We start from the raw sequence: 137578 nt of genomic DNA, 5'->3' as shown, positions 1-137578 counted from the left end.
CTGTGAGTTGGAGGCCAGCCTGGTCCACAAAGAGTCCAGGACATCCAAGGCTACACAGAGAACCCTGTCTCAAAAACAAACAAACAAACAAAACACAGAAATAAGTGAATCCAGGACAGGCAGGGCTATTACACAGAGAAACCCTGTCTTGGACCTGCCTGCCCCCCCCAATCCAAAAAAACCAAAAAACCCCACAGAAATAGCCAAGCATGGTGGCACACGCCTATAATCCCAGCACTAGGGGAGACAGGAGCAGGCAGATCACTGTGAGTTTGAGGCTAGCTTGGTCTACAAAGTGAGTCCAGGACAGCCAAAGGCTACACAGAGAAACCTTGGCTCCAGAAACAAAAAAACCACAGAAATATAAGAATATGTATTTGAGGGGGCTGGAGAGATGGCTCAGCAGTTAAGAGCACTAATTGCTCTTCCAGAGGTCCTGAGTTCAATTCCCAGCAACCACATGGTGGCTCACAACTATCTATAATGTGATCTGATGCATACTGTATACATAATAAATAAATCTTTATTAAAAAAAAAGAATATGTATTTGAGCTGGGCATGGTGGTTCATGCTTTTAATCCCAGCACTCTGAGGGCAGAGGCAGGTGGATCTCTCTGAGTTCGAGACCAGCCTGGGCTACAAAGTGAGTCCAGGACAGCCAAGGCTACACAGAGAAACCTTGTCTTGAAAAACCAAAAATCCAAAAAACAAACAAACAAAAAAACCAAAAAAAAAGAATGTGCATTTGGTTTAATCTCCAGTGTGGGCATTTGGGGCTGCTTTGGACTGTCTGTAGCAGCTGACTATGATTCATTTGCCTCATGCCAGCTGCAGATAGTTTCTGTGACTGTGTGACATTTGGAATTCTGGGAACTCTTTGGAGGGTATATGAATGCTAGAACCCCGGTGGGGTGGGCGATTGCTGGTCATTTAGGGAGATTGATTGCGGTTTATTAGTAGTCATGGTTAAAGAAGAACCAAAAGGAGCTGGGCGGTGGTGGCACATGCTTTAATCCCAGCTCTCAGGAGGCAGACACAGGCGGATCGCTGTGAGTTCGAGGCCAGCCTGGTCCACAACGCGAGTCTAGGGCAATCAAGGCTATAGAGAGACCCTGTTTCAAAAAACCAAACAAACAAAAAAGAAGAACCAAAAAGGATAAATTAGATTCATGGATTTCCCTAATTCCTCTCCCCTATCTAGTGCTAGGAGGTGAAACTGGGGGAATGAAGGGTGGGAAAAAGAAGAGCCCACCAGGCAGGAAAGGTCAGCTACAGCCTCACACCAGCCGCACACCATGGAAGGAGAAAATTATAGCCTTTGAGTCAGCCCTTTATCTCCACACATGAGCACACAAATACATAAAATTAATAGTTAAAGACTAGTTAAAGATGGTGTCCAACATCTTGGCTTTGATCTTGTTTTACTCTGAAGGCAGCGTACAAAAGTGGACAAAGGTGGCCAACAGGTCAGTAGTTTTCTGGAGATGGAGAAAGAGAAGGAGCTAGGCATGGTGGTGCACGCCTTTAATCCCAGCACTCCATAGGCAGAGGCAGGTGGATCTTTTTGAGTTCGAGGCCAGCCTGGTCTACAAAGAGAGTCCAGGACAGCCAAGGCTACACAGAGAGACCCTGTCTAGAAAAAACAAAAAAGGAGGGAGTTGGAGAAAGAACAGGGAAGCCCAGAGTTCTGAACCAAATACGTGATGTGCTCAGGCAAGATCCACTTGTCCCCAACTGCCCCATCTAACTTGGTCATGTAGTTAGCATCTGCCCATTCCATGGAAAGGCAGCTTTCACTTTTGGGGAAGTTTCTCTGTCTCTGGTGACTGAGTTTCTCTATGTATCCCTGGTTGTCCTAGAACTCACTCTGTAGACCAGGCTGGCCTTGAACTCACAGAGATCCACCTGCCTCTGCTTCCCCTATTGCTGGGATTACAGGCGTGTACCAACATTTCTACTTCTTTTGGGTGCACATATCCACTTCCTAAAACGAGCCACTTTATGCTGAAAGGAAGAAAACCTAAACTCTCTGACTAGGTGTTTCCCAGTTGAGATCAAAGTATGTCCCACAGCTGGGAGTGGTGGCGCACCCATTTAATCCCAAGCACTCGGGAGGCAGAGGCCAGCCTGGTCTACAATGTTGAGTACAGGACAGCCCAAAGCTACACAGAGAAACCCTGTCTCAAAAAACTAAAAACCCTCCAGCACTCAGCACAGTCACGGGGAGGTGGCTGAGCAGTGAGTCTCGTGGGATGGAAGCAGGATGCATTGCCTTGGAGACTGAAGCCAAGGACTACTAAATCTAGCCACGCCTGGACTAGGAACAGCTTACTTCTGGACCATGTGTCCTCAGAAAAAGCTACGTCCTTCTCTGGAAACTAGGCACCTGGATGCGAAGCCTTTGGAAATTGAGACTCAGGGGCCAGTGAGATGACTCAGCAGGTAAGAGCACTCGCCACACAAATCCGACAGCCTGACTTTGACCTTTAAACCCACAATGGAAGAAGAGAGAACCTATGCCCCAAAGTTGATCTCTGCATGAATGAATGCCTCACCATGCCAGGCTACACACAATATTCATTTCCTATTTACCCCTGAGACAGACTCTTTCTATGTAGCCCTGAATAGTCTGAAATATGCTATGTAGACCCGGCTAGCCTTGAAATACAATCAGGGCCTGTAGCTCGTATGCCTTGTTCTTGTTTGTTGTTGTTTTAAAGGCTCCAAGTTTCTCTGCCTGTTCCCACTGGACAGTCCCCATAAACCACGCAGCCACCGTGGGGTGATGTGTCTCTAAGAACTCCTCTTACAAAAGGCTGTGCCCCTCTCTGATGACAGGACCTGGCCTGCTGGTCCCTCTGCCGGGCAGCTTCTTAAGCTGCCTGTCCCCGTTACGTTTTAATATTCCATATAAACATCGTCCCCACTGAGAGCTGTTCTTCCCAACTGCTTATGTGTTTCTCCAGATGTCTCTTCCTCTCGGCCTCAGGAATGCCCCGGCATCTCTCACACAAACACCTCACTCCCATCACAGCACTGGGCTGGGCAGTTTATTACTTCAGGGTTCTGTCGTCTCAGCTGTGAGTCCTATCGCTCTCTGGCCCACCTCACCCACCCTGCGGGCAGAGCTGGTCTCCCGTGGACGCTCTCCTAGAGAAGTCTGATTGACTAGGCCTGGTGGCAGCAAAGGTCAGGGGTAACGAAGAATGAACGGATACTTGCAGGCCTGGGCCAGCCTCTCCAGGAACACACAGATGCGCAAGTGGCGCCAAGCTTTTTTTCTTTTTTAATTTTGTACAAAATCACGTGTCCCAGACAAACAGGACATTGCAAACTTTCTCCTAGGCATTGTGGCCTAATGGGGAAGGACTCCATGAAGGAGCAGCTGCCAAGCCGAGAAGAGCCGTTTGCCCTTCTGCACAAAGGCCAGAGTGAGGATGGGTCCAGGGGAGGCCTGCCCTGCCCCCACACACACGGGGGCTCTGGCGCTCCCAGTGCCTGCAAGGGAAGGAGAGAGAAATGGGTCCGACAGGAGGCAGGAAGGCTATTGGCAGGGGATGGGGCAGGCCCACCATATCTCACCAGGAACATGGGACATTATCCAACGGTTATGGTGATGCCAATGATGACAGCCAAGATGAGGACAGTGACAGAGACACAGATGGCAATCATGACTTTTTTCTGTGGGAGAGGGGGGGTCACGGAAGGTCACTCTGGAGTGGCCAAGGCTGGGGCGCGAGCCAGTACTTACCTTCCTCGCCTTCTTCTGGTTCTCCAAGGCTATCTTGACGTGCTCTTGCCCACGTTCCACATAGTCCGCTGAGCTCAGAATGTTCTTCTCGATTCGGTTGATCATCTCCCCCTGTTCAAAGAGGGCGGGGTAGCCAGGCATGGAGGTGGGCAGCACGGACCCTGCCCAGCCCAGCCCAAAGTGACCGAGACATTCTATTTGTTTGTTTGCTTTTTTTTTTTTTTTTTTTTTTTTTGTTTTTTGAGACAGGGTTTCTCTGTGTAGTCTTGGCTGTCCTAGACTTGCTTTGTAGACGAGGCTGGCCTCAAACTCACAGCGATCTGCCTGCCTCTGGCTCCCGAGTGCTGAGATTAAAGGCGTGCGCCACCACGCCCTGCTTTGTTTGCTTTTTGAGACAGGGTTTCTCTGTGTAGCCTTGGCTGACATGATACTCAACTCTGTAGACCAAGCTGGCCTCGAACTCACAGATATCCACCTGCCTTGCCTCCCAAGTGCTGGGATTAAAGGGGTGCACCACCACCACCTGGCTAATCAAGACATTCTTGGCGGAGGGAGGGGGTGAATCTACCATAACAAAGATAAGGCAGGACCAGAGCTGACAAATGTCCAGCGTTAGTATGGCTTCCAGGCCCCACCACTGTCATGCTGTCCCTTTGTCCTATATAACTCCCATTTGCAGTAGAGGCCTGCAACTATGGCCTCACGTGGCTAGCACCTTTTTCACAGATGGTAAACTTTGGGTCTGAATTCACCCATTCTTCTAACACCGTCTCCATCCTCTCCCTGCCTCCTCCTGGCACTCCCAGCTTTGGTCCTGGTGCTCCCACTGGACGGGAGCCCTTCCCCAGGACTCCCAGTGGCGGACGGGACTGGCCGCAGCACTGTGGAGTCCAGCCCAGGAGGTCAGGACAGGGCTGGAAGGGTACCCACCTGCATCTCCACCTCCGTAGCCAGAAAGGTGAAGATCTCATGGAGCTCGCGGATACTGCGCTCCAATTGCTGGATCTCACTGTGTCGCGCCGAGATCTCGTTCAGGGCCTGTCGTGTCACCTGTGTGTCCTTCAGGATCTGGGGGGCAGACAGGAATTGGAGAAGATGTCACAGGGAGACCACCAGCCAGTCCAAAGTTTCTGCTGAGCTTCTCAAACGGCTCCTAACCTATGACCCCACCATATTCCAATTCGTTCCTTTCAAGACAGGGTTTCTTTGTGTAGCCTTGGCTAGCCTGGACTCACTTTATAGACCAGGCTGGCCTCAACTATAAGAGATCCACCTGCCTCTACCTCCCGAATGCTAGAATTACAGACATGTGCCATCATGCCCGGCTCTCTAATTCATTCCTGACTGGGCCTTGGTCTTCCTTCCACACAAACAAACCAGGCCTCAAAGATACAAGGGCCACAGGGGAGGCTGGCTGAGACCACTCACGTTAGACACGAACACCTCGCTCTGCCCACTGTCGAGCATCTGTTCCAGCTCCTCATCAGACACCATGCCAGCATTGGCTGTAACAGGAAAAGGCCAGTTCAGAGTGGATTCCTGCTCCCAAGTGCCGCGGACCGGGCACCCCACCCCACTCACTGATCTTCAGCTGCCTCCGGATGCGTTCCACGTTCTTCTCTCGGTATTCGGACTGCGTTGCGTTGCACTTGTTGATGAGCTCAACAAATTGCTGGGACAGGACACCATGCTAAGGACAGAAAGTCTAGCTGGGCATCAGCAGGAAGGGCCGTGAGGTGCTAAGGCCATGCTGCCTTGTGACCTTGGCAGGCTCCCTCCCTCCTCAGAGGCCTCCTCCTGCCCGCTCCTCACTACCTCCCTCCCCCTCTTCCCTCCCTCAACAAGACATGCTCCCATAAGCCTTTGCACACTGCTCCTTATGCCTAGAGTGCTCATTCCCACAAGGACCCTTAAAAGCCTTCTGCCATTTACTTTTAAAATTTGTATTATTTTATCTGTGTGGGTATTTTGCCTATGTGCTCATCAGTGCATCACATGTGCCTGGTGACTGTGGAAGCCAGTTGGCAGACCCTGAAACTGGAGCTATAGACAGCTGTGAGCCACCACCACCTGGTTGCTGAGAATTGAACCTAGTTCCTCTGGAAGAGCAGCTGTACTCTTCTCTCTCTCTCTCCTTCTCTCTCTGTTTTTCTTTTCTTTCTTTTTTTTTTTTAAAGATTTATTTATTTATTATGTATACAAATCTCATTATAGATGGTTGTGAGCCAACATGTGGTTGCTGGGAATTGAACTCATGACCTTTGAAAGAGCAGTCAGTGTTCTTAACATCTGAGCCATCTCTCCAGCCCCTCTCTCTGTTTTTCAAGACAGGGTTTCTTTGTGTAGCCTTAGCTGTCCTGGACTGCTTTGTAGACCAGGCTGGCCTTGAATTCACAGAGATCTGCCTGCCTCTGCCTCCCAAGTGCTGGGATTAAAGGCGTGCGCCACCATGCCCAGCGGTTTTGGTTTTTTTGAGACAGGGTTCTCTGTCTAGCCTTGGCTGTCTTGGACTTGCTTTGTAGACCAGGCTGGCCTCAAACTCACAGTGATCTGCTTGCCTCTGCCTCTGCTGGGATTAAAGGCGTGCATCACCATGCCAGGCACAGCTGGTACTCCTAAATGCTGAGCCATCTCTCTAACTCCACTTTACTTATTTTCTGTTGGTTAGTTGGTTTTGAGACATGGTCTCATATAGCTCAGGCTGGTCTTGAACTCCTGATCTTGTCTCAACCTTCCAAGTGCTGGGATTACACATGTGCACCACTTCTGCCTTCTGCTATTTTTGAGTTTTTAATTTTGATATTATTTATAAGTTATCATTACTATTATTTGGTTTGAGACTGGGTCCCAGGTAGCCCTGGCTGGCCTGTTAGCATCACAAGTGTGCACCAACAGGGAGCTGCATTGTGTGGTGGTAGAAATGTAGCCAGGAGCCTTGGGCGTGCTCAGCAAGCATCTAACAACTGATAGATACCCCCAGCCCTTACTTATCTTAAAAGTTTATTTGGGATGAGACTGCAGAGATGGCTGAGCTTGTAAAAATGCTACTTGTGCCAAGCATGAAAACCCACATTCAATGTTCCCAGAACCCATTAAAAGCCAGGTGGTGGGGCTGGAGAGATGGCTCAGTGGTTAAGAGCGCCACCTACTCTTCAGAGGTCCTGAGTTCAATTCCCAGCAACCACATGGTGGCTCACAACCATCTATAATGTGATCTGATGCCCTTTTCTGGCATGCAGGTGTACATGCAGGCAGAACACTGTATACATAATAATAAATAAATCTTTAAAAAAAAAAAAAGCCAGATGTGGAAGCAGGGCACGGTGGTGCACACCTTTAATCCCAGCACTTGAGAGGCAGAAGCAGGTGGATTGCTGTAAATTCAAGGCCAGCCTGGTCTACAAAGTGAGTCCAGGACAGCCAAAATAACAGAGAAACCCTGTCTCAAAAAACAAAACAAAAAGCCAGATGTGGTGGTGAGCCTCTGTGATCCCAGCATGCCTAAGGTGAGATGGGAGGCAGAGGCAAGAGACTCACAGCGCAGCAGCAGAAACAGACAGACGTTGGCAAGAGGAAAAGGTGAGGACTCATTCCTTTGACCTTACATGAGCATTGTGGTGCGCATGTGCACTCAGTCACAGACTAAAGAAACCAGGGCCTCGTGCATGCTAAGCACATGCTCTGCCCCTCCTCCCCTCCTTCCCCCTCCCCTCCCCTCCTCTTCCCCTCTGCTAGCACTTCCCCTCTTTTTATGCTGCTTCATCTCTTAATACATTAGATGATAAAACATTTAAGCCAGGTGTGGTGCACACCTTTAATCTCAGCACTGGGGAGGCAGACCCAAGCAGATCCCTGAGTTTGGGGGCAGCCTGATCTACATAGTGAGTTCCAGGCCGGGGAGAGCTATTTAGTGAGACCCTGTCACAAATAAGAAAAATTAAAATAAAATAACTTACTTATTTGGTGACTGTCTTGCCCCACTAGAACATAAAGTCTCCAGGGTAGAATGTTGTTTAAGACTGTCAGATACTCAGTGTGCATCTGTTGAAGGCTTCGTGAAGGTCAGGTACGCATGCTCATGTACCTCAGCGTCACCGTGCCACTACCACAGAGCAACAGGGCCCTCTCTCACCAATAACCCTTTGGTGGGCATGGCCCCCTTGTTCCTTTTCCTGATTCCCTGCATAAGTTTACTCCCCTGAACTCCCACTCCTGTGCCCTGCCAAGATTCCCAAACCTTCCTTCCTACTCCAACCCGGACATCCAAAAATCCCAGCCGCTCTTCACTAACCAACCAGAAGACCCTGACAGGTCACATCAGGTTCCTGGCTAAGACGCTGCCTCAGGAGGATCCCTTGGAACTTTTAAAAACTTTTTTTTAATATATAAAAGTTTAAAATATTTTTAAATATTTATTTATTATTATGCATACAGTGTTCTACCTGCATGTACACCTGCAGGCCAGAAGGCATCAGATCACATTATAGATGGTTGTGAGCCACCATGTGGTTGCTGGGAATGGAACTCAGGACCTCCGGAGGAGCAGTCAGTGCTCTTAACCACTGAGCCCCCTAAAATTTTTTTTTAATATCTTTATTAATTTTAACTGTGTGTGTGTATGTGTGTTCATCTGTAGGCAGTGCTGGTGTTTGTGGAGGTTGGAGGCCTCCCCCAGAGACAGTTGTGAGCCACCTGACATGGGTGCTGGCAACGGCTGAACTCAGTTCCTCTGTGAAAGTGCACCACCTCTCAGCCCCAACATTACCTTTTAATATATTTATTTTAGTATATTAAAATATATATTAATATTAATAATATGTGTGTGTGTGTGTGTGTGTGCGCGCATGGGGAGGATATGTGTGCGTGGCTCACACATACATGTCGGAGGACAACCTGCGTGGTTCCGCTCTCTTTCTGCTACGTGGCTCCTGGACTGACTCAGGATTCCAGGCTTGGAAGTGCACACCTTTACCCATTGGTCCATCTTGCCTGCCCTTTCATCTCTTGAACTCTATCTGTGGGGCCAAGGATGTCCTTGGTGTTTTTCCTTCTTTTTATATTTTTAGACATTTTTATGTGTATTGGAGTTTTGCCTGCATTCATGTCTGTGTGAGGGTGATGGATCGCCTGGAACTGGAGTGACAGTCAGTTGTGAGCTGCCATGTGGGGGCTGGGATTTGAACCTGGGTCCTCTGAAAGCATAGCTTAACCACTAAGCCATGTCTCCAGCCCCACTTGTTTGTTTTATTTCTGTCTCTTCTGACCTTGAGCAGAGTGATTAGGTACCAAGTCCTGCATGAGAATTATCTTTGTTCCCTGTTTAGTCCAAATTCCCTGTCTCAGTATTGGGAAAGTGTGTCTCTCACAGCCAGGCCTAAGTCATGTGCAACACAGCAAATTCTCTCTGAATGGAGTGAGAACCTGAGACTAAGATCTTCTACCTACAGCAAATCCTCCCTCCTGAGTACAGGCTTCCTCATATGAAGAATCATCAGGACAGAGACCCCAAATCAAGAGTCTCTAAGGGCTGCACACTCCCACTTAGTCACCTAAGAACTGCTTGATAAAACGCCTTCCTTCTAGGAAAACGAAACCCACCTGGGTTTTCCTCATTCTTGTGTTGACTGAGTTATAACTCTCATCAGCTTCTTCCTTCTGAGGCTCTATGGCTGCAGGAGAAATACAAGGGTTGACAGAAAGAGGGTTTATCCTGAGACTTACAGAAATTGATCGGGAGGCCAGCTGGTCTCTGTTTGAGGCTAGCCTGATCTACATATTGAGTACCCTAAAAAATAATTTTAAGAGCCGGGCGTGGTGGCGCACGCCTTTAATCCCAGCACTCGGGAGGCAGAGGCAGGCGGATCGCTGTGAGTTCGAGGCCAGCCTGGTCTACAAAGTGAGTCCAGGACAGCCAAGGCTACACAGAGAAACCCTGTCTCGAAAAACCAAATAATAATAATAATAATAATAATAATTTTAAAAATTAAAATATATAATAAAAAATGTTACATGAATTTTAAAAAATGGTTTGGGGACCAGAACTTGGGGCCATATCTACATTCCAGATACATAATAAGGAGCTTCTTGTCCTAATAGAATTTTTATTATAAAGTGACTATGAGCAGGGAAGTATTTTAGTAGTTGTGGAAGAGGAGGAGGAGGAAGGAACTAGGAGGAGGAAGAAGAGGTGAGATGAACCAGCTGGGCACGGTTGGGGCAGGTCTTTAATCTCAGCGCTCAAGAGGCATAGACAGATGGGTCTCTGTGAATTGAAGGCCAGCCTGGTCTACATGGGAGGAAAAGAGTTGGGGGAGGAAGCAGAGAAAGAGAATGGAGAAAGAAGGAGTTAATTCTGAATTTCTGTGCGCTTTCCTTTGTATCACACCAGTGGGTACCCAAAGAATACATACTGGGCTGCAAGAACTAAAGCATTAAGTAGTTTCGAATTTAAGTATAAAACAATAATATAGGGATCTGTGAGCCCAGCATGTGCTATGCAAAGCACCAAGTCTTGGATGCACAGAGATCCTTGACTGTGTAGGCAGATATACCAGCAACAGGGCTGAATCAGAGGGGAAGCTACGGCTGAGGCCCTGTTAGTTCATTCACCTTTTAGTTGTGCCCGGACCTCTCTCCCCAGCTGTTTGATCTCCTCGCGCAGGTTCTGCAGGCCCTGCTTCATGCCTAAATGAGAAAGGCAACACTTACAAACCACACCTTCTACCACAAACCAAAACCAAACCCACGCTGGCCATCACCTAAATAAAACTACATCCCCCACAGTCCACCGGGCTGGCGTGCGTGAGCCCCAGGTTTCGCTTACTCTCCTCGGGAAGAGGCGTGGCCAGGATGGTGACCTGCTGTTTCTCCAACTCTCGGACTTTACTCTCCAGTTTGGCCATAGTCTGCCGAATTGTCTGGACCTACGGAGGATAAACAAGGCGCTGAAGACATAAGTGGCACTCTAGTCCACCCTGCTCCTTGGACCTCCGGACTCTTACCTTCTGGAAGAACTCGTCGTCTGGGCTGCCCAGCCTGGCGGTACCTGGTTGCACCACCAGCGCGACTCGAACCTCATCTTCATCGTCCGAGCTGTTATCCCCCTGCCAGGGCCGGAGTCATTGGCATCACTTGCTCCCTGCGGCTCTCGTCCCGCAGGAACCACAGGCTTCCGGGATTCTCCTTCCTGGCCATCAGCCACCCTTCCCGGACCCCAAACCAGGAGTCCCCCACTCCAGCGCACCCGCCCGGCCCCAGCTTCTCCTCACTCCGGCGCATCCTCCTCACCCCAGTTTCTCACCTGCCTCAACTCGTGGGTCCTGTCGCGCATGGTGGCCGGAGCGCCCTGTCCCCGGACCTGAGCCCAAAGGGCCTCAAGGTTCTAAGTTTGGAAGTCCTGCACCTCTCTCACACTTGACACCCCCTCCCTCCCTCCGAGAACCCCAGTGCCCCCCAGGAGCCGCCAAAGGCCCCGCCCCTTTCACCATCCACTGTCGCGGGGCAGAACCCGACCATAGGACCCCCAGAGTTCTACAGGTTGGAATTCCCTTCTCTTCCCCCCATCCTGCTCCCGCAGCTGCAGCCCCGCCCCTTGGAGGGATGACTCCGAGCATGCGCACGAGGTCCCGTCTCTTCCTCGCTGAGGGGAAAAGGCGGAGGTCGGAAGCAGTTGCTGCAGAACGGAAGCGAGGCTGCCAGGATCCGGAGCCCGCCCCGCCTTTACCGGAACGTCTCCTACTAGAGCTGAAATCTAGTTGCCCAAAGGGTTGGGAATGCGTCATTTGCACGCAGTCTGAGATCCTCGTTTCTCACATCACCCCATGGCGCCCCCTCACCACGTGACAGGCAGGGCCGGGCTCCGCGGGCTGCACGCCCGACAGCCGGTCACATGTCCCGGCGCTGTCAGCGACGTCTCGGACTTCTGTCTCGCGACGTCCCTGGCACCCGGGCATCTGAGCTGTGCTCCTACAGCTTCTACAAGGTGGGGAAGGGTACACTGCCTGCTCTCAGCCACGTACCGAGGATACCCTGTAGAACTGACTTTTTGTTTTAATTTTGGGTCCTAGGGACGTGGGCAAACTGAAGACTTAGCATTGGGGGCTGTCAGTATCATGAGACCTTGAAAGTCAGAAAATAATGAGTCTACAGCGTCAGAGAATTGCAGGGTTTTGTAGGCAGAGAATCAGGAGGTGGGAAGTGACCTCAGCCAAGGTGGAGCCTCCCCCGTCCCCTGCGTCCCTCTGGCACAGTCTCTGACAGGTGGGCGGCCTACGCCCCGCATGAGCACTGCAGTCCCGCTGAGCTCGCTGCTACCTTCCCAAGCAGCAAGATAATTTCAGAGCAGCTCAGACTGAGGAAAAAAATGTACTGTTGCCTCTGCAGCCCTGCCTTACAACTGACGTCTAAGCATGACTTGCTTTTCTTTAACGGAATCCCCAGCACCAAGTTCGGTGGCTGGCACATAATAGGCCCTCACAAAAAAATTATTTTTAGCCTTTCGTGGATCTGAAACTAAAGCCCGTGGCTTCCTGTTCTTCAGGTTTCTGTTGCTCAGCTATTTTTCCCCCAGCTTTGCCTCTCTGGACATAGGTTCATTTGCATATTTATTGGGCACATACTATGGAACAGATACTGTTAGGAGCCGGTGACACATCAGAGACCAACAGACCAAAGCCCCATTCACTTGAGCCCATGTGTGGGGCTCTGACCCTTTCCCTTTTAGAATGCAGCTTGCCCTGGGTTGGGAAAGAGAGAGCGAGGATAATGTGGCCCTGACCACCCCACAGAAGGAGTGCAGTGTTGGTGGGTTTCTCAGGAGGCCCAGTCTGTCTGGTGTGGTACCCTGAAGATTGTGGAGAAAACTGCCTGCTGTGGGGTCTGACTTGCAAGGTCTCATGATGCTGACTGCCTCCAAACGATAGGTCTGCCCATGCCCCAGGGACCCAAAAGAAAAACAAAAACAAAAACAAAATTCTGCAAGGTTATGCTTGCATATTAGCTGCTGCCTCTTCAGTTAACTGCTAACTTGCCTCCTACTCGCCCCCTCCTTCTCCTTCTCCGGTTAGTATTATGAGAGGGGGAGGGGAAGGGCGGACTCTAGGGTACTTGTCTTCCAGCCCTGGATGTGATCTTGAATCTTTCATCGTTTCCTTCCAAGGTTCAATTTCCCCTTTTGACAACCTGGTCTGACAGTTTCTTCCTTGCTAAAGGTAAGAATTGGATGGCATCAAGAAAGGTTAAGGTAGCTGGGCAGTGGTGGTGCACGTCTTTAATCACGGCACTTGGGAGGCAGAGGTAGGTGGACCTCTGTGAGTTTGAGGCCGGCCTGGGGATACAGAGTGAGTTTCAGGACAGCCAGGGCTAGAGAGAGAGAGAGAGAGAGAGAGAGAGAGAGAGAGAGAGAGAGGGAGAGAGAGAGAGAGAGAGAGAGGGAGAGAGAGATCCTGTCTCAAGAAACCAAAGAAAGAAAGGATAAGGTTTGGAAGAATGAGGCAGGGCCATGTAGACTGCTAAGGCTTGCCTTTCTGGGTTTCGCTCCTGTGAGTTTCAGCTCTCTCTGGGCCTGTCAATCATACTTGCCTGTTTGTTTCCCAGTCTCTTGGCCTCCAGCTGCAGTGCGGAGGCTTTGGTACTTCTTTGAAAGCATCTCCAGGTCCTAATAGTCATTATTATTTCGCTTGTGGCATCGTGGTGTGATCACAGATTCTGTTTTGAAATTTCGTTTGTTTGGTTTTGCTTTTTGAGACAGGGTTGCTCTGTGTAGCCCTGGCTGTCCTGGAGCTCCGGTTGTGAGCTAGGCTGGCCTTGAACTTACAGAGAGCTGCCTGCCTCTGCCTCCTGAGTGCTAGGATTAAAGGTGTGTGCCACCACAGCCAGTCAGTTAGTGATCACAGGTCTTAAGAGGATAATGTAAGGTCCCAGGAGGCTTGGACCTCATTGGTTTCTGACTGTCAGCGTCTCAGGATGCTGACAGCGCCCCCAAGTGGAGTGATGTGGGAGCAATAGGCTGTTGGGTCGTGCTTCCCGTTGCTGAGTCCCGTGCTCTTCTTGGGCCCTTCACAGCTTTGTATCTCGTGTGTAGGCGTGTTAGTGGGCTGTATATATTCCTCCTGTTCTGTCCAAAGCTCAAGTTCTGCATGGACCTGAGGCTGAGCAGCCTGTCCTGTCCTCTCTGCCTACAGGTCTGATCCCACCCACCCCAGAGCCAGAGCCAGGGGTACCCATGCATTCACCACTATGAGGCAGGTTACGGGCCCTCTCTGCTTTAGTGCCCATCTTGGAAAAAAAAAAATGAGAACAAGAGCATTCAACTAGTGTTTGATAAGGATTAGACATAAGACAAGCGAATAGAATGGTGCCTGTTATGGGCTAGCGTTGCGCGTTCGCTGTGGCTGGACGGTGATGAGGATGGTGGTTGGTCCTCTGAGGATCTCAGAAGCCCCAGAGTCTCTGCCAGAGATTCCACTCGGCTGCTTGTCCAGGATCTTCGTTTCCCATCTCCTGAGCCCCACTGTGCACCAGGTGCTAGGGCAGCAGTCTTGCCAATCCTGTATATTTCTTCTGTCTCCGCTTGGACCTCTCAGGCCTTATATTTGCTTACCACTGGACTATAAACTCTACAGGGACAGGAACGTTCACCTGCCTTATTCACCGCGAGGTCCCCAGCACACACTAGCTACCCGTGAATGAATGAAATTCTTTCTTTTGCATTTAGTATTTATATAGCATTTATATGTGTAACGCACCAATATGAACATTTTATAACTTTAATTCACTTATCTGTTTCATATCCCACAGTTGGGATCAAAACAAAAACATATTTACATCCACCACAAGGCATGCTAACACATTCCTGTAATCCCTGCTCTTGAGACGTAGAAGCAGGAGGATAGAGGAGTTCAAGGCCAGCCCCAGTTACCTGGCAACGTTGAGACAACCAAGGTTACATGAAATCCAGTCTGAAGAAACAAAACAAGCCCCAGCAGTCCTTCCTAGCAGTGAGAAGGAGAAGATGAAGGAAAAAGGGGGGGGGGGGGGGGGGGGAAAGGGGGAAAGGGAATATTCCAGCATCCCCAGGAATGTTGTCTGCTGATGGTCTCCATGGAGGAGGGGACAGTCTGAGTGCTGGACTGACCCTCCTCTCTGTGTTCCAGGTTCTCTCTCCCACACTTGCTGGGTTGAAATGGAAGCACATCTCAGTCTACTTCCCTCTCTGTCCTCTTTGTCCCAGGGAGCCAAGGATAACCTCATCTCATTTAACAGTTTCTGTTCCCCGCAGGCAAAACTCAGGCCGCAGACATGGAGCTCCAATGGTTTGGTCCTGAGGAGTGTGTTTGGGGTTATCACTTGGCCACTCCCTAGAGTTCCACCTCAGACCTCCCTTTCCTCAAATTACCTGCACTTCTGTGCCTCCCAGTCCACAGCACTAGCACAGATGTTCTCCTGAACTCCAGGCAAGGAGTCAATAGGCCTCCTAGAATGCTCAGCCTGGCTGTCCCCTCCTGGAGCCCCAACATGTACCAAACAGCAAACATTGCCTGCCCTTTGCCACGTGTATGCTGTTCTTACGGTACCATCGATGCCTTATCTTGTCCTTAGACTTTATTCTAACGGGGATAGAGAATTATGGGTGTGTGTGTACACAAGCCCAGGATTTCACTACTAGACACTGGGAAAACAAACAAGTCATCAAAGAGATGGGTTGTGTAACTTGTTGAATAAAGTCCAGTAAAATATTTTAAGAGAGTCCAGGACAGCCAAGGCTACACAGAGAAACCCTGTCTCGAAAAGCAAAACAAACAACCAATCAAAAAAAATTAAATTGGCTGGATATGGTGGCATAATTCTTTAATCCTAGCACTGGGGAGGCATAGGCAGGTGCATCTCTGTGAGTCTGAGGCCTGTATTATAGAGAGTCTGTGGCGAGGTGAGGGAGGAAGGAGAGAACATCCTTTGTAGCCTTACAAAGAAAATAAAAGAGCCAGGCATGGTGGCACACGCCTTTAATTCCAGCACTCGGGAGGCAGAGGCAGGCGGATCACTGTGAATTCGAGGCCAGCCTGGTCTACAAAGCGAGTCCAGGACAGTCAAGGCTACACAGAGAGACCCTGTCTCGAAAAACTTAAAAAAAAAAAAAAATTGACAGTGTGCCATATTCTTCCCACTTTACTGTTCAGAGAACTCCCACATACTGATAATAAGACCAGCTTAATGTTTATTTTTATTTTATTTTATAATTTATTTTGTTTTGTTTTTCCCCACTATGTAGCTCTGGCTGTCCTGGAACTCACCATGTAGACCAAGCTGGCCTTGAGAACACAGAGTTCTGCCTGCCTCTGCCTTCTGAGTGCTGGGATTCAAGATGTGTGCCACTACATCTAATGTTTACAAAATAGACAAAGAATAGGACAATTACCCAAAATATGTAAGTATTAAACATACATGTCAAATATCCTACGTAATACTAATAAAATAAGGCAATCAGACTGGACACGGTGGGTTAGCCCTGTGATCCTAGCACTCTGGAGGCTGAAAGGAAAATGCTGAGTTCCTGTCTAGCCTAGGGATGCTATCTGTATAGACTAAGCCCTGCAGATGTGGCCCAGAGGTGGAACGATTGTCCAATGTTTCAGCACCAAAAACTTAAAACAGTACTTAACATTACTTTATTCTAAGTTAGACATGTTACGATAAGTAACTCAAGTGGGCAAACAAGTTCTTCACCCAGGGAGGTAAGGTAGGAAGGCAAATGATACTTAATCACAATGATAAACCAATATCTATTTGTTAAATACTTATTTATTTATTCTATTTAATGTGTACGCGTGTTTTGCCTACATGTATGTATGTGCATGGCGGGTGCCTGAGGAGGTCAGAAGAGGCCATTAATCCCCAGGGACTAGAGTTACAGGTGGTTTTGAGCCACCAAGTGGGTGATGAGGACTGAACCTGAGGCCTCTGGAAAAGTAGCCAGTGCTCTTAACCCCTGAGCTGTCTCTTCAGCCCCTGGAGACATACTTTGAACTGGAAATCCCACTTCTGAGAATCTCGGGCACACCTGTGGCTGTGTAAGGAGCCAGGCCCAGGAAGTCAGGGTTACCAGCAGGCTAAAACAGATTCTGAGAGTGGCTGAGTGGATTTTCAGCTGACCTACTATGTGTTGGCTCATTATTCCCTCTTTTTTTTTTTTTTTCCTGGTTTTTCAAGACAGAGTCTCTCTGTGTTAGCCTTGGCCATCCTGGACTCGCTTTGTAGACCAGGCTAGCCTTGAACTCATAGCAATCCACCTTCCTCTGCCTCCTGAGTGCTGGGATTAAAGGAGTGTGCCACCATGCCAGGTACTCTATGTATTTTTGTAAGACAGGGTTTCTCTGTGTGGCTCTGGCTGTCCTGGAACTCACTGTGTAGACCAGGCTAGACTCAAACTCAGAGAGATCTGCTTGTCCCCGCCTCTCCAGTGCTGGGATCAAAGGCATGTACCACCATGCCTGTCTTGAGATTTGGTCTTCGAGGCCAGGGGTGATGGCACACGCCTTTAATCTCAGCACTCAGGAGTCAGAGGCAGGCAGATCTCTGCAAGTTCGAAGCCAGCCTGGTCTACACAGTGAGTCTAGAACCGCCAGGGCTATTACACAAAGAAACCTGCCTTGCAAAAACCAAAACAACAAAACAAACAAACAAACAAGATTTGGTCTTTGTTGTTGTTGTTTTGTCTGTTTGCTTGCTTTTAGGAGTAAGGGCTCTTCTTCCTGAGCTGTCTGTATGTCTTACAGGAGTGCCGATTGCATCATGTCTGTCTTTAAAGGTCTCCCTCAGGTAGACAGTCACCTTCCAGAGGCTCCGTCACAGGAGATGAGGATAAAAGCACAGGCTCCATCACAGGAGATGAGGATAAAAGCACGCGACAGGTGCTGTGGTCAGATTACCATGCAGCATAGATGCCACTGGTGGCTGCCACAGATGAACCATATAAAACACTACACAAGTGCCAGTCGCATCCTGGGAATCATGTGTGACTATTTCTGAGTGGCGAGGCGCTATGCCGAATCATAGGTGAGAGAGAGTGACGGTGTGCAGCTGTGTCTTTAAGATGCATGGTCATACTACGTACTTTCCGTACAGAAACGCAGATATGCTGGTATCCATGGAAATAACAGTGAGGGTGAGTGACGGTCACTTTGGGGGACACAAGAAGCTCCAAAGGGACACCAGTGATGGTAGAGTGCTGCTAAGAGATCCCTGACTTTGAAGATTAATTGAGAGATAAGTTCGGAGTCAGAGAGGCACACTGAACCTAGGAGACGCAGATAAGTCTCCACTAAAAGGATGGAATCTGTCTGACATGGCCCCGCATGGGAGGGGCGGGAGGACCCTGGGTCATGCCTTTGTCTCTCACTCTGCCTGTATGTCAAGTAAGTTGGCTAGTGTAAAAGACAGACCTTTAGCTGGGCAGGGGTGGTGCACGCCTTTAATCCCAGCACTCGGGAGGCAGAGGAAGGCGAATCGCTGTGAGTTCGAGGCCAGCCTGGTCTACAAAGTGAGTCCAGGACAGCCAAGGCTACACAGAGAAACCCTGTCTCAAAAAAAAAAAAAAAAAACCACAAAAAACAAAACAAAAAAAACCCCAAAAACAAAACCAACAACAAAAGAGGCAGACCTTTAAAATAGTTGTGTTTATAAGTCATAGCAGGAAACTATGATGGGAATGCAAAACGTGCTATGTACAGAAATATGGAGAGCCTAAGAAGGAATCTTTTTTTTTTCTTTTTTCAAGACAGGGTTTCTCTGTGTGTATCCCTGGCTGTCCTGGACTGGCTTTGTAGACCAGGCTGGCCTCGAACTCACAGCGATCCGCCTGCCTCTGCTTCCCGAGTGCTGGGATTAAAGGTGTGTGCCACCACCACCTGGCCCTAAGAGCGAATTTTTTAGGGCTGGGGATAAGGCCTAACTTGTACAAAGACCTAGGTTCAATCCTAGGTCAGGTCTTGTTTTGTTTTGTTTTGTTTTTTTGAGACAATGTTTCTCTGTGTATCTCAGGCTGGTCTCAAACTCACAGAGATTCACTTGCCTCTTCCACAGAGTGCTGGGATTAAAAGGTGTACCCCCACCCCCCACCCCGCCCTCCACGCCCAGCAAATTATTATCATTATTGTTGTTGTTGCTTTTTTTTGTTGTTTTTCAAGACAGAGTTTCTCTGTGTAACAGCCCTGGCTGTCCTGCACTCACTTTGTAGACCAGGTTGGACTCAAACTCAGAGATCTACCTGCCTCCACTGCCCAAGTGCAGGGATTAAAGGCGCCTGGATTTTATTTTTTATTTTTTAAAGATCTATTTATTTATTTATTATGTATACATTGCTCTGCCTGCAGGCCAGAAGAGGACATTGAGATCACATTATAGATGGTTGTGAGCAACCATGTGGTTGCTGGGAATTGAACTCAAGACCTCTGGAAGAACAGACAGTGCTCTTAACCTCTGGGCCATCTCTCTAGCCCACAAATTTTTTTTTTTTTTTTGTTTTTCGAGACAAGGTTTCTCTGTGTAGCCTTGGCCATCCTGGACTCACTTTGTAGACCAGGCTGGCCTCGAACTCACAGCGATCCACCTGCCTCTGCCTCCCGAGTGCTGGGATTAAAGGCGTGCGCCACCACGCCCGGCTACAAATTATTATTTTTAATGTAACCTTTCTTTTTCCTTATTTTATTTTATTTTGGTTTTTCAAGACAGATTCTCTCTGTGTTAGTCTTGGCTGTCCTGGACTCGCTTTGTAGACCAGGCTGGCCTCGAACTCACAGCAATTCACCTGCCTCTGGCTCCTGAGTGCTGGGATTAAAGGTGTGCACCACCGTGCCTGGCCTGTAACTTTTCTTTTTTGTTATTTCATGTGTATGAGTGTTTTGCCTGCATGTATGTATGTGTGTATACCTAATGCCCTTGGAGACCAGAAGAGGACATTGAGTCCCCTGGGACTCAAGTTTTGGCCAGTTATGAGCAACTATGTGTGATCTGGGAACTGAACACATGTCCTCTGGAAGAGCAGCCAGTGCTCTTAACTGCAAAGCAATTCATCAGCCTTTCCTTCTCAAAAAAAAGAATTATTTTTAAAATATGTGGAGAATGACTCAGTTACAAGGCCTTGCTGCTATTCTCAAGAGTAAAGTGTGGTGGTGTGGTGGTGCACGCCTTTACTCCAGCACTCGGGAAGTACAGACAGATCTCTGAGTCTGAGGCCAGCCTGGATTACCCAGTAGGACCTTCTCTGAGATGGGGGGGGAGGTCAGTGAGGGGGACAGGAAGTGATCTTGCTATGTAGCCAGCTAGCTTTGAACTCTGGAATTCTTGGGCCCAAGAGAGCCTCCTTCTCAGCCTCTTCTGTAGCTAGGACTACAGGCACGTGCTGCAATGACAGACAAGGTCTAAGCGTGTAGCCCAGACTACCTTTCTGGTTTTTGTTTTTTTCAAGACAGGGTTTCTCTGTGTAACCCTGGCTATCTTGGACTCACTTTGTAGCCCAGGCTGGCCTAGAACTCACAACAATCCACCTCCCTCTGCCTCCTGAGTTCTGGGATTACAGGTGCCCAGCCTCCAGACTACCTTTTAATTAGCTGCAGTCCTTCTGCCTCATGATGAGATTACAGACATACACTACTGCACTTGGGTAAGGTGTAAGAGGCCACACTTATGTCCGCCATTACAAGATGGCGTTGACAGCCTGTGCCCCAAACGGATAAATGGATAACCTGCGCGTGAGCAAAGGGACCTTCCACTTGTTGCGCTCTGCCTCTCCCGTGGCGTCATCTCGCCCGATGAGCAACAGCCAACCAGGGACTGACACATCCTAAGCGGAGGACAGTGTCCTATATAAGGGATGGGTTTCTTCAGTTTGGGGTCTCCATTTTACTCGCTGTAAGCTTATGCTCTCCCTCTCAAGATGCATTAAAGCTTTGCTGCAGAAGGATCCTGTACGTGTGCCGCGTCGTTCTTGCTGGCGAGACGGTTACGCGAGTCACAGGTAAGTATTTCAATTTATTGAAAAACTTAAAAGAGGTCCTACGTTGTACTGGGCATGGTGGGGCACGCCTTTAATCCCAGCACTCAGGAGGCAGAGGCAGGTGGATCTCTGTGAATTCAAGGCCAGCCTGGTCTACAAAGCAAGTCCAGGACAGCCAAGGCTACACAGAGAAACCCTGTCTCGAAAAACCAAAAACAAACCAAGAGGTTCTAAGTTGCAGCTACAGAGTTGTCTCAGAAGTGAGCAGATAGATTGTACTCTTGCAGAGCGCCGGAACTCAGTTCCCAACACCAACGTCAGGTGGCTCCTAGGCACGTGTAGCTCTAGACTCCACAGGTACCTGCACTCACACACCCACGCCCACATACAAACACAGATTGTCTTAGCGTTTGTACTATGTAATGAAACATCATAACCAAAAAGCGTGTTGGGGAGGAAAAGGTTTATTTGGCTCACACTTCCACATCGCTGTTCATCACAGAAGGAAGTCAGGACAGGAACTCAAACAGGGCCGGAACCTGGAGGCAGGAGCTGGCTCAGATTCCATGGAGGGGTGCTGCGTACTGACTTGCTCCCTATGGCTTGCTCAGCCTGCTTTCTTATAGAACCCAGGACCAGCAGCCCAGGGATGGCACCACCCACAACGGGATGGCCATCTACCATCAATTACCAATTAAGAAAATGCGACACGGCCAGATCTTACGGAGACATTTTCTCAGCTGAGCGTTCCTCCTTTCAGTTAACTCTAGTTTGTGTGTCAAGTTGACATAAGATTAGCCAGCACACAGATAATACACATACTTACAAACAAAATAACTTAAAAAAGAAGCCTTAAAATGCGGGTGGTGTGGCACACGCCGTTAATCCCAGCACTTGAGAGGCAGAGGCAGGTGGATCACCATGAGTTCAAGGCCAGTTTGGTCTACAAAGTGAGGCCAGGACAGCCAAGGCTACACAGAGAAACCCTGTCTCGAAAAGCCAAAATAAATAAATAAATAAATAAAGCCCTAAACTAATGTTATCCACACCATGTGAGTGGGTAGGGGAACTACATGTTACAAGCCATCAGTTCTCCAGAACTCACCTAGAAAGGCAGGGCCGTGAGTTAGCCTCTACTGTGTAACTGTTTGGGCTTCGCTGCAAAGCAAAGGCTGAATGGGCCCCTTTGGAAGCAGAGACAAGGTGATAGGGGAATATTTGCTTTCTGTCCAGACCGAATGTCAGCGCCTGCCTTGAGCAAGCTACCTCAACTCCTTGGACTTTCCTTCCCTACCTGTAAATGGAGATAACAGTGGTACCTTCAGCCAGTCATTGAGAAGAGTAACGAACTAATACCTGCAAAATACTTAAAACAGAGCTTGGTACCTGATTACTGCTATGCAAGAATGATCTGTCAGTCTCATCATTATTATTTTAAATAGTAAATAATTTTTTATTAGGCTTTTCTTCTTTTTTTGTTTGTTTGTTTGTTTGTTTTTCAAGACAGGCTTTCTCTGTGTCGCCCTGACTGCCCCTGGACACATGTAGCCCAGGCTGGCCTCAAACTCACAGAGTGACTGCCCCTGGACACATGTAGCCCAGGCTGGCCTCAAACTCACAGAGATCCGCCTGCCTCTACCTTCCCAAGTGCTGGGATTAAAGGCGTGCGCCACCACGCCCGGCTTCATAATGGTTCTATGAGGCAGTGAATGTTGTGAGAAGAAGGACATCAAGGCTGGAGACGGGCTGAAAAGACAGAGGAACAGGAAGGGTGCACACCAGAGTCACAGGCTCTCTCTCGGCTGCCTGAACAGAGATCGCTGAGTTGCAAATGGCTTCCGTGATCAGATTCTCAGTGAATTCTTTCTCTGTGCCCAAACCGGAAGGTACCGGAATGACTTACAAGCTTAGAAACACCAGGCACTGGTTCTGTGAGGGGAGTACAGATGTGGTCTTCACTGTCTGCTATGTCTGTGCCACAAACACGTGATGAACAGAGAGCACAGGTTCACCAGACATGTGCACATGGACGCCTGGGCCTGATGGCCGCTCATCTGTTCCTGAACAAGCAAGTTGTTGCAAGCGAATGGGACAGAAATTTAACCAGCAGAGGACACAGGTGGGTCAGCTGTGCGTCCATTCTCCCCCCCACAGCACCCAGTCTTCCCGGAGAACAGATTCTCTGAAAGCAACCGGACTCTTCATAAAAGCAAACCTCTGGAGTCTGTTTGTTTTCAAGACATAGTTTCTCTTTGTGGCCTTGGAAGTCCTGGAACTCACTCTGTCAGCAAGGCTGGCCTCGATCTCAGAGTGCTGAAATTAAAGGCATGGACCACCGTGCCTGGCCTGCAAATCACTATAGTCTTAAATCACTCACAGCTGGAGGATTTTTGGGTTGTTTTTGTAGCATAACCTAGCTAACCTAATAGCCAACAGTTCTCAAACTTGACTGCAAATAAGAATCCTCAGAGGTAATTGCTAAGAACTCAGATTCCTTAGTCGCCGGCCACATCTGTGGAATCTAGGAAAGAGGACACACAGTCTGGGCGTACAGCAGCCTTTCCCTCAGACGCCATGGCAGTTAAGAGAAGCTGGAGACTCCACGCTGTGAAGGCTGCGATAGACAAAAGACCTCCAGGAGACAGGACCGTGAGGAAAGACGTGGTGGGAGAGAAGTGTGAGGAATGACTTTTGGCTGGAACCAGAGTGCTTAAGAAATAGCAGCATGCTGGGCGTGGTGGCGCTTGCCTTTAATCCCAGCACTCAGGAGGCAGAGGCAGGCAGATCCCTGTGAGTTCAAGGCCAGCCTGGACTCAGGACAGCCAAGACTACACAGAGAAACCCTGTCCTCAGGACAAAGCAAACACACAAAGGGTTGGAGAGATGGCTCAGAGGTTAAGAGCACTAACTTGCTCTTCCTGAGGTCCTGAGTTCAATTCCCAGCAACCACAAGGTGATTCACAACCATCTATAATGAGATCTGATGCCCTCTTCTGGCCTGCAGGTGTACATGCCGGCAGAGCACTGTATACATAATAAATAAATCTTAAAAAAAAAGAAAGAAAAGAAAAACAACAAGAAGAAGAAGAAAGGAAGGAAGGAAAAAGAAAGACAGTGTGTGCCAACATAAGCAATGGAGGCCAGGGTCACTTCTGAGGAGGGGCTGCCTGTATACTGAGGCTCCAGTAAGGTCACTCAGGTAGAGAGACTGCAAAAGAAACGTATGCACGATGCAGGCTCACCTCATAGGTTTATTCGGTAAATTTCAAGCAATCCTGGATGTGATGAGTGGAAGTCAGTAAAGGATCTAGCAAGGCATTTGCCTAGCCTGTCAAGGGTGTGGATCCCACCCCCAACAGCACAAGCAGAATGAAACAAGCAGCAGCAGCAGCAGGCCAGTGAATGACCCGAGCACGGTGGCACCCTCCCTCAAGGATTTAATTACTGTGTGTACGAGCGTGTGTGTGGCATGGTGCAAGTGTGGAGGACAGAGGACCGCCTGCGAGCGTGAGCTCTTTCCCTTCACCATGAGTCCCGAGGACTGAAGTCAGATCTTAGGTGGGAGCCAAGTGTCTCCACCAGCTGAGCCACCTTGCCGGCCCTTGCACACACCTTTAAATACAGCGGGAGGCTATAGCAGAAGGATAGCTAGCTCAAGTCAGCCTGAGCGAACTGGCAATACGCTATCTCAAAATAGAAACTGAAAAGGAGGGGCTGTCCCTACAGATCCGCGCAGTTAAAAGCACTTGTCGCTCTGACAGAGCACCTAGGTTCAGTCTCCAGCACCCACATGGCGGCTCACAAATATCCGTAACTCTAATTCCAAGGGAGCTGATGTTATCTGCTGACCTCTGTGGGCACCGGGCACACACATAGTGCGTATACATACATGTGAATGAAACACACATAAAATAAATTAATATTAAAAAATTAAAAGTTGAGCCGGGCGTGATGGCGCACGCCTTTAATCCCAGCACTCGGGAGGCAGAGGCAGGCGGATCGCTGTGAGTTCGAGGCCAGCCGGGTCTACAAAGTGAGTCCAGGATGGCCAAGGCTACACAGAGAAACCCTGTCTCGGAAAAAAAAAAAAAAAAAAAAAAAAAAAAAAAACCAAAAAACAAAAATAAGGACTGTAAATATAGCTCAATGGTAAAATGCCTTTTATCATACCTAATGCTCCAGGTTCAATCCCCAGCACTACCAAGCTAAGAATATAAGTCAATTCATGGACCGTGGCAGGAATTCCTGTTGCCACCATGTCTGCGTGCCTGTCCCCACTCACTCTATCCACTCACTCACTGACTTAACAGACACTGTTGCGCACTGTGTTCAGGATCCACAAAACCACGGGGGAAATTAGTAATGAACACAACAAAGTTGGCCCGTTTTCTTGGGTTTGTTTTCTTTGTCTTTGTGCCTGGGTAAAGGTGTGAGTCAGCCATTTGCTTGTTCTTGAGAGTCCTGGCAAGCATCTACTTTGTGATTGGCCGGGTCAGTTCCTGGGAAAATGCAAAGGCAGCTAGGCTTGTGCTGTTCTGCTAGGAGACTGGACAGTGGCCTCGCAGCACAGAAGTGCGACTCTCAAGAAAGGGGACTCAGTGCCATTCCACACACAGCGGACACCCATCGGGGGCTCAAAGGTGCTGGGAGGCTATGTTTGTTGGTGTAGGCAAATAGCAGAGTGGGCTTTTGTTTATTTGTTGTACAGATGTCTCTCTCAAGATTTATTTATTTACATGTACACCTGCAGGCCAGAAGAGGGCACCAAATCTTATTACAGATGGTTGTGAGCCACCATGTGGTAGCTGGGAATTGAACTCAGGACCTTTGGAAGAACAAACAGTGCTCTTAACCTCTGAGCCATCTCTCCAGCCCCAAGATGTCTCTTTCTTTTATATCTATGAGTATTTTGCCTGCACACATATATGTGTAACCACTTGTGTAACTGTTGCCTGAGGAGGCAAGAGGAGGGCATCAAGACCTGGGCGAGGTGGTGCACGCCTTTAATCCCAGCACTTGGGAGGCAGAGGCAGTGGATCTCTGTGAATTCGAGCCCAGCCTGGTCTATAGAGAGAGTTCCAGGACAGCCAGGGCTACACAGAGAAACCTTGTCTCGAAAAACAAAACAAAACAAAAAAGGGGGCATCAAATCCATCACAGAGGGTTGTGAGTGCCACGTGGTGCCAGGAACTGAACCTGGGTCCTTTGCAAGAACAGCAAGTGCTTCGCGCTGTTGATTCAACTTTGCTGCTCCTAAAGATTTATACTTGAGTGTGTGTTTTGAGGCTCTGGACAGCGGTGGCGCACGCCTTTAATTCTAGCACTCAGGAGACAGAGACAGTGGATCTCTGTGAGTTTGAGCTCAGCCTGGTCTACAGAGAGAGTTCCAGGACAGCCAGGGCTACACAGAGAAACCTTGTCTCAAAAAAGTGTGTGTGTGTGTGTGTGTGTGTGTGTGTGTGTGTGTGTGTGTGTGTAAATATGCCACCTGGGTGCAGTGCCTGTAGGGGCCAGAAGAGGGCATGAGATCCCCGGTGACAGGGGTCCAGGCAGTTGTCCGTGCCACAGAGATGCTAAGAGCTGAAGCTCGTCCTCTTAACGGCTGAACTGTCCCTCTTAACGGCTGAACTGTCTCTATAACCCTTTTGTTTGTTTTTTAAAATCAAAGCCCCACTATATAACCTGGGTGTCCTTGAACTTGTCGTCCCATCATCTGTCTCCTGGGTGCTAGAACTTTAGGGATGCACCACCATGCCAGGCCTTAGATTATCTTTTGAGTGTAGTCCTGGAAGCCGCGGGAGGCAGTGGTGCAACAGGTAACATTGCAACTCAGACAACTTGGAGCCAATCACACTATAATCCAGGAAGGAAAAGGGACATGAAGGGGCCTTCAAGTGGGAATACCAGTGAGGAAGCATGCCCGGTGGCCCAGGTGAGGGGAAAGTGAGGAGAGCCCACCTGACCTGAGGCAGTGGGGCTAGGAGGAGTTCAGGATGTGGCAAACCCAGACTGAGATGTAGCTTAGTGGTAGAGCATCTCCCTGGCATGTGACAAGGGTAGCGTCAACCTCCAGCACTAGGAGGAGGGAGAAGCTGCCAAAAATATATAACCCTGAACACACCACTTAATCCTTTCAAGTCCCAGCTTGCTGATCTGTACACTTGTTTCCGCCCCCTCCCCCTTTGGTTTTTCGAGACAGGATTTCTCTGTGTAGCCTTGGCTGTCCTGGACGTGCTTTGTAGACCAGGCTGGCCTCGAATGCACAGCGATCCACCTGCCTCTGCCTCCCAAGTGTGATCGGTCCACTTGGGATGGCAGTAGTGGTTAGGAAGACAGGCCGATGAGTTGCCATGGCCGATGAGTTGCCATGGAGCGAGGAGGCCATGGCAGACACTCAGAACATAGGAGCATCACTCGACAAGAAGGGAGTCAGGGTCAGGTCCTGCTCCACTGAGTGGCTGGGTAGGTAGAGATGCCACCGTTGACAGAAACAGGAAGAAGCGCCTGCGGAGCAGTCAAGGCCGACACTGAGTCAGGTGCCCTCCCCAGAGTCCTGGCCTTGCTCACCATAGGTGAGAGTCTTACATCCGTGACAGCAAGTTTTGTCACTGTATTCTTGGCCTCAGGCTTCTAGGAGAAGGATCTGGTTCACAGGTACAGGTGGGTACTACAGGCACGGAGGTACGGAAAGGTGCAGTAAACAGGAAGTGTGCTCCAGCATCCACACGAAAGCCATATACAACAACACACACCCGTGACTCTGTAAGCCCTGGGGGGGACAGAACAGGAAGGTTCCAGGTTAGCCATTGTGGCTCAAGTCAAGGTGTAAGTTCAGTGCAAGATCCTGACTCAAAGGCTAGCCTGGTCTACAAAGCAAGTCCAGAACAGCCAAGGCTACACAGAGAAACTCTGTCTCAAAAAACAAAAAAAAAACCAACATAAAAAAACTAAAACAAAAACTACAACTAATGCTGGGCGGTGGTGGCACATGCCTTTAATCCCAGCACTCGGGAGACAGAAGCAAGTGGATTGCTGTGAGTTCAAGGCCAGCCTGGTCTACAAAGTGAGTCCAGGAGAGCCAGGGCTACACAGAGAAACCCTGTCTCAAAAAACCAAAAAACAAACAAACAAACAAACAAACAAAAAACCCAACCCAAAAAACAACCAAACAAACAAACAAAAACTCCCAAACAAACAAACAAGAAACACTACACCTAAAAGTAAGGTGGGGAGTGACAGAAGACACCCAACACTGACCTGTGACCTCTACACATGCATATGTGCAAGTGAGCACACCTGTACACACATGTGGACATCAAGTCAAAGGGAGTAGAAAAGGAAGATGAGAACCTCAGAACAGTACCCTGGACCCCTGACTGACGGTCACACAACAGAGGAGGAGCTGGAAGGAAGTGGGAGGCACAACCCAGAAGCTGAGGTGGTGGGACAGGAGGTAGGCAAGGGGACAAGGAGAGGGTGGTTTTTCATCAGAAGGCCACAGGGTTTAGGAGGTGGTGAGGGTCATGGATGTTAGGCTCTGCTGTGACACAGATGTCTGGGGTCTTCAGGTAGCTACTGGGTATTTGCCAAAAGCAAGGTCAAAGCCCACCTCATTGGGTGGGAGTCCAAATCCCACTGCAGAGGAAAGAAAGAACTGATGGGCTATTAAGTGATGAGATGGAAGGAGGAAGAGCAGAGGCTGCAGGGCTAACTGGACCTGCAGTGCTAGATTTAAGATTTCTAGTCCCAGCAGAGATCCGCCTTCCTTCAGCACTCCCACCTCCAGCCCCTGTGTTGGGGATGGAACCCAGGGCCTTGCAGGCATGCTAGGAAAGCATATACCACTGAGATTTCTTCTAGGCCAGGATAAATGTCAGTTTTAACAGAGCCGTCTAAAATACCAGACCAGAAGGTCTCAGCAGGTAGTGACCACCCTGTTCTTGTGGGTAGACAAGCTGAGACCCACCAGTGCCAGGACACTCCCAGGCAGGGTGACGAAGGATGTACAGAGTACGCCTCACATCCTTCTCAGCAAGCAACAGCCACACACAGGGTCAGGTTTGTTATTTCTAGTGTCCAAAGAGTCGTTTGCCGAGCCCAAGGGACAGGATAAAAGGTGGTCCTGTGTAGGCAGGCTCACGGAGACACAGGTACATACACTCTGCTTTGCCCAGGTTATTCCTTTAGACATCCCTTCTGCCAGTTCACCCCAATCGCAGTTCACCCAGCATCTCTGTCCCTGCCTCCGCATCCCTGTGCCTGCTTCTTAGACTCTGCCCCCTCCCCCCCTTGCTTTTCTGGGCCTCCCCAGTGCCCCTCCCGTGGGTGCCCCTCCCAGGACTACAACCCCCAGGCGCCCCCAGCCCGGGGCGCTGCGCATGCCCCCTGCTCCCCGCCCCCTCCGCTCCCCCTCCCTCCCTTCCTCCTCACCTCCCTCCGCCCCCCTCCCCCGCGCCTCAGCTCCCGCATCCCTCCATCCAACCCTGTGCCGCAGCCGCATCGCCACCGCAGCCCAGGCAGAGCTCAGTCGGCCCAGGCCCCTGTCTCTGCCTGGCCTCAGCTCTCCGCCCCGCCACCCCCCGCCGCCGCCGCCGCGCACCTTACCCGCACATCCCTCGGAGGTCTAGTCCGGTACCCCCAGACCCCGGCCTCCTGCACAGAGGCAGAGAGCAGCAGCGGAGGCGGGAGGACGAAGAAGGGGAGGAGGAGCCCGTCGCAGGATGAAGGATCGCACTCAGGAGCTGCGGAGTGTGAGCTAGGGGATGGGAGAGGTGGGGAGGCGGGACCCTGTATTTGGGGAACACATGGGGATGGAGTGGGGGAGGTTCTGGGACATGGGAGGGGGCAAATGATGAGACTAGAGGTTGCAAGCCAGGAACCCTTACATCTTCTGGCACCTGATACCTCCAGTGAACCTGCAATCGGAGGACAGTGGCCAGAAGGAGTTGGAGGCCATTAAGACACAAGGGGGCAGGAGAGGTCCCAGGGGCCTGGGCAGCCCACATGCCCAGGAGGACCTTGGAATCTAACCTGGGGATGGGAGAGAGTGGATGTCAAGAGAAGACTGGGGGACAGCATCATCCCCGAAGCAGGTTTGTCAAATTAGGCGGATGGAGATGGTTACTGGCCAGGCCCAGCCCAGTAGGACCCAGATTTGGGATGCTATGGAGGACACAGGTTGGGACTAGATGCCAGCACCTGGCAATGAATGAAGTGTGTGGTGGCATTGGTGATGTGTGTGTGTGTGTGTGTGTGTGTGTGTGTGCGCGCGTGTGTGTGTGCGCGCGCACGCACGCGCACTGGTGTGGTGCTCCGTGAGGAGAGGGCACTGCTCAGAGGGGGGAGTGTAGGGGGGAGGGTAACTGAGTTCCCTCCGGGCCAGAGCCTCAGCTGAGGTGACCCCCAAAGGTGGGGAGAGGAGAGAAAGATCCACCTACCAGGTCACAGAATTGGGTTGTGTGACATAGGCCACACAGTGCTTGGGGGAACTGGGGCATGGGAGCAGCCAGGGCAGGCTGCTGGCTGCCAGGGGCCAGGCTGCAGGAGGCTGGCCAGCAGAGTTGGGGGGGAGGCTAGGCCAGGAGGTTGCAGAGGAGGCTGCTCGTTGGAGGGACTGTGACAGACTGGACTGTGAGGACTGTGACGGGCCCGATGAATGAGAAGGGAAGGTGCTGAGACATCTCGGGAGTGACATGGGCCCAAGGAGGCTGAGGTGGCCGTCGGCTGTGTGATGGTGGCCACCGGCCTCTGTGCCCCAATGGAGAGGGTTATGCCAGAATTCTAAGAGGTGGTTATTCCACCTAACAGACGGGGAAACTGAGGTTCAGGGATCGGAAGGGACTGGCCCAAGGTCATCAAGCAAGTGTGTGTGTGTGTGTGTGTGTGTGTGTGTGTGTGTGTGTGGCACAGGTCAAAGGGCTCAGGGGCCTCCAGGGGCCCAGCCAAGTTGACGTAGGGTTACGCCCCAGGGCCTTTGAAACACACGTTTGAGAGTAGAGACGTGGAGCTCCGTTGTTAGAGAGCCTCCAAAGGCGGGGTTTGGGGTTGAGCACCCCAGTTCACAGGAGATACAGGGAGGGAGCACAGAGGCAAGTGACTGCTTGTAGAGGCAGCCTGAAGTGGGGAGAAAGGAGGAGCTGACAGCAGAGGGAGGAGAGTTGAGAATTATTTACTGCGTGAGGAAGACAATAGTAGCGATGGCAACTCTGTCCTGCCTGTCTTACAGGAAAGCACCTCTGGTTCCCGGCAACCCTGTGAAGCTGGTGTTAACATGATCTCACCTCACAGAAAAGGGAACAGAGAGGCTCGGAGGGGGTCAAGGAACTTGGCCAAAGTTACATAGCTAGAAAAAGGCAGGATTCAAACCCAGACCAGCAGCTTCAGTGTCCAGACTCCCCTCCAGGTGCAGTTTGCAAAGCAGGTTGTCATGGCAATCGCATTAGGTCTCAACCAACTTCCTGGTAAGGTAGACGGAGAGTCTGGCCATGGCTAATATTTAAAAAAAAACAACAACAACAACAACAACAACAAAAACACTGAAGCCCAGAGGGTTTAAAGAATTTCTCCAGGCCACACAACCAAGCAAGGGAGAAGATAGAATTCGAACTCAGATCCCCAGCAACCAAGAATATTCCCTGACTCCCAAATCTAGAGAAATGCGATGAGGTGGGGGTGGAACCGCGGTATAATTAGAGGGCGAAGGAGACAGGAGCGAGGAGTTTTCTTCTGAGTGAGGAAACCTGTGGCCAGAACCCGCGTGAAGAAGCTGAGTGGCTGAGGCGGGAGGCAGCTGATGTGGAGGGCTGGGCCTCAGGGGGTTGGGTGGACACTGATGGCTTTGCTGTTAGTCACAGCCTAGGGAAAGTGGAGGTTTGGGAGGGAGCGGAGCGGGTGTAGTGGAGAGGGGCTGCAGATGTCTGGAGTGTGAAAGTCTCTGCCAGAGTGGAAAGCTGAGCTTTGGGAAGCCGGAGGAGTTGGGGAAGGAGCCTGGTTGTCTTGAGGTGGGGGGCTCTGTAGTCTTCCACAGGAGTTTTTGAAATCTGTTTATCACACAGCGGCTGAGGGCTCAGACTTGGAAGCCTGGTTGGCTTAGTTACTTCATGTGTGACCTTGAGCAAGTTACTTAACTTATCTGGTGCTTGGGGTGGTTTGGTGGTGGGTGGGTGGGTTTTGGTTTGTTTTCAGGAATGTGTGGGGTGTGTGTGTGTGTGTGTGTGTGTGTGTGTGTGTGTGTGTGTGTGTGTGTCTGTGTCTGTCTGTCTGTCTGTCTGTCTGTCTCTGTCTGTCTGTCTGTGGTCCCCGGGATTGAACTGAGGATGCATGAGGCCGGTCTTCTTGCCGTCGAGCTACATCCCAGCCTCAGTTTCTTCATGTGTAATTTGAAAGTTAAGGGTTCTACCTCATTTCGCAGGACTATTTTGAGAAGTAAAAGTTAATTAATACTTACAAGGTGTCTCCGAAAGGGCGTAGTGCACAGCGGTGCTCTGTGGTTGCTATTCTCCGGTGACTTCCGGTTTCTCTGGAGCATCACATCAGCCCATCTGGATGACTCCTAACTGATTCCGATTTTGGAATCACCTGAGGGCTACAGGAGAAAAAAAAAAAAGACAGACTTTCCAGAAGCGCCGGCAGTCCCTCAGCTGGCGGAGGCCGTGTTGAACAGCTTTCTGTCTCAGGTTGCCCGGCACTTTTGGTTGGGAACTAGGACGTATCAGTCAAGCAGGTGTCTCAGGGCCAAGGAGGAAGCCAGGGGTGTCACAGAGCCATCAGAGGGTCGAGTGAGAGAGAACAGGAGGACCTGTGCCAGCTTGGGGTGGGAGGACAGGGGAGGAAAGAGGAGGGGGGGAAGGGGGGGCAGGCCAGAAAGCCTGACGTGAGGAAGGCCTCCGGGTTTGTGTGCAGAGGCCTAGCTGTGGCTTCCATTTCCATCTGTCCCTGAGCTTTTCTCTGCCTTGAGTTTTTCCGCACTTGTTTCCTCTGCCCGGAGCACCGCCCCCATGGCCTTAAATCTGGCCTCTCCCACATTACAGCATAGTTGGACTCAACTCAGATGTCACCTCCTCAGAAAGACTCTCCCTGGCCACCCTGAATGAAGTGACACATGTGCTCCCATCACACCCTCCCGGCTCTTCCCCTTTCTGCTACTTTCCACACTGAGGCACCCCTAGTCATTTTTCACTGTCTCCCCCTCTATTGGACCTGGGCTCCTTGGAGGCCAGTCCTGCGAGCCCTTCCTTCCTAGGCTTGCTCACCCTGAGTACCAACCATCCATATTTGTTCGATGAAGGACTGACTCGGGGAGGCAGGAAGGAGGTCGGGAAGGCAGAAGGAGCAGGTGGGCTAGGTGGGCTGGTAGAGGAAAAGGAGCCGTGAAGGCCAGGCTAGACCGTGGGAGATGGGGGTGGATGGGTGGAGGCCCAGGCTAAGGAGGCAGATGGGTAGAACTGTGAGGGGTGCAGGGGGCCATCTGATGCCATAGCGCTTGCGCCCTGAGGAGGCTGGGTGGGCAGGAATATGGTAGTGTGGGTAAAGATGTGTAAATTTGATACTCTCAGTTCAGTTGCCAACACACACACACACATCAAAACCCTCTTGTTGCTGATGTGAGAAATTTTGACTTTAAGGGGGCTAGAGGGAACCTGGGGGCTTGGATTGGATGCACCTCAAGGCCAAGGAAGCTTCTAGTGACAGAAGCGCTCATAAATGGAGCCCTCCCAGGTGTTTGGGAGGTGGTGGCAATGCACTGCCATTCACCAACACGTAACTGGATGACCACCCACCCACCAACACATCATTGGATGGCCACACCCACCAACACGTCACTGGATGGCCACCCTCGGACAAGTTATGTGATCTTTCTGTGTCTCGGTTTCTTTGCCTGTCAACGAGGAGTAAGAGCATCTACCGTGTGGACTGATTGTGAGATAAAATGCAAAGAACTGCATGCTGGACATGTTCTCACACTTGAGAGGGTGGGGCAGGAGGATTGCTGTAAGTTTGTGGCTACTCCTCTGAGCCACATAGTGAGACCCTGGGGGAAAAAAGTGGGTGGAGGGACAGAGAAATAGAGTGGAAGAGAGTGAGCAGGATAGCTCTTTGTGGCCAAGGGACGGTAGAGAGACTGCCACCTATCAGGAGGATGGATGGAAAAAACCCCTGAGACTTGACAGGTCCTCCTTTCAAGCTCCACCTCTGGCCTGATATGCTGTGAAGCCTCAGGCAACAGGGCAACAGGTCTGAGCTATCTCCTTACCTGTCACACAGAAGACACAGGGCCAGACAGTCCACCTCAGCAAACTTTCTCCCCTTTGCAGCAGCATTCCCCTGCCTGTCCATTGCTTCCTCCCCTGCCTTCTGTGGGAGGAGACAAAAGAGGCTGTGAGGCCTGGAGGTCAGAAGCCCACAGGGCTGTTTAGCTGCTGAGCTCTTGGTGACGTGATTTATAGCCTCAGAACTCAGGAAGGAGAGGCGGGAGGATTCCAAGTTAAAGGCTACCCTGAGCTACAGTCTGACTGTCTCAGCAACCAAGAGCTGGCACGGTCACTCCGTGACAAAGGCTTGCCTAGCGTGCTTGTGAGGCATTGGGTTCTTCACACACTCACACACAGACACACACAGAGTGACAGAGACACATGCAGAGAGAGAGACACACACACATATACACACAGAGAGACACAGACACAGACACACACACACACACACACACACACACACACAGAGAAGGGGGAGGGGTGTCAAGAAGAGATTAGCCAGGCCGGGCCTGGTGGCGCACGCCTTTAATCCTAGCACTCAGAGGCAGAGGAAGGCGAATCGCTGTGAGTTCGAGGCCAGCCTGGACTACAAAGCAAGTCTAGGACAGCCAAGGCTACACAGAGAAACCCTGTCTCGGGAAAAAAAAAAAAAAAAAAAAAAACCAAGAGATTAGCTAGTCTGGTCTTCAGAGTAATTCCAGGACAGCCAGGACTACACACAGAGAATCCTTATCTCAAAAAACCTAAAAGAAAGAAAAAGAAAGAAAGAAAATAATGGATTAAATGGATGCGCATGTGCAGAATACACAGGCTACAGACCAGCACCCAGCACTTATAAAACTCTGTGGTGTTTGTCAGCATCACAATGACATCAGTCAGTGGTCATTGTAGACTTTGTTTATATGTGTGTGTGTTTTAGACTGGCTCTTACTAGGTAGTCCTGTTTTGGCTTAGAACTGGGTATGTAGGCCTGGGTGGTCTTGAACTCACAGAGGTCCATCTCCCTCTGCCTCTGTTGTAACTAAAATGTGCATGCCAAGGTATATGCCTGTTTGGAGACAGGATCTTATTCTCTAGCCCAGGCTGAGCTGGGTCCTGTGTAGGCTAAGCAACCAGTGTTCTTAGCCACTGAGCCACCTCTGTTTTTGTTTTGTTCTTAAGATTTTATTTATTTATTTAGAGACGGGTTTCTCCATATAGCCCTGGCTGTCCTGGAACTTACTCTGTAGACCAGGCTGAGATCTGCCTCCCCCTGCCTACTGGGACTAAAGGTGTGTGCCACCATAACAAGCTCTAAAAAATATTTTATTTTATATTTGTGGTGTGTGTGTGTGTGTGTGTGTGTGTGTGAGTGCAGGAGCCTGCAGAGACCAGAAGAGGGCATCAAATCCCCTGGAGTGGAGCTATAAACAGGTGGTTGTGAGCCACCCACCTTGGACATGGGTGCTGAGAACCGAACTTGGGGTCCTCTCCAAGACCAATGTGCACTCTTTAACAGCTGAGCTCCAGCCCTTCCTCCCTACAGAGTTTAGGTGACAGGATGAAAGGAACGGAAACTGCATGCAGGAGACGCTGGCAGATGGCGCTGTTTGCCTGGGTTGCCAAGACATGCAGGACGTGACCTCAGAGGCCTGAACAGGAGCTGGCCTGGGGGAAAAGGAAGCTAGTGGATAGGGCGCTGATTGCCGCTTGGAGCCTTCAGGGAAGCCGGGACCTGGAGCTCTGGTCCCTTTCTCCCTGGTGCCCTCGGGGAGTCGTTGTCCTTTTCCTCCTCTGGCTCTGTGGCTCCTTCGTCTGTGAAATGGGAACAGTATTTGTCCAGCTTTTCTCTCTGGGCTGTGTGGCTCAAGGCTTATGAGTGTGAACATGTTTGTACACACTGAGGAATTTTGGCTCTCTTTGTAGTTATTAGCCAACCCAAAGCTTACTTATACCCTTCTGTCTCTTTCCCTCTCTCAAGAGCAAGCAGATAGGTAGCCTGGATACTTTAGGAAGAAACTAAGAACTTCTTCAAGTTGGCGTGGAAAGGGAAAGAGGCAGAGAAAAGGAAGGTTCCCAGGTACCTAGACCAGCGAAGGCTCTCCTGCCCTGCATGAGGCTGGTCGAGGGTGGCTGGGGGCAGGATGAGAGGGTCAGCAGGCAGCTGTGGCCCTGGAGGCTGTGAGGCTGCAACGCACTCTAAGAAACTGGTGCGTCCTAACGATGAACCCTGCTTCTCAGGGGCTTTGGGGGCCAACGTCTTCCGGAGGCCGTCCCGGGATAGGTTGAGGCTGGAGAAACCAAAACTCCTAGCCGGGTCTTTGAGACCTTTCAGTTTGATTTGAGCAAGACCTGGGTAGAATCAGGTGTTTTTTGTTTTTTGTTTTTTTTTTCCTGGCCTGCCACAGGCAGTCTCCTCTGGGTTGTGTGGGTTTTAGAGCTGCTCCGGCTCCGCGGATCCCAAGCGATCTTAGTGTCTCGGTCGTGTCTCGGTCCCATCTGGCTGTCTAGGTTTGGTCTGAACAGGCTGAGGCACATGTGAGCCAAGTGTAGTTCTTTCTTCGCCTGTCTGACTTCCATGAGGGCCTGTCTGAGTTCTGCTCCAGCCCTGTCTGTGCTCCCCTTCAGGTCCAGTGCCTCCACTCCCCAGCAGCTGCTGTTTGGCTCTGTTCTTGATTTCTCTGAACTCTGGCTCAACCTGTCTGTGATTCGAGCTGACCCCTGGAGCTAATTAGGGGCTCCAGATTTCAGTGTCTGTCGATGGTTGAGCTCAACTTTGCCCTGAGAATTCTGTCCCGAGCAAAGAGGAATGGGGATCCCAGGGGAGCCCAGCTCTGGGTCAGAAGGCAGTCCTGGGGTTCAAAGAGGTTGGGTGACCAGGCAGCAGCCTCCTCCATGTCCCATGTCCACATGGTGGCAATGTGGCTCTGCCTGGGTCTGTGTGCAGCGATTGTCAACATAGCAGTGTGGCTCTATGTGGGTGTTGGGGGGGCCCTATTTCTGTGTGCCTGCGTGTCAGCTCTTCTGACGGTGTGACACCGGTCCTGCCTGGAGATGGCAGTGTGGGTGGGTAAAATCCCTTTGTGTCTCTGAGCCCTGAGGGTGGAGGGCTGAGCAGCTGCACTAGCAACTGGGGAATCGAGTCAGAGAGAGTTGGTGGGTGTGTGGTTGGAAGGGACTAGAAGAAAGTGAGTGAATAACGTGGGAAGGACCTCCAGGAGCACAGTGCAGTGGGAGGAGGAGAAGGGAGCTGTGGGATGAGGGAGCGGAGGGGGTCGGAGTGCTGCCGACACGGCTCAGCCATCCTTTCCTGGGGCCTGGCTCTGCTTGCTCAACTTGGCATCAGCCACTGGCAGCCTGGCGGTGATGTGACCTTCTTCTGTAGGGGAATGGATGGTCAGGCTGTGGCAGGGAAAAGGGAGACCCAAGCAGGGGGATGGTAGCTAGCTTCTCAGTCCTGGAAGATCATTCCAGAATCCTCCTGGGAGCCCAAGAGCTGGTCATCACAAGGCTAGCATTTAGCTGGTTGTTGAAATATTGAAATTTGTCCATATCCAGAGGTCAATAGCAGTGGCCTTGACTAATGTCTCTTTCTAGGGAGCCTCTGAGCACTTGAGACTGTTCCTCTCTCAGGGCATGCCTTTAGCTGGCTCGCTTTAAGGTGCCCTGGCGTCTATGACATTGGTCTACAAGACATCCGGTTTTGGTGTCTTTGCCGTCCCTCTTGACCAGGACCCTTTTCTGAGTCTAGAGTGGCTACCACCCATGCATATGGCCTGCACCCATGGTGTGCACCCATGGCCTGCAAAGGCCCAGAGAGCTAGAGTCAACCTTAGGGAACAGGGTAGGGACTGCTCATGGATCTGGCCTTGCCTTGCTTCCAGGCGAAAGACAGCGATGATGAAGAGGAGGTGGTCCATGTGGATCGAGACCATTTTATGGATGAGTTCTTTGAGCAGGTAGAGTTCCCCATATCCCTGGACCAGAACCTTGTCCCTTCCCAACAATGTCCATTGTCCTGTGCCTTCCCTCTTTCCGGCACACCCCTTGGCCTTATGGTTTGGCCTGTGTCACCAAACACTGGCTAATTCTCCTGATTCCCTCATGTGGCCCACCAGCCTGGGCGATGTGTCACTCATTTCCTGCCCCAGGTGGAAGAGATCCGAGGCTGCATCGAGAAACTGTCTGAGGACGTGGAGCAGGTGAAGAAACAGCACAGCGCCATCCTCGCTGCCCCCAACCCAGACGAGAGTAAGTGCTGCTTCAGGGGGGTCCCCCCTCTTCCCTGGGCGGGGACCCCATCCAGGTTTTCACTGCCTGTCTTGCCCTCCTGTCCCCAGAGACTAAACAGGAGCTGGAGGACCTCACGGCTGACATCAAAAAGACGGCAAACAAGGTCCGGTCCAAGTTGAAAGGTGAGGAGGGCAGCCCTGCAACTGCAGAGACAGGTCTCTGCCCTACACAGACAAAACAGGTCTCTCTCTGTAAGCGGTGGCTCCCTGGGGCCAGATTCCTAAGCAGTGAGTCATACGGGAGACACCCCCCCTTTTGTTGTTGTTGTTTTTTGATTTTCTTTCTCTCTCTCCTTTTTTTTTTTTTTTTTTTTTGTTTTTTTTTTTTTTTTGGTTTTTTGAGACAGTGTCTCTCTGTGTAATCTTGGCTGTCCTGGACTCGCTTTGTAGACCAGGCTGGCCTTGAACTCACAGTGATCTGCCTGCCTCTGCCTCCCAACTGCTGGGATTAAAGGCATGCGCCACCACCGCCTGGCCTACTCAAGCCAACTTTTGCCTGCATTCTTTGTTGACATTTGATGGGGGTGGGGAAATGAACCGGGTAGAGTGCCCGCCTGAATTGCACCTGAGACTTGAGACCGTCAATCAGAAAAATACAGATTTCCAGCCAGTCACAGTGGTTGGGAGGGCCTATAATCCCGACCCTCAGGGTCAGCCACAGGAAGAGTGAGAATTCCGGATGAGTGCAGGCTACATAGTGAGACCCTATTTCAAAACAATCCAGGAAGGAAGGAAGTTGGAGGTAGGGTGGGGTGGGGAGTGAGAGAGACAATACTCTTCCAAGAGGTGTTAATTTTGTTCAGTGCTCTTTCGTCCTGAGCAGACTCCGAGCTCAACACCGAGCGCACAGTAGGTGGGCTCTGCAGAGCGCCCTGTAGGTGGGCTCCACAAATGGCTGCTGAATTAGTATCCCCGGCTCAGGACAGATTGGACTGTGTGGCTGACACCAGGGGCTGGCATGCTTTCAGGAGGGCCTTGCCAAGTGCTCATGTCTTCACTCTAATTTAAGGACTTGGGTGCTGGTAATAACCACCTTCCCTCAAGGCACTGTGGGTTAGGAACCTCCTTGTCTGCTGGTGCCAGGGTAATGGCAGCGTTAAGGAGCAGCCGTTATGTGCTCTTGGTAACTCAGCCGGGGGAGGTGTTTACCAAGCGCGTGTAGCACCCAGGCTCACCCCTGGGCTTTGGACGGGCTTTATCAGGAACTTGTCCCCAAGACCACTAGGCTTTCCCCGGGGCGATGAGGACACAGGCTTCATGTCCTTTTGGATAAGAGGAGGCCATGTGAGAGCCTCTGATGCTGACCAATAAAAATGAGCCTTTTGCACTCAGGGTGTGCTCTGGGGTCATGTTCATGCAATCTGCACGGAGGAGCCCAGCCTCCGATATCAACTCACTCTGGTTGGCTCCTGTTCTTAGTTTTTTTCCTCAGTATAATAGGGGAAACTGAAGAAGAAATTATAAATATTTTTTTCTTCTATTTTTGACGGCAAAATACTTTTCTCCATATGAAGTCATACTAAGAATCTCAAATATAGCGGCTGGAGAGATAGTTCAGTGGTTAAGAACATTGGGTGTAGCCGGGCGTGGTGGCGCACACCTTTAATCCCAGCACTCGGGAGGCAGAGGCAGGCGAATCGCTGTGAGTTCGAGGCCAGCCTGGTCTACAAAGTGAGTCCAGGATGGCCAAGGCTACACAGAGAGACCCTGTCTCGAAAAACCAAAAAAAAAAAAAAGAACATTGGGTGTTCTTCCAGAGGACCCAAGTTCAATTCCTGGCAGCCACATGGAAGATCAAACTGTCTGTCGCTCCAGTTCCAGTGGATCAGACATCCTTACATAGACATGCATGCAGGCAAACACCAATGCACCTTAAAAAAAAAAGCCGGGCGTGGTGGTGCACGCCTTTAATCCCAGCACTCGGGAGGCAGAGGCAGGCAGATCTTGAGGGTAGCCTAGTCTACAAAGTGAGTCTAGAATAGCCAAGGCTACACAGAGAAACCCTGTCTCGAAAAACAACAAACAAACAAAACAAAACGCTCCACAAATCTCAAATATAAAACATAAAATTGCCAAACTGGGTGGCACACATCTTTAGTCCCAGTGCTTGGGGGGACAGAAGCAGGCGGATCTCTGTGAGTTCGAGGAGTTTGAGGCCAGCCTGGTCTATAGAGTGACTTTGAGGACAGCCAGAGTTATAAGGTGACGTTCTCAAAACAGACATCATAAAAGTCAGGCTGTAGCCAGACACAGTGGTATGCTCCTGTACTTCAGCAGTTAGGAGGAGATGGGCAGGAGGGTCACAGGTCTAGGCCTCAGAGGCTCCTTCAGACCCCTTGGGTCCTGATCTAGAACACATGGAAAACTTTGTGTTCAGGGGCTCAGGAATAGGTCCAGACAGAAGACAGGAAAAGTAAAGGGGTTTGAGAAACTGACCCTACCTTTCCTTCTTTTTCCAGTTGGTAGCATCAGGGTGACCTTGAATTCTTGTGGTTTTTTTTTTTTTTTTAATTTTATTTATTATATATACAGTATGCATCAGATCACATTATAGATGGTTGTGAGCCACCATGTGGTTGCTGGGAATTGAACTCAGGACCTCTGCAAGAGCAGTCAAGTGCTCTTAACCACTGAGCCATCTTCCCAGCCCCCGGGTTTTTTTGTTTTTGTTTTTCTTTTTTTTTTTTTTTTAAAGATTTATTTATTATTATGTATACAATGTTGTCTGCTTGTACACCCGTAGGCCAGAAGAGGGCATCAGGTTACATTATAGATGGTTGTGAGCCACCATGTGGTTGCTGGGAATTGAACTCAGGACCTTTGGAAGAGCAGGCGGTGCTCTTAACCACTGAGCCATCTCTCCAGCCCTTGTTTTTGTTTTTCAAAACGGGGTTTCTCTTATGTAGTCTTGACTGTCCTAGACTCACTTTGTAGACCAGGCTGACCTTGAACTCACAGTGATCCACCTGCCTCTGCCTCCCGAGTGCATGTGCCACCACACCCAGCTTCATGATTTTTTAAAAAATATTTTATTTTATTTGAATTGGTGTTTTGCCTGTATATATGTCTGTGAGAGGGTGTAAGACCCTCTGGAACTGGAGTTACAGACAGTTGTAAGCTGCCATGTGGGTGTCAGGAATTGAACTCAGGACCTCCGGAAGAACGAGCAGCCAGTGCTCTTAACCATTGAGCCATCTCTCCAGCCCCGAATTCTCATGAATTTGAGGCCTAGTTTCTAGTGTGAAACATCAGCTGATATCTGCATACTCCCACAGCTGTTGTAAAAGACCCCTCTGTCCAGACTTGGCCCTTGCTCCTGGCCTGATAGTACGGTCCAGGGCAGGGCTACCAGGTTCCTGGATTGCTGGTCATGTGTGCCTGTGCTTTCCCTGAGCTGGCACAGCCACCACTGATTGCGCTCAGTCACTATGCCTGCTTTTGCTTGCAGGACAGCCTTGAGATGCCATCTAACTCCGTCCCTCCCCCAGTGCCAGTAGAACACATACACGCACAGAGGTGGCACTCTTAGGACAGGCCCAGGGGCCTTCAGAAGTTCCAACAGCCTGGGTGATTCATGCCTGCTGCGTTTTCCGATCTGAATTGAAGAAGCTGTTATTGCAAGCTTTTCTTAGAAAATCTGAGTCAGTAAGACATGGTTTCGAAGAAGGGCAAAATATCCTCTAGAAGTTAGAATCCATCGGGCGTGGTGTGCATGCCTGTAATCCCAGCACTCGGGAGGCAGAGACGGGGGCTCTCTGTGAGTTTGAGGCCAGCCAAGACTACACAGAGAAACCCTGTCTCAAAAACCAAAACAACCAGCAGTCGGGAGGCAGAGGCAGAGGCAGGTAGATCTCTGAGTTCGAGGCCAGCCTGGTCTACAAAGTGAGTCCAGGACAGCCAAAGCTACTCAGAGAAACCCTGTCTCCCCCCCCAAAACAAAACAAATAAAACAAACAAACAAACAAAAAACAAAAACCACCAAACAACAACACACACACACAAAAACCGAAAAACCAAAACTCAACCTTCCTACCTCCAAAAGAAGTTAGAACTTAGCTGGGAGGTGGCTCTGGTGAGCAGAGGCCAGCCTGGTCTACAGAGCAAGTTCCAGGACAGCCAGGGCTACTCAGAGAAACCATGTTTAAAAACAAAAACAAGAGCAAAACAAAACCCAAACCAAAACAACAACAAAACGCTGGTGGGGTTTGCTTGTGAACACAGTTGTGGTTGGTTCCCTCTAGTGGATGGCTCTATTCTCCCCCCCTCCGCCCACCCCCCAACCCCGAGGTCTTGAGCTCTTTCCATCAGAGCAAACGTGTCCGTGACCTTCTGAGGGTGTCTTAGGGAACCCCCTCGAACCCTCTGCCTGTGTACTTGGCAGCCCTCAAATATACCTCACCATAGCTCTTTCATTGGGCATGCATGGCGTCTCTTCCGGAGCTTCCTACGCCCCAGATCCGGGTGCCCCACCCGGTCCCCGGGCCTCCTGCCTGACGCTGCCTCTTCTCCCTGCAGCGATTGAGCAAAGCATTGAGCAGGAAGAGGGCCTGAATCGTTCCTCCGCCGATCTGCGCATCCGCAAAACCCAGGTAGGCTCCCTGAGCAGGGTCGGGAACCCTGGGCAGGGTTGTGACTGAGACCAGATCGTGGCGGTACCTAGCGTTGCCTGTGGTTGAAGGATGGAGATACGGGGTTTTGAGAATGTGGCAGGCTGCTGTGCATACAGCCTTCTCGGCTTTGTGTCCCTGATGCCCTGTTGTGTCTCTCTCCCCCCAAACCCCCGGTTCCCAGCACTCCACACTCTCGCGGAAGTTCGTGGAGGTAATGACTGAGTACAATGCAACCCAGTCCAAGTACCGGGACCGCTGCAAGGACCGCATCCAGCGGCAGCTGGAGATCAGTGCGTGTGCCCCAACCCTCCCCCCCCCCACACAAACTCCCAGGCCCCTCTGGAGGCAGCACCTGGCCTGAGCCTGGTGGTAGGGTGGATCCTGGGTTCCCACCACCTCTGGCCAGCTTCACGAGCAAGAAACCCTTTCTCCCCACAGCTGGCAGAACTACTACCAACGAGGAACTGGAAGACATGTTGGAAAGCGGGAAGCTGGCCATCTTCACGGACGACGTGAGCCCCCGGGTTGGGTCTGGGTCTGTCCGGTAAACATTTGCGTCGCCTCCACGTCCATCCAGGAATCTCGGACAATGGACAATTTGGCCCAAGAGCTGGGAGATTCCACGAGTGCAGGGCAGGAAGGCAACGCCTTAAAAATGGCCAACTGAGCCGGGCGCGGTGGTGCAGGCCTGTTATCCTAGCACAGGCAGAGAGACCCTGTCTCGAAAAACCAAACCAAACAAACAAAAACAACAAACAAACAAATAAAAAACAAAACAAAACAAAAAAAGAAAGGAAAAATGGCCAACAGTGGTTTACTGGGTTATACATCGCAGGGTTTTATTTGGTTGTTTTTTTTTGTGGTTTGTTTGTTTATTTTTGTTTTTTCTTGAGACAGGATCATGCTCTGTGGCCCAGGCTTGTTTCAAACTCCCAGTCCTCTCGCCATAGCTGGAATTACAGGCATGCACCACTATGACCATAATTTAATCTTCATAATCTCAGAGAAAACTCATTTCACAGATGAGGAAAATTGGGCCAGAAGGTGAAAAAAATAATTTGCTAAGAACTTCACTCTAGTTTCGGAGGCAGGGCTCTATGTTCTGATCACTGACAGCATTGCCCCTCCCCACAGGAGCCCGGAGTCCACCCCACCCCACAGCCCGCCCCCCTCCTGAAGCATGTCAGTCATCCTCTGCCACTCATTTTTGAAGGCTTTTGTTTCGTTTCATTGTAGTTTGGCTCAAATCTTCCTCATTGCCCTTGTCTGTCGTTTATGAGTGGGTGGGCTTTCGGCCTGTCGTTTATGAGTGGATAGGCTTTCCCCACACTCATGCTCTTCTTGTTCCTTGTGGACTTCTGCTCTGGCCTGCCCAGTCCTAGCTTCATTTCTGTCCCTGGCCAGATGACCCTTGGGAAATGGGTGTAGACCAGGTATAGAGTAATCACCGAGATTGGCTAACAGTTTGCAGTAAACCAGTATTTGAATAGTTTGTTTTTGTTGAACTAACCCTGGGCAGATAGGGTGTAGGTCACCTAGAGCTTCCTCCTCCTCCCACTATCTTTCCGTGTGAGACTAGAGAGCAGCCTGGTGGGTGACTGCAGGAGGTCTGACTTTAGTGGGCAAGAGTTGACCTCTGGCCAGGTGTGGTGGCGCATGCCTTTAATCCCAGCACTCGGGAGGCAGAGACTGAAGGGAGGATCTCTTCGAGTTCAAGGCCAGCCTTGTCTACATAGCAAATTTCAGGACAACCATGACTGTACGGAGAGACCCTATCCCAGCAAAATGAAACAAACACAAACAAAAACAACAAAAAAGAAAGAGCTGACCTCTGCCCCCGGCACTCCATTGTAGGGGTGGAAACCATTTTGTGAAACTCATCCCTGGGTGTTGTCTGGGGGTTATTAATACTGGAGTCAAGACAAGCTGGGCAGCTGGTGTGGTGGTGTTGGCCATCATTGCACGCCTGTAATCCCAGCGCTCAGGAGGCAGAGGCAAGCGATTGCTGTGAGTTCGAGGCCAGCCTGGTCTACAAAGTGAGTCCAGGACAGCCAAGGCTACACAGAGAAACCCTGTTTCAAAAAAACCTTTTTAAAAATCTAAAATAAAGCTGGGCATGGTGGCGCATGCCTTTAATCCCAGCACTCGGGAAGCAGAGGCAGGTGGATCGCTGTGAGTTCGAGGCCAGCCTGGTCTACAAAGTGAGTCCAGGATGGCCAAGGCTACACAGAGAAACCCTGTCTCGAAAAACCAAAACAAACAAACAAAAAATCTAAAATAAAAGACAAATGAGGGAGGCTGGAGAGACTGCTCTTCCAAAGGTCCTGAGTTCAATTCCCAGCTACCACATGGTGGCTCACAACTATCTGTAATGTGATTTGATGCCCTCTTCTGGCCTGCAGCTGTACATGCAGGAAGAGCACTGTATACAAAACAATAAATAAATAAATCTTTAAAAACCAACCAACAAACAAACAAACCAAAGAAAAAAGACACAATTTACTTAAAAAAAAAAAAAAAAGACAAATGAGCTTTTAAGCATGAGAAGGTTGGAAAAGAGCAGTCAAGACCTAGACAGAAGAGGGGGCACTTGCAAGGCAGCTGTTGGATGACTTGGCTCTTACAGTTTGGGCAGGAAATATGGGTGGAAAAGAAGACAGAGCGGTGGCTGCCTGAGTGGTGGTGTGTGGCCTGTGGTAACAGGGAGCTCTGGTAGGTGTGAGAGGAAAGCCGTGGCCTACTGTGGTTAGACTCAGTGGGGAGCAATGGCCCAGGTCTGGAGCTGAGGGGCACTGTGCTGTGAGCCAGGATTTCTGCTCCTGACTTCTTGAGGCCTGTGTCAGTTTTGCTCTTATTCATCCCCTGCGCCACCTCATGCAGGCTGCTGTTGACTGTGGGCACAGTGCTTCCCTACCCGCTGTATCTCTCACATCACCCTGTCGGCTTTCAACCATCTCCTTTCCCGGGCCTTCCTCGGGTGTGCCACTACAGGAAGCCTTGGGGGGGGGGGGGGTGGGCGGTGGCGTGGGCTCTGTTCAACCTTTATCTTGTAATTCAACAAACTTCTCTTTGATGCGTGTGGTGTTCCGGGGAACTATCCAACGTTCCACACACAGATTCATTAAGTTTTAAAAATAATCTTTTGAGGTAGACGCTTCTACGATCCATATTTTCTAGGTGATGCTGGCAAAGCCCAGGGGATGGTAAATAACTTGACTGAGGATTTGAACCCCTCTGTTGCACTGAAGCGGTTCTGTGGGAAAAGGGTACTCACAGCCCTATCTTCGTCTGGTCATCACCTTAGATCAAAATGGACTCGCAGATGACAAAGCAGGCCCTAAACGAGATCGAGACAAGGCACAATGAGATCATCAAACTGGAAACTAGCATCCGAGAGCTGCACGACATGTTTGTGGATATGGCCATGCTCGTAGAGAGCCAGGTACAGGTCCCCCGCCACAGCAGCCTGGCACTTCCCCTGAGCCCCGAGGCTGCCCTTTCCACACCCAGCCCCACTTCTTCCCTCTTCGTGTGCCTTCTGTGTGCAGGGTGAGATGATTGACCGCATCGAATACAACGTCGAGCACTCTGTGGACTACGTGGAACGAGCTGTGTCCGACACCAAGAAAGCTGTGAAATATCAGAGCAAGGCGAGGAGGGTAAGCCAAGGAGGTGGCCTGGCACAGGGGGTAGGCGAGGAGGTCAGCGGGTGGGGTGTGGCAGTTGTGAAACAGAACGGGCGAGAGGCCTTATCTATGGCTCTGACCACTTCCTGTTTCTGTTTTCTCTCCTCTCTTTTTCCTCATGTCCCACATCCCAACTCTCTCCCTCATTTGTCTATCTTCCTCTCTCCCTCTTTTGCCCTCTTCCTCTTCCTCTCTCCCTCTTTTGCCCTCTTCCTCTTCCTCTCTCACCTTTCCACATGCAGAAGAAAATCATGATCATCATTTGCTGTGTGGTGCTGGGGGTGGTCTTGGCGTCATCCATCGGGGGGACACTGGGCTTGTAAGCCCCTACCTTTCCCTTCCCCAGGACCCTCCCCACACATCGGGAGCAATACCCCCACCTCCCTTTCAGTCTCCCCCCTGCTCCAAGCTCACCCCCAAAACAGACCCAGGCAGTTCCAACCACTCTCACCCTCACGCACATCCCGGAGTTCCTGGCTCCCCCCTCCACCTTGCCGCACATAGATAGCAGCAGGCGTGATCACACATGCACACCAACATGCATGCCGAGGGCACATGCTCGAGACGTGTGGGCACCCAAGCGTGTGTGTACTTGTGTAGATGTATGTAGATGCCCCGAACCTCTAATTGCTGCCATCGTCATCCTGTGTGGTCAGAACTTCCCTCTCTATCTGGTTGCTGTGAAGACCGTAGCCGAGCATAACACAGCAGCCCACCATGGCCCAACCTGTCCTCTGTGAATAGACATATGTGTAGTACAGGAATGTGTGCGTGTGTGCGTGTGTGTGTGTGTGTGTGTACACGTGTGTTCGTGGGTGTGTGTATCCATAGACCTTGGCCATACAATATGTGTACATGGGCTTTTGTGAGTGTGAAAACCCAATGCAGAAGCAATTCCTCCACTGACGTTCTTTCCTATGTGGTACATTTGGGTGGGAGGTGTGTGTGAGGGGAATTCACATCCTCAGAGGATCCAGGGAGGCCCAGCGACCATGGCACATATCTCACACGATGTACAAGAAACTCACAAACTCTTCTGGCTCAATGACTGCCAGGGATTGCATCATGACCTGGGGAACTCTGTGTGAAAGTTTGTGTGCATGTGTGTGTGAGTGTGTGTGAGTGTGTGTGAGTGTGTATATGCATGTGTGTGTGAGTGTGTATGCATGTGTGAGTGTGTGTGTGTGTGTGTTGGGCCTTGGAGTTCAGGGAAGGCAACTGGAAACCTATATGTGTAAATGATAAACAACCCGGCTTAGTTTGAAAGAATGTATTTTCCTTAACGGATGACGTGAAGGGGCTTGTGCGCAAAATTGTGTGTGTGTGTGTGTGTGTGTGTGTGTGTGTGAAGTGTTGATAAATTTCTCTCCAGACAGAGCCCTCCACCTCCACGCTGTAAATCAGACACTAGTTTTGGGTGAGTACAGATACCTGTTTCTAAGCTACTTGGAATACGACTGTGTGTGTGTATGTGTGTGTGTATCCTTAGTGACTTTACATACACACATGCATGCACACACATGTACACATACACACACACACACACCCCTTTAAGGCAACGCTCCCCACCCAGGTTTGTTTCTCAGGCTTAGCTATTTCTCCATCTCCTCAAAACAGCATCCACACACACACACTGCTCCACCACAGGGATGCGAGTGGAGCTTCCTGCCTCACCAGCCCATCTGACAGGGAAACACACACCCAGATTCCCACCTTTCTGTGTTTCTGCCTGAGGGCAATATTGAGCCTTGGACAATTAGCGCACACAGGAGTGTGCTCATGAGTGCCGAGGCTGAGAAAGTTCTAGAATGTAGGAGCTGGGGGCGCCTTTTCACATAAGCAGCACCCATGTGTACATGACTGTCTCCTGGAAGAAGTACAGTAGGACTAATGAGGGAAGATGTTAAGGGCTGCCCCTGGCAGGTGTACAATCATGCCTCTCCACACTCACCTTAGAAGCTGTTGTTTGTCCCCCCTGCCCCAGATGATGCGCTGGATGGACTCTTTTTCAAGTAACTTGGGTTTAGGCAACTGGATTTCACACATACCTGAATGGCCACTTAGAGCCTTGAACCTGTCCCTTGGACATGTCTGCTTTGGAACATCAGGCATGGCCACCGTCCCAGCTGGTGAGGCAGACTGTTCTCTGGCAGTAAGGAATGGAGGGATCCCTCAATTATGTGGAGAGCTGTGCAGTTTGTGGGTTCTTTGGGAGCAGGCAGACCACAAATGGGATAAAGGATGGCGCTGGAAGTCCTGTGTACATGTAGGTGGGTACATAGAGGTGCATGTGTCCTGCCCTGAATTAGGTAGCCACGTGAATTGTGTGCACACACGTGTGTGCAGGACTTGGGGAGAAGGAAGAGGATGAGACCCTGCAAATAGGACCTGAGCCAGTACTGACCGTTGACCCCTTCCCTGCCTGCTGTTTGAGTCCTGCCCACCTGACATGTGTGCGTGTGCATGTGTGTGTGCGTGTGCGTGTGGTGTGTACATGTGTGTCGGTCCATGTCCACATGTATGTAACCCCCAGATTAGCTGCGCTGAGGAGGGAGCCTGCCTATCCATTCCAGAATACACTTCTGCAGGGCAGGGCTCTGCCCAGAGCCTCCTGCACCAACCCTTAGCTTCTTTGAAGATGTCAGAGGAGGTCCCAGCACCCAGTCTCCTTCTTTCAACCCAGCCAGAACTCCCTTTAACCCAGATGTTTCTAGCAGCCTCCCCAACCCCCCGCCCCTCCCAGTCATGATGTTCACAAGGACAGGACTGTGGCTGGCATGCTGCTCCTGCCTCTTTAAATGGCACTGGGCCGTGGCTGCTTACCAGTGGGCCTCAGGTAGACGGGCAGTCCCTGAGAGTCTGCTACCCCCACACATCACACGATGGACATGCTTGGTTGATGGCTGTCCACGTGTGTGTCCTGGATGGTTATCTGGGGGCTGCTGTCTTGTGCACGTTCTCAGATGAGTGTGTGCTGCCTGCCCTCCACACACCTAAAACCATCAAGCCCAATTGTGCCCCTTGGTGGTCCCAGGCCCACGCCAGGACTCGATGCTTCCATCCTCCCTTCCCTTGCCTCTTACAAAGCACACGACGTGTCCATCTCACGTGCCCGTGGGTCATCACACTCTTGTCATGCCTTGAGTATGCACATGATGTGTTCTGTGCACCCACCCTGCCCTCCCCACAGAGGACAAGATGGTTGGCCCCAGCTCCCTTCTCCCTGACCTAGCCTTTCCCCACGCCCGCTGTGCAGCTGTGTGCGTTGGTGTGTTTCTGTGTCGCTGGCGTGTCATGTGATGTAGCCATGTTTGCTGACATGAGCCCCTGCCCCCTTCTCTTTTTCTCCATTGGTTTCTAGAACTCTCTCCCTCCCCTCCCCTGAGGGGACAGGACTCCTGGGGCCTGGCTGGGGCCCTAGAACCTGGCCATCCTCCTGTTAGCCCTCAGAGTCTTATTTCTCTCTATTGGTGATCAAGTTGCAAATGGATAAAACACAGGAAATTCTGACCCCCCTGCCCCAGACCTGCATGTCCTGTCCCCAGTGTCCCCAAACCCCATCCTGGGCCAGGTTGGGCCTGGTGGGACAGGAGAAATAGCAAGTAATCCAACAGCGGGCTTGCCGTGTGTGCTCACTTCCTTCTGTCCCCAGATGGGGCGGGCGCCGTGCTGATGGGGGAGGGGTAACAGGTAGACACAGGCTTGGAAAAGGATTTTAATCCAGGCTTGGCCAGACACAGCATGGCTGGCATCCTCTGGCATGAAGTGACAATATCACAGGAGGTGAATTTGGTAAGAGAGGCCAGCCACGTGGGGAAAAAAAAAATCATTGATTTCCTCAGCTTTCTTTAAAGCAAATTAAAAGACAAAGGTCTAAAAGAGATACATGTTAAGGAGAGCCAGATGTGGCAGGAGCCAGGTCTGAAGATGGTACCTGGAGGGTACAGACCAACGTGAGAGCTCTGAAATCTCTGCCCCTTCCTGCCTGAGAAACCGGAAACAGGAAAGGGTAAGGAGACCATTCAGGAGTCAGTTCTTGCCAATCAGCTGGCGGGCCTCAGTTGACACCAAAGATGGGCCTGTCCCCAAATGCTGCCCCTACAGCTTGGAGACCAGGACACCAACCAGGCTCACGATCTGCATAGTTAACAACTGGCAGAGTCCACATCACCAAGTCAGGCACCAGAGCCTCCAGCTTCAAACGGCAGCCACTTCTTTCCATCCAGGCTCTCAGGGCTCAGGACCTGGAGTACGTGCCACAGTGGCCTCCAGCCCCTGGCCCTGCCATCGTCAGGCCGACCCCTCTATGGCCCGCACCCAATGAATGGTGCGGGCCCTGCTCTCTTCCCATGAGAAGAGAGGCTTGTAGCCAAAATGGCGCTGTGCCTTGTTGGTACTGACGGTAAAGGTGGTGTTGGCCACAGCCAGTGTGTAGGGATTTAACATGGGTGTGTATAGCACCAGTGGGCGAAGCAGCCACTGCAACAAGGCATTGAGGGCAGCCAGCAGCACCAGCAGCCAGTAGGGCAGCAGCGGGTGGGTGCCTATCAGCCGAAGTCCACAGGGACCCAGGAACTCCATGTTGAAGTCCTCGTAGCTCTTATAAGGTGATTTATCATAGCAGAAATACACCTGGCCGCCCATGAGTGCTGCCCGCTGCTCCAGCTCTCGGGCCACCAGCACGTGCATCCAAGCCACGTTGCCTAGCAGCAGGGAGGGAGGTAGATAAAGCCGCAGTCCCCTATTTGGCCCCATGTAGATGTTGCCCTGCACCTCACTGCTGTCTGGTCAGGGTTGACTCTCCCCAACCCCTAGAGTCACCAGCCCTCATAGCTACTTGGTGCCTGTGTAGATGCTGCCCCTTTCTCTGGAGAGCTGTCACTGGCATTGCTTCAATGCTTGGCATAACCAAGGACATGTTTTTATGTCAGCCCTCCCAACTGGCATGGATACGTCTTCCTTTGCCACCCATGTAGAAAATGCCCACACGATCACTGTCGGCCTGAGCTCTCACGGAGCCAGGTGTACACTCGTGGCTGCCACCCGCAGAGCCAGTCCTCCTACCCAGCTCTCCCTTTGCCTCCCTCTGTCCTTACCGACATAGACCCGACCATGCTCCACAGAAGCTGGGATGGCCCGGAATAGCCGACCCCCAAAGCGCAAGCCCTGGTGGTAGAAGTCTCTCATGATCTGATGACCTTCACCATAGATGCCCGTGGGTCGAAGGGCACACGTCACCAGGGGTAGCCCTCCATTGACCTGGTGGCAAAGGGAAATGTTGGAGCACACCCCTCTACCTTGGCTACTGTGGGCTGGAGGTGGACACAAAGAAGCCTGGGGGTCATGCTCTGCTTCTGCATCCCAAGCCCTACCTATCTGTGCAGTATACCTTCCTTCCATTGGCCTCCAGGACCAGCTGCTCAGCGAGGGCTTTGCTGCATGGGTAGGGGTGCCTGTGGACTGCCTCATATGGGGTCTCTTCATTGCCCCTACAGGGGGAGGGGAAGGACTCAGTGCTGGAGGGAAACGGGCTCTGGAATTAGGTGGGGCTAAGCTCACCTGTAGAAGGGGTGGCTCTTGACATTAGGCCCCACAACTTCCATGCTACTTGTGTAGACGAGGAACTGAGTTCCAGTCTGCACACAAGCATCAATCACATTCTGTGTGCCTGTGAAGGGAAGGGACAGATGCAAGCTGTGTCTTCCTAGCTCCACATCTTTTTCTGTTCCACCCAGTGTCCAAGGAGAACCACCGAAAGGCCAAGAGAGGGTAGAACGGGAGTGACTGGGCAAGGTTATCAAAAAGACAGGCTCTCAAATTAAAAAAAAAAAAAAAAAAAAAAGTCACAGAAGGCCAAGTGATTTCAGGGAAGGATAGGCAGGCAGCACCTCACCCTGCACGTTGACTTGGTGGATGGTCTTTGGACTGGCCTTCCCAAACACATCCACTAGCCCAGCTGTGTGGATGACCACATGAGATCCAGCCACGGCTGCCACCACCTCGTGAGCCTGAGTTACATCCCCCTGGATGGCGGTCACCTGCACATGCCCTGGTGGAGAGGCCCAAGGCAGTGTCAGAGCCAGGGCTTTAGCCAGCTGCTGAGTTTGGCCTGCATGCACCCTGGGAGCCACGTGTTCCCAGTGACTCACCCGTTCCTTGTGTGTGGGCTGGAAAACAGACATAGGAATCATCTTTTCCACAAGTGGAGTTATCCCAGTTTGGGGAGGGATGGGGCACCACACCCTCCTCCTGCTACAGCCCCACTCCAGTCACCTGTTTTCAGCTCCTCCAGCCAGGAACTCAGGTGCAGGTCAAAGACACGCAGCTCCCGCAGCCTGGGCTCCCGCTCCAGCAGCATTCGAACAATGCGTTCCCCGAGGAAGCCGCAGCCACCTGTGACCAGGTAGACCAGCTCTGGCACCTGCGCAGAGTCTGCCATGCCCAGCTGCAGAAGAGAATTTAGCTCACTAGACTTGCCTGATACCACCTGTTCCAGCTACGTGTTATTCCTAGAAGGGATCTAGTGGGGGGGGGGGCACAGACGGGACGAAGTGATCTGGGTGGAAGAGGCTGAGTAGTAGCTGTGGGTTATAGTCCATGCTTGGAGCAGTAAGGCTTCTGCTCTTTGACCTAACTGCTGAGTCAGTAGAATTGGATGCTAGAAGGGGATTAGGGATTGAGGTGGATGGAAAAAAACAACTGGGGTTCTTAAAGGATGGGGCGGGGAGGCAAGGTGTTGGACAGGGAGGGTCTAGGGAGCTGGGAAGGGTCATCTGGGGCTCCGTATCATCTCTGCCTACCTGTAGCTAGTCCTAGGGCGCCCAAACTGGCCACTGGGAGAGGTTGTGTCCTGGGCTGATGGGCCCGCTAGATGCACACAGGCTTCCTTCCTTCCGTTTGCTCCTCCCTCCTGGCCCATTCCAGGAAGGAGACCAGCCTAGCCTCCACCCCTAGGGGCGGGCAAGGGGGTTTGGAGGAGGGAATTCTCTTGCCAGAGTGCCCCCTGGTGGCCAGTCCACTCTCCTGCAGCAGGCGGACTACAGAACCAGCCACTTAGTGAAACATTTGGGGATATTGGGGTAGAGGAGACAGTGACCTCATCACTGCTACATGACCTCAGTTCTTCTCTCCTGCTGGGTTTCCCATAGGCTGCAAGACCCAGCACCAGCGCCAGTTCTGGGAAGGGAGAGTAGGGGCAGCCTGACCTTGGTAAAAGTCTGGCTAACATCTGTGAGGAGATACTGGGTGGTTGTTGCAGCCTGTTAGGTGGTTGGTCCAAAGCAGTACTGCTGTCTGCAGGTCTAGTCACCCCAAACTTCAGGCCACCATTTCCCCCTCTTGCTTCGCCACCAGCTGTGCTAATTCGTATCCCGGCCTGCTCTTCCCAAAGATACTGACCAAGCATTTTTTGTACAATAAAGTTTAATCACAATTATAAAAATGTGGCATTGGGTTTTCACTATTAACATTATGTACAATCCAGCCCAATAAGAAGGGCCTGCCCCCCGCCATCCTGGCCACCGAGCCAGAGCCCTGAGGCACCAGGGTGGGAGGGTGACCCACAGGGTCTGGCAGGAACAGATGAGGCAGGGTTCCAGGCACAGAGTTCCCAGGAGTAGGGGCCAAAGGCCCCCCCAGGGGGAGAACATGGCCACTGCCCCAGAGACCCCTAAACTGGGGAGGGGTGCACATAGGGCAGAAGGGGAAGTCCCCATTAACATGAAGCAAAGGGCTATGCAGCCCCCAAGAATAGCATCTATACAGGCTGGTACCCCAGGTTTCCACAGGAAACAGCTGCTGGCAGCTACAAAACATTTACAGCTTCTTCTTCGCAAAGAAAAAAAAATTAAGAGGGTGGTTGGGCAAGGGGTTTAGGGGAGGCAGAAGTTACCTCAAAAGGACTGAGGCTCCCTTGCTGAGCTCAGGGCCCCTATCCCACATGTGGAGATGGGGGCGTGTGGGCCCTGCTGAGCCCACTAAGGCTGGGGGTGCTGGGAGTTTAGGGCACCAAAGGGAATAAATAGGGTGAGGGCAGCAGTCCTGCCCCACCTCAGTTGAGGGAGCCACGGCAACTTTCAGTGCCGCAAAGACACGGGATCTTGTTGTCCTCTAGCGGGAACTTGTAGTCGTAGGTGATCTCCTCATCCACACCAATGGGCTGCTTGGAGTAGATCACGATCTTCTTCTGAGACTCAATGGTGATCACCTTGGCGTAGCAGTTGGGCTGCAGGAGGGGCAGTGTGAGCCACAACCCCACCTCACCCCTGCCCAGCCCAGCCCTGGCCCGGCCCTCAGCGCACCGTGCAGCAGTGGTTGATGAACCTGGCGAGGTTGCCACACTTGGTGGCATCAATGATGGTATCATGATCCACCCGGAAAAGGTAGCTGCTGCCAATGCCCTCCTGTACATAGCGCTTCTCCCGCATGTCCGCCACCATCTGGGAGGGTAAGAGGCACACGTGTCATGGACCTTAGCCACTGCATGGGCTAGATCTGCTCCCAGCAGCTCCTCTGGCCAAGCTACCAGCTCCTGGGGCTATGTTTACTGGGTCTGCATCTGGGGTCTACCTGCTCCCACCCATCTTGACTCGAGGTCGGCCACAGGAGGACTCTGGGACAAGCAGTACTGGCTCTTCTGAGAACCTGTGCGGCCACAGTGGAGCCCTTAGCATGCTGTGGGCCTAGGGTAGCTTCTGAAATGACAGTGGCCATGCCTTGAACTGAATCCTTTCCTAGGACTATCCTTTCCAAACAAGCCCCTACCTACTGGGCAGCTGGCGAGAGCAGATGGCAGATGGTCTGTGCCAGGACCAAAGCCTTGTTCAGCAAGGGACAGCTATTCCCAGGAAATAGGCAATGCATCCGCCACACTCTCACTGGGTGACCTTAACCCTCTGCAGTTTTAAGCACTAGCTCTGCAGCGACGACCCCTCCCAAGCCTCCCTCTCCAGCCAGGTCTACCTCAGTAGGCTGTGGATGTCATTCCTGCATCCCTAGGATCCTGAGCCTCATGCCTGCACTTGCCTAAAGTCCTGACCAGTTCTGTTCCTTCTGCTGCTCCCAACTACATCCCTGGAGGCTAATGGGGAGGCCCTGAGAAAAGCCTTGCCACCTTCTTATTTTCACCTTCTACGGCCAACTACCTGGTTCTGTCAGCTACTTTGAATCCACAGGCTAGATTCCTGTCATCCCTGTTGCTCTTACCTCATCTATACCTAGGCTTTGATCTGCCACTAAGGCCCACTGAGGCTGGCCCACATGAGCTCCTTTCCACACAGCCAGAGGGAGCTCACTAGCTGCTCGAGTCCTTGTTTGCACAGCTTCCAGGCCACTCCCCACCCACAAGGCCACCTTTCCAGGCTTCCATCGCTGTCACCAGGTCACCTGAACAGGCACATTGACTTTGTCCCCCTAAAAGGATGCAGCTCCTGAACTCTGCACACTGTCCCCACAACAGGAGCATATAGACACCCTGGTGCCCTGGGAACGCACTGCCCTTTAGCTTTTCAGGCCGACATCACACCTCTGTCTCTGGGAGGCTCTAAGTCCCCATAATACGTCTCACCCTCTAGTATCAAACACCATTCTTTACTCCACTACTGCCCAGTGTTCCCTGCTCAACCACTAACATCTAGCTTGATAAGGTAAGTCTTAGACCTGGGCGGTGGCGGTAATAGAGAGGGAGGTTCTGTACAAAAGATCAAATGGCAGCGTAACATCCAATGCAATCGTGCACGCAGCACGCAGCCTGGTACCGGGAGTGGAGCCACACCTGGCGGATGTTCTGGCCAACGTATTCTATCACCATCTCATCAGCCGCAATGGGTTCCATGGCAAACAGACCCCACTCATGGATCCGGCTCCGGCCAAATCGGAGTTTCTTCTTCCGGAACTAGGGGACAGAAAGTAGTTTTAACTACTGGATGCTCTCACAAACATGTATCTTCTCTCCCCTGCAGCCCTCCCGTCTCACAGAATCCCACCAGGGCAACTCTCCTTGCTGCAGTTTTTTTCACTGGGTCTCCTCCCTCTTCCCATTTCCCCTCCTGACCTTGAGTTGGTTTAGCTTTAGCAGATCACTATCCACGATGGCTGAGGTGCCTATGGCGCTTAGTAACCGACGTTGCTCTGACCGTCGCTCAGAAAGCACCCGATTTGTCCCCTGTGAGCAAGACAAGGAGGAGGTAAATGCTTGAAGGACAGGATGGAGGTAGCAAGCCAGGCCTCAGGGAAGGCCTCTACCTGAGTGTCTACACCTTCCAGCTGCCGGGCTGAGACAGGGCACACATCCAGGTACTTGTCTTTCTCCTTCTTGCTGATGGGGTAATAACCTTCACTGCGTGCAGAGCCTGTCTGATGCTCCCGGGGCCCATCTTGGGGCCGTCGTTTGCGCTTTGGAGTGTTTAGGTTGGTGAGTGCAGGGTGTTAAGGAAGAGAACAGGTTCCTCACTGGCCAGCCCCCTGGGGCCCACACCTCCATCCACCCCAGGCCCAGCCCACAGGGCAGCTGGTCTGATGGTGAGATCACTGTGTTAGGAAAGACTGGAGAAGGTTAAGTCTAGACCTTATGCACTCGGGCACAAGGCGGAAGGGAAGGACAGCTGGCACCCAGAGGAGAGCCCCTAGGCTAAGCAAAGCACAGTAGGTTAGACAGGAGACCAATGCAGCCCTAGGAGTGACTTGAGGATGACGTTTCTTGCCATGTGACCCCAGGGAAGGCTGCCCCCTGCCCCTGCCCTAGTCCTGTCTTGCTCTAGGGTGCAAGCAGGATGGGCTCTCAGGCTTAGGATATTTGTATGATGGACCCAGTGGGTATCATTAAGCCAGTCAGCACCACTGGTCTGCTGCAGCAGCCTCTCATACGTGAGCCGCAAATAGCTCATGTCTTCCAAATCCAGGCCTGAGTTCCAAATGTCATATAGGATGGTCATCTGCTCAAATTCACTCCTTGGCTCAAAGGAAGGAGGGGGTGGGGGTGGGGGTGGGAGCGGTGGCCGTCGTCGTCGAGTGTGGGAACGTAGGCTGCGCCTCCGGATCGCCCCTTCCTCATCACTGCTGCTACTGCTGCTGCTGCTGCTTTCTGAAGACTCAGACTCCTCCTCTTCCTCCTCCTCCTCTCCTTCCTGCTCCAGATGCTGCTGCTGCTGCAGCTGTTGCTTTGGCTCCTCTGCCTCAGCCACCACTACCTCAGGGGCCTCCAAGACTTCATCAGCTGGGGAGCTGAAGAGCGCAGCAAGGGCAGGAGCTGGCTCCAGGGGCCGAGGTGCTGGTGTGGCAGGTGGGGGCTTGATGGCCAGAGCATAGTTGTGTTCCAAGAGGATGTGACTGAGGAGTGGGCTTGGGCGCTCAGCCTCATCTGAGGTCTCAGTGGCCTCTGAATCGTCACCAGTGGGTAAGGTAGCCAACCCACGTCGGGCTGGGGTCAGGGCCAGGTCAGCCAGCACTGCCAGGTCCACTTCTGTCCCTGACTCAGTAGCCTCTTCTTCCTCAGTAGAGCGAACACGACCTCCAGCCCGATTCCGACCCCCTCGGGTCACCTCTTCAGGCCAACTCTTGACCAAAGATGCATGGTCTAGGGGCAGGTTACGAATGGTCCGCTCCACAACCCGGGGAACTTTTCGAGACACTGGGCCAGGAGACTTGGCTTGCTGTGGGGCAGCTGGGGGAGGCTCTGGGGCTGGCACCTCCTCTGTAGCAGAGAAGGAAACAGTTTTCCGGCGTTTCTTGGGTGGGGGTAGGAGAGGGATAGGAGAAGAGGGACGCTCATCCAGGCGGGGAGCGGGGTCTGGAGGTCCAACTGGTGGCTCTGGGGGAGGCTGTGGTATATTAGAAGGTGGTTCCTCAGTAGGACCTGGGGATGGAAGCACATAGGCAAAGGCTAGAGCATCAACCTCATCAGACAACACTGTCAGGGCAGAAGTCCTGGGCTCAGCTATGGTGGATCAACACAGCCTTACTTCATCAAGCTCTACCCTAGTTGGCCTCAGCTTCCATCTAGTATACTCACACACCTGCTTGTTACACAAGGGGTGCTCTGTCTGCCTCTCTCCTGCTCAGAGCTTTCACACCTGGCTCTAGCATTTTCAGAACTCAATGGCAGCCAGCACCACACATCCTGTGTCCTAGGCTCTGGATATCACGTGGGTCTTGGACAGTGGCAAACTACACAACTTAGCATCCAATTCAGCTTCTTCACACATCTCTCTGTGCTCCCTCACTTCCCCAGGGCTTTCACTTAGGATACAATTTCTGGGTTACCCACAGTTAGTACAACTACCTTTTTCCTGGGAATTGCTCTCCTATGTCCTCATTTCCTAAGGCCCTAGAAGTCAGTTCCTCCCAGCTTTCTCTCTCAGGGCCATCACTAACTGGTATCACAAAGACTGCCACCTGATCTAAGCTGGCCCCATCAGAAACTTTTCCCAAGAAGGTGTTGGTTGGCCTGTTGCTGGTTTGGTGACCTGAACACTGCGCTGGGCTGAGAAACAAAAGAAATCTATTTTCTTTTTTTTTTTTTTTTTTTTTTTTTTTTTTTTTTTTTTTTTTTTTTTTTGGTTTTTCGAGACAGGGTTTCTCTGTGTAGCCTTGGCCATCCTGGACTCACTTTGTAGACCAGGCTGGCCTCGAACTCACAGCGATCCGCCCGCCTCTGCCTCCCGAGTGCTGGGATTAAAGGCGTGCGCCACCACGCCCGGCAAGAAATCTATTTTCTTAGGAAAGCAAAAATATAGCAAACTAGAAAACAAAAGGAAGGTAAGATCATGATGCACTACTTGTCTCTGGACTCTCCCCGTCGGGCATACCATGTAAACATACCCACACCACCCTCCTGGAGAGAGGTCTCACGTAGTGCAGACAAGCCTGAAAGTCACCGAAACCCAAGATGAACCTGATACTTGTAATTCTGGGACCACAGGCATGCCCACCATATCCAGCTTTTCTTTTTATATTTAAACTAACTGATACTGGCTGCTGTCACTACACACTCAATGATCTTTCTTCAATTAGGCTACAGCTTATTAAGTTGACATTTTCCAAGGGAAGATGTGAACTACCTCTTCAAGCCTTTCCCAGGCTCTTGGCACTAAGCTGCAAAGCCTGGTATTCCCAACCCTCAGAAAAAACTGGCTATCAGGCCAGGCGGTGGTGGCACATGCCTTTAATCCCAGCACTTGGGAGGCAGAGGCAGGCGGATCGCTGTGAGTTTGAGGCCAGCCTGGTCTACAAAGTGAGTCCAGGACAGTCAAGGCTACACAGAGAAACCCTGTCTCAAAAAACAAAACAAAACAATAACAACAAAACAAAAAAACCTACCCACGGACAAATAAACAAACTGGCTGTCATTGTTATTTCTCCTCATCTGTTACACTTGCCTTCAGTCTGAACTTTTTCACCTGAAATTTGTACTTCCAATGACCTGCCAGGTCCAAGATACTTAAAAAAAAAAAAGATGTATGTATGTATGCATGTATTATGTATAGTGTCCTGCCTGCATGTAATGCCTGCAGGCCAGAAGAGGGCACCAGATCTCAAGATAGATAGTTGTTAGCCATCATGTGGTTGCTGGGAATTGAATTTAGAAGCAGCCAGTGCTCCTAACCTTTGAGCCATTTCTCTAGTTTGACACTTTGTTGTTGCTGGGTTTTTTTTTTTTTTTTTTTTTTTTTTTTTTTTTGTGGTTTTTCGAGACAGGGTTTCTCTGTGTAGCCTTGGCTATCCTGGACTCACTTTGTAGACCAGGCTGGCCTCGAACTCACAGCGATCGCCTGCCTCTGCCTCCCCAGTGCTGGGATTAAAGGCGTGAGCCACCACGCCCGGCTCCTGTTGTTGCTGTTTTTGAGACAGGGTTTCCCTGTGTAACTTTGGCTGTTCTGGACTCATTTTGTAGACCTGCCTCCCCGAGTGCTAAGATTGTAGGAGTGTGCCACTGTGCCCGGCCACCTCTATCTTGTCACTTCTCCTGTGGCCCCACAATATAGTATAACCCTGCCTTTTCATTAGTTAGTACTCGACACTGAACCTAGGTCTCATGCATGCTAAGTAAATACTAACACTGAGCTAGACTCCTTGCCCTTTGAAAGATTTTATTTAGATACAGGGTCTTACTAAATTACCTAGATTAGCTCTTAGCCTAGGATGGCCTCAAATTTGATCTACTACTGTCTGACTCTCAAGTAGCTGGGACTATACCCCTGTGCTACCACACCTGGCTACTCCTTCCTTTTAAAAAACAAAACAAGCCAGGCATGGTGTCGCACGCCTTTAATCCCAGCACTTGGGAGGAGAGGCAGGCAGATCACTGTGAGTTCAAGGCCAGCCGGGTCTACAAAGCAAGTCCAGGACAGCCAAGACTAACACAAAGAGACCCTGTCTAGAAAAACTAACCAACCAACCAACCAAACAAAAAAAACTTTTTTGTGTATGCCTGTGGATCCTCTGGAACAAGAATTAGAAATTACTCGGGAGGCAGAGGCAGGTAGATTGCTTTGAGTTTGAGGCCAGCCTGGTCTACAAAGTGAGTCTAGGACAGCCAGGGCTAAACAGGGAAACCTTGTCTTGAAAAAAAAAAAACAAAAACAAAAAAGGAGGCTACAGATGGTTATAAGCCTCCATGTGGGTGCTGGGAGTGGAACCTGAGTCCTCTGCAAGGGCCGACAGTGCTCTTAACCACTGAGCCATCTTTCTAGCATCCCTCTCCTTTTCTAAAAACAGGAGCTAGAGAAATAGTTTAGCAGTTAAGAGTGTTTTCTACTCTTGCAGAAGGCCCAGGTTCCGTTCCCAGCATCCAACATGGTGATTTACAACTGTCTATAATTCCAGTTCCAGGGGCTCTGACACCCCCTTCTGGCCTCCATCGGTACTGTATGCATGTGGTACATGGACATATAAAAACATCCAAACACATTTAAAAACAAAAAGAAAAAGACATGGTCTTGTGTGTATGACAGGCTGCTTTCAACCTTGCTATGTAGCTGAGAATGACCTTAGCTTTTGGCCCTCCCAGGGCTGGGATTACAGGAGCACGTCACAACTAAAACACATGGTTTTAATGCCCACCATCTTAAAGCAGTGCTTTGCTTGATGTACAAAACTCACTGCTCCCTTACTTTGTCCTTTCTCTCTCATCCTCTGCTTTCCAGGGTGAACAGCTGAGTTCATATCCATGTTCTTCCTGCTCTTCCCAAGGCCTCAGCTCTATAATCCTATTGTTAGTATTTCTAACTGGAGGTCCAGAGACCTCAACCCAACAAGCCACCAGTGCCCATAACCCCCAGAAATGAACATATCCATATCTTGTATGCAGTATCGCTAAGTTATCTATCCTCTGCCTTCACCCCTATTTCCACATTATTTACACCTATTTTCTGTTTCTGTCCCTTAGCCTCAAGTGTAGTTCCTCAACTGACCACCTTGTTTTTTGAGATAGGGTCTTTCACTGGGACTAAGAATTCAGCCCCAGGAATCTGTCTCTGCTTCCTCAAATCTGGTATTACAAGTGCAAGCCACCATACCTTCATGTGGCTGCTACAGAGGAAATCAACGGTTCTCAAGCGTGTGAGAAGTATTTTGCCCACAGAGCTATCTCCCCAGTCCCAGACTGTATTTTACTTGTGATCCCTCTAATGCTACCCTTCTACTTCCTTCCTCTTTTCCAGATCTCTCTTCCTGCCAGAATGGTCTTTGAAATGCAGATGTGGCCCCAGAAAATGAAGGAGAACAACGCCCTCTAGGTGGCCTGCTGCCGCCTGAGACTCAAGACTGGAGAAGTCGTGAGTGTGTAAGGGGCCATCATCCTGTGGATGCTGAGAATTTTTACAATTTAGTTCAATTACACTGAGGGACCCAAGTTGCAGCTTCCTTCCCTATCCTCACAGCCTCTGGATAGTCTCCCCTTTGCAATGCATCTTCCAGTCACTATTCTCTGGCTTTCTTGTTGGTTTTTTGTTTGTTTGATACAGGGCTTCTCTGTGCAGCCTTGACTGTTCTGGAACTCAATCTGTAGACCAGTCTGACCTCAAACTCATAGAGATCTGACTGCCTCAGCCTCCCAAGTGCTGTGTCACCACCACCTGGCCTAGTCATGGCTTTCCTTAAAAAAAAAAAAAAAAAAATATTTATTTATTTATTATTTATACAGTACTCTGTCCCCATATGCCAGAGGAGGACACCAGATCTCATTATAGATGGTTGTGAGCCACCATGTGGTTTCTGGGAATTGAACTCAGGACCTTTGGAAGAACAGCCAGTGCTCTTAAACCTCTGAGCCATCTCTCCAGCCCCGGCTTTCCTTTTTTGTGTTTGTGTTTCAACATAGCTTCTCTGTGTAGCCTTGTCTATCCTGGACTGCTCTGTCATCAGGCTAGCCTTGAACTTACAGAGATCCACCTGCTCTGGCTCCTTAAGCACTGGGATTACAGGTGTGTACCACTGTGCGTGGCTTTAGTCATGGCTTTCTATGGCTCTCAAAGAAAAAATAATATTTCTTACATGGGCTCTGCATTTTGCATGCACCCACTTCTACAGTTCTGGCTACCTGCCACCCTAAATTTTTCGTTTTTCTTTTTTTTCCACTCTAAGTTTTCAACCTACCATAAGTGAGCTTTCCTCCAGGTCTTTCAACTTGCTTCTGTGCCTTATGTAAAGCCTGCGTATTTGCTAACACATCCTCATTGTCTATGTTGCCCAGACTTTAGCCCAGCTGTGCTTCAGTAAGAGGATGTTTCCAGGCCCACAGATACCCTCAGAAGGCTGGGTTTCTTGTACCTTTCCTTCATAGTACTTACTGGCTTGAAATCATAGTTGTTTCTATGCACTCAAGCTTAACTGGCCTGTGCCTCCTTGTGGACTGAAAGCTTTATGAGGGTGAGAAGAGCCCCTGTCGGCCACACTAGCGTATCTTTGTGCTGCTACTGGCACTAGCAGTGCTCAACAAAGCTCTGCTCTATGAATACACAGCTCCCACAGCAGGAGCATCATGTGCATGTGCTGCAGAGCACCAAGGACCATGCACATCTACAAAGGAAGGCAGAGGCGCATGCAGGTATGGGTCAAGTGTTACTAGGTGCCCCTTTAACTGCCTCCACATACACACAACATCATGGGTGGACATCATTCTCTTAGACACCAGTAAATGTGTAGCTTAGTCATGTCACCTGCCCCATGCCACCTACCTGTAGGCTGTGTGGGCGGTGTGCCCTTTTCAGGAAGAGGCACAACAGGGGAATCTCCAGCCCTGTCTGCCTCAGGCTTCTCATCAGGTACTGGAAGGGTCTCTGGAACTTCTCTGAGGGGCGAAGCTTGGGGAATGATTTCTGACTGCTCCTCTTCTTCAGAGGAGGACTCTGACGAGGAAGAGGAGGAAGAGGAGGAGGACGATGATGAGGAAGAAGAAGAGCCGCTACTCTCGGAGTCCGATGTGCTACCATTTTCACCGTCTGATTCAGCATACAGAGAACACTGGGAGGACGAGTCACTGTCCTCATCCTCACCTGGAAATCCAGAAGGGACAATCAGTGGTCATGAGTACCATTCGCTGAGCACTCTGGATATGAGGCTCTAGGCCGGGTGCTTAAGCCCAACAAGTCAAGAGGCGAAATAAGCAAATTATCTGTTCATGGTGACAAACATCAGTATAAGGAACTCAGAAATAAAGGAAAGAAAGCCGTGGATTCTGCTTAAAAAACACGTCTGGGAAGATCCCCCTAAGGAGATGTGCCACCACAAAGAAATGGAGATGAAACAGAAATGCCAAAAAAATAAATAAAATAAGAGACCTGGAGACTAGCAAGCAGTCGGCTTGGACCACCAAAATGGGTCTGCAGAAGATGGACTCAAAGAATTCTGGAGTAAACAGTACATGCTTTCAAAGCAGAAAGCACCCTGGGTGTGGGGGAGGAGTGAAGTCTAAAGGGAGGGAGAACAAGGAAGGGCAGCGAACAGAAATAGCGTAAAATCAAAGGGAAGACCAAGTTGGGGGAGAGGACACCAGCAAGCAGTGGGGAAGGTATGACTGGTACACAGCTATATAATGCAATGTCACAGCAAAACCCTTACTTTATATATTAAAAAAAAAAAAAAACAACTAATTAAGCCAGGCATGGTGGTGCTCGCCTTTAATCCCAGCACTCGGGAGGCAGACGCAGGTGGATCACTGTGAGTTCGAGGCCAGCCTGGTCTACAAAGTGAGTCCAGGTCAGTCAAAGCTACGCCCTGCCTTGAAAAAACAAACAAACAAACAAAACATCCCCAAACCCAAAAAACTAAGTCAGTCAGCTGGGTGGTGGTGGCATATGTCTTTAATGCCAGCATTTGGGAGGCTGAGGTAGGTATGATTTGAGGCCATCCTAGTCTACAGATACAGAGCAAGTTCCAGGACAGCCAGGACCACACAGAGAAACTCTGTCTCAAAATTAAATAAATAATAAAGTTAAAAAAAAAAGAAAAGCCAGTCGTGCTGGTGCGTGTAACCCCAGCCCTCGGGAGGCGGGGGCAGGTCATGCTCATTTACCTAGCATGTTAGATCAGCAGGGGCTATGTGAAACTCTTCCTGAAAAAATCAAACAAAGCCGGGCGTGGTGGCGCACGCCTTTAATCCCAACACTCGGGACAAGGCCAGCCTGGTCTACAGAGTGAGTCTAGGAGCTACACAGAGAAACCCTGTCGGGAAAAACCAAAAACCAAACCAAGAGGCCAGCAAGATGGCTCAGCAGGCACCTGTTGCCAAACTGAGTTTGATCAAGGAAACTTAAATGATGGAAGGAGAGAACGGACCCTTCCCCACATATCTCGGCAGAGCCTTAAGACATTATATATACACCATACTTATGGAAGATCAGTATTGGATAAGAGCACTAAGAAATCCTGAAGACGCATGATGGAAAATGCCTGTAATCCCAGCACTTGAAAGGCCAAGTGAGGCAATGAGCCGGGGAGAGGGAGATGGAGAGAGATAGATGCACCCGTGAGTCCATAATGGAGTAAGAGAAGGTGGTAGTAGTGGAGGGAGGAGCTGGGACATGGGAAGACAAAGCTGACGAGAACATATGTGCACGTGACTATGCAAATGGCCTATAGGTCACTTTGGCAGAAAACAGGGAATCTGGCAAAGACCCTATAGAGAACAGAGTACATTTCCTAAGATGTATATTTTAGGAAAGACAATTTTATTAACAGTTTGGAAAATGGATTATAACAGAAGGAAGGAAATGAAAACAGAAATCAGTCACAGCTGCAGCAGAGGAGCTGAGGGACGCAAGGCAACTGTAGAGTGCTTATCCAGCCAAAGCCCTAGGCTTGGTCCCCAGCACTACATACACCAGGCACGATGGCACGTCTTTAAGGCCAGCCGTGGCTAAAGGCCCTTTCCTACAACTTAAATGAGAACGTAGAACAGAGCAGCTAAGACGACAAATTCAAGAGGCATGTGCGAGGTACAGCTGACGGGAAGGGGCTGTCTTCCGTCTTCAGTGAGACTTAGATCATCCTGGGTGTTGCTGACACAGTACTTCGGAGGAATTCCCTGATTGCCGTGCACACCACACTGGCTCTTCTCTCAGGGCTAGCACATCACCACAAACTATTACCCTATTTCACTGTGATGACAGGACTTGTGCAACTGTCGAGTCTGTGCCCTCCAACAAGTTGAAAGCAGGGACCACTTGTTGTCTATATATAGGCTTTGTCTGAAGTTCTTAAAACACTTATACAAAGGAGGGTTTAATGTATATATTTAAAACAAACAAAAAGACTTATTTAAGTTATGTCTATGTTTGAGTGTACGCATGTACACCTGTGGAATGGAGAAGAACGTATTGGAGCTCCTGGAACTGCAGTTACAGGCAGTTGTGCATCACCATGTAGGTGCTGGGAACCAAACCAAAGCTCTGTCAGAGCAGTCAGTGGTATTCACTGTGCTAGGTCTCCCCAGTTCCTCAATACATACTCCTGACGAGTGGAGATCACTAAGCCATGTACAACCTGTGGAAGCCAACAGACATGCAAGCGGAAGGAGGAGTGTCTGGTGACGGCAGAAAAGATAAAGACAAAGGAACAGACTGATAGATGGGCATTAAGGGAAGAGTAGCACCCAAGACCAGATGGTCTAGGCTGGTAGCGTCAAGGGACAAGAGGAGGAGACTGTGTATCCCGCCCCTCTAGGACCTGGGAAACAAAGAGTTTGCTCGGCTGTTCTTAGGGAGACCTGTTTCAGAAGAGGGAGTTTTCTGAGTTAATGGGATTCATGGTTCGAAGACTCCCAGCATCCCAAAGGATGTTGCTAAAACAACTGTTATTGCAAAGGGCATGACTGGCCAGAAGTCTAGTAGGAAGATTTAGGAAAAGACAAAGCAGACTGTAGTTTCCTCTTCCCCTGACCTGAGCTCTACTCAGTCATCTACACTTACCTTCTGAGGCCTCTGCCTCCTTCTTGGTGGCATCCACGGCTTCTTCCCGTTCTTCATCTTCATCATCTTCATCATCATCTTCCTCATCCTTAAAGAAAAGGACAAATTGAGACTAATAGGAATAGGAAGCTGGGCGTCCTGTCACACACCTGTAATCCCAGCATGTAGGAGGCAGAGGCAGGCGGACTGTTCTAAGTTTGAGGCCAGCCAAGGCTACACAGAGAAACACTGGCTAAAAACAAAAAACTAACAAACAAAACAAAAGAGACTAACAGGAAAATGTTAAGTTTTCACCCATGAAGCCCTGCTGGCTATGTGGGTTCTAGCTTAGTGAGAAGCTGGTATGCAAACAGGAGCCCAGGAAAGGGTTCTGGCAGACAACGGGCAACCAGCATCTTACCTTTTCTGAGGAAGACTCCTGGGAGGCCTCCTCCCCTTCACTGTCCAGAGCAAAGGATTTCCGGTGTTTGCCTGGGGTCTTGCCTCGTTCTTCATCTCGCTTTGGAGGCTTGGTCCCTGGACGTCCTGGTTCCCCAGCTTCCTTCTCTCGCTCAGGATCTGCAAGAGGAGGAAGTCAGAGCACTTGCCATCCATCAGTGCTACTGCTCTGCCATCACAGGGCAACAACACTGCAGCCCACTTTACTGACAAGACAGACTCACAGACAGGAAAAGTCAAACTCACTACAGAACCTGGAACACACTAACATGCCATACAACTTGAGCTACGCCCCACACATTTTCTAAGCTGAGTGAAAGAGGATGCCAACTTGCTTTATCTGGCCCAAGAAACAATATAAGGCAGAGCGTTCTTCAGGGAAGCAGATCTGACTCAATAAAGAAGTCATGTGAGCTGCTAATCAACAGCCCAGGCTTCAGCAGACTAGGAAGGCTGAACAGTGAAGCTAGGCAGATGAATCCTTCAAGTTCTGATTCTAAATGGTGCAATTTCTACTTTGTAGTTGGAAAAAACATGACACAGAATCACTTAAGTCAGCGCAGCAGAGCTAAGAACCACAACTAACCTCTTGATGCTTCTGATGCCCTTGGGAATCCCTTTCCACTCACTCCCACTCTGCGCCAAGGTCTCCACTAAGTGCCTCACCCTCAGAGATGCCCTGACTCCTTCATCTCTCCTCTGGCTTCCTACCAGACTAAACAGACCACCCCTTTCTCCTTCTGCCTGGTTTCCTCCTTACCATCTTCATCTTCCTCAGCTGGAGTAGAGGGCCTGGGCCTCTTTTCCTCACTGGCCTCTGAAATTTCTGATGGCTCTTTCCGTTTTACCTGGCAGATGCAGAAGGACACAGCCCATTTAGAGTTCAGAGAGGAGAGTGAAGAAAGGGGAGGGAAAAACCAAAAACCTCAACCACCACCATCCACAGCCCCATCCCACTCCCACCTGCCACTTCCCCAAGGAAGGGAGGCCCTCCAGCTTTCCCCACCACATTCCTGGATACCTTGAATGAAGGCAAGCGCAGGGCTCCTCTCAGCCCTGACCCAAAGGCAAAGGCCTCAATGCCTGTGATACCGCCACTCTTGGCCCAGTCTACGAGGGACAGCATGCCTGGCTCTTTGAGCTTCATCTTTTCCTTGTCCTCCTCCTTGGCTTGCTGTTTGGCTGCATTCTGGAATGGCTGCAGATAGTAGGGAGACTGAGCTGCAGAACCCAGAGCACAGGTATTCCCTCCTGCCCAAGAACCAACAGGGCGCCTCAGGAACACAGACACGAATTAGCTTACTCTGCTGACACTAACGCTGGCAGATTAAAGCAGTTTCTCAAGTCTGATAATTTAGGTGATCCATCCTAATTTTTCCGAGTTACAAATGATAGAGCTAAAGACAAGCCCATAAACTTGAGCAAGCAGCTCCTTGCTGGCCAGCAAGGGTCTTCTCACCTAGGCCGTGCTTACCCTTTGCTCTGACTCGCCAGCCCATAATGCCACAGCCTCACTATCCATTTCATTTTCTCTTGACCCTACTTTGAGCTACGCAATATGGGAAGTCAAAGGTTTACTTCCTTTGAGAAGTCAAAGGTTTATCTCCTTCAGCAAAACACCCAATGTCCCAGCGTCACTAGCACTAGACCTTCTCACCTTGGCCTTCTCCTCCTTGCTCTCCCACCACTGGTCAAAGGCTCCGAAGGCCACGTTCTCCACCATCTTGCGGTTGAGGTCTCGCTGCATAATGCTCTTCATCTCTTGGACAAGGGTGGCCAAGACACGGCCCACAGTGCCCGCTGACGGCAGGGCTTTGCTTTCTGCCATCTCCGCTTCCTCCCTATGAGGCAGCCGGGCTTCTTCTCCCAAGACTGAGGAAGAGGGCAGGGGCTCGGCTGCCATAGGCAGAGGCAGATGGTAGGCCTCCCGGGAGTACGCCCCACGACCTTCTTGCCCTTGTGTGTACAGAGCATAAGGCAAGCCATAGGCTGCCTCTTGTGGAGGAGGAAACGGGAGGAAGGCCTCGCCAAAGGCCCCACCAGGAGGACCTGCTGAGGCTGCAGTCAATCCCTTGCCCTGCCGCAGCTGGTGGAGGCGAGTTAACATCTGGGTCTGCATCTGGAAGGACATGGGCATCCCTCCCCACTGTGCCCCAAGTCGATCCATAAGTTCCAGGGAGTTCACAAAGTCATAGATGTGGGGTGGTGGTGGAGGAGGTGGTGGAGGGTACTCAGGAGGTGGTGGTCCATCTGGGTGGGGTGGGAGGAGGTAGGCAGGTTGGTGGGGAGGATAACCCAGGGGAAGGGAAGCAAGGTAGGGAGGGGGAGGGGGAGGTGGTGGCGGTGGGGGTGGGGGCGGCTGCTGTGGGGGCGTTGGGGCTGGAGGTGGTGAACCACCCCTGTCATCATCAGAGATCTCCATATCTTCTCCAGAAGAACACGGAGAAGCCTGTAGGGTAGGGAGGAGTGTCACAGACGGCCCCTGCTGGAGCTCCCTCAGTTGGCCCTCAAACTTGTTCATGTCTGAGCACCTTCCCTCTCCCCTCAGCTACAAGCTTCCTTCCCAGATCCTCTGGCTGGCCCCAGGCTCACCTGGTTCTGTCCGTTGGCCTTTGGCGACTCCCGGGCAGCCCCTGGCTCTCCACTCCCTGTAGGTGCTACATCTTCAAAATTTGCCGGGGCAGGAGGGGGTGTGCAGGGCCCATGACCTGCCCCAGAAGGCACCTCAGGCCCTGCATCTCTAGCCCCAGGGCCTGCGCTGCTGTTCTCTTCCTCCTCCTCTGTATCAGAGGCCAAGAAAGAAAATTTGGAGCGTTGTTCCTTCAGCAGCATTTCAATGCGGGAATCCAAGCTGCTGTGCTGAGCAAAGGGCACACTCTCGTTGGTGGTCTCTGGGGCTGGGGAGCCAGAACGGGCAGGGGAAGCTGGGCGCGGAGAAGTCTGGGCTTCTTCTTTCTCAGGACTGGGTGCCCCACCACCACCACCACCACCACCACCACCACCACCACCACCACCAGGCTCTGGAGGCTCTGGAGGTGGGGCCTCTGAGGCAGGAGGCCGGTAGTCTTGGTCAGTGGATCGGTTGGGCTCAGGGGCCAAGTAGGAGGTATAGGAAGGTGGGAAGCGCTCAGCCGTATTTTCGGCAAATGGGGCCCCAGGAGGGTCCTCCCGAGTTGCCCGGCGAGGTGGGTAGGAAGTATGGCGCTGGTAGCGATTCCAGCTTTCGTAATATGCTGGGTAGCTAGAGTCAGAGCCACGAAACTGAGAGGCTGAGGAAGAAGAAGATGAGGAAGAGGACGATGAAGAGGAGGAAGATGATGAGGAAGAGGCTGCAGTGGCTGCAGCAGTTGCTGAGGTGGCAGTAGAGGTGGTTGTAGGGGCTGAAGATGCAGAGAAATGGCGGCGAGAAAAAGAATCTTGATAGCTGTTCTCTGACCGTCGGGGTTTGAAGGAGGTTGACGTGGTGCTGAAGAAGAAGCCAGGAAGTTAGCTAGAGTCCTACCTGTGGGACCAAACTCGACTGTTTTTGTTCTCACACTCAAAACCCCTCTAGACCTAGATTCAATCCCAGCACCCATGATATCTCAGAACCAACTTTTTGGTTTTTCGAGACAGGGTTTCTCTGTGTACCCTTGGCTCTCCTAGACCCGCTTTGTAGACCAGGCTGGCCTCGAACTCACAGCGATCCACCTGCCTCTGCCTCCCGAGTGCTGAGATTATAGGCGCACGACACCACACTCGCTCTCAGAACCATTTTTCACTCCACCTCCAGGTGATCACTGCATGAGCACTAGAACACTGCGTGTACAAACATATATGCAGGCAAAACACTCAGACACATAAAATCTTTTTAAAAACCTAAAAATAGGTGTGGTGGAGCACACCTTTCATCCCAGCACACAGGAGGCAGAGGTAGGCAGATCGCTTTGAGGCCAACCTGGTCTACAAAGCAAGTCTAGGGACAAAGAGAGCTCCAGGACTGCCAATGCTACACAGAGAAGCCCTGTCTCAAAAAACCAAAATAAATAATCTAAAACCGGGGGCTGGGGCAATGGAGCAGTGGTTAAGAAAACACACTACTCTTGCAGAGGATCCAGATTCAGTTCCCAACACCTACAGTTCCAAGGGCTCGGTCTCCTCCTAGCCTACTTGGCCACTACATGCATGTGACGTGTCTCTGTCTCTCTGTCTCTGTCTCTCTCTCTCTCCTCTGTCTCTCTCTCTCTCACACACACACACACTCACACCCTAAAAACAGATAAATCAAAATTTCTCAACATTCTTCTACTTCTTCTACATGCTTCTACATTGCTCATCAGGCCGTATACTTGCATCCTTGAAAACAGCAATTTGTCAGCTGAAATCAGAAACTAAATGGTTTCCAATTCCCTCTCACAGAGACTTAGGGCTTGTTCTTCCTAGCTGCAGCTCCCAGAATCAAATGGTTCGGTCCCAAGAGAGTGTGCTTCCCATACCTGCTGGAGTAGGCAGAGTCCTGAGAGTAGGGGGTGCTACCCCGAGATGTGTAGGGGGTTCCTTGGGAGGACTGAGGGGTGAACTGTCCGAAGGAAGATGGAGTATCCTGGCGACTGCTGGAGAAGTTTGTATCCTGGGAGCAGGGCGTGCCATTGCCAGGGGTGCCCCCCACAGCAGTGCCTGCTGGGTAGGCAGCTGTGTCAGAGGAAGTGCGGCGGCGGGCTTCAGTCTGGAGAGAAAGCAAGGCAAGGAGAAAGGAAAAGAAGATCAGGCATAATTTAAAGGGGGTCCTGCCCCAATCCAAGAATCCAGTTCTTTGTTTCTGAAGGCACCTAGGCATCTTTGCTCAGCTCTTCCTGTACTTAACAGTAGCGCTCAGGGCCTTCCCACACGGCTCCTGGTGATTAGGTCATGAGGACATATGCTAACACAATGGCAGCTACAAGCTTCTCACCGTCTCCGTGGCTGCACCAGAACCCTGGAACTTCTCACTCAGGGCCTTGCCCCCGGTGGGCACAGTCTGAGGAGTGTAGGAGCCATTGACAATCAGTTCATAGTACTTCATGCGCTGTTGTCCTACATGGAGAGAAATGGGGATCAACAGTCAGAAGGAAAAACAACTCCCTGATTTGGTAGTCTTGTTTCTTCCTGGGGTTGCAAGTTTCCTACAATTTGAGTTGAATGTTTTTTTTTGTTTTTGTTTTTTTTATTTTATTTTATTTTAATTTTTATGTGCCTTAGTATGAGAATGCCATGTGGGTGCTGGGAATTGAACCTGGGTCCTTTGGAAGAGCAGGCAGTGCTCTTAACCCCTGAGCCATCTCGCCAGCCCCTGAGTTGAATGTTTTAGACCATCAGCCTCCTACTTAACTCGACCCTGGGGAGCTTCTTCCTCATGCCCACCTGCCTGGTGTTGTTTTGACTAGATCATGCTTCTTTCCTTCTGTTTTGTTTTGTTTTTTTAAAACAAGGTCTCAAATAGCCAGGCTGGTCTCAAACTTGCTGAAGAGAAAAGAATGACCTTAGTAGAGTGTGGTGGCACACGCCTGTCATCCCAGCACTCGGGAGGCAGAAGCAGGTGGATCTCTGTGAGTCCGAGGCCAGCCTGGTCTACAAAGTGAGTCCAGGACAGCCAGGCTACAGCCAGGGCTACAGAGAAACCCTGTCTCAAGGAGAAAAAAAAAGAGAGTTGCCAGGTATGGTGGTATATACCTGTAACCCTTGTACTTGGGAGCCTGAGGCCATGGGTCCAGCTCAACTAACTATACAGTGAGTACAGGTCAACCAGAGACAGGCAGCAAGACTGACTCAAAAACACAAAACTGATTGAAGTTGGTAGAGTGCCTTCGTAGCAGGCACAAAACCCTGGGTTTCATCTCCAGCAGCACACAAAACAAGCAAAATGGCACAAGTCTATAATCCAGAACGAAGGAGAATTAGAAATTAAGGTCAATCTTGACTACAAATAAAGTTCAAGACCAGCCTGAGCAACATGAGACACTGTCTCAAAAAACAAAAACAAGTGGCTAGAGATGGCTCAGTGGTTAAGAGCAACATCTGCTCTTTCAGAGGACCCAAGTTCAATTCCCAGCACCCACACGACAGCTCACAACTGTCTTGTAGCTCCAAGAGCTGACACCTGCACATAGACAGACATACATGAAGGCAAAACACCAATGCACATAAAATAAAAATAAATTAATTAAAAACAAAAACAAGGAGTTAGAGAGATGGCTCAGTAGTTAAGAGCATTCTATGCTTTTGCAAAGGACGTGGGTTTGATTCCAACCACCCACAAGGTGCTTCATAACTACTCCCCAAGTCCAAGGGCCTCTGTGGCACATGTGTACGTGTACATTCACACAAACACACTCATGCATAGAAGAATAAATCTTTAAAGGCAAAAGAAATCACCAAAAATAAAACCCATGAGACTAGGTGTAGAATTCAAAGGCAGCCTAAGTTATAGAGTTTGACCTATAAAACAAATTTTTAAAAAGTAAAAAACAAACAAACCTATTGAGGGCTCTTTAATCCCCAGCCCTCAGGCAGCAGAGGCAGGTGGATTTCTGTGAGTTCAAAACCAGCGAAAGCTATATGGTAAGATTCTGTCTCAAAAACACAACAAACAAGCTGGGTGGTGGTGGCACACACCTTTAATCCTAGCCCTCCGGAGGCAATGGCAGGTGGATCTCTGTAAGTTCGAGGCCAGCCTGGTCTACAAAGCCAGTTCACGACAGCCAGGGTAATACAGAGAAACCCTGTCTCACCAAAACAAAAAACACAACAAACGAACACAAATAAAAGCCATGAGACTGCATACAAAAGTCTGAAGTCTGACTTGGGAACACTGGTCTTTCCTCCCATTGCAAACACCATTCACAGCTGCTTCCCTTAGATGGCACTGTGACCGAGTCTGTCTCATTTTACCCTTATAATTCCTTGAAAGCAGTTCAAACCTGCTCCATTTTTCTTTACTTTCCTTTGTATGTGATGTACCTGTGCGTCTCCTACTGCACACATGGAGGCCTAAGGAAGACACTGGACATCTCCCACTATGGCGCCCTCTCTCACTCCCTTGAGAAAGGTCTCCGTAGGACTGAGGCTTAGGCTGGCTGCTCAGTGGGCTTCTGGGATATGCTTGCCTTGTCTTTTCACCCCTCAACAATGACGTTACAGCCACACACAACCATACCCAGATTTTATGAGTCATGGAGGTTCAAATCCAGGTCTTCATACTTGCATAGTAAGTACTCTCACCCACTAGGTTCCCTCTGAGTTGCTTTTTGGATTTTTGAGACAGAATCTCAGTATGAAGCCCTAGTTGGCCTGGAGTCATCTCTGTAGACAGGCAAGCCTCAAACAGTTCTCCTGTCTCTGCCTCAGAGGCACTAGTACTACAGACATGTGCACCCCCGAAGCTCTGCTTCAGTCCTATTCATCCTCACAGAGCTGTGGGGTTCTTTTTTGGCAGGCCATGAGCATGCTAGGCAGGCCTAAGGTGACCTAAAACTCCAGTTCTTCAATTACCTAAAATTTCAATCTTAGTACATGAGCCACTGAAGAAAGCACAGATATCTATAATTTCAGAACAGACAAAAAAAAAAAAAAGAAAAAGCCTCCTTGAGCTGGAGAGATGACTCAGCAATTAAGTGGACTGGCTGCTCTTCCAGAGGTCCAGAGTTCAGTTCCCAGCACCCACATAGTGGCTTACAGTCACTAAAACTCCTGTTCCAAGCCAGGCAATGGTGGTGCTCGCCTTTAATCCCAGCACTTGGGAGACAGAGGCAGGAGGATCTCTGTGAGTTTGAGGCAGCCTGATCTACAGAGTGAGTTCCAGGACAGCGAGAGCTGTTACACAGAGAAACCCTGTCTCAAAAAACAAAACACAAAAACCTTTCAGTTTCAGGGAAATTTGGTGCCTTCTTTTGATTTCCATGGGCATCAGACATATGTGCCATACACAAACATACATTCAGGCAAAACAGTATTACCAATAAAAATAAATATTTAAAAAAAAAAAATCCTTAACCCCCCCCAAAAAACAAACAAACAAAACCAAACCCTATTGGGTGATACTGGTACACACCTGTAATCTTTTGTTTTTTTGTTTTGTTTTGTTTTTCAAGACAGGGTTTCTCTGTGTATCCTTGGCTGTCCTGGACTCGCTTTGTAGACCAGGCTGGCCTCGAACTCACAGCGATCTGCCTACCTCTGCCTCTTGAGTGCTGGGATTAAAGGTGTGCGCCACCACCGCCTGGCACCCTCATCATCTTATGGGTAGAAACCCATGTGATTGACAGTGGAGTACTGTCATTAACATGTTTCATGTTGTCAATATCAAAACAAACAAACAAAAACAAACTTGCATGTACCATAATTTTTCTCTAAGTTTAGAAAATTTAAATTCAGGAATATGTTTGGTCTCAAGAGATTGACTTTGGTAAAGAATCATTACTTGGCTGAGCCTAATAGGTTTGTATATATAATCCCTGCTGGAGACCAACCTCAAACAACACGCAAGGAGCCCTCACCTTTGATATCAAGCTGCGCATGGATGATGTTGCCCATGACGGAGGTGAGGTGGAGGTTCTTGACCGTCTCCTTAGCACCCCGAGTGCTGGTGAAGAGCACACGGGCTAGGCCCAGGTGCTTGCGCGTGCGCGGATGAAGAAGGATCTCCACTTCCTCCACCTCACCGTATTTCCGACACATATCCTTCAAGAAGGTTTCCCGCACATTGTCATTGAGTCTTGCAAAAGTTACTTCCTTCAGTGGGATCTGTCCAATATAAAATTCATCCAGCTGTGGAAAGACAAGAGTTGGTGTGGGGTTTCCATAGTGAGCCGTTTCCTTACCATTCGAGAAACTTCAGAGATAAATGAGTCCCAGATACTCTGAGCGACTGTGTGGTGGGGAGGTGAAGGGGCGGCCATGAGACCTACATTAGCCTTGACCTGTCTTTGAATTCCTCTTATGACAAAACAGCAACAACTGGGGGAAAACACACAAAACAGAAGAATCAACACATACGAAGGAAGTGACAGGAGAAAACAATCCATTCAGGTCTACGGATTACCCTAACACAGGCTAGATACTAGAAACACAAAGGCAGAAAAAAAGTTCCCGTTCAGAAAAGAGACAAGACAGAGCCTAGTGCAGCGTGTGCACTCCTCTGATAGTAGGACATGGGAGTCGGGCAGTGGTGGCGCACGCCTTTAACCCCAGCAGTTGGGAAGCAGAGGCAGGCAGATCTCTATGAGTTCAAGGCCAGTCTGGTTTAGAGAGCTAGTTCTAGGACAGCCAGGGGTACACAGAGAAACCATTTCGAAAAATAAACAAACAAACAAAAGCACAAGGATTCTCAGTTCAAGGGCAGCCTGGACTACCAAGGAAAAACTTGCCTTAAAAAAAAAAAAAAAAGGTAAGCCAGATATACATAATCTAAACATGACACAATGGTAGCAGAGGTCTGGACAGAGTATCTGGAAGCCAAAAAAAAGTTCCTCCATACAGAGAAAACTCAGGAGAAAGAGTCACAAAAATGCTAACATTCTTACTAGACTTCACAGAAGCTCAAACTTCAGCAAAACAACAGACTTCTAAGTCATGAAATATTCATCTTGGTATTTTCTAAAAAACCGAAAGCTTTGAATATTACAGGGGCCAACGTGGTGGCATATACCTGTAATCCCGGCACTTAGGAGGCAGAGGCAGAGGGATCTCTATGAGTTCGAGGCCAGCCTGGTCTACAAAGCAAGTCCAGGACAGCCAAGGTTACATAGAGAGACCCTGTCTCGAAAAACCAAATCCACCCCCCCAAAGAAAGAAAAACCAGAGGGGGAGAAAATAATAACAAAAAGAAAGAAAGAAAGAATATTATAAGGGTACAGTGTCAAGGAGTGATAAGGGCTGCCCAGACCAATAACAACACTTATCAATGCCCCAAAACTGACTTAGCATGCCAGCAAACGGCTCAGTGGGTATGGACACTTCTCACCAGGCCAGACAACCTTGAGCTCGATCCCTAGAACTCTTGGTGAAAACCAACTCCCTCAAGTTGTACTCTAATTTCTACATGTGCACAATGGTATGCAAGCTCCTGTGTGAAAACACACACACACACACACACACACACACACACACACACAATAAGGTAACAATGGGGAAAAGTAGACTTGGAAAATAAAAGTAAATAAGAACATTAGAACCATCGACAAATGACAGCAAGATGGAGCCTAAAATTGAGGAGGGAGCCACAGAAACCAAGTAAACTGAACATCAGTCTCCACATGAAGAAAATGGTCATAGGAAGAGAAAGACTAACGTGAAAGGGGAGGAGCTACCGGATGGCTCCTAGGTTTCTAGCATGTGCATCTGAGCACCTGGCATTGCGATTTACCAGTCAAGAGAGCAGGACTGGGGGAGTAAAGATAACGTGTTTAAGTCTGTGTCAGATGCAGGCTGGAGGAAGGGAAGGGAAGTAAACACTCAGGTAACAGAGTTCAGGGAAAGTAGGAGAAGTAGAAGAGGGGTGAAAGTACCCCATAAATTAATCACTAAGGAAACAAAAACAACAAATTTGGAAGGAGACAAAGGACCATCAATTTTCTAGGCTCAAACCACAGCTTAAAGAAGATCCTACCAGAGCAGGAGAGGGAGCTACTCTTACAAGCAGGATGGGGGGGCACACACAGAAAGACACTGAGGACAGAGGGCTCCAAGTGCGCCGTGCTCTCAGCTCAATGACCTGTGCGTGCCACTGTCATGCTGTTTCAGAACATCCAACCATCCCTCACTCCAGACAGCAGGAACTCTGTCACCTGAGGTACACTAGAGTCACCTCAGCTATACAGGTGTATACTTCCTGTCCAAAAAATCTCAGCCTCACAGACTCAAAAAGCAATGACATCTGGCTGTCAGTGTTCCAGCCAACAGATGCGTTGGCAGGCTATGTGATGACCACGGGACCAGGATCCTTGACACTCTCCAAGGACCGACATGCTAGGAGACCAACAGACACTTACCTTAAACTTAGGAACCGGGAGGGAAAAGTCTCTGTTTTTGGACCTGACATGGCAGCGGGGATCTTGGAGGTCTTCCACTGGCGTATACTTTGAGTCCTAGCAAAGAAAGCAGAAAGAGACGAAATCAGGGTGAACACTCACTAGGCTACCGACTCTGTGAAGCCCACGCGGAGACCCGCACACAGAAAAGCTGGGATAGCTTGTTCACTAACAGAACAAACAAGCTACAGGTAGCGGAGGTCTGCGCCTTGAATACTGAGCAGGGGGAAGGGGGGAGCGGGGAAGAGAGGTCCACAGAAGTGACGAAGAGACCTGGGGCACTCACACTGACACTGAAGTGGACTCCATCATAGCGGTACACCTTCTGGGAAGGTCTGCGCAAGGCAGGGTCCAAAGCAGGATCCACTATGAGCTTGTAGTTCCGCCACTGGAAGCTCGGGGCTTTCTGCCCATCTCCCCCACCTTCCTGGTCCATCTTTGCTCATTTACACTGTCAGGAAAAGAGTATGGATACGCCATGGGGGCCCAAGTCTCAGGCCTGACTCCCTTGCTGTCCCCCTCATGGCTAAGCCCAGATTCCGGGTCCTCACCATCAAGTCCGGTTTCCACACCTCGGCAATGACCCCATGACTCCCTAAGGTTTTGCCCCCGAGGACCCAGGTTCCCTACAACACTCCATCCCTCCCCACCCCTAATTCTACCTCTCAGGGCCCAGGCCCGTCTCGCGCCCCCTTACCTTCCCGCTCTCCCTAGCGCGCCCCACTTGGCCTCCACGCAAGACCCCTCCCCCGCCCCTCGCAGGCCCCGCCCCCTCCCGCCTCCTCCACCGGCCAAGCGGCCCGGGCCAAGCCCCGCTCCCGCTCCCGCTCCCACACAGCCGCTCTCGTCCCCGCGCCCCAATCCTCCGAACCAGAGGTGGCACCTCTCCGGGGCGTTGGAAACACCGCGAGACCAAGCCTGAGACCCAGCTTCGGTCCCTGAGTCCTGGCTGGCGGGCGGGCGGGCGGGGGGACGGGGGGTGGGGGGGGGTCGCGGTGGGTAACGCGCGCCGCTGCCCTCTCCTCCCGCCCGGGCGCGTTCGGTGCGCCCCCCCCCAACACACACCCTGTCTTCGCGCACGCGCGCCAGGGCCCTACTCACCCGCTCCTGGCGAGCGGCTCCCCCTCCCCCCCCCACCGCGCGCAGCACCTCAGCGGCGTGAGGCGGCGGCGGCGGCGGCGGCGGCAGCGCGAGACCGACCCGGCCCCGCAGCGGTGGCGGCGGCGGCGCCCCCCCACCACCACCACCTCCTCCCCGGCGCGCGCACCAAACACCAGCGCCACCTGCACGAGGCCCAGCGGGCACAGCGTCTGCATTCGCACTTTCGCCACAAGCACTGCGGAGCGATGCACGGGGCCGAGGGTGGCGACCTTGCCTCGGCCGGCGCCCTGCAAGGCTCGGGAGTTGTAGCCCGGGGAGCCTGAAGATGGGCCGCATCCCCCGGAGAGTGGACCGCAGCACCCTGATCCAGCTGCTCCGGCCTTGGGGATCGTGACGAATCGGCAGCGACGAAAGCTGCGACAAACCCCTGAAGGGACGGAGGGCGGAGCCAGGGGGAGGAGGCCAGCCGGAGCTCGGAGATTTGAGTGGTGCGTCGAACGACGCAGATTCGCGAGGCGGGCGGGGCAAATGAGTGGACAGGATGCGCGCTCCTTTGCTCCTCTTCCCTGCCCCTTCCTTGCGCAGCCCAAAAGCCTATGAGGCTCCAGTGCAGATTCGCCACCGTTCTGGGCTTTGGCCGTCACTACCTCTCACCTGAGGTAGAGTCAAGAAAATGACGCCTGGGTTCGCCAAGCCCTGTTGGCAGTCGACCGCTAATTCCTGGATCTTTCCGACTGGCAACAGCGCAAGGAGCAGCCCGCTCCCGACTGATGCCGAAATGGTTGCAAGGGGAAAGTCCTCTCAGAGTTTCATGAAAAATTGCAGGCAAGAAAAGGTACCCAAATAATCCTAAGGAGTCGGGTAGCGAATCTGCGGATCCTGTTGTGGGCGGGGCTAAGGCGCCGCGCCGAGAGGCGTGGCCAAGCGTGCGGAGCCCGGCGTAACGGGCAGCTTCCCGTAGAAGCCACCAAAAAACCTGGGCGGGATGGGAGGTGGAAAAATACAACCAGGAGCGGTGACTCAGGCTCTTTTGCTTGCGGGACCACATAACGAAGCGATCGGTTCCTTCCCGGTATTCTACTCGGGGCCCATGCTGTTGTGTTTTCAGATAGAACGGCATCGAACTTGCTATACAGCGGAGGACGGCCGCGAACTCCCGATCCTAAAGCCTCTGTCTCCCGACTGCTGGGATCACAGGTGTGCACACCATAACCAGTTGATAAGACGCGGGGGATCTAACTCAGGGCTTCCTGCATGTCAGGCCAGCACCCTGGTTACACCTCCCCTGGGCCAGTTTTTAAATGTCGTTTGTTAACCTGGGAGACTGAGCTATAGGTAACAAGCCCAAGGGAGGTCTAACTAGTGGTTAAGATTTAAAGCTGTCTCAGCTGGGCAGTGGTGGCGCGCGCCTTCAATCCCAGCACTCGGGAGGCAGAGGCAGGTGGATCTCTGTGAGTTTATTGGCCAGCCTGGTCTACACGGAGAAGCCCAGCTCAGGCCTCACTTGGGAGCCTAGAGCTGCGATTGTCCCGAGGTTCCACACCCTTTTTGTCCGGTGAACACAGGCACTCTCACCGGGTCTACCTCCTGAGCTGAAGATGCCCTAAGTGGTCCCTCCTCAACAGTCCCTCATTCCCTGACACTGGTCACGCCACTGACGTCCCTTAGTTTCAGATTATCCCTTCAGAGTGGGTGACGGTTATTGGTCATAAAAGACTTACTGCAACCCTACAACAGTGTAGGAAAAATGATCAGAGCCTGGTTTTACACATTTTTGTTTGATTTGTTTTTCGAGACAGGGTTTTTCTGTGTAGCCTTGGCTGCCATGGACTAACTTTGTACACCAGGCTGGCCTTGAACTCAGCAATCCGCCTGCCTCTGCCTCCTGAGTGCTGTGATTTAAGGTGTGTGCCACCCCCGCCTGGCTGGTTTTACACATTTTTGTTGAGATCTCAAGTAATAAAAGGAAAAGAATAAGCCCAAGGTCTCTTACCACAAGATGGGATTTGTACTTTTTTTGGTTTTCTCAGACAGGTTTTTTCTCTGTGGCCTGCTATCCTGGACTCACATTTGTAGACCAGATTTGGCCTCGAATTTACAGAGTGCTGGGATTAAAGGCCTGTGCCACCCGACCCAGCTGGGATTTGTACTTTTTTAAAAAATAATTTATTCACATTACATCCCAATTGTTTTTATGTATAAAGTGTTCTGCCTGCAGGCCAGAAGAGGGCATCAGATCTCATTATAGATGGTTGTGAGCCACCATGTGGTTGCCGGGAATTGAACTCAGGACCTTTGGAAGAGCAGCCAGTGCTCTTAACCTAGGACCTTTGGAAGAGCAGCCAGTGCTCTTAACCTCTGAGCCATCTCTCCAGCCCCTACATCCCAATTGTTATCCCCTCACTTTTATCTTCCCATTCCCACCCTCCTTCCCTCTTCCACCCTCTTCCCCTCCCCTAGACCTGTGATGGGGAGAGGCCTCCTGACCCACTGTCTAATCACAGTCTATCACATCTTATCAGGGTAGCCTGAATCCCCTTCCTCTGGTTAGGACGACTCCACTAAGAGGCAGTGATCAAATTAAAAGCACCAGAGTTTGTCAGAGGCAGTCCCTGCTCTCCCCTCTCCCCCCAGATCTGTACTCTTAAAATTATGAGTTGGAGAGAAAATATACATGAAGACACCAGAGATGAGGTTCCTTTGTTTTGTCCCAGTTGAAGGGTACCAAATTCCCTGTCTCCCTCCCTCCCTCTCCTCCTCCCTCTCTACACACACACACACACACACCCCTATTAGATGGTAAAAGTAATAATTACGTTCGTGAACTAATAGTGTGGCTGTGGGTAAGATCATCCATCAGCTTTCCGGGCCTCAGCTGCCTCTCTGAAATGGAAAGGATGAAGCTTGCTTATCAAGGGGCTGGGGAGATGGTTCAGTGGTTAAGAGCACTAGCTGTTATTCCAGATGACCTGGGTTCAATTCCCAGCACCCACACAGCAGCTCCCAAGAGTTTGTAACTCCATGACATATGTGAACCAGGCAAAACACCAGTACATATAAATAAAAATAATTTGAAAAAAGAAAACATGTTTATTGCAATGGTTGTGGCAACTAAATGAGAGAACTTTTGAATAATTCTATAGGATGAAGGATCACTCAAAGAAATTTAATCCCCAGTTTTTAGGAACAAGAGTTCAGAGGCCTTAGGCTCAGAGTAACTGTTACCACATTCGGAACTTATCAGCTGTTATCAGCACCTAATGGACTCATACCTTCCACGTCACCCTTAGGAAAAAGTAATCTTCCCCCATTCACAGCCGTAGGAACACATGTGAGACACACATTTATTTACAAAACAAGGTGCATCAAAAATTCAGTGTCTGAGCTGGGCAATGGTGTGCACACCTTTAATCCCAGCACTTGGGAAACAGAAGCAGGCGGATCTCTGTGAGTTGAAGGCCAGCCTGGTCTACACAGCAAGCTCCAGCACAGCCAGAGCTACATAGTGAGACCCTAGTTCAAACCAACTTCCCCACCTACCCACAGCCATGAATTCAGTGTCTGAAGGGCTCTGCATTCTAAGGGCTGAACTTCCTCCCTTACTAACTCCCCCAACCCTTGTCAAGAAGTCAAGCTAGCTGCACAAACCCTCAGTCTGCCAAGATCCCTCTTCCAGCTCCGGCCAAAGAGGGTGAGAGCCAGATGCCCGAACCTGAGACTGTGGGAGAGGCACCACCACAGGTCGCCAGGTGGAAAGCAGCTCATCCTAGGAACAAATGTCCAGATGTCTAAAGCTGCCAAACCAGGGATGGGGAGCCCATCAAAACCATGACAGGCAAAAGCTCTCCCAGGATGCCAACTGTAAGACAGTACACACATGGGCGGACCACCTGCCTTGGAGTACAGCTGTGCAGGTATGTCACCTTTCTGTAGAGGAGCAAGCAACCGCTCAGCACCTCCAAGGATCCCACTAGGGCCTCCTTTCATCTATCCCAGGATCCTTAGACTGAGAGCATTCTTATTCTTGTGTTCCTCCAGCCAAGGAGAGTGGAGCTTACAAAGTCCACTGTGCAGGATGCCAGGGATCATCCCTGAGAGTGTGGGACTGTGAGCAGGAATTTGGCCTCAACCTGAAAGCTTACAGGTAGCTTCAGCCTGGGGCAAGGAATGAGGTCTTGTGGATCCCTGGGGTCTCTGAGGCAATGCTTGCAACAGTCTAAAGCCAGGCTCACACAGCCTGCAGCTCCCCCTGCAGGCGACTGAGTTCCTCAAGCTCCTGCTTGTGGCGGTCGGTCTTGTGGGCCACCAATGATCGGTAGAAATGTAGGGCAAAGGCCATAAACACAAGTCCCACAGGTACCATGATTGCCGTGGAGGCCATAGCTGCCTGCCAGCCGGGCCCATGGCTACCACCACACACTTGCCGGGGTGGGCAGGCTCTGGAAGGCGGCTGTGACGCGGCCACAGAAGCAGGGGATGGTGTGAGGTTGGAAGGTAAACTGAGGGAGACGGTCACGGGTGGCACCGGGGACATAGGAGCTGCTTTATCCATAGGTGCCCCAATAGGCACAAACTTCACCCAGCCCACCAGAACAACTTCAGCCAGGAAGAGAAAGGTGCCCAAGGCAGTGGAGAAGCCCCAGGCCAGCTCCACGTATCGGTGGAGTCGCTGGTGTGGTGACTGGTGGACAGAGTTGAGATTATGAATGTTGCTCACGGCTTCGATATGGGGCAGCAGACACGTGGAGACCATGAGTGCAAACAGGTGCACAGCTACTAACACGGTGGTGCAGGCACTGAATGCCACTAGCAGGCCTGGTGGGTAGTCATGGTCATTTTCCAGCTGTACCTCCACCATTGCCACCTGTGGGCACAAGAGGGAAGACACTGAGTCCCTGTAGTATGTCAGTGTCGGGTGTTTTGTGTTGGCTCTTTAGAATCACTGCAGCATCCCTAAAACTCAGTGCCTAGAAGAAGATACTAAGCTCGCCCAGCCCCACCCCCTTTTTGAAAGTGTCTTACTCTTATAATTTAGGCTAGTCTGGAATTTGCTAGGCAGCCCGGGTCGAGTTGAAATTTGTGATCCTCCTGCCTCAACTCTCTTGAGCCCTGGGATAAGTCACCCTGCCTTGCAGTTACTCGTGCTCTTGAAGGTTCAGCTGATTTTTCCATCTCACTATCAAAGGGGCTGGCTAACATTTTTCTGAGGTTTTACCTTGTTAACATGCTGGCTAAAAAGCACGGACTCAAGTCAGGCGTGGTGGTGCACACCTTTAATCCTAGCACTTGGGAGGCAGAGGCAGGCGGGATCTCTGCATTTGAGGCCAGCCTGGTCTATAGAGTCCAGGACATCTCAAGTTTGAGAGGAGCCTATGCTACTTATTGAGACGTAGCCGCAAAAGAACCTGGAAGTTTTGGTTGTAATGAAACATGTCTTTATTCCCAGAACTAGGGAGTGCCAGGCCAGCTAGGGCTACATAGAAACCCCCTCTTTTTTTTTTTTTTTTTTTTGAGACAGGGCTTCTCTGTGTAGCCTTGGCTGTCCTGGACTCACTTTGTAGACCAGGCTGGCCTCGAACTCACAGCGATCCACCTGCCTCTGCCTCCAGTCTCCCACATACATACACACATACATATTTTTTTAAGTCACAGCCAGGCCTGGTGGCACATGCCTTTAATCCTAGCACTCAGAAGGTAGAGGCAGGCAGATCTCTGTGAGTTCGTGGTCAGTCTGATTTACAAAGAGAGTTCCAGGACAGCCAGGGCTATTATCACACAGAGAAACCCTGTCTCAAAAAACAAAAACAGAACAAAAAGTCACAAAAGCCCCAAAGCAAGCAAGCAAACAAAAACCTCTGGGCTGCTTGGGTCGATTCTTAGCACTACAATTTGTAATTTGCTCCAACAGTCTCAATTAGTTCACACTTGCCTCAAATTCGCTACCATCCTACTTCAGTGCCCTAAGTAGGATTACAGTCATGCGCTACCTTGGCCAGCTGTGTAATCTTTGAGCAAGTGCCTCCCTCAATTGCCTACCTAAAAAAGGAGGGTAACAGGCTCACTGAGAAAGTTGTTAGATAAGAAACATTAACTGCTATGAATAGATGCAGGCACAGATTATCGCCCAAGGCACTTAAAAAATAAAAGCAAAAACAAGGGCTAGGTGGTGGTGGTGCACACCTTTAATCCCAGCACTCAGGAGGCAGAGGCAGGTGGATCACTGTGAGTTCGGGGCCAGCCTGGTCTACAGAGTGAGTTTCAGGACAGCCAGAGCTACATAGAGAAGCCCTGTCACAAACAAAACAAAACAAGTAGTAATTGCCAACTCTCTGAACTCTCTATATAACCAAAGACAACTTGGTTGTTTTGTTTTTCTTTTTACTTCAAGTGCTAGCTAGGACTGTATAGGTGGGCTCCACCACATCTGGTTTATACGAGACTGAACCTAGTGTTTCCAGGACGGAGGCACTCTACTAACTAGCCTATAGATTCACAGCCTTTGAATATCATTTGTATGTTCATGTACCTCAGGCCACCTGGGTTTAAAAGGATTTCCCCCTCATTTCTGTTTCTTAAGGATCCCTGAGATTACTCCGTGGCTAGAAGGGGGTGGAGGAAGGCAGTGGTGTTAAGAAGAGTATTTGGCCGGGTGCGGTGGGAGTGGCGCACACCTTTAATCCCCGCACTCAGGAGGCAGAGGCTGGCTGATTTCTGGGAGTTTGAGGACAGCCAGGTCTAAAACAGAGAAACCCTGTCTCGAAAAAAAATCAAAGAAAGAAAGAAAGACTAAATAAAAAGAAAATGAGCTACTTTGGGAAATTGGGCCACGGCAGGTGTTTTCACAACAGGGATCTGGGTCAGTCTAGATTCTGGTTTCCTGAAGGGTCCGACCTACCCTCGCTTGTCAGGACACATCCAGCCTGCTGATCTTCAGGGAAGGCCCTGGCTTACGCTGTCCATCGACCTGCCATTTCTACAGGCTGGACCACAGGGCTGGCCATAGAAGTCGCTGTGCCCTTCTTAGGTGATGCTGAGGGGGGAGGGGGGGCGGGAATGCCATCCTCATCAGGTACAGTGGGCTGCTTTGGGGAATCTGGGCCCCTTACAAACATCATAGGCCAAGAGCAACCTTTAGGATTACAGTTTTCATTCAGATACTGAGGTTGCAGAGCCAAGGGAGGTCCTAACCTACTTAAAAAAAAAAAAAAAAACAACCTAAGTTACTTATCTGACCTCATCTGAGTTAGCTCCCACCAATGTCTACTTACACAAGGACACATTCTTTGTTTTGTTTTGTTATGTTTTTGGAGACAGGGTTTCTCTTTCTCTGTGTAGCCTTGGCTGTCCTGGAACCTATGTAAACCAGGCTGGCTTTGCCTCCCAAAGTACTGGGATTAACGCCATGCGCCACCACAACCCGGCCAAGGGTACATTCTGAAGGATGCTCTCCCTCCAGGGTTGCTTTCTCCCCCTCCTGCCAATCGTGTGGAGAAAACTTAAACTAGCAGAGGTTCACTCCACACCCTTCCCCTGCTGCGTGTGAAAACATCAGTTTCCACCCAGCCCAGTTAGCACATCGCTCTGACCCTCCTTTGCTGGGTGGGCCTTGTTCTGACAACAGCCACGTTCTATGGAGTCCCCATCAGACGCCCAGCTCCCCCTGGACAAACCACGAACACAGCATCTTCTATGATCTCACAACTTCCTACTGACGGCAGCGGGAGTGGAGGTCGCCTTGGGGTCGCACAGCTGGCTGTAAGTAGGGAGGAGCCAGGACCGCACTCAGGAATCTTCTTCAGTCCCACTTCCCGAGGCCACTGCTGGGCCGTTAGCTGACATTATCCTCCCACACCTGCAGCTGATCAGCCTCTTATCCGCTAGCTCCCTGGTCAGCTTCCTTTCCCAGCAGCTTCCTCGCCGGCTTCTTGATTTTCCCGGCAATTCTAGCATTCTCTGGGCCTTCTGAGAGTTGGGGCTATGTTCCTGAGGGACTGACCCTTCTGTTGGGTGACTTCCATACCCCATGTCCCTTGCCCTGATCTGATTTCGGGTCTCATTCAGCTGACTTGCCTTTCAGCTCTGGAGAACTTGGTAACCAAGTCACTTCGGTGGGAGCAGTTTTTCCCCCATCTCTTTGCCCTGCTGAGCTCTTCTCTCTCTTCTGCCATGGCACTTCTGGGACGGGTCTTCCACAGTCTCTATTCCTCTGTGCCTACTACAATCCTGTCCCCGACATAAAGGGCTTTTCCAGACCCTTGGGATTTCGTTCCTTTACCCCTCTTAAAGTAACCCTTCTATTCCGTCCTGCACTTACTGGGGACCCAATCTCTTGCCTCCTCGACCCACCACGTGCTTCACCCACCCGATGTACCCGCTTCCCGCCCCTCACCATGGCGAAGCCCGACAGCAGAGCAGATGTGCGGCTGGATGCTTTGAGCTTAGCCCGGCTGAGGTAGAGGCGGCGCCAGCTGAGCGCCCGCAGAGAGTGCTGACTGGCCCCCATAAGGTCCAGGTAGCCGCGGTGCACGAACTCCCGGTATGTGGCCGAGCCGGCGGGGCTGTCCACCTCCGGGTTCAGCGGGGCCTGCTCGCCCGCGTCCCCCTCGCAGCCCTTCATCCTGAGAGCCGCCGCACCACAAGCGCCGACGGTCACGGAGGGGCTGAGGCGCCTCGTGACCCCAAGAAGGGATGACTCAAGCGCCGGCGGGACCCCATCCCGGGCAGGGCGGCAGCCCCAGCGGGACTAGGAGACCGATCCGTCTAGAAGGCCCAAGGGCCGAAACAGGAACTGGGGCAGGGGCGGAGCTCGGTGACCACATGATTGGGTGGAGCCGATAGACTGAACCCCGCAGTTTGGCCCTCGGGCAGAGATCTCGAGGGACCCCCCACAACCCAGGCCACCAAAAATATCCCAGTGCCTGTCAACCACCAAGGTGAACGCCTAGACACAGCTTCTGTCTGGGAATGGCAGGCCTCAGACCACCCACCATGTACCTGGACACTCACAGGTGCCCAGACTCAAATACTCCAACAGCCATCGCAGGAAAAATGAGCCCATCTTCCCCACAAGTGACCATAGAGACCCTTCTGCCACCCCTTCCCCCACTCAGGACTCGACACTGCAGACAGACACAAGAAGTCAGCGGCCCCGGCTAGAAGATTCTGAGTTTTATAGCAAACCGTATTATACAGACTTGGGGGTTTAGGGGTCCAGCCCGGCTGGGTCCCTACTTGCCCCTTGCCGGGGTGCTTTCTCCCCTCCCTCAAGCGGCCCCATGGTCAAGCCTTTCTCCAACCCCAGGCCCCCCTCCCACCTGCCTTTGGTCCGCCCAGCCCCCGCCCCCAACCCGCGCACCTTCCTGTTACCTGAGGTATGTGGATAGATTCCCCTCCCCCCACCCCCATGTGGTACAATCCAGTTCCCCCTGGCCTAAATTGAGTGGGACCTGGACCCGACTCCTCCCTCAGGCTCTGGAGACCCCACCCGCACACTGGAAGAAGGACAGGGGTGGGAAGAGGGGAGGTGCCAAGAGTCTGTTAACTTAAGTTCCCACAGCAACTAAGAGGGACCGTTTCCAGTCTTAGCACTGATTTCCGGAGGTGTCCATTGGCTGCTATTTCCACGGCAACCAGGAGTGGCAGTTCCCTGGGCAAATGGGACACAAGTTTCCATGACGATGAAAGAACTGGATGAGCCAAGCTGGAGGAGTCCAATCTTGCCCATCTTTAAGCTGACATCCCCCACCAGGTCGGAGGAGTGGAGCTGTTCGAGACAGTAACGCAAGAGAGCTAGGGGGTGGGACAGTCCAAACTGGGTACCCACTAGCCCAGTTTAGGTCAAGCTGGTCCCCTCACATCACAGTCCCCCAGGTCCGAGATTCCCCCGGTTCAAGTAACACTTCAGTACAGATGAATGTTCAAGTATTGTGTAGAGAGCCAGGCAGGGGTCTGGGCTACCCCTCACCACTCCCCTGGGCCACGAGCTGAACAGCAGGCTGACCCACCGCCCCCACACCTTGCAGTAGCTGCCATTTTCAGTGACGTTCAGGGAGTCAAGGTTGGGGAAAGAACGGAAATCTGGGCAGAGGGAAGGGAGAGGGGTAACCCCACAGAGAGGGAACGAGCCCCACATCTGCTCCTCTCCCAGCCCCCAGTCCTGGCATTTCCTGGCTTGTAGAGCCCCCTGTCTGACACCTGGATCCCCGATTGCTCCTCTGGTTTCCCTTTTTTGGCCCCCCATCCCACCCAACCGGTCTTTGTTCCCTGAACCCTTGTTGGTCTGCTCTCTGCCCTCCCCGCACCTATCCATCACCTCCCACAGCCCCATGGTTCCCAGAACCCTGCCCCCTCACTCTTCCCTACTCAAGACCTGCACCTTCACCACCCCTCCCACCATCCCTTTGGCTCAGCACCTCCCCCGTACCTCTTGACCCACGCCCCCCCAAGGGGATGGACAACGAAGCAGGTGGAAGGCAGAGATGGGAAGCAAAGATCCCCAAAGACATCAGTGCAGGTGGGAAAGAAGGGAAGGCTGGCTCAAGTCCCTGGGCAGAAATCCCAAGAGATTAAACTGAGGAGTGTCAAGTCATGAAGAAAATAACCTGGCCTCCCAACAAGGGGGTGAAATGAAGGCGAGAGGTCCAGGAGCTCTTGCTGAGTCCTGGGGAACAGCGCATAGGCACCCAACTAGCTGTCCTTGAGAAGTAGTTTCTACTCTGGGCAATGAAAGGAGCCAGGGGGCCCAGCAGCTGCCAGACGGGCACAAGCTTCCGGTGAGAGCTGGCGGCAGGAGCGTAGGTCCAGGCGGCGAAGACGTGGGCAGCGACGGAACAGTGGAAGGCAGTGGTCCGTGAGGCGGTGGCACCCTGGAGACGAGGCAGTGGCAGCTGAGACTAGATAGCTCAGTAGATGGCAGGGAACAATCCGGTGACCCAGGCTGCCCAGGCAAGCAAGGCTGACGCGGGATCACACTTACCAGCAAGATTGAGGTGCATCAGTGTTTCCTGGAGAGGGGACATGGGCGCTGTAATGAGATAGACACTGGGGTCTCCAACATGGGCACCATAACTCAAGTCAAGAGTACTGAGCTGGGGAGCATGGCGCAATAGGAGCCTCAGGGAGGCATCAGTGAGCTCCAGGCCCGCCAGGCGAAGTTCTGCCACCCCCTGCAGTCGGCCTCTGCTCTCGGTTTGCCCTGGGCAGAGAAAGCAGCATTAGCACTTAAGGCTCCTCCTACCCTTGGGGCTCTGACCCCTATACCCTTCCTGGGAGCTCTGCCACTCCCCTCAGGCTTGAAGTTATCCATGACCTGCCCTGCACCCACCTCCCCTGCTGCTGCTCCACAGGACTTGCTCTTCCAAACACCCAGGGAGGCCTCCTGTGAGAGCTCTCCGTCTTAACATATTTCTCACTCCTAAGCCCCTACCCTCAGACACTGTATACACATTTTTCCTTGGGATCTTGTTCTCCCTCCATAAAAATGTCCATTTCAAAGCAGGAATTTTTGCTCAATGCTCTGTCTCTGGGAGGATGCTCAGTATTTTCACCTACAATCCAGTCAACCCCCACCCACATGACCAGTGAGGTCAGTTCTGGCCAGACAACAGTCTTGTTTGAACACCTGTTCCTTCTAAACCAGAACTAGAGCCCGGCATGGTGGTGCACGCATTTAATCCCAGCAGAGGCAGACGGATCGCTGTGAGTTCAAGGCCAGCCTGGTCTAGAAAGAGAGTCCAGGACAGCAGTGCTACAGCGAGCCATGGAGAGCAAGCCAATCAGCGGTGTACCGGTGTACCTGGTGTACCTCCGCAGTCTGCTTTACTTCCTGCCTTGACTTCACATTGAACCCCTAGCTGGAAGATGAAATTAACCCTTTCCTCCCCGCACTTCTTTGGTCATATTTCATCACAGCAACAGGAAACTAACTAGACAGGATAACTCTATGACAGAACATGTTTCAGCTTTGAACCCAGCTCCAGCCCCACACACTGCGGCTACATTCTGTAAGTGGCTCTGTCCACAAACCCTGGATGGGATGACCTATGCTCAAGAGACTGCTGGCCACTGCAGAATGAGTCCAGAGGCTTCCCCCCACCTCCTCATCACCGGGAAAGAGTTCAGAGTCCTCCGGCTCTACACCACTGCCTTAAACCCCCGACTGGTGGACTTCTGGCCCCATTCCAGAATTGCAGCTGGTCTATCCTGAGGCCCAAGATCTCAGATTTACTTTTCTTCCAACTCCTCTTCTGGTAACACTGCCAGGCCTATACTTAAGAAGCCAAGCCTCGAGGCAACAGAGATGACTCAGCTGTTAAGCACACGTGCAGTCCTTCCAGAAGCCCTGAGTTCAATTCCCAGCACCCATATCAGATGGCTCATAACCACCTGTCTCTTCAGCTCCAGGGCCACCTGATGCACCTGGCCTATGAAAGCAACTGCACTCCTGTGCATGTGCCCCACCCCAAACATACACATATAATTTAAAATAGTAAGGAATTTTAAATCTTCAAAAGGCAAAAAAAAAAAAAAAAAAAAAAAAGTGAGTCTAGGACAGCCAAGGCTACATAGAGAAACTCTGTCTTGAAAAACCAAAAAAAAATTTTTTTTAAAGTTCAAAAAGAGCCAGGTGTGGTGGAGCACACCTGTAACCCTAGTGCTTGGGAAGACAGGCAGAGCTCTGAGTTCAAGACCAGCCCAGTCTACAAAAAACAGAAATCAAAAAAGGAAAAAAAAGTTTTTTTTCCAAAAGGAACTCAAGCGTCTCCTTTGATCCCCTCTACTTACCAAGGAGCTCACTGAGGCTCAGGTTACACAGTCACCTGTCCAAGAGCACGTGATTACACAGTAACAGAGCTCTGAGCCCCAGGCCTGGGACTGAACCACTCTTAATCACAGCGCTATCTATCACTTGCCAGACACAGCCTGGCTCTGAGAAAAACACCACCAGATGTCACAGACTCAGACAAGTTTCAAAAAAAGTTTTGTGGGATCTGCATAGTGCTAAAAATCAGTGTGTGTGTGTGTGTGAGTGTGTGTGTGTGTGTGTGAGTGATTAGAGTTTGGACTAGGACCTCATGCATAGCAGGCAAACACTCGTCACTAAGCTGTGTCCTCATTTACTTTCTGAGACAAATGTCTCTAAGTTGCCTAGGCTTGCCCTGAATTCCTGATTCTCCTGCCTCAAATTCCTGAGCAGCCAGGATAACAGGAATGAACTGCTAGGGTTCTGGTAGAATTAATCTTTATTTAAATTTTATTTTTTTCAGATAGGATCTTAATATTAGCTCAGGGCAGCCTCAAAACTATAGTATTGCCCCTGCTTATGCCTCAGAAATACTGCAACTACAAGGTAGGCCACCACCCCCAGGCTTTTTTTTTTTTAAAAAGGTTTTTCAAGACAGGGTTTCTATGTAGCCTGGACTCACTATGTAGACCAGCAGGGCCTCGAACTTACAGAGATTCACCCACCTCTGCCTCCCAAGTACTGCGATTAAAGGTGTAGCCAACCCGCCTGGCTAAATTTTTTTTAGTGTATGAGTGTTTTGCCTCCATGTGTGAGGCACAAGGAGGCCAGAAAAAGGCATTGGCTCCCCTGTGATAGGAGTTGCAGAGGGATATGAGCCACCATGTGAGTGCTAGGATTCAAACCCAGGTCCTCTGGAAGAGCAGCTACCGAGCTATCTCTCCAGCCACTAAAAGGACATTTTAACATAGAAATTTAGATATAGAGACTTTTCCTGAAAACCTGGGCTTCCTTTACCCTGACACTGAATAGCAGCAACAGGGCTGCTGGTGCCAATCGCTCCCGAACCTCTGGCACCCAAACATACCACTTCTGTTCCTACCTCTGTGGGCATTTACCTTGACAAACCCAAGCTCTGCCTTCACGTGACTCTGAGGAGCTCACAGCCTACAGAAGGAGCACGTTTACAGACTGGCCTCTGCCCACGTATACCAGAGGAAAGAAAGACTATTTGGAGGAAGTGAAGAGGGCAGAGGCCATGAGTGTGTCTCCTACAAGTGAGCAATCTAAGTGTATTTAATAATAAGAGCTGTGACAGCTTCGTGAAATGGAGGAAACTACCCGCCAGGAAAAGAAGGCCAAGATGAAAGACCGGGTCCGCTGAACCCCAGCCTGCGCTGCTCTGCTTAACATCACATTTGGTGAGAGCCAACAGAAAAGACCCCGAAAGCTCTTCCCGTTGAGTTCATGGCTTCCGAGACATAAAAAGTAAAAGACTACAAGATGCAAGTGTGGTGTCTTCTCCAAAGAAAAACTTTTAAAAGGACCACTGTACAGCTGTCAATTAGAGGGCGGAGGATACAGCAGAAGACGGAAAACAGATTAGAAAAAGGAAAAGGCCACGGGATTGGAGACATCTTAGCAAGAAAAGCTGACGTAACTAAAATAGAGGGACGGCATAAGGCAGTGAGAGGCAAGCTAAGCCAGCCCTCAGCCACCACAGTATTGGATAAGTATTGGTCTTATCCAAAGATGGCAGCGCATATCTGTAAACTCAATGCTCAGGAGGCTAAGCACCACAGGTTCCAGGCCAGTCTAGGCTACAGAACAAAACCTGTCTCAAAGCCAAACAAAAAATGAAAACTAAGACATCGTCAAGCGTGGGGCCTCACACTAATTCCAGCGCACGGGAAGCAGAGGCAAGCTGGTCTCCTGTGAGTTTGACGCCACCTGGTCTTTACAATGAGACCCTATGTAAAACCAAGAAACACCAAAAACTACGCCTGTGAACTCAGCAGTAGACAGCTTGCCTAACATGTGCAAGGGGCTGAGCTCCTTGGGCACAGAAAACAAAAAAGTGGTTCTTATTGATAGTACTTGGTACAACGAAAATTAAAGCAGCTGGGGGTTGTGGGAAAGATTAAGCTTTGTCACAGGTGGAAGCAGTCTTGGCGGGCTTTACCCTTAGGGCACCCCATGAATACCTTGTGACAGACTGAGTGGAGCCATCTTGGGCCTGGAATTCAGGAAGCAGACCTGGGAACCCCAACTGGGCTATTGTTTTTCTAATTGACCCTCAACGGAGAAGGAGACCGCCCTTCACATGTGACTCAGGCAGGTGGGGAGGGGAGAACAACAAGTTCAGCCTGGGCTGGAGCAAGTGGGGGGGGGGGGGGCGGGGAAGCAGCAGACCCGCTGGACCAGCATACGGGCCAGAGAGACACCTAAGGACCAGTCCCGTGGAACGGATACCGGAAGGTTCACTCTTTTGTCCCTTTAACCTTTTTTTCCTTCTTGTGTAAGCTAGTTGGGTTGTATAATAAAGTTTAATTATTAAGAAACAGAGCCAACAGGGGGTGGCAGTGGGGGGTGTGGTGGTGACAGACACAGATGTGCTCTTCTGGGTGCCTTTCCTGGCTCTGGCAGGAAGAGACTACTAGGGCCAGAGAGAAGGCTTTGAAAACCATCTCCTCACCAGGCCTGTTCTTCCCTTCTGAGGGAAACCCTATCTTAGCCCAAAGTACACAGTAAGAAAAGTGAGTAAATGAAGAGCAGCCAAGAGGGGGCTTCCTACTCAAACTCCTGTTTTCTTTCACTTCTTTTTTTTTGTTTGTTTCTCTGTGTAGCCTTGGCTGTCCTAGACTTGCTTTGTAGACCAGGCTGGCCTCAAACTCACAGTGATCCGCCTGCCTCTGCCTCTCGAGTGCTGGGATTACAGGCGTGGGCCAACACCGCCTGGCTTTCTTTCCCTTCTTGAACTCCTTTGACACCCGCGGCATATGAGAGGAGGCTTCAGAGCCCACACCCCCCTCTATGTAAGCCATCTAAGGATGGGCGTGGTGGTCAGACCTGGTTTGGTGTCTGGTGGAGGCAGCAGCAGCTCACGAAGCTGGGAGTCTTTAATATCTTCAATCCAGCGAAGGTCCAAGAGCCGCAGTGCGGGCAGTGGGGCGGAGCCCAGGGCAGAGACGGAGAGCCAGGAGCACCCAGAAAGCACCAACTCCTGCAAGCCTAGAATCAAGGAAGGAGGCAGGGGCTAGAACATCACCCGGCACCTGACTCTGCTCCCGTCCGTCTGTCCTGACTCATCACCAGCCCTACCTTGCAGTCGGTTCAGAAGCCACATGAGTTGCTTTTTGGAGACACCTGTCCAGCTGAGGTCCAGAGCACGTGGCTGGCGGCGAACCACCCCACTAAGCATGGGTGGGGTCAGCGACTTTCTCCGGCTTAGGTCCATCCGAGGCCACAGACGCTTGTCATAGCACCTGCCAACCACAGGGGGGAGACAGAGTCCTCAGCCCCAACTCTCTAGGAACCCACTATTAAACACCCCAATTCTTTCCTGTCTTGAGGATGGCAACCATCTTCTGGCCTCCAGCCCAAAGGACTGGATCTAGGACCCCACCTCACTGCTAATTGGAAGCAAGACCCTGGGCAAGTCCATTCCTCTCCCGGAGTCAGAAAGACCAGTTATAAGTTGAAGATAATGACTCGGGCTGCTTGCCCCACAGGGCTGTAAGATCAAATGAAGTAATTACAGCTCATGGACCTTACAACTTATAAAGAAAGCACCTTGCCAGATAGCTACACAAACACCACATACAGTATTTGATACAATTAATGCCAGAGAGATCTGAAAGCAGCCCCCAGACCCTAGGCTCTCCCTCGCCCCTCCACGCCCATCTCTCTCTCTCTCTCTTTTGAGACAGGGTTTCTCTATATAGCGCTGGCTGTCCTGGACTCACTCTGTAGACCAGGCTGGCCTTGAACTCACAGAGATCCACCTGCCTCTGCCTCCCTGAGTGCTGGGATTACTGGCGTGCACCACCACGCCCAGCTGACTCTGGGCTTCTTGTGTCCTCTCCCTTACTAAATTATGACGGCTCACAGGCACCGGTGGACTTCACTCTGCCATGTGTGTAGCCAGTGCCGAACTTACAGCCCTAATTGACCCTTTTCACTTCTCGGTCCCCAGCATCCAACACACCAAAAGTACAGGCTAGTTACCACACACACCTTAACTGAATGAATCAAGCCAGTGTGAACCACTTCAACAACTCACTCGCCACTTTGCACTTACTCATTAAGTGTTTAGGCCCAGAAGGTCCCGGGCGCTGGAGCAACAAATAACGCATGGCTTCTGAAGAAAGGTAAACAGGTCTCAAGCAGTCCAACAGCCAGTGAGTGGCAAGACTACAAATGTTCTATCAAGTGCCCCTTCCCTGGCGTCCAAAAGCACACTGCCAGTGTCAGGAAACTCCCACTGAACTACACGGGCAGTCAGAGCAGCAGGCCTGGGTTGACGTCCAGGGACTCTTAGGTTGAAGGAGGAATTACTGAGCTCTAATTGTCTCGCTATCTGTCTGCTTCTCTGCCTAACATGGGTTTGGGCTTGGTTTTTTTGTTTTGTTTTTTGTTTTTTTGTTTGTTTGCTTGACGTAGGAGATCACATTATTGGCCAGGCTGATCTGGAACTCACTTTGTAGCTCAGACTGACCTGGAACTCACCATTTAGGCCACATTAGAACCTGAGGTGAGCCAGGCATGGTGATGTGCGCCTTTAGTCCCAGCGCTCAGGAGGCACAGACAGGTGGATCTCTCTGAGTTTGGGGCCAGCTTGGTCTGCATAGCCGAGTTCCAGGCAGGACAGATGAGGCTTTGTAGAGAGGCCCTGACTGGAACACCACCAACAACAGGCCTGAGGGAGTCTTCCTACTTCAGCTGGGACTGCAGGCGCGTGCCACCATATTTGGTACGAGTTTATCTTTAAGTCATTCTCTATCTGCACTTAAAACCAGTGTTGTACTGGGAACAGCGGCGCACCCCCATAACTCCAGCACGTGAGAGGTGGAGACAAGACCATCAGGAAGGAGGCAGGCCTCAGCTACGAGACCCTGTCCTAACCACAGCACAAACAAAATCCAAATAGCAGACAGCAGTGGTTCACACACATGCAAAGCTTAAATGTAAGGGCTAGGGATGCTGGGGCAGCAAAATGCTCACCCTGCGAGCCTGACGGCCTGCCTGACTTGCAGCCTCCGAACCCGAGCAAAGATGGGGAGAGACCACACTCCTCAGGCCTCCTCTTACCATCGCACCTCCTCCCAAACAGAATCTTTAAAAGACCAGTCTGCAATGCACGGTGGGATACTGTCACCAAAAGCTGCTGAGATGGCTCGGTAGGTAAAGGCACTACTTGAACCAGGCATGGTGCGCACGCCTTTAATCCCAGCGCTCGGGAAGCAGAGGCAGGTGGATCCCTATGAGTTGAGTCCAAGACAGCCAGGGCTCCCCAGAGAGAAACCTCACCAAAACAACAACAACAACAAGGAGGGGGAGGTACTGCCTGACCTGATGAATGACAGAATTGATTCCCAGGACATCTCACCCCTCGATACACACGAATGAATAAATATAATAAAAAAGCCAGTAAAGAAATGAAATTTAAATAAACACAATGAGATCTATTACACTCTAGCCAGGAGTTGCTATGGCTGTAGGCTACCTAAAAAACTCCAGCCAATTAAACAGGTGCTATGGATTAGAAAGGGGTTAAAGATGCAACCCCTCCCAATAGACTTCCTTTTGAGACAGGGTTTCTCTGTGTACTCCTGACTGTCCTGGTCTCACTCTGTAGACCAGGCGGGCCTCGAACTCAAGAGACCCACCCGCTGGGATTCCAAGTGCTGGGATTAAAGGCGTGCGCCATCACCGCCCAGCTAGACTTCTTTTTCGAAACTAACAGATTTAGTTTTGATTTACTGTCACTTAAAAGGGTCAGGTAACTGGGCACAAAGCACATGCTGGTAGCTCTAGCTTTTCAGGAGGCGGAGGTAGAAGCATCACTCAGCCAACGAGTTTGAAGTCACATTGGGCAAGGGAGCCAGAGCCTGACTCAAAACACAAACAAACTGGGTGTGGAAGTGTACAGCTGCAAAGCCCGAACCAGCGAGGCCAAGAGAAAAGCTTCACAAGTTTGAGGCCTGTGAGGGCTACATCACTAAGACCCTGCCTCAAGGAAACAAAACAAAACAAAAAAAAAGAGGAAGAGAAAGAACCACCAACAATCCCCACCAAAAAAACCCTCACCAACACTCCACAGCTGAAATTCCTTTCAGCAAAGAATACAAAGCAGGCTTCAGCCCAATCCAGTCCTCTGCTACCTACTTCCTATGGCCTCCCCCCCGCCCCTTGGTTTTTTGAGACAAGGTTTGGCTGTTCTGGACTCGCTTTGTAGACCAGGCTGGCCTCAAACTAACAGAGATCCACCTGTCTCTGCCTCCCTGAGTGCTGGGATTACTGGCGTGCGCCACCATGCCCAGCTGAGACTGTGAAGAAAGCAGCCTTACTCCATTGGGGGGGGGGGTGGACACACAGGAGCAGCTCTGGAAAACTCAGGTGGCAAGCAAAAACAAGGACAAGTCGCCTTGACACAATGGTGCTGATGACTACAGGACTAATAACATGTGTTCATCCGAGGTTTACTGTGTGTCGCGTTCTGTTCTAAGCATCAAGCATTCCCACATCATCCCTGGGAGAGGATTATCACCGCCTTCATACAGTTAAGTAACAAAAGGCCGGGCTGGAGAGATGGCTCAGTGGTTAAGTGACTGCTCTTCCCGGGGACCCAGGTTCAAATCCCAGCACCCACATGGCAGCTCACAGCTGTCTGTAACTCTAAGATCTGACACCCTCACACCAATGCACATAAATTTTTTAAAAAATTAAATATAAATAAAATATTTTTTAAAAGAAACAAAAGGCTCAGAGAGGTTAAAAAATGTACTCAAGGCCAGACGTGATGGCGCACTCCTTTAATCCTAGCACTCAGGAGGCAGAGGCAGGTGGATCATTATGAGTTCAAGGCCAGCCTGGTCTACAAAGTGAGTCCAGGACAGCCAGGACTACACAAAGAAACCCTGTCTTGAAAAAACGGGAAAAAAAAAATTGTACTCAAGGGCCATAGAGAGGGCTCAGTGGCTAAGAGCAAAGTAAACACTGCTCCTGCAAAGGACCGGGGTTTGATTCTCCGAGCTCACAACTGCCTGAAGATCCATTCAGGGGATCCAACATGCTCATGCATGCCTGTGGTGCACAAAGCTCACACGAGCATACACACATACATAAATAGGTTAATTAAAACCAAAACCAAAACCTTGTTCAAGGATCCATAGTTATTAAGTGGATGGAGCCTGAACCCTGGATGGGAAAAGGCAAGGATGAGACTTGGGAGGCCAGGGTAGCAGTAGGGAGGTGAGTGAGGGCTGCAATGCCGGCAGCACCTCGTCACCACAGATACAGACCAGAAGTGAAGAGTGTAAGCTATGGAGATCTAACCCCCGGCTCTCCCACCTCCACACTTGGGGAGACCTTGCTGGGCCTCCATTTCCCAAGCCATAAAATGGGGTAACAGGTCTGACTTCAAAGGCTTGCTACACCAACAAAGGGAACAGCCCAAGAAGACTCAGGCTGAGGCAGAGCGTATGTCCAACGGGACTAGGCACTGTCTGCAGGTGACAGAGAGAGGGCCTTGGATGCCTTTTTAAGCTGGGGGTGGGGAGGTGACACTGAGACAAGTGGCACTTAAAAAAAAAACAACAACAACAAAGCATGCAGAATTCTTGACTAGGCAGGCCTGGACATCCCCCGTTTTTGACTCCAGCCAACCCCCAACATCCTTCTGTAAACCCTCCACTGTAGTTTCAAACCTCGTCTTGCAGAAGTCCCCTGGGGACAGAGCTGGGCCAGCCCTAAGCAAGCACTCTGCAGAATCAGCTTCACAGGGGGGCAGAGCTCACAGGCAGCTCTCCCTTCTGAGAGGGCTTCCTAACACTACCACCAGCCTCCAGTCTCCCACCAGCCAGCCTTGACCATGTGCCAGTCCCTCCCTCCCTCCCTCCCGTGCCCACGTCCTTGAAAGCTAGTGCCTACCTAGTACATCAACGCCTCCTCCACAACCCCCCTGCCCGCCCTTTGCCTCCCAGTTCTAAATAATCAAAGCCACCAGACAGGAAAGCCTGCAACTGCCTGCTCTCCCACTTGCAAACTTCTCCAGCTACACCCTCTTCTACCTTTTTCCACTCCCCATCTCTTCACTTATGCTCGCTCAGTGTTGTGTCAGGAGCTAGTGAACGCCAGGCACCTCCTCTGAGGCTGGGGACGCAGTAGGATTCAATGGACCAAGACCCTGCCTTGGAGTTGATGTCTGTGACTCTGGCTTTGGCTCTCCCTCTCTAATCACAGCCAGGTGTGTGTGTGTGTGTGTGTGTGTGTGTGTGTGTGTGTGTGTACTGTGTGTGTGTGTGTGTGTACTGTGTGTGTGCGTGTGCATGTGTCTGGAGACAGGACCCAGGTCTTCAGGATATTAGGTAAGCACTCTACCACCAGGCCTTCTGAGAGCAAATGCAGCGGCTACCTTTGGTCACTGATCTCCTGTACCTCCCCCATCAACACCCCCCACAGCTCAGCATTCCTTCCTCCCTCCCTCAGCCTTTCTTTTCATAGGGCCCACCTCCCTCCTTCCTTCATCTCCCAAATCCTTGGGTCGCTCTTTCTCTAGCTCATGGTCATGTTGTCTCTGTTCTCTCTTATCACAGCGGTTCTAACTAAAGCTATGAGCTGCAACCCCTTTGGGGGTTGAATGACCCTTTCATAGGAGTCACCTAAGACCACTGGAAAACACAGATATTTATGGTTTATAACAGTAGCATTTTTTTTTCAGTTTTGCTTTGTTTTGTTTTGTTTTTTCCGAGACAGGTAACCTTGGCTGTCCTGGACTCGCTTTGTAGCCCAGGCTGGCCTCGAACTCACAGCGATCAACTGGCCTCTGCCTCCCAAGTTTTTTTGGTTTTTCAAGACAAGAGTTCTCTCTGTGTAGCCTCGGCTGTCCTGCACTCACTTTGTAGCCCAGGCTGGCCTCACTTTGTAACCCAGGCTGGCCTCAAACTCACTGAGATCTGTCTGCCTCCGCCTCCCGAGTGCTGGGGTTAAAGGCGTGCACAGCTGCCTGTTGAGGGTCACCAGAACCCGAGGAACTATTAAAGGGTACATACAGCACAGGAAGGTTGGGAACTGCTCTAGTCCTGTAGGGAGCCTACAGGATGAAATCTCTCACGTTAGCACAAGCCTTGCTTTCTCAGCAGTGGAATCTGCCTCACCATCTGGGATCTTAACTGTCTGCTGACACTGTCCCTCCTCTGTGATTCCCAGGCTTCAGACATATAGCTATCTCCCATCCAGGCTCCTGGGCCCCAAATTCCGTTGATGTTGACTAGAGTCTTCGCAGGCAGTGAGTGAGTCAGCGAGTCTAAGCGCTTTCTCTGCGGTACAGAGGCTTGAACCCAGGGCCGGGATAAACAGGTGCTCTATCACCCAGTCACCTCCACACTGCTGCCCTCTGCAGAAGCAGCGCAGGCTCTTAACTGATGAGCCATCTCTCCTACTGTCCCCCACCCCCCACCCGGCGGCGCCTTGGCTTTTGAAACAGGGTCTCTTACCAGGAACTAGGGCTTGCTGATCAGGTCAGGCAGGCTGGCCAGCAAGGCCCAGGAATTCTGTCTCAATGCTGGCCTTTTACACACGGTTCTGGGGATGATATGCAGGCCTGCACGAAAAATACCGTATCCCCATCCCCCCACCCCCGACCTTCCTTTTTCCTTTTTTTTAAAAACGTAGCCCTGGCTATCCTGGAACTCCGTATATGTAGACCAGGCTGCCCTCAACTCACAGATATTCACCTGCCTCCGCCTCCTCGAGTGCTGGGATTAAAGGCGTGCGCCACTGCTCAGCCCTCCTAGTCCTTTTATCCTCAAAAGTGTCTAATAAATTGTGGAGGCTGGCCTGGAAGTTACCATCTTTCTGCCTCAACCTTCCAAGCAGCAGCATTACAGACCCATAGCCCCAAGCCCCGGGGCCATTGCTCTTCTCACTGAGCTGTGTGGTGCAATTCGGAGGCAGGAGGGGGTCTCGGCAAGACACTGTCTTCCCACTTCCTGCATAGAGGCTCAATCTGTAACCCCCTCCCTGCTGCTCCAGCTTGAGTCGCCAGACCTGGCAGAGCTTCCTGACGTGTCCCCTACCGTGGTCCCCACAGGCCTCTGCTCTGCCTTAGCCGGTTCTTCTCACCTGAAGGCACCATTTCCTGTGGGCTTAGTACCCTCAGGCACTATGCTTAGTGCTCTGCAGGAGCCACCTCTTAAATCCCACAAGGTAAATAGGACTTGGCTTCTGTATCTGAGGAGTCAACCTCCCACAGACGGAGACATTCAAAACAGAAATTGCTTAGGTACTGAAAAAGACCTGCTTTGTTACTCCCTAAACAATATGGTATAGTAACTATTTACATATAATTTGCACTGTATTAGATATGGTAAGTTATCTAGGGATTGAGCAGATTAGACACAAACACTGTGCTGTTTGAATTTTGCTACCCTGAAGTGGAGGGCCGTCTTACAGCCAATCCTTCTTTCGACCTGAGGTCCAACTATACTAATACACACCCCAGACTACTAGTAAGCAACAGAGGCCTTAAGAGCCACAGGCCAGGCTGCAGGGCCCACACTGGGAAACGCTCTCTTCGTCCACTTCCAGTCACAGGTCTCTTCTGGATCCCAGGTGTCAAGCACAGAGCACAATCATCTCCCCAGACTGTATCCGATGGCGGGGGGAACCCTCAGCAATCTCTGTGGCTGTGTTCATGTTGCAGTCTGTCTGTGAACTCTTCCAGAGCACAGCGCTTAAGACTGAAACATTGGTCTTTCAATCGGTACCTGCAAGCCTGTCAACAGTATTCTGCTAGGGTCTGGTGGGCTGTCTATCTCACAAAAACTGCTGGGAGAACTGTCCTGGTTTTACATGAAGAACCTTAGGCCAGGCCTGGTGGTGCAGACCTGTAATCCCGGCTACTTCGGAGGAAAAGGATCACAAGGCCAGCCTAGACAACTTGGAGACCCTTCTCAAAAAAAAAAAAAAAAAAAGAAAAGAAAAGAAAAGGAAGCTGGGCAGTGGTACCGTGTTGACTTTAATTCCAGCATTAGAGAGGCAGAGGCAGGAGACCAGCCTAGTCTACAGGGTAAGTTCCAGGACAGCAAGAGCTGTTACACAGACAAACCTTGTTTCAAAAATTAATTACTTAATTAAAAAAAAAAGATGGCTCAGAGTATAATTCAGTGGTGGAGGACTTGCCTATGCACCAGGCCATGGGTTCAATTCCTAGTACAAGGAAGGAAGAAAAGGTGGAGGAAGGATTTAAAAAAAAAAAAAGAAGAAGAAAGAGTGAGAGAAAGGCATGAGGAAGTTAAAAAACTACCCCAAGGGCAGAGACTCACTGGAGCAAACAGCCTACCAGAGGCATTTGCCTCGAGCTCTTCACATACCAGCCTCTCTGACTCCAGAGAAACAGAAGCCTCTCCAGATCCTGTCCCAAAGGAAGAGGGCGGAGCTTAGCTTAGCCCCTAACCTGACTAGCAGGCTTCAAGCATGCCTCATCCACTCTCGGTGCTATTATGTGAACAGAGATAACTCCTTGTTTTTTCCCTTTTGCATGGGGATAGGGGTTGTGGGGAGTCAGGAATCATGAGGGCAATTGGGGACACAACAATGGAGGACATTGATGGGGACACAGGACACAAAGTATCGTTACGTAGCCAAGACTGGCCTCCAGTACAGACTCCTCCTGCCTCAGCCTCATGTTGAAGCCCTGATGGAAATCTTGAGTCCTGGGGGGAAACCTTGAATTTATTCACTTAGCGAAACATTTCTTGAGCATCTGTCTATACTGCCTTTGTACTATGCTGGGGATATGAAGATAAAAATCGGTACAAAGTATGTGTCCCCAACCCCAGAAACCAATGGGAACAGGGAAATAAAGAATGAAAGCTTGTCCACATGCCAAAGGCCTCTGTGTGCTCCATTAGGGGAACAGCACGCTATGAGAATGTGACGGAGGAAGCTTGCGGGGAGAAGACCAGAAGGAAAGATAGGCTTTGGGGGATGACCAGCATTTCTCAAGAGGGTTAGGAGACAATTGGGGGATAGGGTTAGGAGGGAAGGGGCAGCTGGCTCAGGAGGCCCAGGACACCCATGGCTGCTTTAGAGGTCAAGGGTTACCTGTAAAGGTTTTCTCTCCACATCCAAACTCCTGGTTCTACTATCTCTTCTCCACAGAGCCACTGGGAGGGTTAAGTGAGCTCCCAGTAACCATGAAAGGGTCACATTACCATATAGACCCAAGAAAGAAGGTCAAGACTCAAAGAGAACCAGAGACCCATTACAGGTCACCTAATGAGTGAGAACCGTGGCAGCAATGGAACTCAGGCCTGTCTGGCCACTCACCAGCGGCTCCAAGTCCGGCAGACTCGCATGCAGACACACAGCTCTCGGGGTCCAAGGTGCTGGAAGACACGGAGCCAAGCAGCCCGAGGCAGGGGGTGGTCGGATCCAGCAGCCAAAGGCAGAGTGTCAGGCTCGGGGCTTCGAGGTGGGGGCCGTACCACGTGCCGCTCCAACTGTGGAGGTCGTGGTGGTGGGGCAGGGCCCAGGGGCCAACTGAGCAGTGGTCCCCCACTGCCAGGGCGTATAGCCCGCCGCCCCCCACGGTTCTCCTTCTCGCCAGAGCTGCCCCGGGCTGGCCGACGCCCATTCCGGGCCTCCCCAGGAGCTTCGTCCTCACTAAGCGATGTGCCAGATGAGTCTGAGTCCGAGTCTGAGTCCGAGGAGGAAGAAGAGGTATCAGGCACCCGCTCCAGCAGCTGGCACATACGCTTGAAACGCTCCAGTTTCTCCCTCTGTGGTGATGGGGCTGGCACTGCCGGGCCCTCAGCAGACGCCATAGGTGGCTTGGGTTTCTGCAAAGAGACAGGTGAGGCTGTACTAGGGCCTAGAGTGCACTTTCCCCAACCTCTCACCCAAAAGGAAGTCACCAGAGGATGAACAGCCCCAGGAGACACAGTCCCGAGCTCCTAATTGTTCCCTAAAGAATCATCTCTGGCCTTTAGCTTCCTTATCTCTGGTATGAAGGCGCTATCCAAAGTCCAGGTGGCCTGGTGGGCCTGTCAATGGCTCGTGAACCCCCCAGGGACCTCGTGTGCACTGATGGCTCGCCTCGTCAGTTCTGGGGTGTGGAAGGGCCTGCTTGACCATCCACAACACGGAACAGCTAGACTAGACAAGCCCACAGCGCGGGAGTCCTGGGGAGAGCATCCACGCTGTCTGACTCGAGAGACAACTTGGGGTACCCCTTTTAGACACAAGCAGACTGAGTGAGGTTCGAAAAGACTAAGCGACTTGACCAAGATTACACACCGGCACTCTGTGGGGGATCTGGACAGTCAGCAGAGCCTTGAGTGTGGACTGCTAGTGCACAGTGATGTCAGGATTCTACTGTGCTGTGTGACCGCGGGCCAATTTTTTATCCTCTCTGGGCCTTGTTACTTGTCTATCTCACTGGACTTATCTGGCTGTGAGATGGGAGAAGAGGTAAGGAAAGCAGTTCTGCCTTTACCTCAGAAAACCCATTTGCCAGTCCAGAGTAGCTAACAAGTTGCCATGGCCACATAAAGAACCAGTAATCTGGCAGAAACATACATTCAGTTCTTTCCACTTAGGTTTAGAAAACTGAGGAAAAGCCGGGCGTGGTGGCACACGTCTTTAATCCCAGCACTCGGGAGGCAGAGGCAGGCGAATCGCTGTGAGTTCGAGGCCAGCCTGGTCTACAAAGTGAGTCCAGGATGGCCAAGGCTACACAGAGAAACCCTGTCTCGAAAAACCAAAAAAAAAAAAAGAAAGAAAGAAAGAAAGAAAGAAAGAAAACTGAGGAAAATGGGCCAGACAGTATCCTAAAGGCTGCTAGGAATGAGGGGCTCCTATGACCTGGACCCAGGCTGGTTTTCCACCCAACTCCTTCCAGGGATCCATAGGGACATGTGGGTTTAGGGCAAGACAAAGTAAGCACGAAAGAGATCTCGGTCTCTATGACAGAAGGCAGGGCAAGGAGGGGCAGGCGGGGGGGAGGTCCCAGGCACACCTCCCAGTTCTCGGGAGGGAGCCCAGGGTGGCAGGATGAGAATGCCTGGCTCGGATTCAGAACCCTGGGGGGCAGAAGGCCGGGGCTGCCTGGGTCCGTTCCTCGGAGGAGGCAGGCATCTCCACCCACCTTCTTCAAGTGCCTCTCTCGGCCTCCTTTCACCTATGGGGCAAGGAGATACAGGGAAGAAAGAGACTCCATTAGAGGCCCTTACTGACTACCAAACTAAGGGCCGCGTCCTCTTCTAGGACTACAAATCCCAGAAGCCCCCATCTCAGGAAGAACACTCAGCATGCTAACCTTGTAATCAGTGGCATGGTTTACTGAGCATGCTCCTCAGCTCCTTTCTTCCCCCTCAGGCTTTTTCCAAGCCCTTCCCTCCGCCTCTGTAGTTCTTTGAGCATGCTCTGTTACTCATCCCTAACCCTTCAGGGTTGTTGGCCTGTACCAATTACCCGTCGCTTATGTTTCTTCTTCAGAGTGACCATGCTCTAGCCACAGCTCCCACTACAACTCCCAACCACCTCTGGGAGAACCCACGTGGCCTGGCTTCCCAGGTCAGGCAGGATCTGGCTCTATAACCAACCCCCACTAGTCTAAGACTACAGCTCCCAGAATCCCATGGGCTAAAACCAGTGCCCGCCCACTTCCGCTCACCTTTTTCCTTGGGGTGGGGGTCTCATTCCCCGCCTCCCTCTCCTTCCGTTTGGGGGGCCCAGACACATCGTCAGGGGTAGGGCCAGCAGGTAAGGGTCCCTTTCTTCTGGGCAGAGGTGGAGGTGGTGGCTCCTCAGTCAGCTTCCATCCACCCCCTAGGTTAGCGCCTTCCTCACCATTGTCAGCCTTACGGCGCCCTGGACCCTCACCTGCATCCTGGAAAGTGTAAGCTGGGCATGAGGCCCCACCTAGTCCCCCCCCCCCCCCCCCCCCCCCCCCGCCTGAGCCCTGCTTTACCTTGCTTGTCCGTCCTTCCTGCGTACAGCGCGGGCACTCCCAGCAGTTGGGGATCTCTGAGTTGATAACCCCCTCAGCCTTTCCCATCTGTAGGCAAGAGACCAAATAATGGATGGATGGAAGGAGCCAGCACATGCCCAGAGACAGTGTGACCTACCTCCCTGCTCCTCCCTAACCAGTCTCCCCTAAACCAGGCTGCAGGGTACCCCTGGGGCTATCACCTTCAGGCAGCCAGGGTGGACGATCTCGTTGCAGATTGTACACTCCATGAGACTCAAAGTAAACTTCTCCTCCTCTCCATCCACCGTATCCTCCTTCCCAGCTTCCCCACACAGGAGACAGACAGCTGTGTGTGGGAGCACGGGCTGTTGGGCGAGATGAGGCATCAGAGACCCCACAAGCAAGCCGCAGATTAAAGACCCTTCGCAGTCAGCCAGAGGCTGAAGTAGCTTCAGAACCCACAAGCCAAATCCTTAATTTGGGCCTTTTGCCAGAGTGACTTTCAGCAATTGCTTTTAACCTCACTGTTTTGGCGTCTTTAAAATGGGGTAAAGGAGACAGGTGTGATGGCGCACACCTTTAATCCCAGCACTCGGGAGGCAGAGGCAGGCGGATTTCTGAGTTTGAGGTCAGCCTGGTCTACGAAGCAAGTCTAGGACAGCCAGGGCTACACAGAAAAACCCTGTCTTGGGGGTGGGGGGGAATGGGGTAAAGGAGCCAGGTGCCATGGCGCACTTGTGACCCCAGCACTTGGGAGGCAGAGTCAGGCTGATCTCTGAGTTCGAGGCCAGCCTGGTCTACAAAGTAGTCTAGGACCATAAAGAAATCCTGCCTCAAAAGAAAACAAACAAAAAAGCACAAGGCAGTTTAGAGCCACAGCTACTGTGTGATTGGAATTGTTAGCACAGGATCCAGGCCTAGTGTGATCCTGAGATTATAACTGGCTTGGACCGGAAAGGACCACAGGCAAGTAGCAGCAGTCAGATGGGTTGAAGAAGATAAGACAGTGGCTTGGGGCTAAGGTTGTTCAGGGGAGTCCAAGGGTTGACTCAGGCCCACGGTGAGACCAGTTAGGGAAAGGCCCATGGGGACGTGTATAAAGTCACAGCTCTTCCGTCTTAGGGTAGAGGCGGCAGCTCCAGACATGTGACCTTAGGAGGGCAATGGAAGACCGAATAGTCTCAGGGATGCTGAAGGCCTTGGATCTACATCAAGGAAGGATGAGAAAGTGAGGCAAGGGGCTTGGGGACAAAGGAAGAGAGCAGGCTGTGGGGGTGAAAGTGCACGCAGCAAAGACTGGCTGGCTGGAGGCGGGGAGGCAGGGAAGAGACCACGTCCCCTAGATAAGCACAGTGCCGAGCCTTTCAATAGGGCATTCATGGCGTACTACTGTCTAATCTTTGCAGCTCGGCAAAAGAAACATTTTACAGAGAAGGTACTAGAAGTTCAGAGTGATCTGCTGCTCAAGGTCACAAGAAGGGGTTGGAGATACCTGCGGGTGTGTGAAAGAGGCCAGAGAAAAGCCAAAGTTATTCTCCATGGTACATATAGATTCCGCTTACAGATACCTGGGCAGGGTCATGCAGCAAGGCTGAGTTTGCTTGCTTGCTTTTTTTTGGTTTGTCGAGACCAGGTCTCTCTGTCTAGCCTTGGCTGTCCTGGACTCGCTTTGTAGACCAGGCTGGCCTAGAACTCACAGTGATCCGCCTGCCTCTGCCTCCCGAGTGCTGGGATTAAAGGCGTGCGCCACCACGCCCTGCTGAAACCCCGGTTCTGGTTTAGTTTAGTTTCTTGGTTTTTGTTTTTTATTTGTTTTTTTGTTTGTTTGGTTTTTTGTTTTGTTTTGTTTTTTTTGTTTGGTTTGGTTTGGTTTTCCCAGACCAGGTCTCTCTGTGTAGCCTTGGCTGTCCTGGACTCGCTTTGTAGACCAGGCTGGCCTCAAACTCACAGCGATTTGCTTGTCTCCGCCTCCGGAGTGCTGGGATTACAGGCATGCGCCATGAGCGCCACCACCACGCCCTGCGGCCTCCGCTTTCTGGAGACCCGAGGCAGATTCTTCTGTCGACCCCACTTTGTGACAAAGATAAAACCAAATATTTAAACAAATCAGCGAAGTTAGACAGCACCTCTAAGGTACATTCAGGGAAGCAGATGCTAGACACCCAGAGAACACTCAGGGTGGGTGCTCCGGGCAAGTAGGCCTTGGGTTCCAAAGTAGGCCTGAGGTTCCAAAGTAGGCCTAGGGTTCCAAGTACGCCGAATAGAGGGGGCAAGACTCACCGCAGTGCACTGCCGAAGCAGGCACGACTGCTTCATGCGCCCGGGCCCCCCGAACTTCTTCATGTCTCGGCAGAAATGGCAGTCCCCGCACTCAGTTCGCACACAGGCCCGGCAGCGGCGGCAGCGGGTTCGGCGTCGGCGCGCTCCGGCCCCCGGTCCCCGGCTGCTCGACGACATTGGGGGCGTCAGCAACGCCGAGGGCTATAGGCAGATAGATAGAAGTAGGGTCAGAGAGGCCTGCAGAGCCTCCCCCGAGAGAATCCTGGACGCAAGCTCTCTGCACCTCTGATGAGGCAGAGCTATTTCTACCCACGAGACTGGAAGGTCAGCCCTCTAGTGCGTGTCCTAAGTAGAGGGCCACTCCCTCTTCTAGAGACCTCCCTCCTCAAACGTTCCCTCTTGCTGGAAGCAGACACTGAGGCCCCTCCTCTACCATCCCAGGCCAGGCTTCCTGCTAAGGGCTTCAAGTCTGCTGCCTTACCTCAGGGAGCATCCAACTCATACCTGTTCCCCCAAACACCCCATGTTATCACAGATTTACCTCCAGGCTGCAGGGACAAATACCACCCTCATCTCTCTCCCTCTCTCCTTTCTTCTTTCAAACCTGGTTTCTCGGACCAGACCCACTCTATTTCTCATGACCCACTGTGCTCTCAACTTTCCAAGACTGACACCCCTGAGGTGGCTAAGTGTCCCTTCTCTGTCCCCAAGATATCCAATAGGATCCCTTAGGCAACCTGAGTAATTTCCCAGGTGCCCTGGGATTCTACAGTGCGGCCTAAACATCTCAACAAAATTCAAGGTGGGCTGGGGTTTTAGATTCTCCCGCCCCCCACCCCACATCTTACCAGGCTGCCTTTCATCCCTAATTGTCTGGAATCCCTGGGGCTCTCCTGCCCATGGAAACCAGATCCTCTGAAATCCCTCATGGATTCAGCAAGCCTGGAGGGGTGTCTTCCTAGTCAGCCCTGCTTCCCCCTGGCTTCTCCCATTCCAAGGACTTCCAGACCATCCACGGGGTATGGGGCCCTCCAGCACTCCGGGGGAGGGGCCTAAAGGGCGGCGACTGGAGGCGGGGGAGGGGGGGTGGAGGGAGAGGTCTGCAAAGGGCAGCAGGGTCGGGGAAGGCAGGCCAGTTGCCTAGGGTTGGAAGGTTATAGGAAGAAGGTTGCTGAGGAGTTTGGAGCAAAGGGAGGGTGAGGCTGGGGGCGGGGAAGGTAGGGAGAGGCCAGGCAGAGGATGAATGGGAGTTGGAGCTGCCCAGGTCTGGGGGTGAGGAGGAGCCGCATGAACCCACCTCACACGTGTCCCGGGAGCCATCTCTCCCTTCTCGGCAGCTCCCGGCGGGTCGGCGGCCATCGGCGGCGGGGGGGCCGGGCGGCGCGGGGCGCGGAACGCTCAGAACGCCGGGGTCCACGGCCCCCCGAGGGCGCTCGGCCCCTCCCTCCGGCGGAGGCCGGGACAGCAGCGAGTGGAGATGGGGAACGCCGGGGGCGAGGCCCTCCCACGGGCTGCGGCGCGGCCCTTCCAGGGGGAGGTCCTGCTCTGGGGGGCTCAGTCCCTCAGCCCCCCCAGGCCAACGGGGGCTCCTTGGGCGCAGGGTGCTCAGCTTCTGCCCAGGCCCCACTCAGTTCCGGGTACGAGTCTCACTCAGCTCCCCACGCCCACCTTTCTCCAAAGCCCCCAACCCTTAACTGGCCCCTTCCCAGCTTCAATTGCCTAGGCGTTCAGGGAAAGACCCGGGAACCCACACCGTTTCCGGGGTTAAAACCCCGCCCACCGCCGGTTCCCGGGGAGGGGGGGGTCGCTGCAACCTGCCCCCCTCCCCTGGGTCCGCCCCTATACTGCGGCCCCCTGACCCACAGAGACAGGGCGCGCAGAGGGGGGTGAAGGAAGCTGCTCCGGCCCCGCCCCCCCAGCCTGCGCGCGCCCCCGCCCCCCCCTTTAAACGCGCGACCCTTAAGATATAGGGATTTAAATAAAATTTGAATAAATTCTCTCCTAAAATGGGAGGGTGTAAGGAAAGGATGGAGCAGAGTCAGGAAGGGGGTGGGGGCAGTTAAGGTGTCTTAGCACCCTTAGTCCCCTAGCCTCGCGCTGCTTCGGCCCCGGGCCCTGGTCGCCGCTCTCATCCCTCCTCAGCTCCTTCCTCCTTCCTCCTCTCCTCCCTCTCCCCTCCCTTCTTCCCACCTCCTCCTCCTTTTTACTCCCTCCTTCTCCCAGAGGAACCCCGCCCCCTTCTCCCTCCTTCCTCCACCACTTCTACTTTCCAGGGCGAACGCGTGCAAAGCACGACGGGAGTTGCAGTCCTGCAAATTCCGGAGCTACCGTGGGAAAAATGGGATACTGTGGCCAGCCGGCACTACAAATAAGATGGCGAAAGGCATGCCACCCTGGGAGCCGAGCATGGCGGGAATTATAGTCCAGTTGACCCGAGACTCCCCGTAGCAAGACATAGAGAAGGAGCAGGAACGATGACTACAAGCAAGATGGCCTTTTCCCCCGACCTGACCTCCTTTCCAGGCACTCACACGCCCTCTGGTCCACAACCCTTCGCGTGTGTGATACCTGACGGGAGTCGCAGTCCGTCTGCTGCCTTCCCGCTGCCATTTCTATTCGCCAGGAACAATGGAAAGGTGAAAAGGAACAAGGACTACAAGCAAGATGGCGAACGAGGGCGTACACCTAATAAGTCGCTCATATTAAGTAGGATGGGAATAGTAGTTTTCTAGCCTTCCTATGTTCCTTAAGAATGCCAGAACCAGGAGGATAAAGAGACTACCATAAAGATGGCAGGCTACCTAACCTTTCCTGGCCGATTCTTTCGACCACTTGGAGCTCCTATCCCGCCTGAACTATCAAAATCCCGCACTCAGTAGTGCAAAGCCAGCTGGAAATTGTAGTCTTCCCTACGCCTCTCTTTTATCTTCTGTCGAGACAATGGAAGCGAACGGGGCGGGGACTATCGCAAAGATGAAGGGTGAAGGAGCAGACGATTCTATGGGATTTGTAGTCCAAACGCTAAGACTATTCTCGGCGGATATGTAGGAAAGGACTACTGCAGAGATGGCGACCTAGTCGCTTGCCCTCGGTGCCAGTACCTGCTGGGGTATGTAGTCTCTTCTTTAGCTGTACAGAGAAAGGACGCTACTGTTGAAATATGTATCACCGCGAACACCCCAAATTGCAAGCAGACGGAAACGGAAAGTTGCTTTCCTCCTGGCCTCCTTTTCTAAAGGGCTTGCAGGGAAATGTAGTCCCAGGCTTGCATTCTCCAGTGGAGAGAATTGATGTCACCTGTGGGAATCAGTGCGGTTGAGAGACAAACATAGGGGGGTGATCAGGGAGTATAGAATGTCTGCCTCTCGGATGGTGAGGATTTCATATTTTAAAAGAAAGCAACCGTAACCAATATTGTCGCGACAAGGGAGGCGTGGTTCTCTCCGGAAAGTACACCCACGCCGTTGTCCCTTAGAAAGCCTGGGCATCTCGCACAAGACGCTTCCTCTCCCAAACCTTTGCAAATGGATACCTTACACGTCATGAGAACCAAAGGCAGAAGGAAGACTTTGGAATATACAAAATCTCCTTTCCGCCTTAGGAAGTAATCAAACCTCAGTTTCTTACCCGAAGGGGGGCATGATAATACTCACCTCCACGCAGAATTTGCGTTAAAAGTGTTCAAGAAAGTAACCAGTTCTGATACGGGGCACGTGGCAGCATTTATTTTTTCGAGGTCCCTTCCAGCCCAGTCGTTTTGGAAGCCCAGGAATCCATCATGCCGGACAGTTAGCTTCTGTGAAAAGAAAACTGACGAGTAGGCGACCCCCATCTTAACCCCCACCCCTCTTCCGTCCTCATCTGGGTCTTCCAACCGTCTCTACCCAGCACTGTTCCCAGGGGGCGCCCTCTCTCCTTTTAACAGAGGACGCACACACTGACCAAATGTCCTCAACCTGAATAGTGGCGTTACATGCCTTTTCAGCCTTGGAGGACTCTCCTGAACTCTCAGCTTCCAAAGGGATTGCTTTATGCCATCTTGGTTCTCTCCTGCGCCCTAGAAAACCCCATTCCCTACTACCCCAAGCCAGTTCCCTCAGCTTCCTCGTCTCCACTGGCTTTCCAGCTCTGCTGCAGACTTGGTGGGTGTGGTTTTTCTGCCTGGGAAGTTAACTCTGGCCAAAACTGTGTCAAGTTGCAGTTGGTTAGGACTGCTAGCCTTAAGGTTAGTAGAGGCTCCTTGTAGCTCACACATCACTAGCGGCTCCCAAGGAAGTGTCTATCCATTTTCAATACACACTGCGTTTACTTCAATTGGCAAGGACTGATTTCTGGTTTAGGTGTTTTGTTGTGTTGCACTTTTCCACCCATCCCAGTGCTCCACCCAGTTGTGTATCCCTTTGAGTCCCTATTAAAAGTCCACTCTGCCCCAATAAAGCCTTCCAGTCCTTCTCAAATAAGATTAATTTATTTGTCTTTTCCACTAACCTGTAAGATTTCTGAGTCCAGCCAGGTGGTGATGGCGCACGCCTTTAATCCCAGGCAGAGGCTGGTGGGTCGCTGTGAGTTCGAGGCCCTCTTGGTCTACAAAGTGAGTCCAGGACAGCCAAGGCTACACAGAGAAACCCTGGCTGGGGGCTGGCTGGAGGGGGGGGGACCACGGGGCCAGATTTCTGAGTCCACCTCACAGGTTTTGTTTGGTTTTGCAGTGCTGGGAATCAAACTAAGGGTCACTGGTGCTACACTTCAGTCAGCCCTACCCAGAATACTGCTAAATGCTTTTAGCTTCTCATTTGATCCTCCAGAAAATACTGTAAGAGTCCAGCCTGGTGGCGCACACCTTTCATCCCAGCACTCGGGAGGCAGAGGCAGGCAGACCTCTGAGTTTGAGTCCAGCCCGGTCTACAGAGTGAGTTTCAGGACAGCCAGGGCTACACAGAGAAACCCTGTCTTGAAAAACCAAAATAATAATAATAATAACAATAATAATAATAATAAATAAAAAGTTTTAGGTTTTTGTTGTTGTTGTTGTTGTTGTTTTTTTTTAGTTTTAGTTTTTACTCTGCCTCAGGTGTTTGTCTTTTTCCCACTGGCTGGAGTGGCCCTCATCACCACTTATCTGAAAAGAACTGGTGCACAGGCAGCAGAAGGAGGAAGGAGTCACAGATTCAAGAACTGGTCGCTGCTCCAGGCATCAAATCCCTAGAGGAGAGCAGTGGGCCTTGGTGTAAACAAAGGTTTTTACAGAGTAGGGAAGGAATAAAAATTTACATAAAAGTCTGACAAGGAGTGACAAATTAAAAAGAGTTTAATTCTTTGTCCTGTAGAGTACCAAAAGGAAGATCATATTTGGTATTTCTTTGTTTGGGTTTGGGTTTGGTTGCTTTTGTTATTGTTTTAGTTGTTTTGTTTTGTTTGAGACAGGGTTTTTTCCTATGTAGCTTTGGCTGTCCTGGACTCACTCTGTAGACCAAGCTGACCTCAAAGTCTGAGATCCACTGGCCTCTGCCTCCCGAGGCCTGGGATTAAAGGCATGTGCCACAACCTCCTGACATATTTGGTATTTCTCACACTTAACTATACACAACAGATGAATGATAGAACCAGAACTCAAACTTAGGTCCAGAGCTCAGATTCAGAACTATGGCAACATCCATAGACCGATCAAAACCCAGTCATGTGTGTTTAGCATAACCACAGCAAAACTAGGCTTCCAATGTTTCTTCAAAAAGGTCTCGGGGGCTGGAGAGATGGCTCAGTGGTTAAGAGCACTGCCTGGAGCAGGGCGTGGTGGCGCACGCCTTTAATCCCAGCACTCGGGAGGCAGAGGCAGGCAGATCAATGTGAGTTCGAGGCCAGACTGGTCTACAAAGTGAGTCCAGGATGGCCAAGGCTACACAGAGGAAACCCTGTCTCGAAAAACAAAAAACAAAAAACAAAACAAAACAAAAAAAAAGAGCACTGCCTGCTCTTCCAAAGGACCCAGGTTCAATTCCCAGCACCCACATGGCAGCTCACAACTGTCTGTAATTCCAAGATCTGACACCCTCACACACATACATGCAGGCAAAGCATCAATGCACATTAAAAAATAAAAATAAAGAAGAAGAAGAAGAAGAAGAAGAAGGTCACTTGGGTTACCTCACTGAGGTCAGCATCCTGTCTATGAGTCCTTTCCTTTTTAAAAATAGTTTTTAGAATTTCTTATTTTGGAGGGGTATATGTATGGGTGTTTTACTTCCATGCATGTCTGTATACCACATGCATACCTGGTGTCCTCTGAAGTCAAAAGAAGGCGTCAGATTCCCAGAAACTGAAGTTATGGAAGGTTATGAGCCCCCAGTGGGTGCTGGGAACTGAGCCTAGGTCCTCCTGAAGAGAAGCAAATGATCTTCCCTGCTGAGCCATCTCTCCAGCCGTAGCCCACTCCCTGTATTGCTCCTCTTTGCTTCCAGTTACCGAAAGGTGAACAGCTGCTCTCCACTGTGCACTTCCACCTTGTCCGAAGGCTAAATGCAAGGGAGCCAGGAAACCGGAGCCAAGGTCAATCTTTCATTCAGGCACAGTGGCGCATGCACTCAGGAGACAGAGGCAGACGAATCTCTGAGTTGGAGTCCAGCCTGACATACAGAATGAGATCCAAGACAGCCAGGGCTACACAGAGAAACCCTGTCCTGAAAAAATAAAAGTTTAAAAAAATCTCTTTTTTTTTTTTTTTTGGTTTTTTCGAGACAGCCTTGGCCATCCTGGACTCACTTTGTAGACCAGGCTGGCCTCGAACTCACAGCGATCCTCCTGCCTCTGCCTCCCGAGTGCTGGGATTAAAGGCGTGCGCCACCACGCCCGGCTTAAAAAAATCTCTTAAGTATTTTTTACAGGAATGAAAGCTTGAAGTGTAACTAATACCGGGCGGTGGTGGTGCACGCCTTTTGGACCACTGTGAGTTCGAGGCCAGCCTGGTCTACAAAGCAAGTCCAGGATAGCCAAGACTACACAGAGAAACTTTGTCTCAAAAAATAAAACAAGGGCTGGAGAGATGGCTCAGAGGTTAGGAGCACTGGCTGCTCTTCCAGAGGTCCTGAGTTCAATTCCCAGCAACCACATGGTGGCTCACAGCCATCTATAATGAGATCTGACGTTCTCTTCTGCAGATAAAGCATTCATATATAGTAAATAAATAAATATTAAAAAAAACAAAACAAAACAAAAAAGTATAACTAGAACACTGGCTGAAGCCTCTCTATTGTGCATGGCCCGGGGCTCGGGATGTGGAGATGGCAGGGGATAGAGACTAAGATGGGGTGATAAGGAAGGGTGATCAATCAACAGACAAGGGACCACAAGGATCTGAGAGTCCAAGGGAACAAAGGGTAAAGGTTGGAACGCTCAGATGAGGCAGAACTCAAGGGGAGGTGCAGATGTTAGAAAGACTGAGTCGGCAGGATGTGCAGGAGGTCAAAGGAACCGTGTCCTCCAAAACCATGAACAGGTTGTGTGGTGGGAGGACACGGAGACACTGTCCTGAGGGCACTGGGAGGCACAGGAAGGCACAGGGTAGTAGGAGGGGGACACGAGAACCCTTGTCCCCTAAGCTGCAGTATGTCACCAGTCTCCTTGCTCTTCTACGGCCTTGCTCATTTCTGAAGCCTGCCACCTCGCTCCTATCTTAAGCAGGAATGAAGAATTAGAGTGTGAGTAGACAGCCTGGTCTACAAAGCGAGTCCAGGACAGCCAGGATTACAGGAGAAACCCTGTCTCAAAAACAAAACAAAACAAACAGACAAACCCCAGAAGGAGTGTGAGGAGCAGGATTGGGGCAAATGCCGGACATCATGATGTAGTTTCTGCATGGTGCTAGGATCAGGCTTGGGTGTCCTGGGGGACAAGCGGCCATCGGACCTCTGAGAAGCACGTCTGTGACTGAGACAGGACTTAGGCTCAGAAGTAAAGCACAGTGGGGCATTAAGTCCTTTATCACTGGGCGGACTGAGGAAACAGCACAGATGGGAAAGTGCTTTCCATGTGAGCGCAGGAGCCTGAGTTTGATTTCCAGTACCTGCCTAAAAGTCTACGCACAGTTTTGGAATTTAGTTCAGCGGGATAGCACTTGTCTAAGAAGCCCTGAGTTCAATTCTAGCACTGGGGGAGAAAAAATAAAATAAAATCAAGTTATTAAGTTGGTTATCCTTTTTTTTTAAAGATTTGTTTATTATTTATACAGTATTCTGCCTGCATTTATGTCTAGACGCCAGAAGAGGGCACCATATCACATTATAGATGGTTTTCCAGCCACCTAATCAAACTCAGGACCTTTGGTAGAACAGGCAGTGCTTTTAACCTCTGAGCCATCTCTCCAGCCCTAAATTAGTTATTTTAAGGGATTAGAGATGACTCAGTGGTTAAGAACATGGTTGCGCTGGGCATGGTGGCGCATGCCTTTAATCCCAGCACTCAGGAGGCAGAGGCAGGCAGATCAATGTGAGTTCGAGGCCAGACTGGTCTACAAAGTGAGTCCAGGACAGCCAAGGCTACACAGAGAAACCCTGTCTCAAAAAACCAAAAATTAAAAAAAGAAAGAAAGAAAGAAAAGAAAGAAAGAAAATTCCTGGGTTCAATCCTTAGCACTGCATAAACCACACCTGTAATCCCAGCCCTGGAGAGGCTGCAACAGAAGACCTTTTGAGTTAGAGGCTAGTCTAAGCTATGGAGTCCGTCTCGTTATAAAAACTAAGTAGGAAAACAAACAAACTAAGTAGACCTGGTGAGCTGCCGCAAAAGGAGCTCTTAACTCTAACTACAGGAGGAGTCAAAGCCATCTTCTGGTCACCACAGGCACTTACATCCATGTGTATACACACACACTGCACATGTACACAAATTATAAAAATAAATCTTTAGAAACAAAACAAACAAAGTGGAGTGGTGGGAATGTAATTCATGAGAAGAGCATGTGACTAGCATAGGAGAGGGCCTGGGTCCAACTCCTCTTTTTGTCTCTTTCTTTTTCTTTTGGTGTTTGAGACAGGGTCTGTCTATGTCACACGTGGAACTCGTTATAAAGACCAGGCTGGCCTCGAACTCACAGAGATCCTTCTGCTTTTTCCTCCTTAGTGCTAGGATTAAAGGCATGTGCCATCACACCCGGCATGAGTTCTGGTCCCCCACCCCCACCCCTGAGACACAGGGTTTCTCTGTGTAGCCTTGGCTGTCCTGGGTTCACTTTACAGATGAAGCTGGCCTTGAACTCACAGTGATCCTCCTGCCTCTGCCACCCTGAGTTCTGGGATTACAGGCGTGCGCCACCGCCCCTGGCACGAGTTCTGTTATTAATACCACAAACAAGGAAGGAAATAAAGACCAAGTCTCAGAGAGATTTTCTCAAGCCTGTGATGAACACAGGCGGGACTCTCAAGCCCACTGACCTTTAAACTGCTGGGATCCCTCACGGATTGGCTTCTAGAGAGACCAGAACTGCCACAGGGTACTCCACTCAGACCCACAGGGCAGGGTGAGATAGGGTGGCAGAGCTATTGCCCTCCCCCCCAACACCAAGATGGTCACTTTGGACAAAAAGAAAAAGAAAAGCTGACCCTGGGATGGGAGGTGAACCCTGCAGCTCTAAGGGGAAAGTGAACCCTTTGACGGGGCCGGGCGGTGGTGAGGCTGGTGGGGCTGGCCTTGCCTTCTGGGTGAGGCCCACGTCCACCTTCACCTGTGAATAGTACAACTGGTGTATCTGTTCCCTTCTCCCTCCTCCCTCTATTCCACTGCCATGGCCCTGGTCCACGCCTCAGCGCACCCACTCAATGGGCCTTCCCTAATCCCCTGACATCATCGCTTACCTAGCACTGGCCCTACTTGCCAGCCTGGCAGTCCCCCCACCCCCATCCTTGGAGATGTTGCTTAGAAACCCCCTACTCAAAACTGTCTGTGCCCTCAACCTCGTTCCTGAGTCCGCAGCTCAGAGCTGGGACACACATTCCCACCTCCGAGCGGGGCACAGAGTCTAGGATTTGCCCCTGGCTTTGCTGTGGGATTCCAGGTAAGCAGCTGCCCCTTTCTGGACTTTGGGCTCCTTAGCTAATTTTTGCCTCCCTCCCACCCCTAACTAATCATCTGAACCCTTTTGACTTCTCAGCCACTTGTCATTGAGGAAACTTTGGGTTGTTTTATTTTACTTGATTTTATTTTGAGACAGGGTCTGATTACATAGTCCAGGCTGGCCTCAAAGCCAAGAGTTTTCCCTTCCTTAGTCTCCTTAGTCCTGTGCTGCCATACTTGTCTGAGACACTGGCTTTCATCAGCTTATGTCTTTTTGCTCTCCTCCACTGGTGGTAACCCCCGTTCACCCCAGTGCCACACATAGTGGGTGCTATACTCTATCTGTCAAGTGAACGAATGTGACTTTCTCTCTGCACTACCCTCTACCAGGCGAGGTGGGGCGAACTGTCTGTCCTTTGACTCTCACGCGGTTAAGGGTGAGCACTGTGCTGACACACTCTGACACAGAGTGAAAACAGCATCGCTCCGTGGCTGACAAGTTCCCAAAGCTCTGCGGAGGGGCCGCAACCAGCTTTTCTGCTCCCCCAGACTTTTCCAGGAAGGAAGAGAGTTTCAGGGGAGTGTGGCCGTGAGGCCACCTGTACATGTGTCCTTGTATACTGTACCTGGGCTGAGGGACAGGACGGCTTAGGAGACTGAGATGTGGCTGGGTGAGGATTCCTAATGGCTGCGTGGGAGATGTGTGACTGTCTCTAAGTGCACATCCGCACTTGTAAGCGCTCCAGCTGGGATTCCAGGTGTTTTGGGATGTTTGTGTGTCTGTGTGCCTCTGTACAGGGGAGTACTTATTTGTCTAGGACTCTAGGTATGTGATATGTGTAAACCTCATACAATATGTGCGTGAAGACATGCCTAGGAGGCTCAGCTCCACGTGGGCAGGGGACTTTTGCCTATCTTATTCCATATTCTGTGCCAAGCACCTGCAACGGGGACCAGCATATGGCCCACAAGTACTTGAACAAATGTACATGTGAAATCGCCTGTGCAGTGCATGCTCCTGTATTCAGGGGCACACCTGGGTGTGGGTCATGGGGTTCCCAAACCACTCCTCCTGCTCCTTTTCCAAACTCCTTGAAAGCCAGTGCCCAGTACCTGGGTCCCCATGGGCGGAGCAGGGGGCGGCCTCCTCCTGGGAAATTGGATCCCAGGACGTGCAGAGCTGCAGGGAGCAGGGCTGCCCCTTTGTCCCCCATAATCCTCTCTCCGCCCTTGCCCCCTCCTCTACAACCATCAGGGTTCAGGGTCAAGTTTGGGGGGCTGCAAGGGTCTAGGATATCACTTTAGTATCCCCTTCACTGGCTCTTCCTTGCTCTGGGGGCTTCCGGTTGGCCTGGAATATATGCCCTCATCTTGGTCCCTCCCAAACCTTTCTATCCTGTCCCCTGGCTGGGTCTGTGTCATTCTCTACCAGGGCTCTGCTGCCTGCCCTCCTTTCAAGGTAGTAGGTCTCCTCCCTTCTGGGCGGCTCTAGGGTTCAGTCCCAGGGATAAAGCTACGCAGGGGACCAGTGGGTAGGTGCCCTGGAAAGACCCAGAGACTGCAGAGGAAGGAGCCAAGAAGGGAGCATGTCCTGCCTGTTGGGTGAGTGAGGGTCCAGGGCACCAGTGCCCCGAGACCAGGAGGGAAGAAACCTCTGCCAGCTGCCTCCTGCTGCTCAGTCTTAGTTGTCTAGTGAGTGTGCAACTGCTGGGGACCGGCACCTCCTCACACACATCCTCACACACAGGATTGACTCACCATACATTCAAGGATGTTAACAAGGATGTGCCGGCACAGTTGTCTCTTGGTATCCACAGAGGATTGATTCTGGGACTTCCCCAGCATAGACCAAAGTCTGATGATGCTTCGCAGTCTCTTACACAAAATGTGATATTTGCATGTAACCTATGCACATCTGCTCATATACTTTATATCCCCTCTAAATTATTAGAACAGTTGGTTCACTATCAATGCTGTGTAAGTGGCTGGTATGTTGTACTGTTTAGGAAAAAAAGCTCTTTGTATGCCCAGTACAGATGTAATTTTTGCACCTGCAGTTGCATGAATAATGTGACTGCACATATAGGGGGCTGGCTATACTGTAAAAAAGTCTTGGGATAGAAGGGAACTGACGGCTACAGTGTGATGGTGAGTGCCTTGTCAGTCTTGTGCTATAAGCAACAAACAAATAAGTCATGCTGGGGACGGTGGTACACGTCTGTAATCCCAACACTTGGGATGCTGAGGCTGGATTCTGTGTTTGAGGCTGACTTGGAGGACATAGCAAATTCCATTTAGGGTCCGTAACAAGACCCTGTCTACAATCAAACAGGGAAATTATAATGGCATGTGAGAGGAGATGAGCTCACTCAAACTTGTTGAACGAATGAAGAAAGTGTCTCCACTCTCAGCCTTCCTTCTTTCTTTTTAAAAAATGAGACAGGGTCTTGCTGTGTAGACCAGATGATCTAGAACTTAGAGATCTGCCCCCTCTCTGCTTCCCGAGTGCTGGGATTAAAAGCATGCACCTCGCAGGCATGCTGGCACAAACCTTTCATCCCAGCAGAGGCAGGTAAAGGGGCTAAGGAGACCTACACTCACCCTCCTCCTGGGCAGGGCGTGACCTCACACTGTGGATGGGAGTGCAAGCTGTACAAGGGATTTGGCAGCCGGCTGGTTATCGTGAATTCTAACGGGAAACAATCAGGCATCCGTGATGCCTGTGGTCCCTGCGCTGAAGCAGGATGGGAAGAGAGCTCAAGGCCAGGCTGAGCACCTGGTGAGAACCCACGTCCAGACAGAACCTGAAAAGCATGCTGGGGCCTGGGCTGCCTGGTCCAGTTGGGAGAACACTTGTACTGCACGCTTGTAACTTTGGGGTTATCTCAAGCACCATACGAACGGCTGGAACATCGCACATCCATTTTGCAGACGTCGTCACAACAGCCGGGATCTGCAACCAGCTTAGGTGTCCGTCAACAGAAGAATGGAAAAAGAAAATATGTTTTGTTCAGCTATAGAAGAGTTAACTTGGCTGGAGAGATGGCTCAGAGGTTAAGGACTGTCTGCTCTTCTGAGGGTCCTGAGTTCAATTTCCAGCAACCACATGGTGGTTCACAACTACCCATAATGAGATATGGTGCCCTCTTCTGGCGGGCAGGCACACATGCAGGCACAACATTGCATATATAATAAATAAATAAATCTTAAAAAAAAAAAAAAGAAGAAGCGTTAACTGTCATTTTTAGGCAAAATGAAGGGAACTGAGATCATTATGCTGAGCATCCAAATAAGCCAGATTCTGACAAATATTACATGTTTTCTTGGATTTATTTTTGTTGTTGTTTGTTTGCTTTTGTTCCCACCCCTCCCTCACCCACCTTCCAGGGAGGTTTTCTTTGTGTAGTTTTGGCTGTCCTAGAGCTAGCTCTGTAGACTAGACTGGCCTCAAACTCACAGAACTCCTGAGTGCTGGGATTAAAGGTATGTGCCGCCGTCACCACCACCTACCTCTGAATATGTATTCCTGGGACAGGTTGTCAGCCACTGTGAGGGCGCTGGGAATCGAACCTGGGTCTTTTGGAAGAACAGTCAGTGCTCTTAACTGCTCAGCCATCTCTCTGACTCAATTCAAAAATTCTACTGAAAGTAACAAAGATACTGGAAAGCACACGTTATCCATGGAGGTAGCCTAGGAATGCTGAATGGGTTTTCATAAGGAGAACATTCAGAATCTCTGGGAGTTTGAGGCCAGCCTGGTCTACATTGTGAGCTCCAGGACAGCCTGGTCTACATTGTGAGCTCCAGGACAGCCTGGTCTACATTGTGAGCTCCAGACCAGCCTGGTCTACATTGTGAGCTCCAGACCAGCCTGGTCTACATTGTGAGCTCCAGGACAGCCTGGTCTACCTTGTGAGCTCCAGGACAGCCAGGGCTGTCCTGTTTCAAAGTGAGTCCTGGGCATGAAGCAATCAGCTCACCAGGCAATCTTGCCTTGCCTTGAATAGACAGGACATCACAGGCCACAAAGGCTGTCTTCTTTGGCCGCATTGTTGGAACAAATTAATGAGCGATGAATTGTCAGAGGCCAGGGACTTAATGCTGACCCTCTTATGTCCCCTACCAGCACCCCTCTGCCTGCTGAGCCTGCTGCTGCCGCCTCTCCATCCTGCGGCCCCTGTCACCCCCTCAGAGCCCATTAGTCAAGCCTATAGCCTGGCTCTCTACATGCAGAAGAACACATCAACACTGCTGCAGACCTATGTGAGTGACACTGGGAAAGTGCAGGGGTTGAGGGGGGAGGTGCTGGCCTGGATGGGGAAAGCAGAACAAGACCAGGAACCTCCCTCTGTGAGCCTGAGGGAGCAGGGGCTCTTAGCCAGACATTCACCTGTGCTGTCATTGATGGTTAAGTGACATCAGGTGGCTCAGCTTTCCTCCCTTGATCCTGACCTCCTCATCCAAAAAGTTATGACCCTGTTTTTTTTTTTTTCTTTTTTACTGGATCTGACAGTAAAACACACACACACACACACACACACACACACACACACACACACACACGCGCGCGCGCGCGCGCGCGCGCACGCACGCTTTAGGTAGCTATTCTTCGGGAACCAAATCCTGCTCTTTCCTCACTCCAGCGCATCTCATTGGTTCATGGACCTTTCAAAACCCTTCTGAAGGGTGGAACTAGAATCCACTTTACAGGCTTGAAAATGGCATTGTAGGCCGGGTGTGGTGGCACACGCCTTTAATCCCAGCACTCGGGAGGCAGAGGCAGGCGGATCGCTGTGAGTTCGAGGCCAGCCTGGTCTACAAAGTGAGTCCAGGACAGCCAAGGCTACACAGAGAAATCCTGTCTCGAAAAACCAAAAAAAAAAAAAAGAAAATGGCATTGTAAAGAGATACTTTGAGATGGGCAGCGGTGGCACACACCTTTAATCCCCGCACTCGGGAAGCAGAGGCAGGCAGATCGCTCGCTGTGAGTTCAAGGCCAAGGCTACACAGAGAAACCTTGTCTTGAAAAAAAAAAAAAAACAGAAGAGAAAGAGAGAGAGAGAGATACTTTGCCTTCGGGCACTGAGCTAGGGATGCCAGTGTCTGGAAGCAGGTCTGTGAAATTCCATTCTAGAAGCTCCTACCCCCATCTGGAAGCAAGTCTGTGGAATTCCATTCTAGAAGCTTCTACCCCCACGCTGTCAGCCTGCTTTCTGAGTCTTGGGCATTTGTTTGCTCGGCCCTGGTAGTGCTGGTTTCCATCCTGAGTAGCAAGGACAAGGAGCCCATTTGCAAAAATTGACCTGATCACAGCCCAGTCCCTTGCTAAATGACATAGCAGGAGTTAAGAGCACTGTCTGCTCTTCTAGAAGTCCTGAGTTCAATTCCCAGAAAACACAGGGTGGCTTACAACATCACATGAAGACAGAGCATTCGTATACATAAAATAAATAAATAAATCTGTAAAAAAAAAAAAAAAACCCACACAGGTAGAGGGAAAAGCATGTTAGCCAGGTGCATGCACTTGTATGCACTCTTGTGCACTCACACATACACACACACAATAAATAAATAAGTACCTAATGTTTGGTTGGTCTTTTTTTGTGGGGGGGGTTCTTTCTTTCTTTATTATTTATTTTTATTTATTTATTTATTTATTGGTTTTTCGAGACAAGGTTTCTCTGTGTAGCCTTGGCTGTCCTGGACTCACTTTGTAGACCAGGCTGGCCTCGAACTCACAGCGATCCACCTGCCTCTGCCTCCTGAGTGCTGGGATTAAAGGCGTGTGCCGCCACCGCCAGGCTGTTTGTTTGTTTGTTTGTTTTTAAGTTTTGTTTTGTTTTTTTAAGACAGGGTTTCTGTGTAGACTTGGCCTCTGGAGTGCTAGGATTAAATGAATGTGCCAGCACAGTTTTATGTATGTTTTAAAAAGTTATACGTGTAGCATTAAGTGGTGTGGGGGCACAAGCCTACCATCTTTTATTTATTTATTTATTTTTATTTATTATTTATACAGTATCTGCCCGCAGGCTAGAAGAGGACACCAGATCTCATTATAGATGGCTATGAGCCACCATGTGGTTGCTGGGAATTGAACTCAGGACCGTTGGAAGAGCAGACAGTGCTCTTAACCTCTGAGCCATCTCTCCGGCCCTTATTTTTTTTTTTTTAATATTTATTTATTTATTATGTATACAGCTTTTTGCCTGCATGTACACATGCAGGCCAGAAGATGGCATCAGGTCACATTATAGATGGTTGTGAGCCTCATGTGGTTGCTGGGAATTGAACTCAGGATCAAGACCTTTTGGGGGAGCAGTGAGTGCCTTTAACCTCTGAGTCATCTCTCCAGCTCCACAAACCTATCATCTTATAGGAGGTAGGAGAAGGGCATTGGGAGTACAAGGCACTCCTGGATCACACAGTATAATTCTGTTTTAAAAAAACAATGTCAGGTGTGGCCTTGTTCACCCCTGCAGCTCCTGAAGAGTAGTGAACGGTGGCTCCCTCTGAGAAACCGCCAGCCTCAGAGGGAAGATGTGCACCCACACTCTGTGGGGGACCTCAGAGGGAAGATGTGCACTCACACTCTGTGGGGGACCTCAGAGGGAAGATGTGCACCCACACTCTGTGGGGGACCTCAGAGGGAAGATGTGCACCCATACTCTGTCGGTCCCCTTACTTTTGCTTGTCTCTCATTCCTGCAGCTCCATTACCAGGGCAGCCCTTTCAGTGATCCTGGCTTTTCAGCCCCCGAGCTCCAGCTTAGCAGCCTGCCTCCTGCTGCAGTCTCCTTCAAGGCCTGGCACGCGATGGATGACGCAGAGCGGCTGAGCCGAGCCCAAGGAGCCTTCGTGGCCTTGACCCAGCACCTCCAGCTGGTGGGGGATGACCAGAGTGACCTGAATCCTGGCAGTCCCATCCTGCTGGCCCAGCTAGGAGCGGCAAGACTCAGGGCCCAAGGCCTTTTGGGCAACATGGCTGCTGTTATGACTGCTTTGGGGCTGTCCATCCCCCCAGAAGAGGATACTCTGGGCCTTGTCTCTTTTGGGGCCTCAGCCTTTGAGAGGAAATGCCGAGGCTACATAGTGACCCGGGAATATGGTCACTGGACAGACCGGGCTGTGAGGGACCTGGCTCTACTCAAGGCCAAGTACCCATCGTAGAAGGTCGGCTTTCTGTCAGAAATCCCAAGAGTTTCTCTTTCAGAGGACTCAATCCTGCCTTCCTTCGGAGACTCAGAACACATGACACCTCAGCAGACAGGGCCTGTGTGCCAAGCTTTTGGGAATGTTCCCGGAAGCCAAGCCTCCACTCCTCACTGCCTGGTCTTCATGCCAGGTCCTAGAGACCCCTTTCCAGATCTGGGGGGGAGGGAGGCAGGGACTCCATGGATCCATCTGATGGATCACCAAATAAGTGGTAGACAAAATTCCCCACTTTCTGGTTGGACAGAAGAGCCCTTCTTAAGAGGTTTCGCTTATCCCTCTAGGGAGAGGACAGCTGGTCTCCTGTATTGGAGGAAGTCCAGGGTCTTGCTTCCTGTCTCTGTCTACCTCACTTCCCATGTGAAGACATGGCCTTTCTAAACACAGGCCTCTCGTTGCTGGAGTCCTTGTCCTCGGTCTACCTCTCTCCGTTGATGGTTTATGTCCTGCCACAGCCACTGGGACTTGCATCTCACCCGTTTCCTGCTGAGGACACCCACTCTGTGCTCAGAAAGACAAGTGTATCCCTGACCTGGGCCTTGGATGAATTTATCTGCACTGTGTCTTTGTGGGGGTGGGGGTGGGGGTGGGGGGACTTCTTGTACTCTCAAGGTCCGATTTTCCTCAAATCTGTCTCCCCCACATGCAACAACTGTGTTTCATAAAACTTTAGTTTTATTGTTAAACGTCTTATTTACAAAAGCTAATTTATTCTCAAATAAAACTCTCTTAAGATGTTTTTCTGCCTTTCCCTCTCCACAGACCAGGCTAAGGCTGGGGACCATTGGGAACAGGGGACGGAGGTAAGAAAGGGGAGGGAATTAAGGGGGAGGGGCGCGGCTCCAAAGGAATTAGTGGGAGGAGAGAGCACCGCAGGGTGATGGATGGTCCTGAGGATGGGTGGCCTTGCCACACTCGGACCAGCAGGCACTTTTCTGATCAGAGAAGGATAAAGGCACTGAAGGGAAAGAAACTGTCACCTCCATGAGCTGAAACTAAGAGTTACACATACCCATATGGACCATCACGAGACAGATGGGAAAATTGAGAGTCAGAGGCAAGTGGATCTCTATGAGTTCGAGGCCAGCCTGGTTTACATAACGATTTCGAGACCATTCAGGGCTATTGTAGTGTGACTCTGTCTCAAAAAACAAAACAAACAAACAAACAAAAAAAGTAAGCAAAGAAAGAAAGCCAAGAGAAAAGGAAAGAGAAACAGAAACCTTTCGGAGACAAAAAAGTTCAAGACTGGAGGAAAAGGGAAAAAAAAAAAAACAACTGGTGGGCACGGAAGCTCCCTGAGGTGACACGATCCAAAGAGAAAGAGACAATACAGTGCAGGAAGATAGAGGCAACTCAAGAACACACTGATACAGACAGACAGAGTTAGAAGCCAAAGAGCGGGACCAGGCAAGTTTGAAAAAACAAGTACTGACTTTCAGGCGACGCCCCCAGGCACCAGCTGGCCCAGGTCACCCTCCGTGCGGCTCACCCACTCGCCATAGAGACCGCACACGTGGAGCCCGAGCACTTTGGCAGAGAAGACGCCCGCAGCGCTATTGGCCGTAGAAAGGGCGGCAGAGGTGGCTGCGGGTTCTGGCCCGGGCCCGCGGGCTGCAGCGCCCAGAGCGGCCAGCACCGTCTCCACCGCGACGCTCAGGGCCCGAGCCTGGCGGGCCGCATCCTCCAGGCTCCGCAGCAGGCGAGGGGCGCGCGGGTTCAGCTCCGCCTGGCGGCGGCGCACAGCATCCAACAGCGCGGGCAGCGCGCTCAAGGCGGCCGCATCCAGCCGCAGCCGCTCGGACACCGGGAGCCCCGCGTGGCTCGGGGCTGGGCCGCTCAGGCCGCCCAGCGGCGGCAGCTGCGGTGGTGAGAAGCCTGGCAGCCCAAAGGGGTCTCCCTGTTGCTGCACCTGTGGAGACATGGCCACGGGTCAGCCGGGCTCCTGAGACCCTGATGAGGACTCTCCACTCTTAACAGCCCTCCTCCCTACTCCTGGGGTTTTAGTTTCCTCATCTTGCAATTGATAGATCCTGTTGTGTTTGAGATAAAACCAACCAACAAAGAAAACCAAGAAGACGAGGGCTTTGCACACCACTGTCTTTGTTTCTCTAAAAGCTAGTAAGAGTACCAGTTTCATAATGTAGTCAGAAGTGACGTGTACAGGGTGCGGACAAGTGCTACTCCCCGGCTCGAGCTCAATAAATATTAGCTATCTTTAATTTTTTTTTTTTTTTTTTTTTCTGAGACAGAAGTTTCTCCGTGTAGCCCTGGCTGTCCTGGACTCACTCTGTAGATCAGGTTAGCCTTGAACTCCCAGAGATGCGCCTGTCTCTGCCTCCCTGAGTGCTGGGATTACAGGCGCGCCCTGTGCGCCACCACCACCGCCACTGTGCCGGGCTCCTGTTTGTCTTTCTACCAGATGTCTGTTGAGGGTTGGTCGGGTGCGCTGTGTATTCAGATAATGATTTCTGGAAGAGGGCCATGTTATGACTTATTGAATGTTGTGTAAACATTGCTCCCTGGTTATCTCTGATTGGTTAATAAAGAAGCTGAGCAGCCTATAGCTGAGCGAGAGAGGACGGGGAGGCTGGACTTCCTTTCCCAGTCTCGGCGGGGGAGGGGGTGTCTCAGGTAGGGACCACGAGGTAGAGAGAAGAAGGAAGAAGAGAGGAAGTTGGAAGTAAGAAGAGGGGAAGAAAGGACGTAAGGACATAGCCTTGAGGACTGACCTGAGGGAGCAGAAGAACCACAAACGGGACCAATATGGCAAGTAATTCCGGACATGGCTGGGAAGTAGCCAGACCGCACAGAGGGAGGATTCAAACAGAACATCCGCCCAGCCCTAGTTAGTGCTTTAAGGCTTGTGGAATAAATCTATGTGTCAATTATTTGGGAGCAAGAGCGAGTGATTAGAAAAAGGCCCCAAGCCGGGCAGTGGTGGCGCATGTCTTTAAGCCCAGCACTTGGGAGGCAGAGGCAGGCGGATTTCTGAGGGAGATCCAGGACGGCCAGAGCTACACAGAGAAGCCCTGTCTTGAGGAAAAAAGAAAGAAAAAGAAAGAAAGTAGGGGCTTCGTAAAAAAGAAAAAGAAAATCGTGGGCCACTAAGATGGCTGCCCGCCTGACAACCTGAGTTTGATCCAGGGGACCCACATGGTAGAAAAGAGAGCCAAGTCCCTTAAGCTGTCTTCTGACTCTCATGGACATAGCATGGCTCCTGTGCGCCCTCACATATGCACACAAAATAAAGGAACATAACTTTAAAAAAAAGAGAATGACATTTAAGCTGAATACAAACAAAGGGTAGCCGTAGGTTACCCACCTTTTGGTTTGTCTACAAAGCTGGCTGAGTCACCCACCGCCCCTGCTGTCACTGTTACATTTCACCCCAAGGTCACAGTTTAGCAACCTAATACCATGGTAATCTGGAGGCCAGGCCATGACTGTTGGCAAGTCCCTTTTCTCTGTTAAAGCTCCCTCCTGGGGAGACTTTTTGCCCCTGATTGAAACCCCTACTTGGCTACTGTACATGTGGAAGTGTTCACTGGTCACAGTGGTCAGCTGTTTCATTTTACAGCTCAAAAAGCTGAGGCATCAAGATCCTACCGAGTCCAAGTCTACGTTTCCTGATTCCCAGAGTCCTCTGGTTTCCTCAGACTGGCTCCCGTTTCCTGGACCAAGGATGGGGCCGCCAAGTTGAGGTACAGAATCATTTGGCTGCTGATGGGTCCTCCATTTTACTGTGTGGTCAGAGGAAAGTTAGCCTTCCCCTCAGGAACTTTGATTTTCCACTGCGGGCATGAGGTGGAAGGACTGGGTACTTGAAGCCGCTTGTGATCTAGGACTCCCGTTCCACACCCAGCCCTGTCCCCTACTCACATATTCCTCCAACAGCTGCTCTGCATACTTGGTCAGGAGGCGTGCAAGGTTGTGTGTCTGGCGGATCTTGGCCTCCAAATGGGGAAGGAATGAGATTGAGGAGTCAGTCTGGGGGTCTTCTGAGGGGAAAGAGAGGGGAGTGAGGACTTATGAGGGAAACCCAAACCCCATTCCTTAACCATCTTTGCTGAGAGCTGGCACTTCCTGAGCCTGGAGGGTCTGCTCTGGATGCCAGCAGTCAAGCAAGGAGGAATCTGCCCCGTCCCGACGGAGGGAAACCAGCACCTCTGTCGAGCAGTTTTTCCTTCTTTCTTTCTTTGGTTTTTTGAGACAGGGTTTCTTTGTGTAGCCTTGTCTGTCCTGGACTTGATTTGTAGACCAGACTGGCCTGGAACTCACAGAGATCCGTCTGCCTCAGTCTCCCAATTACAGATGTGCACCACCACTGCGCCTGGTGCCAAGCAGATTTTCTAAGTTGGTGTCTCTCCTGTCCCCAAATCACTATTGAAATCCTATTAAGGCCAAGTCCATATACTACTTTCTTTCTTAGTGCTGCCTCCAGATTCCCCCTACCCTCAAATCAGCCTCCTCCAGCCACTCTAGGCAGTTGGTTCATACTTCCAAGGTAGTTGTTTTAAATCTGTATGGATCCACCTTATCTCGAGAGTCCTTAGAAGGCAGCCTATGTTCACCCTATGCCACTGATGCTATCCGAAACTATTTAAGGACAAAGTTCACATATCTTTGGATTTCTCTTGGTTGAATTTAGTCAGCATCGTTGAAGCACGGGGCTTCACGTTGGACTGTGCCTTTCCGACCTATTTTACAGACAGAGAAAAGGAAGACCTATTTTTTTTTTTTTTGGTTTTTCGAGACAGGGTCTCTCTGTGTAGCCTTGGCTATCCTGGACTCACTTTGTAGACCAGGCTGGCCTCGAACTCACAGCGATCCGCCTGCCTCTGCCTCCCGAGTGCTGGGATTAAAGGCGTGCGCGTGCGCGCCCGGCTACCTATTTCTTTCCTGATGCTCCTACCTGAGAGTCTAGGCTTGGCATCAGTAGTGGTTCAACATCAGGTTGGCCTTCCCTGGTTAGAGGGTGGTGCCACAGGAAGACGACTACATTTTCCAACATGCACACTTGCAGGCACCCCAATGCATGCTGGGGAATGTAGTCCCGACCCGGCAGTCCCCTCCGTTTGAGTTTCCCACCGCCAGCGGAGATCTCAGAAGCCTGTAGTTTAGTCTCTTCTCTCTTGTAGCTTCTTAGAAGATCACAGACTTCCTTAACTCCAGCTTTTATTCTTTACCTAATACTCTGCGAGGCACTGTTATCCTGCCCCAGCCCGACCCCAGCCCCTTTTCAGGGTGTACTCACCAATATATTTGGTGCTCTGACCCCTGAACCCCAAGGCTTTGAAGCCTCCGCTTCAGGCCTCTAAATCCTTGTGCCTGCCCTTTCTTCCAACTCACCCGCTGGTTACCTGACACCGGCGGCTCCTCTCCCCCACCCTCCCAGACTTGGGGGTGGGGTGGTGTTGACAGACTTCCAAACCCCAGCTTTCAACCCCATTGACTCCTATTCCCACCAGGGACCCAGGATCCAGTCACTCAGCCCTTACCTACCCAGACTCCCCTCCCTCTGGCTCATGCTGGCCTCAAGCTGATCCCGGTTCCCTGAACACACCCTTACCGGAGCGGGAGGGGGGGGGGGGGAAAAGGGGGAAAGGGCTAGGGGCGTGGCTCGAGCTCGGCCAATCATAGCTCAGACCCCAAATATTTCCTTCCCACCACTACGTTCAGGCCAGATTCCTTGGCCCAGAGCTAAGTAACTGGCTTGTGAGGAGGCTTCGACTGGGAAGGGGCCAGAGTGGGAAGGCAGGTGTTGGAACATGAATAGGAACCTGGGCCTTTAAGGCAGCTCTGTGTCCTGTCGGGAGGAGACTCTGGCTGGGACCTGAAGTGGGTAGAGCTTGACAACAGGGCTGCTTTGGGGGCAAAGCTGGGAAACTGACGTGGGAAGCTGCAGAACTGGCAGGGGAATGCAAACAGGGTCTCCCTCTGGGCCAAGATGCACAGAGAGGCCAGGGAAGGCCTGCGCAGATTAGGGTGTACCTACGGCACATGCTCTTCTGGTCTACTTACCTTAGATGCTTTCTGCTCTCTCTGACACACTGATCAGAAGTCAGGCGGCCCTTGCCTTACTGTTACACGCCCTCTCACACACATGCACGTGCCCTAAGGCATTCAGACCCACGTGAACAAGAGCTTCAGAGAGATCATACCAAACAGCAACTCATCAACCTGGGGTAGCCACTGAAAGGATTGGACACCTTGGCCTCTACAATTGGTGGCCCGGCATCTACTCCGTCTTGGGCTCTGGCACAGAGAGGGTCAATGGGTGGATTCAGGCTTGAGAAAAGGTAGTTTATGAGCTCCGGGACAGTAGAGGCCTGAGGGAGGATGGCAACAGTCCCCTGGAAGTGCATCCCAGGTGAACTTGAGGCCAGCCTGTCAGCGGTAGCCACAAACTGACTGGGTATTCACATGTGCCGGGCACAATTCTAAATGCCATGTGACACACAGTCACCTGTTTCCGTGTTGTAAATGAAACGAGACAAATGGCTTGCCCAAAGTCATGCAGGTAGGTGTGACAAGCTGCTGCTGTTTGGTTCCATAAACACTGTCAGATGTGGTGTGGGGACAGTCACACCCAAAACTTTACAAACACCCATCACACACACACACCACAGCGACATGGCCCAGCTACTGATGGGCCAAATTCAAATGAAATCAACCAAGATGCATTCATCATCCCTTCCTTTTTATTTATGTGTATGTTGGGGCATTTGTACATCTGAGTGTGGGTGCCCGGAGGAAGCCAGAAGAGGGCAATTCCATGCCCTGGGAAGTAGATTTACAGGCAGTGCCACGTGGGTGCTAGGAACTAAACTAGGGTCCTCTGGGAAACCAGTCAGGCTTCTTAACCACCGAGGCATGGTTCCAGCCCCTGTTTTCCTTCTTTCTGATGCTGGGTCTCATTATGTATCCTTGGCTAGGCTGAACTCATTATACAAGGCTGGCCTCAAACTTGTTGAGATTTGCCTGCCATCCTGCGTGTTGGGATTTAAAGGTGTGAGCCACTACACCCAGCCTTTTTTTTTTTTTTAAAGAAAAAAGCTCCTCAGCTATTTTGCATATGCATGATATGTGTATCGATCAGAGAGCCACCAGGAGTGGGTTACTGAACTCAGGTCGTCAATGCTTGGTGGCAAGTGCCTTTATCTACTGAGTCATCTTGTCAGCCTTCATTTTCTTCAAGTAAAATTTTAGTTGAACTATAATATACACAAGGCAGGGGGCTGGAGAGATGGTTAAGCGCACTGGCTGCTCTTCTAGAGGACCTAGGTTCAATTTCCAGCACCCACATGGCAGCTCACACCTGCCTCTAACTCCAGCTCCAGGAGATCCAACACCCTTGAATAGACATACATGCAGGCCAAACACCAATGCACATAAAATAAAAATAGATAAATAATTTAAAATATATATACAAGAAAAACTACACACAATAAATTTGATAGACTGAAGAACAGTGTGACAAACTCCCAGAAACCCCTTCTGTTTCCCTGTAGCCTCAAGGATGATTGTCTGGACCTCTCACACTATAAACTTTTATAAATAGAATTATTTAATGCATGCTGTCACATGCAGCTTCTTTTAGTCAAGACTTATCCCCACTGTTGGGTATAACAGGACTTTGGTCGCTCTGGTTGTTTTGTCTGTGCACTTAGTATAAACAGGTCATAACTGGTTTTCCATTCCATTCTCTTGAGGAGTTGCTCCCAGGTTGTTTCTACTGTGAGGAGTTCCAGACACATGTCTCGGTTTGGTGTTCATACCGACGTGGTGTTTTGTCCTAGTGAGGGTTCTTTCTTTTTTTGTTTTTTCGTGACAGAATTTCTCTGTGTAACAGCCTTGGCTGTCCTAGAGTCACTTTCTAGACCAGGCTGGCCTCGAACTCACAGAGATCCGCCTGCCTCTGCCTCTCAAGTGCTGGGGTTACAGGCGTGGGCCAATCACGCCTGGCTCCATATCAGATGTCCCACTGACTTACCTACAGGGTAACATGATGGAGGTATTTTCTCAATCAAGGTTCCCTTACCACAGATGACTTTAGCTTGTGTCGAGCTTACAAAAAGCTAGGCGGCACACATTTCTTCTGTTGCGGGTTGGCAGCTTGGGAGTGGAACTGTTGAGAGATGGAGTTGGCATACGTTTTTCCACTGGAAAACTGCCAGTTTTCAAAGTATCTCTACCAATTACACACCCTGATTCAAGGAATGCCAACTTGCTCCCCTACCTCATCTACATGTGTCTTTTTCACTTCCGCCGTTCTGGCTGAGGAGGGCCCGATCTCCACTCGCGTACATGGCACCGTTAATGAGACTGCTGAATGAATGGGTGAACAAGTTAAGTTGAACAGCCTGGAGAGGGCAGACGCGCGCACACACTGCTTTTCAGGACGCCCACCCGCCGCGGACGCACACCACCAGGACAGTCCCTCCTCGCGCACCCCTGTGCCCACGTGGCCGGAACGCACCGCCTCGCTCGGGCCGCGCGCGTCCAGCGGCACAGCTGCCCCCCCAGCTCTCCCTCTCCGCTGCGGGCAGAGGGCGCTGTGCGTCCGTGCGCCCCGAGGGGCGGGCCCGGGCCGGGGCGGGGCTGGCCGGGCTTCCAGGCCGGGGCTCTAGCCGCCCGCGCCGCCCGGGCCGCTCCGGGGACGGGCCGGGGCGGGGCGCGGTCGCAGGAAGCCAGGCGGAGACGCGCGGAGGCGTTGGGGAGCGAGGGAGGGCGCGGCCAACTCCCGGAGGGACGGCAGGCCGAAAGAGCGGCACCGGGGCCTGGCGAGCAGCCTGAGATCGCCGGACCGCAGGCCGCCCCACCACGGGCTCTATCCTGGCCCCAGCCCCGCCAGCATGGCCGGCCGGACCGTACGGGCCGAGACCCGGAGCCGGGCCAAAGATGACATCAAGAAGGTGATGGCGACCATCGAGAAGGTCCGGAGATGGTGAGCGCTGCCCCTGGGCCAGGGACACAGCCAAGCCTCCTCCTCCAAACGTTTCCGCCCTTTCCTGGCCGGCAGCCCCCGCCCACCAGCTGTGGTGTTCTGAATCGACAGGGCTCCCCCTTGGCTTGGCAATCCCCAGAGGTCTACAAAGCGTGGTCCGGAGTGGTGCTTTCCCAGAGCGGGAGCCCTCATCGGATGCCCCGCCCCCTGAAGCTTTGACACTCTTGCAAGCGCGGGGCCCCGGGTCTCCGTTGCTTGAGTCCCCTGGCCAGGCCTTGGTGGCGCCCTGCTGAGTGCCCCAGGTGTCTGCAGGACCGCAGCTTCAACTTCTATCCGTCTATGCCTTGGGGTTTGCAGGACTCTTTCTGCTTCTGTGCCCTGTTAGCGAAGCTTTCCCTACCCTAGCACATCTTCCCAACCCTCCAGCTCTGTGGGGCTCCAACTTGGGCCTCCCTGAGCCAGTCTCCTGCCCTCCCACAGGGAGAAGCGCTGGGTGACTGTGGGTGACACGTCCCTTCGAATCTTCAAGTGGGTGCCTGTGGTGGATCCCCAGGAGGAGGTGAGCAAGCCCAAACCCCAACAGGCCTTGCATCTGTGCAACCTCAGGCAATTTTCCTCCACATCTTGGCCTCTGCCTTCAGTTGGCTTAAGAGACTCCAGTGTGGGGCTCAAGCAGATGGTAACGATTATTAGCTGGCATGGGCGCGCGCGCGCACACACACACACACACACACACACACTTTCTCCGAGTTCAAGATCTAAGTCAGTGTACACAACCTGAGGCAGAACCTCTTGTTTCTCTGAGCCTGAGTTTCCCTATTTGTACTGAGGGTTTTTGTAAGAGCTCACTAGACACTAACTAACTGGCTCTCTGGCTTACCTTTCTAACCCTCAGGAGAGGCGGAGGGCAGGAGGCGGGGCTGAGAGATCTCGTGGCCGGGAGAGACGAGGCAGGGGCACCAGTCCCAGAGCCGGTGGCCCCCTCATCCTGCTGGATCTCAATGGTACGTAGAGATTCTGGAATGGGGGCGAGGCAGAGGAAGCTCCTGGGGACCCTGTTGCCAACCAACTTGCCTTTTGCTTCCTCAGATGAGAACAGCAACCAGAGTTTCCATTCAGAGGGTTCATTGCAAAAAGGCACGGAGCCCAGCCCTGGGGGGACTCCCCAGCCCAGCCGCCCTGGCTCACCAACTGGACCCCCAGAAGCCATTACGGAAGATACTCAGCCACCACAGCTGGGCCAAGAGAGAGGTAGGACCACGTGGCCTCTCCTCGTCAAAGTCGAACCCACTATCATGTGTCCTTGGACCTTTGTCATGTCTGTGTCGTCCCCCCCCCCCCCCCCATCCTGCCTCCCTCAGGGGACCATCTGTGACCCTGACAGAAGTTACCTCCAGCAGCTGTCTCCTTCCTCTGGCTCTTAGATTTGTCGAGAGCACATCACCATTTGAAATTTGCATGCACATCTATTCCTTGGCTTGCTTACTGTCTTTTTCTGTTACCATCTCATGTCAACCACACCGATCTTGTTCATGTGGCATGTGCAAAAATGTTCAGTAAATACTTGCTCAGGGAATAAACAGTCCTGATAGTCACAGGGATTGATAGCAGCAGATCAAT

General features: G+C 51.2%; 9 protein-coding genes across 18 annotated transcripts in view; 3 read left to right on the top strand and 6 right to left on the bottom strand.

The window, feature by feature from the left end:
* Positions 1-3268: 3268 nt before the first annotated feature.
* Stx4 (syntaxin 4) lies at positions 3269-11477 on the bottom strand. The gene is made up of 11 exons (XM_051145362.1): positions 11052-11477; positions 10753-10854; positions 10575-10674; positions 10361-10435; positions 9350-9420; positions 5333-5441; positions 5180-5256; positions 4682-4819; positions 3752-3862; positions 3583-3681; positions 3269-3498 (listed from the first exon to the last, which is right to left on the bottom strand). The coding sequence occupies exons 1-10, from the start codon at positions 11079-11081 to the stop codon at positions 3598-3600; spliced, it is 897 nt and encodes a 298-aa protein (XP_051001319.1). The 5' UTR covers positions 11082-11477; the 3' UTR covers positions 3269-3498; positions 3583-3597.
* A 26318-nt stretch (positions 11478-37795) lies between these two features.
* Stx1b (syntaxin 1B) lies at positions 37796-47481 on the top strand. The gene is made up of 9 exons (XM_051145361.1): positions 37796-37929; positions 38122-38221; positions 38311-38385; positions 42778-42851; positions 43054-43162; positions 43311-43384; positions 46177-46314; positions 46421-46531; positions 46801-47481. The coding sequence occupies exons 1-9, from the start codon at positions 37828-37830 to the stop codon at positions 46879-46881; spliced, it is 864 nt and encodes a 287-aa protein (XP_051001318.1). The 5' UTR covers positions 37796-37827; the 3' UTR covers positions 46882-47481.
* Positions 47482-50746: 3265 nt separating this feature from the next.
* Positions 50747-53505, bottom strand: Hsd3b7 (hydroxy-delta-5-steroid dehydrogenase, 3 beta- and steroid delta-isomerase 7). Of its 6 annotated transcripts, none has more exons than XM_051145358.1 (8): positions 53359-53497; positions 52832-52951; positions 52708-52749; positions 52452-52607; positions 52118-52226; positions 51948-52047; positions 51655-51817; positions 50747-51261 (listed from the first exon to the last, which is right to left on the bottom strand). In XM_051145358.1, the coding sequence occupies exons 2-8, from the start codon at positions 52914-52916 to the stop codon at positions 50849-50851; spliced, it is 1068 nt and encodes a 355-aa protein (XP_051001315.1). In that variant the 5' UTR covers positions 52917-52951; positions 53359-53497; the 3' UTR covers positions 50747-50848. The 6 variants fall into 6 exon arrangements, with proteins under 6 accessions (XP_051001315.1, XP_051001311.1, XP_051001316.1 ...); XM_051145354.1 differs by having other exon boundaries at positions 50748-51261; positions 52832-53003; positions 53359-53505; XM_051145359.1 differs by having other exon boundaries at positions 50748-51261; positions 52708-52725.
* Positions 53506-53968: 463 nt separating this feature from the next.
* On the bottom strand, positions 53969-80435 carry Setd1a (SET domain containing 1A, histone lysine methyltransferase). Of its 3 annotated transcripts, none has more exons than XM_051145351.1 (19): positions 79724-80435; positions 78727-78891; positions 78402-78497; positions 75909-76179; positions 72329-72450; positions 71874-72103; positions 69991-70864; positions 69056-69847; positions 68420-68596; positions 68159-68246; positions 67361-67518; positions 66961-67048; positions 63730-64047; positions 57351-58409; positions 56801-56973; positions 56610-56720; positions 56331-56450; positions 54859-54996; positions 53969-54782 (listed from the first exon to the last, which is right to left on the bottom strand). In XM_051145351.1, the coding sequence occupies exons 2-19, from the start codon at positions 78874-78876 to the stop codon at positions 54609-54611; spliced, it is 5139 nt and encodes a 1712-aa protein (XP_051001308.1). In that variant the 5' UTR covers positions 78877-78891; positions 79724-80435; the 3' UTR covers positions 53969-54608. The 3 variants fall into 3 exon arrangements, with proteins under 3 accessions (XP_051001308.1, XP_051001309.1, XP_051001310.1); XM_051145352.1 differs by having other exon boundaries at positions 80196-80435; XM_051145353.1 differs by lacking the exon at positions 79724-80435 and adding an exon at positions 79324-79389.
* Positions 80436-83282: 2847 nt separating this feature from the next.
* Positions 83283-88336, bottom strand: Orai3 (ORAI calcium release-activated calcium modulator 3). 2 transcript variants are annotated; one of them, XM_051145349.1, is made up of 2 exons: positions 87913-88336; positions 83283-84405 (listed from the first exon to the last, which is right to left on the bottom strand). In XM_051145349.1, the coding sequence occupies exons 1-2, from the start codon at positions 88156-88158 to the stop codon at positions 83770-83772; spliced, it is 882 nt and encodes a 293-aa protein (XP_051001306.1). In that variant the 5' UTR covers positions 88159-88336; the 3' UTR covers positions 83283-83769. The 2 variants fall into 2 exon arrangements, with proteins under 2 accessions (XP_051001306.1, XP_051001307.1); XM_051145350.1 differs by having other exon boundaries at positions 87931-88332.
* Positions 88337-90251: 1915 nt separating this feature from the next.
* Positions 90252-110207, bottom strand: Fbxl19 (F-box and leucine rich repeat protein 19). The gene is made up of 10 exons (XM_051147187.1): positions 109760-110207; positions 107701-107844; positions 107480-107566; positions 107183-107398; positions 106526-106687; positions 104836-105347; positions 95605-95768; positions 95353-95514; positions 90517-90735; positions 90252-90406 (listed from the first exon to the last, which is right to left on the bottom strand). Exons 1-10 carry the CDS (start codon positions 109934-109936, stop codon positions 90252-90254), a joined length of 1998 nt encoding a protein of 665 aa, XP_051003144.1. The 5' UTR covers positions 109937-110207.
* Positions 110208-123898: 13691 nt separating this feature from the next.
* Positions 123899-127058, top strand: LOC127190166 (cardiotrophin-2). Its single transcript, XM_051147185.1, has 2 exons — positions 123899-124063; positions 126508-127058. Exons 1-2 carry the CDS (start codon positions 123899-123901, stop codon positions 126964-126966), a joined length of 624 nt encoding a protein of 207 aa, XP_051003142.1. The 3' UTR covers positions 126967-127058.
* Positions 127059-128290: 1232 nt separating this feature from the next.
* Positions 128291-132590, bottom strand: Ctf1 (cardiotrophin 1). 2 transcript variants are annotated; one of them, XM_051145334.1, is made up of 3 exons: positions 132514-132590; positions 130891-131009; positions 128291-128920 (listed from the first exon to the last, which is right to left on the bottom strand). In XM_051145334.1, exons 1-3 carry the CDS (start codon positions 132536-132538, stop codon positions 128447-128449), a joined length of 618 nt encoding a protein of 205 aa, XP_051001291.1. In that variant the 5' UTR covers positions 132539-132590; the 3' UTR covers positions 128291-128446. The 2 variants fall into 2 exon arrangements, with proteins under 2 accessions (XP_051001291.1, XP_051001292.1); XM_051145335.1 differs by having other exon boundaries at positions 130891-131006; positions 132514-132569.
* A 3067-nt stretch (positions 132591-135657) lies between these two features.
* The window catches only part of Bcl7c (BAF chromatin remodeling complex subunit BCL7C), a 4063-nt gene continuing 2142 nt past the window's right edge, over positions 135658-137578 (top strand). Inside the window, exons 1-4 of the mRNA XM_051145347.1 lie at positions 135658-135958; positions 136439-136517; positions 136854-136962; positions 137048-137209. Coding sequence (XP_051001304.1) covers positions 135867-135958; positions 136439-136517; positions 136854-136962; positions 137048-137209 — 442 coding nt within the window. The 5' untranslated portion in view covers positions 135658-135866. The remainder of the gene's footprint in view (positions 135959-136438; positions 136518-136853; positions 136963-137047; positions 137210-137578) is intronic.

The sequence above is a fragment of the Acomys russatus genome, chromosome 5 (genome assembly GCF_903995435.1).
Source record: "Acomys russatus chromosome 5, mAcoRus1.1, whole genome shotgun sequence".
Taxonomy (NCBI): domain Eukaryota; kingdom Metazoa; phylum Chordata; class Mammalia; order Rodentia; family Muridae; genus Acomys; species Acomys russatus.
This window is presented reverse-complemented; position numbering and strand designations above follow the sequence as displayed.

Coding starts and splice junctions, on each gene's coding strand:
- Fbxl19 (XM_051147187.1), bottom strand. CDS start 109,936: ATGTCGTCGAGCAGCCGGGGACCGGGGGCCGGAGCGCGCCGACGCCGA. Junction 107,399..107,479: donor AGGAAGGACGGACAAGCAAG/GTAAAGCAGGGC, acceptor TACACTTTCCAG/GATGCAGGTGAGGGTCCAGG. Junction 95,769..104,835: donor TGCCGGACTTGGAGCCGCTG/GTGAGTGGCCAG, acceptor TGTGGTTGGCAG/GTGCTATGACAAGCGTCTGT.
- Setd1a (XM_051145351.1), bottom strand. CDS start 78,876: ATGGACCAGGAAGGTGGGGGAGATGGGCAGAAAGCCCCGAGCTTCCAG. Junction 64,048..66,960: donor GGAGGCAGAGGCCTCAGAAG/GTAAGTGTAGAT, acceptor CTGGATTTCCAG/GTGAGGATGAGGACAGTGAC. Junction 54,783..54,858: donor TCATCAACCACTGCTGCACG/GTGCGCTGAGGG, acceptor CCCCTCCTGCAG/CCCAACTGCTACGCCAAGGT.
- Ctf1 (XM_051145334.1), bottom strand. CDS start 132,538: ATGAGCCAGAGGGAGGGGAGTCTGG. Junction 131,010..132,513: donor CCAGAGGGAGGGGAGTCTGG/GTAGGTAAGGGC, acceptor CTTTCCCCTCAG/AAGACCCCCAGACTGACTCC. Junction 128,921..130,890: donor AGCAGCTGTTGGAGGAATAT/GTGAGTAGGGGA, acceptor ATGTCTCCACAG/GTGCAGCAACAGGGAGACCC.
- LOC127190166 (XM_051147185.1), top strand. CDS start 123,899: ATGCTGACCCTCTTATGTCCCCTACCAGCACCCCTCTGCCTGCTGAGC. Junction 124,064..126,507: donor CAACACTGCTGCAGACCTAT/GTGAGTGACACT, acceptor TCATTCCTGCAG/CTCCATTACCAGGGCAGCCC.
- Orai3 (XM_051145349.1), bottom strand. CDS start 88,158: ATGAAGGGCTGCGAGGGGGACGCGGGCGAGCAGGCCCCGCTGAACCCG. Junction 84,406..87,912: donor TGGTGAGGGGCGGGAAGCGG/GTACATCGGGTG, acceptor TTGTGCCCACAG/GTGGCAATGGTGGAGGTACA.
- Stx1b (XM_051145361.1), top strand. CDS start 37,828: ATGGATCTGGCCTTGCCTTGCTTCCAGGCGAAAGACAGCGATGATGAA. Junction 38,222..38,310: donor TGCCCCCAACCCAGACGAGA/GTAAGTGCTGCT, acceptor TCCTGTCCCCAG/AGACTAAACAGGAGCTGGAG. Junction 46,532..46,800: donor ATCAGAGCAAGGCGAGGAGG/GTAAGCCAAGGA, acceptor TTCCACATGCAG/AAGAAAATCATGATCATCAT.
- Stx4 (XM_051145362.1), bottom strand. CDS start 11,081: ATGCGCGACAGGACCCACGAGTTGAGGCAG. Junction 5,442..9,349: donor CAAGAATGAGGAAAACCCAG/GTGGGTTTCGTT, acceptor TTCTGTCCTTAG/CATGGTGTCCTGTCCCAGCA. Junction 3,863..4,681: donor CTACGGAGGTGGAGATGCAG/GTGGGTACCCTT, acceptor CTCTTTGAACAG/GGGGAGATGATCAACCGAAT.
- Hsd3b7 (XM_051145354.1), bottom strand. CDS start 52,997: ATGGCAGACTCTGCGCAGGTGCCAGAGCTGGTCTACCTGGTCACAGGT. Junction 52,750..52,831: donor GCTGGAGGAGCTGAAAACAG/GTGACTGGAGTG, acceptor CTTGTGGAAAAG/ATGATTCCTATGTCTGTTTT. Junction 51,818..51,947: donor TGGAGGCCAATGGAAGGAAG/GTATACTGCACA, acceptor CTTTGCCACCAG/GTCAATGGAGGGCTACCCCT.